The following is a 144,179-nucleotide window of genomic DNA, read 5'->3' as shown; positions in this document are numbered from 1 at the left end:
CCTAAAACCCTGAAATAACAAAAAGATAGTACGTACCGAACTCCAAACAAAAGAGCGAAGAAATAGCCAAATTCTTCCCCATGTTACTCTGATTCAAAAACTTCCCATTCTTTGTACCTCTAGGGCCCTGACCTTATGTTGCTGCAGGCAGACTTGTAACAGGGTTTCTCATTCGTCTGGTTGGTTTTAATTTTTTCTGGGCTTTGGTTTTTTCTGTTCCAGCAGACCTTCCTCATTCAAGTCCCTTTAGGACCCAACTCTCCCTATCTGTCCCAGCAAGTTTTGCTAGTCTTTATCTATCCCTATCTGTCCCTCTCAGTCCCTATAGTCCCTGTTAGTTCCTGCAAGTTCTTACAAGTCCCTGTCTTTCCCTACCTATCTCTATTTGTCCCTATTTGTCTCTATTTCTATTTATCTCCATTTATCCCTACTTATCTCTATTTGTCCCTGCAGGCCTCTTCAGGTCCCTTCAGGTCTCTTTTTGTCTCTGATAGTCCCTGTTTGTCCCTCTTCAGGTGCCACTTTTGGCTGACTGCCACGGTTATTACTTGAGACTGTCACTATGACAGTTACTACTGTTACTACTTGAAGCCATCATTACAAGACTGAATGAAAGGACAAACGTAGAAATGAAAGCTTAAGACAAAAGAAACTGTTTTATAGGAAGGGGAACTGGGGAAGAAGAATAGCATTCCCTCCTTCTAGTGAGCAAAAGCAGCCCCTGAGCGTCTACTGCGCTTCGTATTTATTGGGTAGAATGGCCAGAGAGCAGGAGGTAACTATTGGTCAGCTGCTTAATTGATCACAGGTTCATATGATTACTAACAAGCTTCAGATGTACCTAATCACAAGAAACATCATGCTTGGGGTGTGACTGCCCTCAATATCCCTTCTGGGTGGAAGATGCAGTTTGTCAGTCTGCCAACATTCTGCATTTATGAGAAACAGTTTGCTGCCTACTCATATAGCCCTAGTGGTGTACGGAATTGATCACGACCCTCAGTCTTTCGACCTCCAACATCATCTGTTGTTTCTGAATCACGGAGGAGCCTAGAATGATATTTCTCATCACCTCTTCCACTGTATGGTCCAAGTGAGAATAAATCAAGATGAAACATTCACATGAGATTTGGATGGTGGACAAGGAAGAAGGACCATTCTCTGGCAGCAACAGCAGAGAGACAATGAGCAGACCTACCTGCATGTCACAGCAAATGAGCGCCTCAAAACCACCCAGCTCTGTGCATCAGCAAGCTTCCAAGACCTCTGCATTCCCAGCCCTCCAAGGGGTGGGCCAGCCTCTAATTTCCTGGATTTGAAAATATATCCTACCTATACCTACATATGCTTCAATTTTCCTGATCAAATATTCTGTATAAGTGGCTGTATAAGTGGAGGAAGATGAAATCCTTTTGGGGAGCAATCAGGGCAAAATCATGTTGGGTTCCAAAAATGGAACAGAGCATGGTCCAGTAATCCTGGGTCATGAAACATGAAAATGAGACTGCTTACAAGGGATTTGTGTCAAATATCTAGCTAGAATTCTTACTTGACAAGTGTAAATGATTTTAAAACATCTATACCATGAATTCATATTTTGTCCTGAATTTACAACGCCTCTCATAAATTTGGAAATATTTTAAAACAAAACATTCCCCAGGGTATATAAGTACTAAAAACTCTTAACCTTTCACAATGTGGTTTTGTTGTTGAAGCTGTGCTCACAATCCATCTCTTCAGAGCCCTGACAGTGAGGCAGCCAGAAAGGACCCATGCAGGGGAATTCCTTGCTGTTCTCTTTTGCCTTGTCCTCTCAGTGGCTGCGGACAAGGCAAGTAGCTACCAGCTGAGTTGATAGTGGACTCAAAGTGTTTCATTCAAAATGGGTGCCTCAGTGGAAGATCTTTCATGTTGGCAAACATTTAAATATCCAGTCTTTTCCCCAATTTTCCCACAAAAGCTTTCATAATTGAAATAATATTTTCTTTTACCACCTCTCCAAATAAAAATGTGGACAAACATAAACAGAGAGAAATTTTATAGCTTTACAGACTTACGCTAGTAAAGAAGAGAGTTCTAAAATCAAAATCTGAGCTTTCCATCTTAAGAAGAGGAAAAGCAGAGCAGTGATACTACTGTAACCCAGAACCTTACTTGTTTAATTGGGAAACATTGGAGGCATTGCCAAGAATAAGGCAAGCATGCTTGTCATCTCCACTACTGCTCAACATTATAATGGAGGTATTGGCCAATGCAATCAAACAAGATAAATCAATTAGGTGCACAAGAATAAGTAAAGAAAGGCAAACTGTGGAACATCCATATGGTAAAATACTACTCAGAAAAAAAAGAACAGGCAACTCAGATGACTCTCGAAAGCATTATGCTGAGACAAACAAACCCAATCTCAAAAGGGACTTCTTTTACTCATCTCTAGATTCTCAGTGTCTGCTCTAGAACCAACCATGAGATACAAGGAATCAATGAGTGGTAATGAGTGCGTGAGTAGGTATGAACCCTCAAAACTCTTGAGAGAAGGAAACATGTCTCCCTCTCCTCTTGTATTAATCACAATGCATAGTATTTGCCAAGGACCTTCTGTCTGCCTTCTCTCCTGGGAGGCAAACAGGCAACACTCTTCTTAGAGTTTTTCACTTGGGCTTCTCATCTGCTTGCTGCTTCTTAAGTCAGAACCTTTTTCTTTCCCTCATCTGCAGCATTAACCTGAATGCAAGGGTAAGAATAATTGAGTGTGTGTTACACTGATAACAACCACTGCAGTTAGAGACTTTTTTCCTATTAAACCTGAATGTACTTTCTCTTGGGAGGTATGTGTGGCTTTTTGTTCAAATATTTGCTCACAGACAGTAGTAATACAATAGGTGAGAGACAGAAGCTGTCTTACTCTGAGTGATTATTTCTAAAGGAATCGCACATTTCATTGTGTAGTGCTTCTCTTATATTTAAGCCTTTGCTAACTTTTGTTAAATGTACAGTCTAAACTTATTTGTGCTTTGGGGAAATAACGAAGATATGTATATCCTGGGGTGGAGCCAAGATGGCCAAATAGGAACAGCTTGGGTCTACAGCTCCCAGCGTGAGCAACACAGAAAATGGGTGATTTCTGCATTTCCATCTGAGGTACCAGGTTCATCTCACTAGGGAGTGCCAGACAGTGGGTGCAGGACAGTGGGTGCAGCGCACTGTGTGTGAGCCAAAGTAGGGCAAGGCATTGCCTCACTCAGGAAGTGCAAGGGGTCAGGGAGTTCCCTTTCCTAGTCAAAGAAAGGGGTGACAGACAGCACCTGGAAAACCGGGTCACTTCAACCTTAATACTGTGCTTTTCCAACGGGCTTAAAAAACGGCGCATCAGGAGATTATATCCTGCACCTGGCTCGGAGGGTCCTATGCCCACGGAGTCTTGCTGATTGCTAGCACAGCAGTCTGAGATCAAACTGCAAGGTGGCAGCAAGGCTGGGAGAGGGGCACCTGCCATTGCCAAGGCTTCAGTAGGTAAACAAAACAGCCAGGAAGCTCAAACTGGGTGGAGCCCACCACAGCTCTAGGAGGCCTGCCTGCCTCTGTAGGCTCCACCTCTGGGGGCAGGGCACAGACAAATAAAAAGACAGCAGTAACCTCTGCAGACTTAAATGTCCCTGTCTGACAGCTTTGAAGAGAGTAGTGGTTCTCCCAGCACGCAGCTTGAGATCTGAGAACGGGCAGACTGCCTCCTCAAGTGGGTCCATGACCCCCGAGCAGCCTAACTGGGAGGCACCCAACAGTAGGCGCAGTCTGACACCTCACATGGCTGGGTACTCCTCTGAGACAAAACTTCCAGAGGAACGATCAGGCAGCAGCATTTGCGGTTCACCAATATCCACTGTTCTGCAGCCACCGCTGCTGATACCCAGGCAAACAGGGTCTGGAGTGGACCTAGCAAACTCCAACAGACCTGCAGCTGAGGGTCCTGTCTGTTAGAATGAAAACTAACAAACAGAAAGGACATCCACACCAAAAACCCATCTGTACATCACCATCATCAAAGACCAAAAGTAGATAAAACCACAAAGATGGGGAAAAAACAGAGCAGAAAAACTGGAAACTCTAAAAAGCAGAGCACCTCTCCTCCTCCAAAGAAATGCAGCCCTCACCAGCAATGGAACAAAGCTGGACAGAGAATGACTTTGACGAGTTGAGAGAAGAAGGCTTCAGATGATCAAACTACTCCGAGCTACAGGAGGAAATTCAAACCAATGGCAAAGAAGTTAAAAACTTTGAAAAAAAATTAGATGAATGGATAACTAGAATAACCAGTGCAGAGAAGTCCTTAAAGGACCTGATGGAGCTGAAAGCCAAGGCTCCAGAACTATGTGAAGAATGCAGAAGCCTCAGGAGCCGATGCAATCAGCTGGAAGAAAGGGTATCAGTGATGGAAGACAAAATGAATGAAATGAAGCGGGAAGGGATGTTTAGAGAAAAAAGAATAAAAAGAAATGAACAAAGCCTCCAAGAAATATGGGACTGTGTGAAAAGACCAAATCTACGTCTGATTGGTATACCTGAAAGTGACGGGGAGAAGGGAACCAAGTTGGAAAACACTCTGCAGGATATTATCCAGGAGAACTTCCCCAATCTAGCAAGGCAGGCCAACATTCAGATTCAGGAAATACAGAGAACGCCACAAAGATACTCCTCAAGAAGAGCAACTCCAAGACACATAATTGTCAGATTCAACAAAGTTGAAATGAAGGAAAAAATGTTAAGGGCAGCCAGAAAGAAACGTCGGGTTACCCTCGAAGGGAAGCCCATCAGACTAACAGTTGATCTCTCGGCAGAAATTCTACAAGCCAGAAGAGAGTGGGGGCCAATATTCAACATTCTTAAAGAAAAGAATTTTCAACCCAGAAGTTCATATCCAGCCAAACTAAGCTTCATAAGTGAAGGAGAAATAAAATCCTTTACAGACAAGCAAATGCTGAGAGATGTTGTCACCACCAGGCCTGCCCTAAAAGAGCTCCTGAAGGAAGCACTAAACACGGAAAGGAACAACCAGTACCAGCCACTGCAAAAACATGCCAAAATGTAAAGACCATCAAGGCTAGGAAGAAACTGCATCAACTAATGAGCAAAATAACCAGCTAACATCAAAGTGACGGGACCAAATTCACACATAACAATATTAACTTTAAATGTAAATGGGCTAAATGCTCCAATTAAAAGACACAGACTGGCAAATTGGATATAGGGTCAAGACCCATCAGTGTGCTGTATTCAGGAGACCCATCTCACATGCAGAGACACACATAGGCTCCAAATAAAGGGATGGAGGAAGATCTACCAAGCAAATGGAAAACAAAAAAAGGCAGGGTTTGCAATCCTAGTCTCTGATAAAACAGACTTTATACCAACAAAGATCAAAAGAGACATAGAAGGCCATTACATAATGGTAAAGGGGTCAATTCAACAAGAAGAGCTAACTATCCTAAATATATATGCACCCAATACAGGAGCACCCAGATTCATAAAGCAAGTCCTTAGTGACCAACAAAGAGACTTAGTCTCCCACACAATAATGATGGGAGACTTTAACACCCCACTGTCAACATTAGACAGATCAACGAGACAGAAAGTTAACAAGGATATCCAGGAACTGAACTCAACTCTGCACTAAGTGGACCTAATAGATATCTACAGAACTCTCCACCCCAAATCAACAGACTATACATTCTTTTCAGCACCACACCACACCTATTCCAAAATTGACCACATAGTTGGAAGTAAAGCACTCCTCAGCAAATGTAAAAGAACAGAAATTATAACAAACTGTCTCTCAGACCACAGTGCAATCAAACTAGAACTCAGTATTAAGAAACTCACTCAAAACTGCTCAAATACATGGAAACTGAACAACCTGCTCCTGAATGACTACTGGGTACATAACGAAATGAAGGCAGAAATAAAGATATTCTTTGAAACCAATGAGAACAAAGACACAACATACCAGAATCTCTGGGACACATTCAAAGCACTGTGTAGAGGGAAATTTATAGCACTAAATGCCCACAAGAGAAAGGAGGAAAGATCTAAAATTGACACCCTAACATCACAATTAAAAGAACTAGAGAAGCAAGAGCAAACACATTCAAAAGCTAGCAAAAGGCAAGAAATAACTGAGATCAGAGGAGAAGTGAAGGAAATAGAGACACAAAACACCCTTCAAAAAAATCAATGAATCCAGGAGCTGGTTTTTTTGAAAAGATCAACAAAATTGATAGACCGCTAGCAAGTCTAATAAAGAAGAAAAGAGAGAAGAATCAAATAGATGCAATAAAAAATGATAAAGCGGATATCACCACCGATCCCACAGAAATACAAACTACCATCAGAGAATACTATAAACACCTCTATGCAAATAAACTATAAAATCTAGAAGAAATGGATAAATTCCTCGACACATACACTCCCAAGACTAAACCAGGAAGAAGTTGAATCTCTCAACAGACCAACAACAGGCTCTGAAAAATGGAGGCAATAATTAATAGCTTACCAACCAAAAAAAGTCCAGGACCAGATGGATTCACAGCCGAATTCTACCAGAGGTACAAGGAGGAGCTGGTACCATTCCTTCTGAAACTATTCCAATCAATAGAAAAAGAGGGAATCCTCCCTAACTCATTTTTTGAGGCCAGCATCATCCTGATACCAAAGCCTGGCAGAGACACAACAAAAAAAAGGGAATTTTAGACCAATATCCTTGATGAACATTGAAGCAAAAATCCTCAATAAAATACTGGCAAACCGAATCCAGCAGCACATCAAAAAGCTTATCCACCATGATCAAGTGGGCTTCATCCCTGGGATGCAAGGCTGGTTCAACATACGAAAATCAATAAACATAATCCAGCATATAAACAGAACCAAAGACAAAAACCACATGATTATCTCAATAGATGCAGAAAAGGCCTTTGACAAAATTCAACAACCTTCATGCTAAAAACTCTCAATAAATTACGTATTGATGGGACGTATCTCAAAATAATAAGAGCTATCTATGACAAACCCACAGCCAATATCATACTGAATGGACAAAAACTGGAAGCATTCCCTTTGAAAACTGGCACAAGGCAGGGATGCCCTCTCTCACCACTCCTATTCAACATAGTGTTAGAAGTTCTGGCCAGGGCAATCAGGCAGGAGATGGAAATAAAGGGTATTCAATTAGGAAAAGAGGAAGTCAAATTGTCCCTGTTTGCAGATGACATGATTGTATATCTGGAAAACCCCATCGTCTCAGCCCAAAATCTCCTTAAGCTGATAGGCAACTTCAGCAAAGTCTCAGGATACAAAATCAATGAGCAAAAATCACAAGCATTCTTATACACCAATAACAGACAGAGAGCCAAATCATGAGTGAACTCCCATTCACAATTGCTTCAAAGAGAATAAAATACCTAGGAATCCAACTTACAAGGGATGTGAACGACCTCTTGAAGGAGAACTACAAATCACTGCTCAATGAAATAAAAGATGATACAAAGAAATGGAAGAACATTCCATGCTCATGGGTAGGAAGAATCAATATCATGAAAATGGCCATACTGCCCAAGGTAATTTATAGATTTAATGCCATCCCCATCAAGCTACCAATGACTTTCTTCACAGAATTGGAAAAAACTACTTTAAACTTCATATGGAACCAAAAAAGAGTCTGCATCTCCAAGTCAATCCTAAGCCAAAAGAACAAAGCTGGAGGCATAATGTTACCTGACTTCAAACTATACTACAAGGCTACAGTAACCAAAACAGCATGGTAGTGGTACCAAAACAGAGATATAGATCAATGGAACAGAACAGAGCCCTCAGAAATAATGCCGCATATCTACAACCATCTGATCTTTGACAAACCTGACAAAAACAAGCAATGGGGAAAGGATTCCCTATTTAATAAATGGTGCTGGGAATACTGGCTAGCCATAAGTAGAAAGCTGAAACTGGATCCTTTCCTTACACCTGATACAAAAATTAATTCAAGATGGATTAAAGACTTACGTTTTAGACCTAAAACCATAAAAACCCTAGAAGAAAACTTAGGCAATACCATTCAGGACATAGGCATGGGCAAGGACTTCATGTCTAAAACACCAAAAGCAATGGCAACAAAAGTCAAAATTGACAAATGGGATCTAATTAAACTAAAGAACTACTGCACAGCAAAAGAAACTACCATCAGAGTGAGCAGGCAACCTACAAAATGGGGGAAAATCTTTGCAACCTACTCATCTGACAAAGGGCTAATATCCAGAATCTACAATGAACTCAAACAAATTTACAAGAAAAAAACAAACCCATCAAAAAGTGGGCAAAGGATATGAACAGACAATTCTCAAAGGAAGACGTTTATGCAGCCAAAAAACACATGAAAAAATGCTTGTCGTCAGTGGCCATCAGAGAAATGCAAATCAAAACCACAATGAGATACCATCTCACACCAGTTAGAATGGCAATCATTAAAAAGTCAGGAAACAACAGGTGCTGGAGAGGATGTGGAGAAATAGGAACACTTTTACACTGTTGGTGGGACTGTAAACTAGTTCAACCATTGTGGAAGTCAATGTGGCGATTCCTCAGGGATCTTGAACTAGAAATACTATTTGACCCAGCCAGCCCATTACTAGGTATAAACCCAAAGGATTATAAATCATGCTGCTATAAAGACACATGCACACGTATGTTTATTGCAGCACTGTTCACAATAGCAAAGACTTGGAACCAACCCAAATGTCCAACAACGATAGACTGGATTAAGAAAATGTGGCACATATACACCATGGAATACTATGCAGCCATAAAAATGATGAGTTCATGTCCTTTGTAGGGACATGGATGAAACTGGAAACCATCATTCTCAGCAAACTATTGCAAGGACAAAAAACCAAACACTGCATATTCTCACTCAGAGGTGGGAATTGAACAATGAGAACACATGGACACAGGGTGGGGAACATCACACACCGGGGCCTGTTGTGGGGTGGGGGGAGGGGTGAGGGATAGCATTAGGTGATATACCTAATGCTAAATGACAAGTTAATGGGTGCAGCACACCAGCATGGCACATGCATACATATGTAACAAACCTGCACATTGTGCACATGTACCCTAAAACTTAAAGTATAATAATAATAAAATTTTTTTAAAAAAGAAATGTATATCCTATTTTGGACAAAATGATTTAGGGCATGGAGAAGCCAATTTCAAGATGGCAGAACATGGAATGTTGGCATAATCACATGTGACCTCTAGGACATACTGGTAGAACATGAAAACATGCTTTCAGGATTTCTAGAAATTATTAGGTGAGGAGAGCCCAGTAGAAAAGTAGAAAAGGGATAGGAACTTCAACTATCGCTATCTCTATAGTAAAGGGAATTTTTGCACCAACAAAACTACACAGGTCTCAGAAACCTTGGTTACTCATAATTTCCATCAGCACATAATGAAGATCCAAGGAAGTTGTGGTCTTTGGCTGATAAATGGGTTGAGATTGTGGCTCAAATCTTCTAGGGAAAGGGGGAAGGGGAGATGTCATGAGGGTAGACAAAGTCTAGCTCCAAAATCATCTTGAACTTTTACCATAAAGTGAAATTCATTCCAGTATTATTAGAAGTAGCAGTAGTATTTTCCAAGACAAAACAGGTTCCAATTCTGCACAAATATGAGATAATTGAAAAGTTTTATTATAAACAACATAAGCAAAAAATTCAATGCAGTGGGGGCAGAAGTGTGTGGATGACCTGCCAAACAATAAGTATTCAAAGTGTTGAGTGAGGGAGGTGAGGTTGCAACTATCTTTCTCTAGAAAAGAAGAGAACTGGGTATTCATCAAATTGGTTAAATTGAGGTTCGTCAAAGAGTTTCTACAGATACAGCTGAATATACTAAACATTGCTCTATTATGTGTTGAATTGCTGTCTTTCACTTTTTCAGCATTTGGGGATCATTATTTAATTGAATTTGTAGAGATCGATTTTCCAGACAGGTCTCTGTTCTTCAATGAACAAATGATAAGAAACAATTTGACTCCTTATATGACAATGGAATTAAATAAATTGACACTCATCTAGGAATAATTCTACAATCATCTCCATCTCTAAGATTACCTACTGCAAACAAAGAATTGATCTTTCTTTCTCAAAAACCACATGGGTAAGATGATCACTGTGACTCTGAATGCAAGAATAAGTGAGTGGAAGCTACAAGGGGAGATTATCTGCCAATATAGAAAGAATCTAGAAGAAAAGATTTTATTACAGGTAACATGACATAGCTTGGAGCCATCTTTTTGGTCTCTTGCATACATTTTCTCTGCATGTCTAAGGAAGAATTCACAAGGTAGCAAGCACCAATACTTTCTGCTTTGGAGTTTCACAAATTGAAAATTTGTCCCTCTCTTGTTAAGTCAATCAAACATCTACCAATGGCCAATGGTGGTCCTTAGTTACGAGTGCCTGAGAGACAGAAACTAGAGCACTCGACTATGCTAAATAAGTAAGTATGGGGCAAGGTTGCCAGAGAATATGCAGAAAATACAAACAGATTTTCATTAAGTTTAATCTTCCGCGAACAGACGTAACAAAATAAAGGAAGCAATCTGTAACGCTGTCATGATTAATTCAAGTATCCCATCCTTACTCTCCACTTCCGTTCTTGCCCTTTGCTGCCTTACAGCATAGTGAGCCTCCTGTTCTGCTAGTTTCTTCTCCATTTGCTTCTTTCTCTTTTCCTGCTCCACTTTATCTTCCAGCTTTCTGATTTTCTGTTCATACTCCTCTCTTATCCGCGCTTTCTCTCTCTCCAGCTCCACTCTGTGGAGTTCTTGCATTGCTTGTGTTTGCTTCTGGATCTCCTCCTCCGCCCTTTGGTACATCCTATTAGTGTAGCAGCCTTCCTTGTTCTCCCTCACCACGCGCTGGATCAGGCCCAGCAACTGTGCCCTCTGGGCCTCCTGCTCAGCGCCTGTTGCCTTGTTGTTTAACGCACAGTAGCGGTCACCGAAAATGTCCATCAAGTCTTGAATGTCTTCTGGTGCTTCCCTTAAGTAGTCATGCAAATTGGTGTCACCTAAGTCATCTTTCCGGGTGAATATGAGAATCATGAAACTTCTAGCCCTCTCTCCAAACATTTTCAGGATCTTCTCTGTGGCTTTGTGCTCTTCCTCAGTGTAACGGCCCAGTGGAACCACCAGAAGCAGAGCATGAGGCCCTGGGGAGGTCAGAAGAATGCAGCGAATAATCTCCTTGGACGTTTCAGCATTGGGCACCTCTGTGTCGAAAATGCCTGGTGTGTCAACTACGACAAGTTCTGTTTCCTTCCATGAGCTGCTGCGTTTCTCACACTTCTTGGTAATGGATTTTGCTGCAGTGCCAGAATGAAACACTTTCCGGCCAAGGATGCTGTTTCCTGTTGCACTTTTTCCTGCTCCGGTTTTACCCACTAACACAATTCTCAATTGGGAATTTCTGGGCTCTTGCCTTCCAGGCCCTGGGACATCAAGAAAAAAAAAAAAGCCATGCTGTTAGAATCTACCTCTAATAGATTCCCCTGCAGAGTCCTCACCCCCAGTGCCCTCCTCCGTTACTGGCTGTGGGGGCTTCTCCTGATGTTACTGCTGCACTCAGAGATTCCTGTGGGCCTGATGCTCATTTTTCAGTACTTGGGCAACTGGCCTTTCCCTTAATCTCCTATCTTCAATCTTGCTTTTTAGGATTCCTTTGAGCTTCTCAGTCTGACCTTTTGTAGCTATGTAGCCCAGAGGAAGAAATAAAATGGTTTCAGAAGAGAACTATGAGCTGCCAATAATAGCTGTTTGTACCTTTATTTTTTCTTTTTTTCTTTTTGAGACGGAGTTTCACTCTTGTTGCCCAGGCTGAAGTGCAGTGGCATGATCTCGGCTCACTACAACCTCTGCCTCCTGGGTTCAAGCGATTCTCCTGCCTCAGCCTCCCAAGTAGCTGAGATTACAGGCATGCACCACCATGCCCGGATAATTTTTGTATTTTTAGTAGAGACAGGGTTTCGCCATGTTGATCAGGCCGCTCTCAAACTGCTGACCTCAGATGATCCACCCGCCTCGACCTCCCAAAGTGCTGGGATTACGGGCATGAGCCACTGCACCCGGCCAGCTGTTTCTTTCTAAATAAGGTCGTGCAGGGAGTAACCCAAGATTTGACTTTAGCATATCTGTAGTGGAGATTTATTTTCCCAATTTATATTCAAAATGAAGCATTTCTTCTTCCCATTAAGAAGCCAGGGAAGTGGGTTATGCAACTTATCATTATTCTTAAAATACACCTTCCCACGTTTGATAACCAGAATTCTGGGATGAAAGAAGCGTATTTCCGAAAGTGATGTGACTGAGAACACTGGATACAGGAAGGCTAAGATTATCTAAGGAAAAACGTGGGCTGGCGTTCACATTTTTAGTTAGCATCACAGCAGAAGGCTCTGTCCTAAGGATATCCTGAGGGCACTTTTTGGCCATAGGGAAGGAAGTAGGAGAATCATGGGAGGCAAAATGACAAAGCACCAAAGGCCAACTCCAACACTGCAACAGTTAGTCAGTGTTGAGAGCATATGGTGACAATCCATGGAGGAGATTGTAAATGTAGCCACAATCTATTCCCATCCCTGGATGCATGCCTCTGGGATGTAGATTTGCACTTCCTCCCATCAAGATGCTATCTGTCTCTTCAACTGTTGAATCTGGGTGGGCCTTATGACTTGCTCTGGACAGTAGGACAGTAGAAAGCCTGGTGCAAGCAGAGACTCCAAAAGTGCTTATGCACTGTGGCTTGCCTTTTCTTTCTGCTCCTCCTGCAACTGCCTTAAAAGGAAGCCTGGACTAGCCTTCTTGATGATAACAACAAGGCCCAGTTATCTCTATTACCCTTGCTGTCTGAGAGCTTGCTAACTACCAGACATGTCCATAAGGCTATCCAAGACCATTCAGTTGCATACCAGGCACTAGCTCACCCCAGATGCATGAGTGAGTGCCTGAGATGAGCCAAGCTGGTCCAGACCCAAGAATGGCCCAGTGAACCCACAGAATTAAGAACCAACTAAATGGCTGATGTTTTAAGCTATGAAACTTTGGGATAGTTTATTAAACCAGCAAAATCTCAACTGATATAGTCAATTTCTATGGGTAAGGAAGAAAATGGAGGGTCACGTGATACACTGAATGAGCCAGCCAGTTTAATTTGTTGGTTATAGTGAGACCACCAGGAGCTGGGAAATTAGAGACCAGGGTGAGGGATCAATTACTCCCACATTCCTCATTCCCAGTTCTCCTCCAGGCTGAAGAAAGGGGCAGAAAAACAATCAGAGAGGCTACAACCAGCTGTTCTGGTGTGCCCATGTTGTAGGAAGCAGGAGGTAAGAAACTGTGCCGAGCCCTGGGTCATTCAGAGGATATTTAATCTCTCTTCTGCTTAGCTGCTTAGCCACACCCTGGGCAGAAAGTGCAGAGGGTCAAGAAAGATGAAAGAGCAGGTCAAATGAGGAGAAAATGAGAAAAGAGGTTGGAAATATTTTTCTCCTGCTCAAATGGGGACTGGGTGGCAAGGCAGGAGAACCCCACCCCATTCCCCCCCAAATCCCCCCACCCCCACCTGCTAACCTCCCTGCAGCCCTGGTCTGGGGAGCACTGAATGCCCTCTCACCATAACTGGCCCCTGGTGTGCTGGGGTTGAAGCTCACACTGCCGTATTGGGCTGCCATTGTCGCTTGAACTCCTGTAGATCAAGAAACATAACCATGTCATTTTAGGGAAATGGAAGCAACTAGAATCCCTGACTGCCTGTAGTCAACAACAACTTTCTTTTTGCCATGAGCTTGCTACATTGATTTCTCCTGCTCCATTTCCCAAAAGTCTCCTCAACCCTCCATTTTCAGTTTCATTTTCAGATTGTTCCTTTTTCTTTACACAAACATAAATGCTTCCAGTGCTTCCTCACAGGGGTTCTGGCCCCTTCCCCCCTCTATCTAGAGATTCGTGGCTTGGATGTGTTTATATGAGGTCTGTAGCCTACACCCTCCTCAGAGTTCCAAACTTTTATATCTCACTCAGCTTATAAAAGTTCCAAACTTTTGTATCTCACTCCATTTGGCTATTTCATGGGCATCTCAAACAGAACCTGGCCTAAATTAAGCCCTGACCTCCACATCCTGTCTGCCTTCCTGGCTCCCTGCTCAGCAGATGGCACCAACATCTAGCCCCGTGGCTCCTGCAGAACTTTGGGGTCATCTACAACTCTTTTATCCTCTCTCTCTCATCAGCCCATCACCAAATCCTATTGATTCCACTTCCAAAAAGCTCGAAATTACCCATTTCTCTCCATCTTTGTGCTAATACAACCCACTGTCAATTGTATGCAACTTAACAGGCTTCTAATTGATCATCTCCCCTTCAATCCCTTTTCTACTCTACAATCAGATGTTCTTTTACAACTAAAATTTGATATTTTTTCTTGTTTAAATTTCCTAGTGGCTTACTATTGGTTTCAAAATAACTGAAGTCCTCAGAATGGCCCATAGGCCCTGTGTGATCAGCTCTCTCCTCTCTCCTATGTGTGAGCCACACTACCCTCAATGTCCTGGAAATCTAGGCTCCTTCCACCTTCAAGGCCTTTGCAGTTATCATTCCTTCTTTTTGGAGCACTCACCCTCCAATCTAGTGCCCAGCTTGTTCCTGCTCAACCCGCAGGCCTCGGCTCTCCAGAGAGTCTTCCCCAACACCACTGTCTACCAGCAACACCCTCTGTTATGATCCACTGCACCCCAGAGGCTTCTTACAGAATATATATTACTTTAGGAAGTTAATTGCTTGATTTTTTTACTGTCTCCTCTTATACTACAAGCTTTGTGATGAGAAGACCACATATGTCTTTTATTTCTCATTATTCCCTGGGGACAAGCACAATACTGGGCAAAGAATGGTTATCGATCATTGTTTGTTAAATAAATAAATGGATAATCTCCCTGCTTCTTGCCTTTGATTGATCATTATGTCTAGCCCACATCTGATCTGTGAAAATGACAATCCATTCCTTTATTAATTAATATGTAGTGTTATAGAAACATGGTATTAATTTTAAATGTTTTATTTCATTGCTACCTACAAACATTTTGCAATGGAGAAAGATATTTGAAGAACTCTTATTGCAGCAGACTTTGAACAAAACAGGCAGAAAATGGTAGTTGTTAAAGACAGAGTCACCTCATAGGAAGCCAACAAATATGAAACACTGTGAAAAGCCAGATATTTCTTTTGAAAGAATGACTATTTCTTTATCCTTCAAGAATAGGGTATAGGAAACAGCTTCTTGTTAACAAGAGAAATCATGGAATTTTTAAAAATCAGCTTTGGTGGCTGGTGTTAGGAGAGGATAGGACACCAGCAAGAAGAAAACAATACTGTGACATTCTGGCTTTTTGTGACATTCTCTGGGTGTTTCTTCATATCCTCCTTCTAGTATGTGGGCTCTTTAATGCTGCTCTGCTGTTAATAATTCAGAGGCAAAGCCAGGAGACTGTGCTTCTGTAGGTGCTGACTTCAGGTGGCTGAATTCTCCTCTCTCTGCCTAAGGAACAAGCACCCATCAGCATCCAGCTTCTCCTGAACTGTAGAGAGTCACGCCAGGTGGCATCTCCCTCCTCCTACCCGCTAAAGGGGAGCTCAATGCCCAGTAAACCCAGGACTGTCCCTGAGGAGGCAGTTTCCCTAACGGGCAGCTCCGAGGAGACAGTTAACCCTGTAACAAGACCTCAGACTGCAGAGCCTCCAATCCTGACCTGGGTGCAGTCTTTGTGGGGCCACATATGGAGCTGTGCCCCTTACACATCCCAATGTTCTTCTTCCCACCAGCTCCCCCAGAGCTAATTCTGTCCGCTCACCCAACTTTATCCCTGGAAGAATCAAAGTTTCTATATAAATTCCACAACCAGCGAAAGGAAACATTTATTTGTAAAACAAGTATCCTCTGAGCAGCAATCCCTGAAAGAGGCATTAATTTGTAGGGCTCAGCCTTAAAAACAGATTACAACCTAAAATTAGCAAAGACAGGAAACAGGAACCAACGAGAATATAGTCTGAAAACATGTTTACCAGACGATTTAGGATACAGGTCCCTCCTCACCAAAATCGCACATTCGTCCCGACCCCCACCACACACACCCCTATTCCCTTACCTGAAAAATCAGGATCTTGCACCCCTCTCTGATTTTGCACACAATACTAAGCCAGGATGTTGAGAAACAGGAAAAGAGAGGAAGTGAGGGGAGGAGCTGTCCAGATTTACTTGTGCAAGGGACCTGCCCACCTGATCATCCAGCAGCTCTAATAGAACTTTCTGCAGGGATGGGGTTGTTCTGTGCTGTCCAAGATGGTGACCCTTAGCCACATGTGACTACTGAGCACTTGAAATGTGACGAGTGTGATTGCAGTTCTGAATTTTAAATTTTATTTTGTTTCAATTTATTTAAAGTTAAATAGCTACTCCATTGTCAGAATTCTAAAAGGCAAAGTCAGGCAGAACAACTTGCACCAGGCATTTTCCCCAGAAGGAAAGAAGGAATATTCAGCTTGGTATGCCTGGTGGCTACCATACTGAACCTTGCAAAGGCTCTGCAGTGAGACAAAAAACATGGGTCACGCTGTGACATTCTGGAAGAAACTGCTGGGCCAAAACTAGAGAGTCACCAGTTATTCTGAAAGACCCTTGAGCCCCCGAACCCCTGCTCAGCACAACAGGCCTCCCAGCTAAGCCCCCATACCCCTTTCTCCCAGTACCTCAGGTATGTCCTCTGAGTCCACAGTGTGTCCTTATTTCCAGGGTATGTCCATGAGTCATCTACTAGAAGCAAAAGAGAGTAAATGACTTTCACTGGACTGACTAGGATGGGCCCAAATTCACCTCCTGAGATGGTCCTGGAACCATTGAAATATTCTAAACACTGACATCTGACACTACTTACCACTAAAATGGAAACTTTGAGAGTATTGTAATGGGGTCCCAGCTCACCGTTATAACCAGTTATTTTTCCATGGTAGAAGGGGTCTCAATTTACCTTTATACCCCACAGCTGAGACCTTATTTAGAATTACATAGCACTTTAATAATTATAAAATTGCTAATAATTCTAAAGAGAACTGTAAGAGACAAGACATACATTTCTTTGAGGATAGAATGTGATTGGCCCTGGGTATACAAGCACAGGATGGCTACACTAAAAAGCAGAACAAGGCAATGGAATACATCTTGCACCAACAGTAAGGATAATTTACATTCCAGAGCAACATGACTTAAATAACAAAGACCACTTGGTCCCTTGGTTTGACAGGCAAACGAAGGCAAGTCCAAAAGAACAGGCAGCATGAGAAAGCATCTCCGTGATTCTGAACTGGGATACCTTAAAAGACTAGGATTATATTTTGTTTCTGAAGCCTAAACCTGGCTAGAAGGTATATATTATTCTATTTAATTACAGAAATTGATGCAAAATATAGTATTTATTTTCAGTACTATTAAAGCACTGGATCATTACTTAGGGAATCTTTATTCAGGTTACAGGGATCACTGAAGTAGGAAAATTCTCTGTTAGGGACTACATTTGCAGTGAGCACCACGTTTCATCTAATGCTTTAACAATAAAGCAATGTGTAGACAAAAATGTCTACATGAAAGATCCAGAAATGAAAACAATAATTTGTGATACCACATTAAAAATTTAGAAAAGGAACAGCAAATTGAACCTAAAGTAAGGAAGATGAAGGAAATACTAAAGGGAAGAAATCTTGAAACAGAAAAAAAAAATAGAGAAAACCGATAAAATCAAACATGAAGTCTTTGGAAATAATTCATCAAATTGATAAGCCTCTATCTACATAAATCAAGAAAAGGGGCAAAACATACAGTATACAAGTTACTAATATCAGGAATGGGAACGAGATCATGCAGGCATTAAAGGGGTTGGGCCTGATCACCTCAACATCTAGCTCCAGTTTAAAAAAGGGGGAGAATCAGGAGGTTATGTATGCTAACCTCCAAAAACATATGAAAGAGACAGTTCAACCTACTGCACCCTCAGGGGAAGCTCCGGAATGGCCACCCCCACCTAAGCCTTGTGAACTGCAGGCATGGGAGCCTGAGATGCCGTCTGCGGCACCTGTTATTGCACAACCTGCCGTTAACTACGGTAAAAAATCAGACTCAGCCACCGGTGAATTACGGTTAAAAATTCAGACTTGTCCACCTGTTAATTATTCCAAAGAGATGCTTCAGGCTCCTCCCAACATTAAATGTGGGACAATTCAGGCTTCCATTCATCAGGCACGAGAAAGTGGGGACTTGGATGCTTGGCAGTTTCTGGTGACTGTCATACCAGAGGAGCAGCCTGGACATGCTCAGTCACACTGGGAGCCATTCCCTTTTAAAATATTGAAAGACTTAAGGCAAGCAATTGGACAATGTGGGCCAAATTCTCCTTATGTTCATTCCCTATTACAATTTGTGGCTTACAACCAGCACTAATGATTGAGGAAAAAATACAACAAGCTCCATTCACCTACAGGGGTTATTGCTCAGAGTGAGGACTTGGTTGAATGGTCTTTTTATAGTTCCAATGAACAAAAACCAGATTCGACAGGTTTTTATTAACTCCGTTAATTGGCAATTAAATTTATTGGCAAGTTAATTGGCAAGCTGAATTCATAGGAAACCTTAACAATCATTATCCAAAAAATAGGATTTTTCAGTTTTTAAAATTAACTACATGAGTTCTGCCAAAAATTACCCATAATGCTCCCTTAGAAGGAGCAGTGACTGTATTTACAGACGGCTTTAGTTCTGGAAAGGCAGCCTGTGTAGGACCTAAAAATTGAATTATTCATACTAATTTCCATTCAGCTCAGAGGGCTGAATTACAGGCAGTTATAACTGTGTTGAAAGATTTTAATCAGCCTGTAAATATTGTCTCTGGTTCAGCTTACGTTGTTCAAGCCACTCTAAACATAAAAACTGCATTAATTAAGTACATTGTTGATGAACAACTTTATCAACTGTTTTCTTCCTTACAGAAGGTGGTGCGTCATCAAGGTTTTCCTTTTCATATTACACACATCCAAACACATACTAATCACCCTGGGCCCCTTGTAAGGGCTAATAATCAAGCTGATTTATTAGTTTCTCCTGTACTCACAGATGCCCAAGACTTTCACTCCTTAACACATGTTAATGCAGCAGGACTTAAACAGAAATATCAAATCACCTGGAGACAAGCAAAGGACATTGTACAACATTGTCCTCAGTGCCAAGTATTACAATTACCACATCAAGGAACTGGTGTTAACCCTAGAGGGTTGGCACCTAACAAAATCTGACAAACTGACGTTACCCACATTCCTAAATTTGGTAAACTTTCTTATGTTCCTGTAAGTGTTGATACATTTTCAAAATTCATGTGGGCTACCTGCCAAACTGGTGAAGCTACAGCATGTATAAAAAGACATTTGCTTTCTTGTTTTGCTGTTATGGGCATTCCACAGGAACTTAAAACAGACAACGGGCCAGGCTACTGCACTAAATCTTTAGAAACATTCTTACAACAATGGGGTGTTCGACATAGTACTGGCATACCCTATAATTCTCAAGCACAGGCCATTGTTGAACTTGCAAACAGAACTTTAAAGACTCAATTACAAAAACAAAAGGCAAAGAGGGGGGAATACTCCACTCCCTATATGCAGCTACAACTGGCTCTTATTATTTTAAATTTTTTGAACTTGTCCAGAGATCAGGTTACAACTGCAGCAGAGCAGCATCTAACAGGGCAAAAAATAAATCCCCATGAAGGAAACCTTGTGTGGTGGAAAGATGTCAGAACAAAGACCTGGGAAGAGGGGAGAATCATTACATGGGGTAGAGGGTTTGCTTGTATTTCACCAGGAGAAAATCAGCTTCCTCTCTGGGTGCCTACAAGACATCTTAAGCTGTGCCGTGAGTCAGAATCCAAGGAAGAGGAGAAGACCTCGGAACTTTGCACTCCCAACTTGCCTGATGGCTCAAATGAAGATTTCTGCTGAGCAGAAGGTGACCAGCAAGACTCACCAGGCAACTCCACTGACCTGGGGGCAGATTAAGAGATTGACCCAGCTTGCAGAAGAGGACCTGAAGTCTCAGGACAAACCGTGGACCTCCTGCAATCTGCTGGTAGCTATGATGGTGGTAATTACCCTGGCAGTGAGTCTCCCTGTAGCTGAGGCTGATCAAAATTATACCTATTGGGATTACATTCCATTCCCTCCACTGATTAGACCTCTTACTTGGCTGGACTCCCAGGTTGAGGTTTATGTTAATAATAGTGTTTGGATGCCCGGACCAACTGATAACCAAGGCCCTACTCATCCAGAGGAGGAAGGCATGTTAATAAATGTGTCCATTGGTATTGCTTTCCTTCTATATGTCTGGGGCCTGCAGCAGGATGTTTAGATTATGACAAACAAAGCTGGATGGTTTATGTCCCTGCACATAATGGATCAGAGGCCTCTATTCATATAGTTAGTGGAAGGAGCTTTCAATCTAAAACAAAAGTCATATCCTCAGGAAATTCCTATCGTATAGCTAATATTCTTACTAATCAATTTAGGCCAAGAAAGAAAAAATGCCCAGAACAATTGACATTATGGTCTAAGGAAGCTGAGGTGCTGACTTGGGAAGATTGCATTGCAAATAGTGCTGTGGTACTGCAAAATAACTCCTATGGAATCGTTATTGACTGGACCCCCAAGGGGCAATTTGCAGTAAATTGTACTGGACAGCACAAGGGATGTCAAGAGCGCAGCTTGCCAATTGACTATTCCGAAAAGGCACCTACCCAAAAGTATAGAATAGAAGCCAACTTTCCTGTCTTCTGGGAAGGCAGTGATATGGTTCCTCCATGCCCTAAAATGATTGATCCAATAGTAGGCGCAGAACACCCAGAACTGTAGAAATTAATGATGGTTCAAACCCCAATATGGATTTGAAAAGGAGAATATAAAACAGAAACCCATAGTAAAAAACTTCAATTTGTTGTAGCTTAGTCCTCTAATCAGATGTCCCATTACAGGGTTGTGTTAAACCTCCTCTTATGTTGGCAGTAGGACAAATCAATATTTTACCTGATTTTCAAACTATATCATGTCTTGGCTGTCATCTTTTCACTTGCATTGACTCTACATTTGATAAGAATAATAGTATCTTGCTTGTCAGAGCCTGAGAGGGAGTTTGGATACCTGTTTCCCTTAATAGACCTTGGAAAGCTTCCCTTTCCATTCATATTGTCACTGAAATACTAAAGGGAATGCTTAATTGAACAAAAAGGTTTATTTTCACTCTTATTGCAGTTATTATGGGTACCATAGCTGTAACAGCCATGACAGCAGCCACAGGTGTTGCTTACATTCTTCTGTTCAAACTGCTGATTATGTTAACCAGTGGCAAAAGAATTCTTCTAAGCTTTGGAATACCCAGAAACAAATTGATCAAAAATTAGCTAATCAGATTAATGATCTCCATCAAACAGTACCATGAATGGGGGATTGAATTATAAACCTGGAACATAGAATACAAATACAGTGTGATTGGAACACTTCTGATTTTTGTATTACTCCTCAATCTTATAATGCCTCTGTGCATCATTGGGAAAAGGTTAAACACTATCTAGAAGGAAGAGAGGAAAATCTAACACTGGACATAATAAAATTAAAGGAACAAGTTTTTGAGGCATCTCAAGCCCACTTAACTCTCTTACCTGGTGCTGATGCCCTTAATGGAGCTGTTGATGGGCTCTCTGACCTGAATCCTCTGAAATGGATTAAAACCATTGGAGAATCAACTGCTACAAACTTTGCTTTAATTTCTGTTTGTCTATGCTGCTTATTTTTAGTCTACAGGTGCAAAAGATGCCTTGGGAGAGAAGCCAGACACCACAAGCAAGCCATGATAGAAATGGCAGTCATTAATTAAAAAAAAGGGGGGGGGCAAGTGCTGGTGGAAGGGATTATGGGGTGCCAGCTTAGCCAGTCACCCCTGTGTAGGACACCTATGGAACACCATAGGGGCCCCCTGAGGAGAAACATCTCCTTATTGCCATTGTGTCCCCATGCCAGTGAGCATTGCTGAAACACTCCCTCGAGCACTGGAATGTGACGAGACATCCTGACTTTTTGTAAAACCAACTGCTACCAGCTGCAGCCCAATAAGTTAAAGATTATCTCAGTAGTTAGACATATGCTTTTAGCTTAAAGGAAATTCACGTAACCGTCACTGCTATAGATCTTTCACAACCGAATGACACACATACCCCTCCTTCACCATTTCACCCTGTACCATCCCCTTCTTAGATCAAAAGATTGTACTCAATAAATTGTCAGGCAGCCAGAGCTCTGGGCCTTTTGCAGCCTTCCCTCCAGCAACTGGCCCCCTGGACCTACTTTAAATCTTAACTTGTCTTTTCTCATTCCTTTGTTGCCACCAGACTTTGGGTACCCGCAGGTAGTGTTGAGGCTGGACCCCAACAAAAGGGATGATAATGGACTGTAGTAATGCAGTTTTGAGGACTGAGGTCAGAGGACAGAGATACAGATGGACATCTCTGAAGAGCATGAAATGTACAGACATGTGTACCTCATATTAACACTGATTAAAGAGAATTCAGAAAAGGATATTAATTAATATACCCAATTCTGTGCACATCAGCCAGCCTCTTCTCCCAGCCACACCTGTCCTTGCTTAATAGGCTCATCACATGGTGGTAGGGATGGGGGTTATGCATGAATGCAGCAATTTTGACTCCCAGTCTCTGAGGCCAAGCTGGCTACAGCCACTGTTAAGTGACCAAACTAATAAGAGCTAAGACCAACACTGAGCCTTTGATCCAACACCATATCCCAGGGAGATCAGTTGGCCACCTGGGGGCATGTATCCACTTCTATGATAGAAAGAGCAGAACCAATGTTTGATATCAGAATGGATCTTCCCACTATTGATCCTAATGAGCCATGTGAAATTGTGGCTTCCCTTTCCCACAGCTTTGGGTTATGTTGGCCTCAGTTCCCAAGGAAAGAATGCTTCTCTCATGAACACAATGTTTCCCTAACTATTGGGGGAAACCACCCCCAATATTTCAATGTAGGTTCTTTCTATTTTCCTTAAGTGTCAGCTGGCTGAGAAATAAAGAGAGACAGTACAAAGAGAGGAATTTTACAGCTGGGCCGCCGTGGGTGACATCACATATTGGTAGGACAATGATGCCCCCCGAGCCTCAAACCAGCAAGTTTTTATTAAGGGTTTTAAAAAGGGGAGGGGGTGCAAGAACAAGGAGTAGGTACAAAGATCACATGCTTCAAAGGGCAAAAAGCAGAACTACTAATAAGGGTCTAACAAAGATCACATGCTTCTGAGAGAACAGGACAAAGGGCAAAAGCAGAACTACTGATAAGGGTCCAACAAAGATCACAGGGCAAAGGGCAAAAGCAGAACTACTAATAAGGGTCTATGTTCAGCAGTGCACGTATTGTCTTGATAAACATCTTAAACAACAGAAATCAGGGTTCAAGAGCAGAGAACTGGTCTGACCACAGATTTACCAGGGCAGAGTTTTTCCCCATCCTAGGAAGCCTGAGGGTACTGCAGGAGACCAGGGAGTATCTTAGTCCTTATCTCTACTGCATAAGACAGACATTCCCAGAGCAGCCATTTATAGCCCTCCCCCCAGGAATGCATTCCTTTCCCAGGGTATTAATATTAATAATAATATTCCTTGCCAGGAAAAGAATTCAGTGATATGTCTCCTACTTGCATGTCCATTTATAGGCTCTCTGCAAAAAGAAAAATATGGCTTTTTTTGCCTGACCCCACAGGCAGTCAGACCTTATGGTTGTCTTCCCTTGTTCCCTAAAAATTGCCATTATTCTGTTCTTTTTCAAGGTGGACTGATTTCATATTGTTCAAACACGTTTTACAATCAATATGTACAGTTAACACCATTATCACAGTGATCCTGAGGTGACATACATCCTCAGCTTATGAAGATAACAGGATTAAGAGATTAAAGACAGGCATAAGATATTATAAAGGTATTATTTGAGAACTGATAAATGTCCATATTAAAATGAAATCTTCAAAATTTTTGTTCCTCTGCTGCAGCTCCAGCCGGTCCCTCCATTCAGGGTCCCTGACTTCCTGCGACACCTAATAATATAGGAATGTTCAGATTATGTATTTCTTCTTAAGTGAACTTTGGTAGTTTCAAGAAACTTCTCTATTTCATCAAAGTTGTTGAATTTATTGGCCTAAAGTTTTCCATGATATTCCCTTATTATGATCTTAATTTATATAGGATCTTTAGTGATGTAATAATTGATATTTTATACTTTCTCCATATTTTTTCTTATACACCTGGATAGAAGTTTGCCAATTTTATTGATCTTTTTAACAAAACAGCTTTGGATTTTTTCATTTTTTAAAATATTTTTCTGTGTTCTATTTTACTGATTCCCATGTTGATCTTTATTTCTTGTGCTTACTTTGAGTTTAATTTGCTCTTTTTTCTTATTTCTTAATTGATGTCATTGATATAAATTTTTTCTTTTTTTTCTATTACAAGCATTTAGAGCTATAAATCTCTTTCTAATAGTGCATTAGCTGAATCCCACAAATTTTCATATGCTGTGTTCTTCACTCATTTAAAATGCTTTCTAATTTTCCTTTTGACCTAGTTTTTGGCCCACAGATTATTTAGAAAATGTAACTTAGTTTCCAAATATTTGGGGATTTTCCAGATATATTTCTGTTACTGATTTCTAATTTAATTTTGTTATTGTCTGGGATAGGCTTTGTATTATTTTGATGCTTCTACATTCATTGAGACTTTTTTGTTGCCTGGAATATGTTCTATCTTAGTAAATATCTCATGTGCACTTAAAAATAATGGGTATTCTGCTATTGTTCAGTGGAATATTCTATCAATATCAATCAGATTAATTTGGTTGATAGTGTGATCAAGTCTCCTATAAGCTAATTTTCTGTCTACTTTTTTGAGAGAGGAGTGTTGAAATCTCTATTATTTTGGATTTCTTTATTTATTCCTACAGGTCTATCAAATTTTGCTACATGTATTTTGAACCTCTGTTACTAGAGGCATAATAGTTGAGTATTGTTATGTCCTTTTGACTAACTTCTTTCTCATTATGAAGTTATGTTCTTTAGTAATATTTGCTCTGAAATCAATGTTGGCAGTAATATAGTCACTTCGGCTGTTTCTTATTAGTGTTATGATGATGTATCTATTTCCATTCTTTTACTTTTAACTTATTTGTGTTTTTATATTAAGAGTGGGTTTCTTTTAGGCAAGATACAGTTGGTGTCTTGCTTTTTAAATCCAACCTGAAAATCTGCTTCTAATGGGAGTATTTAGATCCTTTGCATGCTGTGTGATTACTGACATAGTTGGGTTTAAATCTATCACCTTGCTATTTGTTTTGTCCCACCTGTTCTTTGTTTCCTTTTTCCTATATTTCTGCCTTCTTTGGGGATTGAATATGTTTATGATTTTATTTATTTTATTTTATTATTATTATACTTTAAGTTTTAGGGTACATGTGCACAATGTGCAGGTTAGTTACATATGTATTCATGTGCCATGCTGGTGTGCTGCACCCATTAACTCGTCATTTAACATTAAGCATATCTCCTAATGCTATCCCTCCCCCTCCCCCCACCCCACAACAGTCCCCAGAGTGTGATGTTCCCTTTCCTGTGTCCATGTGTTCTCATTGTTCAATTCCCACCTACGAGTGAGACTTTGCGGTGTTTGGTTTTTTGTTCTTGCAATAGTTTACTGAGAATGATGATTTCCAATTTCATCCATGTCCCTACAAAGGACATGAACTCATCATTTTTTATGGCTGCATATATTCCATGGTGTATATGTGCCACATTTTCTTAATCCAGTCTATCATTGTTGGACATTTGGGTTGGTCCCAAGTCTTTGCTATTGTGAATAGTGTCGCAATAAACATACGTGTGCATGTGTCTTTATAGCAGCATGATTTATAGTCCTTTGGGTATATACCCAGTAATGGGATGGCTGGGTCAAATGGTATTTCTAGTTCTAGATCCCTGAGGAATCGCCACACTGACTTCCACAATGGTTGAACTGGTTTACAGTCCCACCAACAGTGTAAAAGTGTTCCTATTTCTCCACATCCTCTCCAGCACCTGTTGTTTTCTGACTTTTTAATGATCGCCATTCTAACTGGTGTGAGATGGTATCTCATTGTGGTTTTGATTTGCATTTCTCTGATGGCCAGTGATGGTGAGCATTTTTTCATGTGTTTTTTGGCTGCATAAATGTCTTCTTTTGAGAAGTGTCTTTTCCTGTCCTTCGCCCACTTTTTGATGGGGTTGTTTGTTTTTTTCCTGTAAATTTGTTTGAGTTCATTGTAGATTCTGGATATTAGCCCTTTGTCAGATGAGTAGGTTGTGAAAATTTTCTCCCATTTTGTAGGCTGCCTGTTCACTCTGATGGTAGTTTCTTTCGCTGTGCAGAAGCTTTTGTGCAGCAGAGGTTGCTGACAAAAGTTGTTTGTGGTAAATGTTGCTGCAAGGGCATGCCTGCTTCTTTGCACATCTGAATAGGAAGGGCGTAGTCTGAGCACTTAGAGGCTTATCTTTATAACAGGAAGCATATAGAGACATTGCATGGCCTGGTCCTATGGCATTTCTCTCTTTTTGAGGACCTGAGATTCAGTGTAGAAGTCCTCGATTTTAAAGGTCTGGGTGTTCTGCTTTTCAACTGTGTAAATTGTTAGGGTTTACAAATTACAAGTAATTATTTGGCCCTGTTCCTTGATGGGCTCCACCCTGGGCTCAGTAGTCAAGTTGAAGAAACAGACTGCAGTAAAAGTTACCTATCTTAAATGAAGTTGATCTCCTTGTGAAATCCTATGGTGAATTCCTATAATTTTGCATTGTTTTGGCATCCTTTTTCGATCTTTCTCTACCACACACTCACAAATTCCTTCTTAAAGGAGCGTGGACTTTCTCTCTCCACTGACCCCTTTGAGATGTGGATTGCTACCCTGTTTCCTCTGGGGTTAGGTGAGGGCTTGAGTTGTCAGGGACAAGTGGGCATTGACTTATTCAATTTGCAGGGACATAAGCTTAATCCAGATGTCTTTTAGGATGAGTGAGTTCTGCCAGTTTCATGGCTAGAGTTTTAAAATCAAGGCTGGGTATCTTTGCTTCTCTCTGTATTTTTATGTGCACATGTGAGTATGTTTTTATATATTTACTGTGATATCAAACTGGCTTATAAACAAAGGAGTACTCATAAATGAAATAAATAAGCCCAGTTTTTTCAAGTTTATGTGATTTTAGCAGTCTTTGATAAATATAGTTTTTAAATTGTTGTTAAAATAGAAATGTCTTCAAAATTTAATTTAGACACATTTGTCTTGGTCAGGAAGGTTTATAATCTTTCTGCTGGATGTTTTAAGATCATAAAACTCTAGCTGCCGTACTACTTCTGATACTCGGTGCCTTTATTAGGTCTTATGATTGTTTAGGAAACTGAGTCTCCTCCCTATCAAAGAGTAAAGGTTTTTGCTTTTTGAAATATTTTGGTTATCACTTTGGTTAAATAAATGACTATTATATCACAGTGACCTATGATATTAAAGTAACTCTATCCTCATAAGGATTCCAGATCAGACATTTTGAATGCAAGTCACCATATGATTCAGCAGTACCATGCCATGACTGGAATAGCCTTATGATACTTTAAAGTGGAATATTTATTGATTTGAGGGGCTTGATGGAGGATGGAGAGTGAAGATGGGGAAGAACGAGTGGGATCCTATTTTTAGCAAGTAGGTTTTAAAAACACTCTTATTTTAGGTTAAGGCATACATGTGCAGGTTTTTTATATAGGTAAATTCGTGTTACGAGGGTTTGTTGTACAGATTATTTCATCACCCAGGTATTAAGCCTAGTACCCATTGGTTATCTTTTGTGCTCCTCTCCCTCCTCCCATCCTCCACCCTAAGGTAGGCCCCAGTGTCTACTGTTCCCCTCTGTCCATGTGTTCTCATCATATAGCTTCCACTTATAAGTGAGAACATGCAGTGTTTGGTTTACTGTTCCTGCATTAGTTTGCTAAGGATAATGGCCTCCAATTCCATTCACGTTGTTGCAAAGGACATGATCTCATTCTTTTTTATGGCTGCATAGTATTCCATGATGTATATGTAACACATTTTCTTTATCCAATCTTATTTCTTTCTCTTGCCTGATCTCTGGCTAGGACTTCCAGGACTATATTGAATAAGACTGGTGAAAGATGGCATCTTTGTCTTGTGTGGGTTTTTAAGGGGAATGATTTCAGCTTTGGCCCTTTTAGTATAATGTTGGCTGTGGGTTTGTCATAGATGGTTCTTATTATTTTGATGAATGTTCCTTCAATACCCAGTTTATTCACTGTTTTTGACATGAAGGAATGTTGCATTTTATCAAAAGCATTTTCTGTGTCTATTGAGATAATCATGTGGTTTTTGTCTTTAGTTCTGTTTATGCGATTAATTACATTTATTGATTTGTGTATGTAGAACCAACCTTGCTTCCCAGGGATAAAGCCTACTTGACCATGGTGGATTAGCTTTTTGATGTGCTGTTGGATTTAGCTTACCAGTATTTTGTTAAGGATTTTTGCATCAGTGTCCCTCAGAGATATCGGCCTGAAGTTTCCTTTTTTTGTAGTGTCTCTGCCAGTTTTTGGTATCAGGATGATTCTGATCTCATAGAAAGAATTGGGGAGGAATCCCTCTTCCTTAATTTTTTTGGAATAGTTTCAGTGGGAATGGTACCAGCTCTTTATATATGTGGCAGAATTTGATTGTGAATCCATTTTGTCCTGGGCTTTTCTTGGTTGGCAGGCTATTTGTTACTGATTTCATTTTGGAGCTCATTACTGGTCTGTTCAGGGATCCTGTTTCTTCCTGGTTCTGTCTTGGGAGGGTGTATGTGTGCAGGAATTTATTCAATTCTTCTAGATTTTCTAGTTTATGTGCCTAGAGGTGTTCATAGTAGTTTCTGATGGTTGTTTGCATTTCTGAGGATTTAGTAGTAATATCCCCTTTTTTTGTTTCTAATTGTGTTTATTTGAATCTTCTCTCTTTTCTTCATTAGTGTAGCTAGTGGTCTATCTATCTTATTAATTGTATCAAAACACCAACTCTTGGGTTCATTAACATTTTGAATGGTTTTTCATGTCTCATTCTCCTTCAGTTCAGCGCTGATTATTTCTTGTATTCTACTAGCACTGTGGTTGGTTTGCTCTTGCTTCTCTAGTTCTTTTAGTTGTGGTGTTAGGTTGTTAATTTGAGATCTTTCTATCTTTTGATATGCGCATTTAGTGCTATAAATTTCCCTTTTAACATTACCTTAGCTGTGTCCCAGAGATTCCACCATGCTATATCTTTGTTTTCATTAGTTTCAAAGAACTTCTTGATTTCTGCCTTAATTTCATTGTTTATCTAAAAGCCATTCAGGAGCAGGTTGTTTAATTTCCATGTAGTTGCATGCTTCTGAGAAATTTTCTTAGTCTTGAATTCTATTTTTATTGCTCTACAATTTAAGAGAGTGGTTGGTATAATTTCAGTTATTTTACATTTGTTGAGGATTGTTTTATGTCCAATTGATTTTAGAGTATGTGCCATGAGGTAATGAGAAGAATGTATATTCAATTGTGTTTTTGTGGAGAGTTCTGTAGATGTCTATCAGGCTCATTTGGTCCAATGTTGGGTACAGTTCCTAAATATGTTTGCTAATTTTCTCCCTCAGTGATCTGTCTAATATTGTTTGTGGGGTACTGAAGTTTCCCACTATTATTGTGTGGGAGTTGAAGTCTCTTTGAAGGTCTCTATGAACTTGCTTTATGAATCTCTGTGCTCCTGTGTTGAGTGCATATATATTTAGGATAGCTAGATTTTCTTTTTGAATTGAAGTCTTTACCATTATGTAATTCCCTTCTTTGTCTTTTTTTAATCTTTGTTAGTTTAATGTTCTTTTTTCTGAAATTAGGGTTGCAACCCCTCCTTTTTTCTGTTTTCTATTTGCTTTTAGTAGATTTTTCTCCACTTCTTTATTTTAAGCCTATGTGTGTCATTGCATGTGAGATGACTCTCTTGATGACAGCATACCATTGGGTCTTGCATCTTTATCAAGCTTTTCATTCTGTGCCTTTTAGGTGGGGCATTTAGCCCATTTACATTCAAGGTTAATGTGGACACATGTGGATTTGATCCTGTTATTGTGTCATTAGCTGGTTGTTATGCTAACTTGTTTGTGTAGTTGCTTTATAGTGTCACTAGTCTGTGTATTTAAGTGTGTTTTCTTGTAGAGGCTGGTAATCTTTCCTTTCCACATTTAGTGCTTCATTCAGGAGCTCTTGTAAGGCAGCTCTGGTGGTAAAGAATGCCCTCAGCATTTGCTTCTCTGAAAAAGATCTTATTTCTCCTTTGTTTATGAAGCTTAGTTTGACTGGATATGAAAATCTTGGTTGGAATTTCTATTCTTTAAGAATGTTGAACATAGGCCCCCAGACTCTTCTAGCTTGTAGGGTTTTGCTGAGAACTCTGTAGGTAGTCTGAAGGGCTTCCTTTTTAGGCGACCTGCCCTTTCTCTCTAGCTGCCTTTAACATTTGTTCTTTCATTTCAACCTCAGAGAATCTGATGATTATGTGTCTGAGAGATGATCGTCTTGTGAAGTATTTTTCAGGGTTCTCTGCATTTCCTTAATTTGAATATTGGCCTCTCTAGCTAGGTTGGGGGCATTGTCATAAATGATATCCTGAAATATGTTTTCCAAGTTGCTTATACTTTCCTCATCTTTCAGGAATGCCAACAAGTCATAGATTCAGCCTCTTTACATAATTCCATATGTCTTGGAGATTTTATTTGTTCCTTTTCATTCTTTTGTCTTTATTTTTGTCTGACTGCCTCCTTTCAGAAAGTCAGTCTTCAGACTCTGAGATTCTTTCCTCAATTAGGTCTATTCTGCTGTTTAAACTTGCAATTACATTCTGAAATTCTTGTAGTGGGTTTTTCAGCTCTATCAGGTCGGTTACATTCTCTTCTATAATGGTTATTTTTTCTGTCAGCTCCTGTATCGTTTTATCATGATTCTTAGCTTCCTTAGATTTGGTTTAAACACTATCCTAAATCTCCAAAATCTTCATTCCTATCCGTATTCTGAATTCTATTCCTGTCATTTCAGCCACCTCATGCCAGTTAAGAACCTTTGCTAGAGAACTAGTGCAATTATTTGGAGAAAATAAAACACTCTGGATTTTTGAGTTGTCAGAGTTCTTATGCTAGTTCTTTCTCATCTTTGTGGGCTCATATTCCTTAGATTTTTGAAGTTGCTTTCCTTTGGATGGTTTTTTTTCTTTTATCCTATTTGATGATCTTTGGGATTTGTTTGTGGTATAAAGTGAGTTCAGTCAACTGGCTTCATTTCTGGAAGATTTTAGGTGGCCAAGGCTCAGCCCAGGACTTCTGGACTGCATGCTCTAACTCTGGGAGACTGGTATCAAGCCCTGGTTTTGTTCTCTGGCTCCTCGAGGTTAGAAACCTGTTGTGCAGGAGGGGCCTAGTTCCTCCTGAACTGCTGGTAACAACACTCCAATGAGTGGTGCCAGCCAAAGCACTTTTTAGGGCAGTGGCAGCAGGATCCGTTCTATTTCACATATATTAGCAGCAGCAGCAGAACAGTGGTGTGCACACTCTTTGGCTGTGGCAGGTTCCTAGCAGTGTCAGGGTGCCAGCTTCTGTGCAGGTGCTTGCAGCAGAGGCAGTGGCATCATAGTTTGGGGATCCAGGAGGCCTCTGAAAGCCACTGTATAAGGGTTCACACTGGTGGTAGTGTTAGCACAGGAGTGGGGCACTGCGGGCCCAGGACTGTGTGTGCCTTTCATACACATTTGCACAGGTGGTCACTCAGGGCAGGGACAGGTCTACTGTTCTCCATGCCTAGTTTTACACTGATGGCAATGTCAGAGCAGGGTCTAGGTGCCAGTGGAGACAGGGCTGGCAAGCTCTGTGTCCGACAATGATCCAATGATGATGGCAGTGCAGATCAGGGGAGGGATGGCAGGATGCAAGCACACCAGCAGCCATAGCATAGCAGAATGAATGTGCACACATGTGCTGACAGGGATGGGAAGGCAAGGTCCTCCTGTGCACAGTAGCACTGGCAAAACAATGTGAGGAATAGCTGTGGGTGAGTACATGCTGGCAAAGTGGCACATGGGAGGCTGCAGTGGAAGGAGGGTGCAGGCAGGCTGGTGCGTGTCTATAGGGGCCACTCTACTGGAGCACTCTGCCTGTCAGGCAGAGTCTGCCAGCATAGAAGTTATGATGCAGGCCCCCAGGAGGTACCTGAGGGCTGCACTGCAAGCAGACACAGCCAGGCTGGAGCCCTGGGAATGGGCAGCAGACCAAGGGGTGCTCAGGTCAGATGGGCCCTGTCTCATAGGCAAGACCATCCTGTCAGATTTCAGGTCTGACAGTTTCCCTAGGGTTAAAGTCTTGTATGGGGGCAAGTGGAGCGTTGGGGAATGGGTGTCCCTGGCCACACTCCACTACAGATGCTTCCACACCAAACCCTCTGGGCTCCACACTGGCTGGAGTTCTGCCTCTACCACTTCAGTGAACAGCTCTCCCCGCCAACTCAAATGTCTAGTGGTCAAGGGGTTTCCTCCTGCTGGGATTCGAGAGGTCTATGGTGAGAGCAGGTTGCTCTTTGCCTGTTCAACTCACTCCACTACAGGAGTCGTGGGGGGCCAGGAACAAATCCTAGTATGTGATAGTCCCATGCAAGGTTCTGAGCTTACTCCCCCTTCATCTCAGCACCTGTGTCTTCCCTCCATCTGCTTTCAATGCTTTCCCTCTGAAGATCTGCTAGGAGTAAGCCAGTTTTCCTCATGTTTTCATCCCTTGGTGGCAGATATTCCTCCTGGCTGCATCTAGTTGGCCATCTTGAAGCAGGCAACCTTGAGCAAATGTTTTAAAACTTTGATATTTGACAAACTTTCCAAAATTGAAATTTTCAAATTCTAACTCAGCCTTTTTGACCTCAAACTAACTTTTTGGATATTAGAGCCCCTGGAAATCACAGACACATTAGGCTTATTTGATATGTTAAAATCACATGGAAATGATTGTGAAATATGAAATGGTGTTTAATTTTCTTTGGGTTATAGTTTTAGACATGTATTATTAATATATGTTCCAAAATTTATGAGATTTCTAAAATTCTGATGTCTTAATATGTTCTAGTAATTATTATGTCAAATTGTTGTATACCACAGAAATAGCCAAATTTTCTTGTCAGTTGAGTCTTTAACCATGGCTATTCTAAGACTTTTGTCATTCACATATAATTATTGTTTTACTTTGATTCTTCTCACAAAGTGGCTTTTAATTATTTTAGCTCAATTTGCTTCCTTAAGAATATTCATGGAAAGGCCTCTGACAAGTACTCTTGAATACAAGTTTCAGATAACTTTGGAGATCATATCATTGGACTAGGTAAAAACTTTCAGGACTCCAGTTAAAAGCTAGTGCATTTATGAGGATTGCTAACCCAACATCAGGCAGAACAATAATTACTTACACAAAACTGAACAAATAGAGGACTGAAATAATTTTATGACTTCCTTGGTTGTAACATTGCTAATTCTTTTTGTGTTCTGTTTTCCAGAGTCAAGAAATCTTTTTTCTTTTGAGCTATTTATAGCTTACAACAAATTGAGTGAAGTATACTATTATAAGCAAAAATGTGAAGGATTTATCTTTCTCTCTACCTGATTTCTTCAGAATTTAGAAACTATTTGTGAACATTCTTAATTTATGGCAATATAATTATTTATATAAGTTTAATAATAATCTGTTTTCTTTTATAACAGGAATCAATTGGAGACTTGTTATATTACCAAGGCTGTGAGAGAAATGGCATATTTTCAGATATGCCCAGATTACTTTGAGGAATTAAGGTTGACTTTTTAGACCCGAAAGGAAGCCTCTTGGAAAGACTGGCCTGGCACTTTTTCTATGCAGTTGCTTTACAAGGTTCCTGACCTGTGGTCAGTAAAGAATGTCACTTTATGACAGGCCCAGAAATCTCAAGTTATTTTGGGACTTTGAGAAGAAACAACTTCACACAATTCGTATGGGTATCACAGGCAAGTCTGATAAATCCCTGACTTGAATAGCTTTGAGAGGCCTTTCAAATCAGAGATTCCTTATGAAAAGTTCAAACAAAGCCAATCAAAAAAGCAAAACGTTATTCTTGCTGCACTTTATGCAAATAATTAGACCACATTTAACCAGACTAAAATCTACTTTGCACACAAATTAGTTTTATTATAATTTGTATCTGGTACAAAAAGGGATCCAGAGAGAGAGAGAGAGAAAGAGAGAGAGAAAGAAAGAAAGAAAGAAAGAAAGAAAGAAAGAAAGAAAGAAGAAAGAAAGAAGGAAAGAAAGAAAGAAAGAGAGAAAGAAATTGTATTTCAAAAGGAACCTATAACATACCTGTCATTAGATTCTAGCCTTGAACATTGTTTTTGGTTTTTATTATTTGACAAGTCACTAAAGAAGAAAAAACTCATAATTTTCTTTTTTCTTTAAAGTATTTAATTATTTATTTATTTTTATTATACTTTAAGTTCTGGGATACATGTGCAGAACGTGCAGGTTTGTTACATAGGTATCCATACGCCATGGTGGTTTGCTGCGCCTATCAACCTGTCGCCTACATTAGGTATTTCTCCTAATGCTATCCCTCCCCTTGCCCCCAACCTCCTGACAGGCCCCAGTGTGTGATGTTCCCCTCCCTGTGCCCATATGTTCTCATTGTGCAACTCCCACTTATGAGTGAGAATATGTGGTGTTTGGTTTTCTATTTCTCTGTTAGTTTGCTGAGAATGATAGTTTCCGCTTTCATCCATGTCCCTGCAAAGACATGAATTCATTCTTTTTTATGGCTGCATACTATTCCAAGCATATATGTGCCTCATTTTCTTTATCTAGTCTATCATTGATGGGCACTTGGGTTGGTTCCAAGTCTTTGCTGTTGTGAATAATGCTGCAATAAACATACGTGTGCATGTGTCTTCATAGTAGAATGATTTATAATCCTTTGGGTATATACCCAGTAATGGGATCGCTGGGTTAAATGGGATTTCTAGTTCTAGATCCTTGAGGAATTGCCACACTGTCTTTCACAATGGGTGAACCAATTTACACTCCCACCAACAGTGTAAGAGCGTTTGTGTTTCCCCACATCCTGTCCAGCATCTATTGTTACCTGACTTTTTAATGATCACCATTCTAACTGGCATGAGATGGTATCTAATTGTGGTTTTGATTTGCATTTCTCTAATTTTTTATGTTTGTTCACTGCATAAATGTCTTCTTTTGAAAAATGTCTGTGCATATCTTTTGCCCACTTTTTGATGAGGTTTTTCTTTCTTGTAAATTTGTTTAACTCCCTCGTAAATACTGGATATTAGACCTTTGTCAGATGGAGAGATTGCAAAAATTTTCTCCCATTCTGTAGGTTGCATGTTCACACTGCTAATAGTTGTTTTTTTGTTTTTGTTTTTTTTTTTTGCTGTGCAGAAGCTTTTTAGTTTACTTAGATCTCATTTGTCAATTTTGGCTTTTGTTGCAATTGCTTTTGGTGTTTTAGACATGAAGTCTTTGCCCATGCCTATGTCCTGAATGGTATTGCTTAGGTTATCTTCTAGGATTTTTATGGTTTTAGGTCTTACATTTAAATCTTTACTCCATCTTGAGTCAATTTTTGTATAAGGTATAAGGAAGGGGTCCAGTTTCTGTTTTCTGCATATGGCTAGCCAGTTTTCCCAACACCGTTTATTAAATAGAGAATCCTTTCCCCATTGCTTGTTTTTGTCAGGTTTGTTGAAGATCAGATGGTTGTAGATGTGCAGTGTCATTTCTGAGGCCTCTGTTCTGTTCCATTGGTCTATATATCTGTGTTGGTACCAGTACCATGCTGTTTTTGTTACTGTAGCCCTGTAGTATAGTTTGAAGTCAGGTAGCATGATGCCTTAAGCTTTGTTCTTTTCACTTAGGATTGCTTTGTCTATAAGGGCTCTTTTTTGGTTCCATATGAAATTTAAAGTAGTTTTTTTCTAATTCTGTGAAGAAAGTCAATGGTAGCTTCATGGGAATAGCATTGAATCTATAAATTACTTTGGGCAGTATGGCCACTTATAAGACATTGATTCTTCCTATCCATGAGCATGGAATGTTTTTCCATTTGTTTGTGTGCTCTCTTATTTCCTCCAGCAATGGTTTGTAGTTCTCCTTGAAAAGGTCCTTCACATCTCTGTAAGTTGTATTTCTAGGTATTTTATTCTCTTTGTGGTAATTGTGAATGGGAGTTCGCTCATGATTTGGCTGTCTATTATTGGTGTATAGGAATACTTGTAATTTTTGCACATTGATTTTCTATCCTGAGACATAGCTGAAGTTGCTTATCATCTTAAAAAGTTTTGGGGCTGAGATGATAGGGTTTTCTAAATAAACAATCATGTCATCTGCAAACAGAGATAATTTGACTTCCTCTCTTCCTATTTGAATATCCTTTATATCCTTCTCTTACCTGATTGCCCTGACCAGAACTTCCAATACTATGTCGAATGGGAGTTGTGAGAGAGGGCATCCTTGTCTTGTGCACGTTTTCAAAGGAAATGCTTCCATCTTTTGCCCATTCAGTATGATTTTGGATGTGCGTTTGTCATAAATAGCTCCCATTATTTTGAGATATGTTCCATCAATATCTAGTTTATTGAGAGTTTTTAGCATAAAGTGTGTTGAATTTTGTCGAAGGCTTTTTCTGCATCTATTGAGATAATCACGTGGTTTTTGTCATTGGTTTTGTTTATGTGATGGATTACATTTATTGATTTGCATATGTTGAACCAGCCTTGCATCCCAGGGATAAAGCCGATGTGATCGTGGTGGATAAGCTTTTTAATGTGCTGCTAAATTTGATATGCCAGTATTTTATTGAGGATTTTTGCATCGATGTTCATCAATGATGTTGGCCTGAAATTTTCTTTTTTTGTTGTGTCTCTGTCAGGTTTTAGTATCAGGATGATGCTGGCCTCATAAAATGAGTTAGGGAGGAGTCCCTCTTCTTCTGTTGTTTGGAATAGTTTGAGAAGGAATGACACCAGCTCATCTTTGTACCTCTGGTAGAATTTGGCCCTGAATCCATCTGGTCCTGGGCTTTTCTTGATTTGTAGGCTATTAATTACTGCCTCAACTTCAGAACTTGTTATTGGTTTATTCAGGGATTTGACTTCTTCCTGGTTTTGTCTTGGGAGTGTGTATGTGTCCATGAATTTATCCATTTCTTCTGGATTTTCTAATTTATTTGCATAGAGGTGTTTATAGTATTCTCTGATGATAGTTTGTATTTCTGTGGGATCAGTGGTGATATCCTTTTTATCATTTTTTATTTTGTCTGTTTGATTCTTCCCTCTTTTCTTCTTTATTAGTCCAGCTAGCAGTCGATGTATTTTGTTAATCTTTTCAAGAAACCAGCTCCTGAATTCATTGATTTTTTTAAGAGTTTTTCGTGTCTCTACCTCCTTCGGTTCTACTCTGCTTTTAGTTATTTCTCATCTTCTGCTAGCTTTTGAATTTGTTTGCTCTTCCTCCTCTAGTTCTTTTAATTGTGATGTTAGGGTGTCAATTTTAGATCTTCCCCACTTTCTCCTGTGGGATTTAGTGCTATAAATTTCCCCCAAGCACTGCTTTAGCTGTGTCCCAGAGATTCTAGTACATTGTGTCTTTGTTCTCATTGGTTTCAAAGAACTTATTTCTGCCTTCATTTCGTTATTTACCCCATAGTCATTCAGGAGTAGGTTGTTCAGTTTCCATGTAGTTGTGCAGTTTTGAGTGAGTTTCTTAATCCAGAGTTCTAATTTGATGGCACTGTGGTCTGAGAGACTGTTTGTTATTATTTCCATTCTTTTGCCTTTGCTGAGAAGTGTTTTACTTCCAATTATGTGGTTGATTTTAGAATAAGTGCTATGTGGTGCTGAGAAGAATGTATATTCTGTTGATTTGGGGTGGAGAGTTCTGTGGATGTCTATTAGGTCCACTTAGTCCAGTACTGAGTTCACGTCCTGAATATTCTTTTTCATTTTCTGTCTCATTGATCTATCTAATATTGACAGTGGGGTGTTAAAGAATCCCATTATTATTATGTGGGTGTCTAAGTCTCTTTGTATGTTTCTAAGAACTTGCTTTAAGAATCTGGATGCTCCTGTATTGGGTGCATATCAATTTAAGATACTTAGCTTTTCTTCTTGCATTGATCCCTTTATCATTATGTAACGCCCTTCTTTGTCTTTTTTGATCTTTGTTGGTTTAAAGTCTGTTTTATCAGAGACTAGTATTGCAACCCCTGCTTTTTGTTTTGTTTTGTTTTGTTTTTTGCTTTTCATTTGCTTGGTAGATCTTCCTCAATCCCTTTATTTTGAGCCTATGTGTGTCTTTGCATGTGAGATGGGTCTCCTGAATACAACACACCAATGGATCTTGACTCTTTATCCAATTTTCCTGTCTGTGTCTTTTAATTGGGGGATTAGCCTGTTTACATTTAAGGTTAACATTGTTATGTGTGAATTTGATCCTGTCATCATGATGCTAGCTGGTTATTTTCCCCATTAGTTGATGCAGTTTCTTCATAGTGTTAATGGTCTTTACAGTTTGATATGTCTTTGCAGTGGCTGATACTGGTTTTTCCTTTCCATATTTAGTACTTCCTTCAGGAGCTCTTGTAAGACAGGCCTGGGCATGACAAAATCCCTCACCATTTGCTTTTCTCTAATGGATTTTATTTCTCATTCACTTATGAAGGTTAGTTTGGCTGGATATAAAATTCTGGGTTGAAAATTCTTTTCTTTAAGAATGTTGAATATTGGCCCCCACTCTCTTCTGGCTTGTAGGGTTTCTGCAGAGAGAACAGCTGTTTGTCTGATGGGCTTCTCTTTCTGGGTAACCTGAGCTTTCTCTCTCACTGCCCTTAACATTTTTTGCTCTGTTTAAAACTTGGAGAATCTGATGATTATGTGTCTTGGGGTTGCTCTTCTTGAGGAGTGTCTTTGTAGTGTTCTCTGTAGCTCCTGAATTTGAATGTTGGCCTGCCTTGCTAGGTTGGGGAAATTCTCCTGGATAATATCCTGAAGAGTGTTTTCCAGCTTGGTTCCATTCTCCCCATAACTTTCAGGTACACCAATCAAACATAGGTTTGGTCTTGTCACATAGTCGCATATTTTTTGGAGGCTTTGTTCCTTCCTTTTCATTCTTTTTTCTCTACTCTTGTCTTCATGCTTTATTTCATTAAGTTGATCTTCAGTCTCTGATATCCTCTCTTCCATTTGATCGATTCGGCTACTGATACTTGTGTATGCTTCACGAGGTTCTTGCGCTGTGTTTTTCAGCTTCATCAAATCATTTATGTTCTTCTCTAAACTGGTTGTTCTAGTTAGAAATTCCTGTAACCTTTTATCAAGGTCCTTAGCTTCCTTGCATTGGGTTAGAACATGCTCCTTTAGCTTGATGGAGTTTGTTATTGCCCACATTCTGAAGCCTACTTCTGTCAATTTGTCAAATTCATTCTCAATCTTGGTTTGTTCCCTTGCTGGTGAGGAGTTGTGCTCCTTTGGAGGAGAAAAGGCATTCTGGTTTTTGGAGTTTTCAGCCTTTTTGCACTAGTTTTTCCTCATCTTGGTGGATTTATCTACCTTTGGTCTTTGCTGTTAGTAACCTTTGGATGGGGTTTTTGCATGGTTGTTTTCTTGTTGTTGATGTTGATGCTATTGCTTACTGTTTGTTAGTTTTCCTTCTAACAGTGAGGCTCCTCTGCTGCAGGTCTGCAGGAGTTTGTTGGAGGTCCACTCCAGACCCTGTTTGCCTGAGTATTACCACTGGCAAAGATTGCTGCCTGCTCCTTCCTCTGGAAGCTTCATCCCAGAGGGGCACCCAACAGATGCCAGCCAGAGCCCTCCTGTATGAGGTGTCTGTCAACCCCTGATGAGAGATGTCTCCCCATCAGGAGGCACGGGGTTCAGGGACCCACTTGAGAAGGTAGTCTGTCCCTTAGCAGAGCTCGAGCACTGTGCTGGGAGATCTGCTGCTCTCTTTAGAGCTGGCAGGCAGGAATATTTAAGTCTGCTGAAGCTGCACACACAGCCACCCCTCCCCGCAAGTGCTCTGTCCCAGGGAGATGGGAGATTTATCTATAAGCCCCTGACTGGGGCTGCTGCTTTTCTTTCAGAGATGCTCTGCCTAGAGAAGACGAATCTAGAGAGGCAGTCTGGCTACAGCGGCTTTGAGGCACTGCAGTGGGCTCTGCCAAGTCCAAACTTCCCAGTGGCTTTGTTCATATTGTGAGGGGAAAACTGCCCTCTCAAGCCTCAGTAATGGTGGACCCATAATTTTCTTCATGATGTTTTTATTTTGCTTCCTAATTTAATAAGATTTTTTTTCATTCTGTCAGAGACATTTTCTTTTGATTGTACTACTCAAATTAACAATGTTATTCATCTCTCATTGTTTACTTTTTCCAAGAAAACCAGAATAATGGTATCCTGAAAACTAGAAATAACTCAAGAAAGCCTGCAAATCTCCTTCCTTTAAAATCCCATTGGGGCAAAGCACTGTTCTGTTAGCAATATACCCTTCCTCTAGGCCCAGGGACTATCAGGGAAGAGGTGGATGCATGAGATTGTAAGGGCCAGTTTTAAGGGGTTCAGACCCCCAAAATCAAGGGCAGGCACACACACATGCTTATACAGGGGGTAAATTGAAGGACTTTGCCTCCTGAGCCATTATATGCCCCCTTTCCATCTTTCTCAATCATGAAAAAAAATTTCTGCTTTAATATAAGAGCCCAAACCCAAAGCCTTGGCCACATTCTGGGACCCATGTGTATTTACAATTAAATGTAAAACAGTTTTATTCCTTAAACCTAGACCAATTCCCCTTGTCAGCAAACAGTAGCTAGAATTGCCATTGCCCCATATCCCTCAAGATTGAGGAATGCACAACAGAAAGGGAGTTGATATAGTTTGAATATGTGTTGCTGCCAAATTTCATGTTGAATTGTGATCCCCAGTGTTGGAGGTGGGGTCTTGGGGGAGGTGTTTGTGTCATAAGGGCAGACTCTCATGTCATAGTACATTCATTTGAGATCCAGTTGTTTAAATGTGTGGAACCTTCCCTACCCATTCTCTCTCTTGTTCTTGCTCTGCCATGTGATGTGTCTGTTCCTGCTTCTATACACAGAGACTTTTGCTCCAATTCTCTATGTTTTTAAATTTAAGAATGAAGAAGAGCTCTATGTGTGAAATAATGAAGTAAAACGGTATTTCAAGTAGCATCTTTACCAAAGATTTGGGCAGAATCTTCCACTGGCTTGGACCTAAAAGATCTAACTGTGGCATTGTAAATGTCAATATTCCAATGAGCAGAGCTGAGATTGCAGGTGCATTTGGAGGAGAAAAGCACATTTGTGGTGGCAGGGCGTCTGGTGATGACTCCTGGAAATAGTGCAAGAGAAGGTTTACTTGTACCATCAACTATGGTAAGGATCTTCCTCTGGTGAAAGGAATCAAGTTTCAGTAAAGTTTTATAGACGAACATTGCTTAATTTTAGGTGTTCCTGCAGCTGTTTCTGAAGAAGACAAAAAAAATTAAAATTTTCCCTGAATAAATGCATCATTATGACTATGACAGTGACTAATGTCTTATGACCCCAAAGCCCTGATTAAATCAACAGACCCATTTTTTAAAAAATCAAAACAAAATTGTCACATTAAAAAATGGTATTGATGAATAGAGCCCTGCTATAAAAATACTTGAAAATGTGGAAGCAGCTTTGGAACTGGGTAACAGGCAGAGGTTGGAAGAGTTTGTGGAGGCCTCCATGTGGTATTAAGCCCACAGGCATACAGAATGCAAGAGTGAAGGAAGCTTGGCAGCCTCCACCAAGATTTCAGAGGATGTATGAGAAAGCCTGGGTGCCCAGAAAGAAGCCTGTTGCAGGGGCAGAGCCCTCCCAGAGAACCTTTAATAGCAGGGTTTGGAGGGGAAATGAGTTAGAAGCCCCACACAGAATCCCTACTGGGGCACTGCCTAGTGGAGTTAAAGCTCCCTGAGGCCTCCCTAGAAGCTGAGCTGATGCCAGCACTATGCTTGTACAGCCTGCAGAACCATGATCTGATTAAACCTATTTTCTTTACAAATTACCCAGTCTCAGGTAATTCTTTATCACAATGTAAGAACTGCCTAATATAGAAAATTGGTACTGAGGAATGGGGCATTGCTATAAAGATACCTGAAAATGTGGAAGCAGCTTTGGAACTGGGTAGCAGAGGTTAGAAGACTTTGTAGAGATCAGAAGAAGATGGGAAAATGAGGGAAAGTTTGAAACTTCTTAGGGACTGGTTAAATTGTTTTGAGCAAAACAATGATAGTGATATGGACAATTAAGTCCAGGTTGCCAAGGTATCAGATGGAAATGAGAAACATACTGGGAACTGGAGCAAAGGTCACCCTTGTTATGCCTTAGCAAAGAACTTGGCTGCATTGTGTTTATGCCATGAGAGTTGGTGGAAGTTTCAACTAAAGAGTGATTTAGGATATCTGGCAGAAGAAATTTCTAAGCAGCAAAGCATTCATGATGTTACCCAGCTGCTTCTAACAGCTTGCCATCAGATGCAGGAGCAAATAAATGACTTAAAGTTGGAATATTTAAATAGGAAGTAGAGCATAAGAGTTTGGAAAATTTGCAGACTGGCCAAGTGGCAGAGAAATAAAACTTTTTTGGGAAAGGAATTCAAGCAGGCTTTGGAGAAACCGTTTGCTAGAGATATTTGCATAACTAAAAAGGAACCAGGTACTAATAGCTAACATAATGAGAAAAGGGCCTTAAAGACATTTCAGAGATTTTTGAGGCAGCCCTTCCCATCGCAGGCCTAGAGGCCCAGGAGAGAACAATTCCATGGGCCTGTTCTGGGGACCCACTGCCATGCACAGCCTTGGGACACTGTTCCTCCTGGCAACTCCAACTCCAGCTGTGGCTCAAAGGAGCCCAGGTACAGCTCAAGCTACTACTTTGGAGGGTGTGAGCCATAAGCCTTGTGGCTTCCACGAGGTGTTAAGCCTACAGGCACACAGAATGCAAGACTGAAGGAGGCTTGGCATCTTCTACCAAGATTTTAGAAGATGTATGAGAAAGCCTGAGTGGCTGCTGCAGGGGCAGAGCCCTCATGGAGAAACTCTAATAGGGCAGTGGGGGTTAGAGGGCCCACACAGATTCCTTACTGGCTAGTGGAGCTGTGAGAAGGAAACCACTGTTCTCCATGCCCAAGAATGGTAGATCCACCAACAACTTGCAACCTCAGTGTGGGAAAGACATGGGTGGAGCTGGTCAAGGCTTTAGGAGCCCACCCCTTACATCAGTGTGCCCTAGATATGGGGCATGGAGTCAAAGGAGAATATTTTGGCACTTTAAAATTTAATTACTTCAGGGTTGAGCATGGTGGTTCATGCGTGTAATCCCAGCATTTGGGAGGCCGAGGTAGGAGGATTGCTTGAGGCCAGGAGTTTGAGACCAACCTGGGCAACAAAATGAGATCCCCATCTTGAAAAAAAACAGATTTAATGACTTCCCATACAAGTCTGGGTTCCAAACTTGTATGAGGCCTGTAGTCTCTTTCTTGTGGCTGATTTCTTTGTTTTGAAGTGGTTTACCCAATGCCTATACCCCATTGTATCTTGGAAGTAAATAACTTGTTTTGATTTTACAAGCTCATAGGTGGAAGGAACTCATTACCAGATGAGACTTTGGACTTTGGACTTGGAACTTTTCCTTGAGTTGATGCTGAAATTAGTTAAGATTTGTGTGTGGGGCAGGGGGCTGTTGGGAAGACATGATTTTATTTTACAATGTGAGAAGGATATGAAATTTGGAAGGCCAGGGGTGGAATGATATAGTTTAAATATATGTCCCTCCCAAATCTCATGTTGAATTTTAATCCCCAATGTTGGAAGTGGGGTCTGGTGAGAAGTGTTTGGGTCATGGGAGTGAATCCCTTGTGGCTTGGTTCTGTCCTTGCAGTAGTGAGTGAGCTTTCTTGAGATACGGTTGTTTAAGTGTGTTGTACCTCCCCCAACTTCCCCACTCTCTCTCTTGCTACTGCTCTGGCCACGTGATGTGTCTGTTCCCACTTCACCTTCTGCCATGAATGAAAGCTCCCTTTTTTCATCTCTCTAGTAACTGAGCTGATGCCAGAGCTATGCTTGAGCAGCCTTCAAAACTGTGCCAGTTAAACCTCTTTTCTTTATAAATTATCCAGTCTCAGGTATTTCTTTATAGCAACGTAAGAATGACATAATACAGGGGGCTTATAACCGTGGGACCAGCTCAAACCAATTAACCACTGCTTAAGTTGTTACAGATGTTGCAGAGGCAAAATTGCAAGTCATTGACCCCAGCCATGAACAATGTTAACCTCCTGATTTTTAACACAACCAATCTGGCAGACCAGCTGCAGTGGCATCACCTAGACCTAGTTAGAAATGCCATAAAAGCTTGGCCCAACTCCAAATTGAAGAGACACATTTGAGCATTTCCTCCTGTCTCCTTGCCAGTAAACTCAAAATGAAGCTTTTATTCTCAGAAGCCAGTGCCATAGTGTTGGCTTCTATGCACATTGATTGGCAAGCCCACTGCTCAATAACAGTTTATATATTCTCATGATATTGGTTAGCATCCTTTAATTTCAACCTAAAATACTCCCTTTTGCATGCATGGTAAGGCAGATGATGATGAATTCCTTCAGCTTTTATTTGTCTGGGAAAACCTTTTATCTCTCCTCCATTGGTAAAGAACATCTTTGCTGGGTATAAGATTCTTGGTTGGCAATTTTTTCCTTTTAGCACTTTGAATATATCATTTCACTCTCTCAGCCTGCAAAGTTTCTGGTGAGATCTGCTAACAGTCTTATGAAGATTCCTTGGCCAGGTGCGGTGGCTCACGCCTGTCATCCCAGCACTTTGGGAGGCCAAGGCAGGCAGAACACCTGAAGTCAGGAGTTTGAAAACAGCCTGGACAACATGGTGAAACCCCATCTCTATTAAAAATTTAAAAATTAACCAAGCATTGTGGTGGGCACCTGTAATCCCAGCTACTTGGGAGGCTGAGGCAGGAAAATCACTTGAACCGAGGAGGAGTTTGCAGTGAGCCAAGATTGTGCCACTGCACTCCAGCCTGGATGACAGAGCAACTCTGTCTCAAAGAAAAAAAAAAAAAGATTTCTTCCTGTTAAGCTGTATTTATCTTACTGATTTGAAAATTATATTTGTTACTGACTTTTGAGAACTGAGTATAATGCATCTCAGTGAAGATCCCTTTACATTTAATCTACTTAGTTTATAGGGGCTAGATCAGCACCAGGGTCCACTGGAGCCTGGGCTTGTGGGCAGAAGCCTGAAGGTAGGGGCCACGGTTATAACTTAGATCCTGGGGCTATGATGTCTAGAGTCCTTTAGGCTTTATAGACCTAGATGTTCATTTCCCTCTCCAGATTTGGGGAATTTTATATTATTTCTTTAAATAAATGTTCTGCTTTTTTATCTTTCTCTGCTTCTGAAATTTCCATAATGTGTGTTGGTTCACTTGATGATGTCCCATAAGTCTGTAGGATTTCTTCATGCTTTTTCATTCTTCTTTTTGTTCCTCGTACTGGGTAATTTCAAATGATGTGTCTTTGAACTCACTAGTTCTTATAATTCAAATCTGCTATTGAAGCTCTCTGAAATTTTCAGTTCAGTTATTGTGTTCTTCAGCTTCTGAATTTCGTTCATTTTAATGGTTTCTATTTGTTGAACAACTCTTTGTTTATGTATTCTGATTATTGTTTAGTTTGTGTTTTCTTGTGGCTCACTAAACTTCTTTCAGATAATTATTTTGAACTCTTAGGCAGTTCATAGATCTGCATTTCTGTAAGGTCTGTTAATGGTGTTTTATTTTGTTCTTTTGGTGTCATGTTTTTCTGATTATCTGTAATCCTTGGGGCTTTAAATTGGTGTTTGCATATTTAAAGAAGTAGGCAGCTTTTTCAGTCTTTACAGACTGGATTCAGCAGGGAAAGCCCTTCACCAGTCAGCCCGAAGATTCTAGGTAAGCCAGCTAATGGGGTTTATCAGTGGGCTTGTGATATAGTTTAGATGTTTGTCCCCCTCCAAATCTCATGTTGACATTTGATTCCCAATGTTGGAAGTGGGGCCTGGTGGGAGGTCATTGGATCATGGGGGCAGATCCCTCATGAAGGGTTTAGCACCATCCCCTTGGTAATAATGAGTTCTTGCTCTGAGTTCATGTGAGAACTGGTTGTTTAAAAGTGCGTGGCCCCTACCTCCCTCTCTTGCTCCCATTCTTATCATGTGACCTGCCTATTCCCACTTCACCTTCCTCCATAATTGTAAGGTTCCTGAGACCCTCACCAGAAGCAGATGCTGTAGCCATGTTGGTACAGCCTACAGGTTGATGAGGCAATTATAACTCTTTTCTTTACAAATTACTGAGCCACAGGTATTTCTTGATAGCAGTGCAAGAATGGCCTAACACAGCTTGGTATTGGAGTCCTTGAGCATGCTACCCTGGTCCCTCAGCAAGTAGGTGGGCAGGCCTGGTGCTTGGATCTACAATGACCAGCTTGGAGCCTGGATCCACTAGGGTGGCACTGGAGCTTAGGTCCCTGTGGGCAGGCCTGTCACTAAGAAGGGCCTCACATCTGGGACTATAGAGATGGGCCTGGTTCTGAGTCTGTGGGCCCAGAGTCTACAGGGGCCATCCTGGTGCTATGGTGAGACTGGAAATTGGGTCTTTGGGTTTATGCCTGAATCTCAGGTCTATAGTGGCTAGCTTGGCACCAGAGTTCACTGGGTTCTGGGCTTGTGGACAGAAGCCTGAAGGCAGGGGCCACGGGTACATTCTAGATCCTGGGGCTGTGATGTCTGGTCTGAAGGTTTAGTCTTCAGAGCAGGCCTGCATCCTGGAGCCATGGGGCCAGCCTGGTGCTGGGATGAACCTGAAATTGGGTCCATGTGGGTCAGCCCAAAGCCTGGGTCAATGGGAGCCAGCTTGGCCCTGGAGCAGGCCTTAAAGGTCATCTTTAGATCCAATATGAACCCTCATCCCATGAGTGCTAGTCTACAGAATGAGACTGCAGAGGCTGACCTGGAGCCTGAGGCTGTGGGACAAGCCTGAAGCCTGGGGCTTTGTGGGGCTGGCCTGGTGCTGGAACAGACCTGGAGCCTGAGGCTATGAGGGCAGACCTATTGCTGGAGTTGGCCTAGGACCTGTGTCTGCAAGGTGGCCCTGGAGCCTGGGGCTGCAAAGGGCCACCTGACAATGGGAAAGGCCTGGAGTTTGGGGCCATAGAAACACCTTTAGTTATACTAACTAAGAAAAAAGAAAAAAGACTCAAATATATAATATTATTAATAAAAGCAGAAACATTACAACTGATACTGCAGGTATACACTGCAGGACCACAAGAAATTATTATAAATAATTATAGACCAATAAATTTGATAGCCTAGAGAAAGTTAGTAAATTCATAGGCATATACAACCTATCAAGACTGAATCACCAAGAAATAGAAAATCTTAATAGATCAATGACAAGTAAGGAGATTAAATCCGTAATTGCAACACTCCTAACAAAAGCTCTAGACATGAAGGCTTCACTGGTGAATTTTAACAAACACTTATAGCAAAATGAATGTAATGCCAATTCCACTCAAACTTTTCTGAAAAATTGAAGGAAAAGGAACACTTTCAAACTCATTTATTAGGCCACGATTACCCTAATACCAAAACCAGAGGACACTACAAGCAAAGAAAATTACAGGCCAATATCTCTGATGAACATAGATGCTAAACTCTTTAATAAAATACAAGCATACTGATTTCAACAGCACATTAAAAACATTATACACTTTGAGCAAGTGGGATTTATCCCTAGAATGCAAAAATGGCTCAACATATGCAAATAAATAAATGTGACACACTACACTAACAAAATAAAGGATAAAAATCATATGATCACCTCAATAGATGCAAAGAAAGCACTGGACAAAATTCAGTATCCTTTCATGACAAAAATGCTCAACAAGTTAAGTACAGAAAGAATGTACCTTTATGGTGGCCAAGATGGCCAACTAGAAGCAATTAATATGCATGGCTCTCATGGAGAGGAACAAAAAGAGCAAGTAAATACATCATCTCAATGTGAAACATCAGGTACTTGCATTGCCTCTAATCAAGGAAATAACTTGACCCTGGAGAACGAAGAAAAGCAAGACAGCATGACGGCTCACACAGGAGCAACACAGAGGCAGGGGAATCTCCCCCACCAAGGGAAGCAGTTAGTGCATGTGCGACCCCAGGAACCAACACTTCTCCCACAAATTTTTGCAACCCATGGGCCAGGAGATCTTCTTGTGAACCCATTCCACTGGGGTCTTTGGTGGACAAACAGAGCTATGGAGTCTCAGCGGAGCAGCTGCTCAGGCATGCATGGAGTCCTGGGAAGCTTAGATACTCAGGCTTTCCGGCAAAAGTAGCTGCAACTCCAGCAAAGTGCGAGGTTAGATCCCTGTACATACCCCTAGGAAAGAGGCTGAATCCAAGGGACTGAGCAGTGACAGCCTGCAGGCCCCACTTCCATGGCACCTCACAGGATAAGACCCATTAGCTTGGAGTTCCAGCCAGCCACTGGTAGCAGCATTGCACTTCCCTGTGATGGAGCTCCCAGGAGAAGGGGCAGGCTGCCATCTTTCATCTTTGCTGTTTGAGCTACTTAGCCCCCAACCAAGTCTTCAGAATTTGGAGAGTCTTAGCTGACCACAGGCAGAAGGGACCCACCCAGAACAGCACAGCTGCTCTAACAAAATGTGGCTAAACTGCTTCTTTAAGTGGGTGCCCAATCCCATTCCTCTTCCCTGAGTAGGATCTCCCAACCAGGGCCTCTAGCCACCCCCGTTAGTGTTCTCCAGCCAACAGAGATTTTAATTCTCTGGGACGAAGCTCTCAGCATGAAGGGTGGACCACCATCCTTGCTGTCTGGGCAACTTAGCTATTCCAGCGTTCAGGCTTTGAAGTGTCCAAGGCAACCAGGAGCTGAAGTGGATCCCCAGCACAGCTTAGCTGCTCTATGAAATCATGGCCAGACTGCTTTTTAAAGTGGGTCCCCAATCACATTTCTCCTTACTGGGTGGGACCTTTCTATTGGGGTCTCCAGCCACCTCCTACAGGTGTGTTCAGGCTAGCAACAGGCTTGAACAGGCTAGCAACAGGCTAGCAACAGGATGAAGCTCCCAGAGGGAAGGGCAGTTTGCCATCTTTGCTATTTGACAGGCTTCACTGGTGTTACCTCCAGGTACTGGAAAATCCGAGGTAACTAGGGACTGGAGTGGGCCCCTAGCATACCGCAGAAGCCCTATGGAAAATTGGCCAGACTGTTATGTGGGTGGCCATTCCCATATCTCCTTACCAGACAGGTCCTCCAGGCTTGGCCTCCAGACACCCACCACCAGAGCTATCAAGCCAATAGCAACTCAGCAACTCCCTGGACAGAGCCTTCCAGGGCAACTGAAAATCTCTCTGCCACTGCCTCTGCAGTGGAACTGCCTTTGCCACCCGTGGACTAACATAGGAGCAAAGACCCTAAGTGCCTTATACACACCTCCAACAAGCTACATTTCATCCAAGAAGAGGAAGCCAGTCCAATTTCCATGGGTCCCCCACACCCCCATTGCTCATCACCAGACAGGGAATCCCTGGCTTGGGCCCTCCAGCACAGACCCTCCATCTTGGGCTAATTGCACTGAGCAACTGCTGACCTGCATCTTTCTGGGGTGGGGCCCCTGGGAGACAAGCAAAAGACCATTGTCCACAACCACTACTAAGGTTCTTCCTTTACTGACTCCAATTTGAGGAAGGAATGTAAACACTGAGATCACCCCAGAGCTGCAGTGGGCAGCCCAGGAGCACCAAACCATGATCTACAGCCAGCAGTCAAGAGAGAGAGAAACCAACACTTTCAGAGCATTGAAAGGGAACATGGCTGCAACTGTAAGGAAACATAGGGGAGCCACACAACCAAGCAAGAGTCTACGAACTGACCAACAAACATAAGTGCCACCTGCTGGATCACACCCCAAAGCTTCAACACCAAAAATACCTCACTAACATACCCTCCTCTGAAACCAGAGACAAGAAGTCAGCTTCAAATAAAGACCCTGCACAAAGACTTGGCCCTGTGAAAACATCCATAAAAAGAAGTTTATTGATTGTATTCAATCTACACTGCAGTTAAAGGAACACCGACATGCAGAGATGAGAAAGAACCAACGCAAGAACTCCAGTAACTCAAGTGGCCAGATTGTCATATGTCCTCCAAATGGCACACCAGTTCTCCAACAAGGGTTCTTAACCAGGCTGAAATGGCTGGAATGACAGAAATAGAAGACAAAATATGGATAGAAACAAAAATCTTTGAGATTCAGAAGGATGGCAAAACCCAATCCAAGGAAAATAAGAATCACAATAAAGCAATACAGGAGCTGAAGGACAAAATAACCAGTATAAAAAAGAACCTAATGCATCTGACAGAGCCGAATAACATAATACAATAATATCATAAATATTAAAAGCAGAAGAAATCAAGCTGAGGAAAGAATCTCAGAACCTGAATACTGGTTCTCTGAAATAAGACAAAAAATAAAGAAAAAAGGCTAAAAATGAATGAATAAAGTGTCTGAGAATTATGAGATTATGTAAAGAGGGCAAATCCGATTGGCATTGCTTGAAAGGGAAGGGGAGAAAGCAAACAACTTGGAAAATATATTTCAGGATACTGTTTATGAAAACTTCCCCAACCTTGCTAGAGAGTCCAACAGTCAAATTCAGGAAATACAGAGAACTCCTGCAAGAATCTACATAAGAAGATCATCCCCAATACACATAACTGTCAGATTTTCCAAGGTTGAAATGAAAGAATGTTAAAGGCAGCTAGAGAGAAAGGGAAGCCACCTACAAAGGGAAACCCATCAGGCTAACAGTGGGTCTCTCAGCTGAAACCCTACAAGCCAGAAGAGATTTGGTGCCAATATTCAACACCCTTAAAGACAAAATCTTCAACCAAGAATTGCATATCCAGCCAAACTAAGCTTCCTAAGTGAAGGAGAAATAAGATCCTTTTCAGATAAGCAAATGTTGAGGGACCTCATTACCACCATTCCTGCCTTACAAGAGATCTTGAGATGAGCACTAAATATAGAAAAGAAAGACTGCTACCAGCTAATACAAAAACACACTTAAACACACAGACCACTATAAAGCAACCATAAAAACAAGCGAACATAATAACCAGCTAACAGCACAATGACAGGATTAAATACACATATATCAATACTAACCTTAATGTAAATGGACTAAATGCCCCCACTTAAAAGGCACAGAGTGACAAGCTGGATAAAGAAGCAAGACCCAATGATATGCTGATTCAAGAGACCCATCTCACATGTAATGACACTCATAGGCTCAAAATAAAGGGATAGAGGGAAATCTACCAAGCAAATTGAAAAGAGAAAAAAGCAGGAGCTGCAATCCTAATTTCAGGCAAAACAGATTTCTTTTTTTTTAGTGAGAAGAAAATGTTATTGACCTCAGTTTAGAAGAAAAGAAGATGAAAAATAAGGAAAAAATATGGACTCTTTTATACCTGAGTTTTTATTAAGTAATGTTAAGCCTGGTCTACCTAAGAAAAATTATTTTGTAGAATTGCATATGTAAATAATCTCATTTAAATTATAATAACTAAATTTTTATTTGAGTCCAGGTTTGTTTTTTTTATTTTGCCTCTCTAGCATCAATTAGTTTAGCAAGGTACAAACTAACCAAATATGTATTTTTTTTTTTTTGCTTTAAGACAAAACAGATTTCAAACCAACAAAGATCAAAAAACACAAAGAAGGGAATTACATAAAGGTAAAGGGTTCAATTCAATAAGAATACCTAACTATCTGAAATATATATGCACCCAGCACAGGAGGACCCAGATTCATAAAGAAAATTCTTAGAGACCTTCAAAGAGATATAGACTCTCACACAATAATAGTAGGAGAATTCAACACTCCACTAACAGTATTAGACAGATCATCAAGGCAGAAAATTAACAAAGATATTCAGGACCTCAACTCAACATTGGACCAAATGGATCTAATAGACATTTACAGAAGTCTCCACCCAAAGACGACAGAATATATATACACTCTTCTCATCACCACATGGCGCATACTCTAAAATGAACCACGTAATTGGACATAAAACAATCAACAAATGCAAAGGAGCTTAAATCATACCAAACACACTCATGGACCACAGCACAATAGGAATAGATGTCAAGACCAAGAAAATTGCTTAAATCCATGCAGTTAAACAACATGCTCTTGGATGACTTTTGGGTAAATAATGAAATTAAGGCAGAAATCAACAAGTTTTTTGAAAATAACGGGAACAAAGATACAAAATACCAGAATCTCTGGGGCACAGCTAAGGCAATGTTAAGGGGGAAATTTATAGCACTAAACGCCCACATTAAAAAGTTAGATCTCAGCTGGGCACTGTGCCTCATGCCTGTAATCTCAGCACTTTGGGAGGCCAAGATGGGCAGATTACAAGGTCAGGAGATCAAGACCATCCTGGCTAACATGGTGAGACACTGTCTCTACTAAAAATACAAAAATTAGCCAGGCATGGTGGCACACACCTGTAGTCCCAGCTACTCAGAAAGTTTAGGCAGGAGAATCACTAGAACCCAGGAGCCGGAGGTTGCAGTGAACCAATATCGTGCTGCTGCACTCCAGCCTAGGTGACGGAGTGAGACTCTGTCTCAAAAAAAAAAAGTTAGATCTCAAATTAAAAACCTAACATCACAACTGAAAGAACTAAAGAAGCAAGAAGAAATCAACCCCAAAGCTAGCAGAATACAATAAATAACCAAAATCAGAGCTGAAGTGAAAGAAATCGAGACACACACACACACACACAAAATTCAAAAGACAAACAGATCTAGGAGTTGGCTTTTTGAAAAAAATAATAAGATAGACAAGCCTCTAGTTACACTAATAAGGAAGAAAATGGAGAAGATCCAAATAAACACAATCAGAAATGATGAAGGGAATGTTACTACTGATTCTACAGAAATTCAAACAACCATCAGAGACTACGATAAATACCTCTGTGCACACAAACTAGAAAGCCTAGAAGAGATGGATAAACTCTTGGACACATACACCAGCCCAAGACTGAGCCAGGAAGAAGTTGATTCCCTGAACAGACCAATAATGAGCTTTGAAGTTGAATCAGTAATAAATAGCCTACCAACCAAAAAAAAAAAAAAAAAGCCCAGTACATGATGGATTCATAGCCAAATTCTACCAGATGTACAAAGAATAGCTGGTACCACTCCTACAGAAACTATTCCAAAAAATTAAGGAGGAGGGATACCTCCCCAACTCATTGTATGAGGTCAGCATCATCTTGATACCAAAACCTGGCAGAGACACAACAAAAAAGGAAAACTTCAGGCCAATATACTTTATGAACTTTGATGCAAAAATCCTCAACAAAATACCGGTAAGCTGAATCCAGCAGGACATCAAAAAGCTAATCCACCATGGTCAATTCAGCTTTATTCCTGGGATGCAAGGTTGGTTCAACATACACAAATCAATAAATGTGATTTATCACAAAAACAGAACTAAAGACAAAAACCACATGATTAATAGACACAGAAAATGCTTTTGACAAAATGCAACATTCCTTCATCTTAAAAACTGTCAGTCAACTAGGTATTGAAGGAACACACATCAAAATAATAAGAGCTGTCTATGACAAACCCACAGTTAACATTGCTGAATTGGCAAAAGTTGGAAACATTCCTCTTAAAAACAAGCACGAGACAAGAACGCCCTCTCTTGCCACTTCTATTCAACATAGGATGAAGTCCTGGCCAGAGCAATAAGACAAGAGAAAGAAATAAAGAACATTTAAATAGGAAGAGAGGAAGTCAAACTATGTCTGTTTGCAGACAACATGATTCTATGTCTAGAAAACCCCACAGTCTTGGGCCAAAATCTCTTTGAGCTGATAAACAACTTCAGCAAAGCTGCAGGATACAAAAATCAATGTACAAAAGTCACTAGCATTCCTATACACCAACAAGATCCAAACAGAGAGTCAAGTCAGAAAGGTAATCCCATTCACAATTGCCACAAAAAGAATAAAATACCTAGGAATACAGCTAACCAGGGAGGTAAAAGATCTCTACAATGAGAATTACAAAACACTGCTCAAATAAATCAGAAAAGACACAAACAAATGAAAAAACATTCCCTGCTCATGAAGAATTAATATTGTTTAAATGGCCATACTGCCCAAAGCAATTTACAGGTTAAATGCTATTGCTATCAGACTACCAACAACATTCTCCACAGAACTAGAAATAAAGCTATTTTAAAATTGATATACAGCCATAAAGGAGCCCGAATAGCAAAAGCAATCCTAAGCAAAAAGAACAAAACTGGAGGCATCACATTACTCACTTCAAACTATACTACAGAGGTACAATCTCCAAAACAGCATAGTACTGGTACAAAAACAGGTACATAGATAAATGGAACAGATTAGAGAGCCCAGAAATAAGGTCACACATCTACAACCATCTGATCTTCAACAAAGATGACAAAAACAAGAAACGGAGAAAACACTCCCTATTTAATAAATGGTGCTGGGATAACTGGTTAGCCATGTGCAGAAGATTGAAACTGTTGAAACTGGACCTCTTGCTTACACAATATACAAAAATCAACTCAAGATGGATTAAAGACTTAAATGGAAAACCCAAAAGTATGAACACCCTGGAAGACAATTAGGCAATACCATTCTCGACATAGGACTGGGCAAAGATTTCATGGCCAAGACACCAAAAGCTATCGCAACAAAAGCAAAATTGACAAACAGTTATCTAAATAAGAGTTTCTGCACAGCAAAAGAAATATCGACAGAGTCACAGACAACCTACAGAATCAGAGACATTTTTGCAAACTATGCATCTGACAAAGGTTTAATATCCAGCATGTATAAAGAACTTAAACAAATGTACAAGAAAAAAAAACTACCCCATTAAAAAGTGGGTAAAGGACATGAACAGACACTTTTCAAAAGAAGACATATATGCAGCCAACAAGCATATGAAAAAAAGCTCAACATCACTGATGATTAGAGAAATGCAAATCAAAACCACAATAAGATATTATCTCACACTGGTCAGGATGGCTACTATTAAAAAGTCAGAAAAATAACATGCTGGTGAGGTTGCTGAGAAAAGGGAATGCTTATACACTGTTGGTGGGAGTGTAAATTTGTTCAATCATTGTGGAAAGCAGTATGGCAATTTCTCATAGAGCTAAAAGCAGAACTACCATTCAACCCAGCAATCTCATTACTTACATGCCCAGAGGCATATAAATCATTCTACCATAAAGACACATGCACATGAATGTTCACTGCAGCTCTATTTACAATAGCAAAGACATGGAATCAACGTAAATGCCCATCAATGACAGATTTGATAAAGAAAATCTGATACATATACACCATGGAATACTATGCAGCCACAAAAAGAATAAGGTTTTGTCTTTTCTGGGAACATGGATGGAGCTGGAGGTTGTTAATCCTTAGCAAACTAATGCAGGAACAGAAAACCAAAAACCGCATGTTCTCACTTATAAGGGGAAGCTAAATGATACGAACTTATGAATGCAAAGAAGGAAACAGCAGACACTGGGTTCTACTTTAGGGTGGATAGTGGGAGTAGGGAGAGGTGCAGAAAAGATCACTATTGGGTAGTGGGCTTAATACCTGGGTGATGAAGTAATCTAGTTTAATTTACCTAGAAATGCTAGTTTACCTATATAACAAACTTTCGCATGTATCCCTGAACCTAAAATAAAAGTTGAAAAAAAAAGAAAGAATGTACCTCAACACAATAAAGGCCATATATGACAAGCCCACAGGTAACACCATACTCAATGTTGAAAAGCTGAAAGCATTTCCTGTATGATCAGGAACAAGACAAGAATGCTCAGTCTTGCCACTTTTACCGTGGTGCTTGAAGTTCTAGCCAGGGCAATTAGGCAAGAAATAGAGATAAACGATAACCAAATTGGAAAGAAAGACATAAAATAACCTCTGTTTACAGATGACATGATGTTATACATAGAAAACCAAAGACTCCACTTGAAAAAAAAATACAGAAATCAGTTGTGTTTCTATCTACTAACAATTCACTCTACAAAAAAGAAATTAAAGAAACAATCCCATTTACAATAGCTACCCCCAAAATACTCAGGAATAAATTTAACCAAGGAGGTGAAAGACCTATACGCTGAAAACTATAAAACGTTGATAAAAGAAATTGAAGATGACACAAATAAACACAAATATATATATACTATATGTGTGTGTGTGTGTTTGTGTGTGTGTGTGTGTTTGTGTGTGTGTGTGTGTGTTTGTGTGTGTAATGTTTATGGATTAAAGTAATATTGTTAAATGTCTTTACTACCCAGAGCAATCTATATAGTCGATGAAATTCTGTCAAAATTCTAATGCCATTTTTCACAAGAGTGAAAAAGAATCTAAAATCTATATGGAACCACAAAAGACCCTAAGTAGCCAAAGCAATCTTCAACAAAAAGAACAAAGCTGGGGCCCTCGCACTACTTAATTTCAAAATATGGTAATCAAAACAAAGCTATAGCAATCAAAACATACTATTGTAATTAAAACAAAGCTATAGTAATCAAAAATTATGCTACTAGCATAAAAACGGACATAAAGACCAATGAACAGAATAATAAACCCAGAAATAAGCCTACACATTTATGGTCAGTTGAACATAGAATGTACAAAGACAAAAGGATAGTTTCTTCAATAATGGTGTTGGGAAAACTGGATATCCACTTGCAGAAGAATGAAATTGGGCCATTATCTTAAAAAAATCAACTCAAAATGGATTAAATAGTTACATGGTAGGCCTAAAACTGTAAACTGCTAGAAGAAACATGGGGAAAATCTTGATCTGGGTGACGATTTTTTATGACACCAAAAGCATAGGCCACAAAAGCAAAAATAGACAAACGGGGTTATCTCAAACAAAACATATCCTGCATAGCAAAAGATACAATCAACAGTGTGAAGAGACAACCTATGGGATAGGAGAAAATATTTGTTAATCATACACCTCACAAGGGGTTAATATCCAAAATACACAAGGAACTTAAACAATTCAACAGCAATTAAACAAATAACCAAATTTAAAAATAGGCAAAGGACCTGAACAGACATTTCTCAAAATAAGACATACAAATATCTTTATGACAAGAATATGAAAAAAATGCCCAACATCAGTAATCATCAATGAAAGGCAAATCAAAACCACAATGAGATATTATCTCATACCTGTATATTACCAAAAAGACAAAAGATATCAAGTGTTGGCAAGAATGTGGAGAAAAAGTAACACTTGTACACTGTTGGTGGGAATGTAAATTGGTACAGCCATTATGGAAAACAGGATGGAAGTTCCCCCAAAAATTAAAAATAAGAACTACCATATAATCCAGCAAGCTTCTGGGTATATATCTGTTATATTCTGATTGTTTATGTTCCCACAAAATTGATATGTTTAATGTGATGATAAATTTTCATGCTTAGTGTGATGATAACAGGAGATGGGGCACTTGGAATGTAACTAGCTCATGGGGGTAGTGACCTCATAAATGTGATTAATGCCCTTATATAAGAGGCTCAATAGGAAGTTTAAAAAAATAAAATAAAATAACAAAACAAAACAAATACAAATAACAAAAAACAGATAACAAATAACAAAAACAAAAACAAAAATAAAAGAGGCTCAAGAGAAGACGCTTGTCCCTTTCACCATGTGAGGTTATAGTGAAAAGATAGATGTCTATGAAGAAATGGGCCTTTACTAGATGCTGAATCTGCCAGTGCTTTGGACTTCTCAGCCTCCAGAACTGTAGGAAATAAATTTCTGTTGCTTATAGGCCATGCAACTTATAGTATTTTGTAATAGCACTCCAAACTAAGAAAGAATATTGGTATCAAGAACTGAAGGTGCTGCTGTAGTAAATACCTAACATGTGCAAGCAGTTTTGGAACTGGGTAATAAGTATAGGCTGGAAGTGAGAGATTTGTGCTAGAAAAATCCTGCATTGCTGTGAATGGACCATTAAGGATGATTCTGCTGAAGTTCAGAAATCCTCAATTTTCTTAGTGAATACCTAAGTAGATATACCAATAACTTAGGTTATTGGTAGAAATATGGCTAGTAAAGACCATTCTGATGAGGTCTCACCAGTGAGAAATGAAGAATGTGTTGTTGGACAATGAAAGAACAGAAATCCTTATTATAAAGTGGCAAAGAACTTGGCTGTGTTGTGTTCTTGTTCCAGTGTTTTGTGGAAGGTAGAATTTGTGAGTAATGAATTGGATATCTGGAAGAGGAAATTTATAAGTAAGGTGTTGAAGGTACAGTGTGGCTTCTCTTCACTGCCTATAGTAAAATGTGAGAAGAGAGAAATAAAAATGGATTTGTTAGTTAAAGGGAAGTAGAACTTAAACATTTAGAAAATTCTTAGTCTATCCATATTGGAAAAAGATAAGAAAGCTTTTTCAGAAGAGAAAATGATGTGGCCTATTGATCATGTGATAAAGAAAATTAGTATGGATCAGCCGTCTCAATGGAAGTCATGTGCTATTGATCAAGGCAGTGAGCCATCTAAACAGAAGCAAGGACCTATTGTCCAGGACAATGGAAAAATGACCCCAAAGGCATTTCAGAAATCAGTAGGGCTGACTGCCATCACAGAATGCTAGGGCCCAGGGGATCAGAACAATTTCAAAGGAGGGGCCACTGCTGCTCAGCATTACCTCACATTGCGGACTCTGCTCCCCACACTCTGTTGCCATGCTGCTCGGCTCCCCTAGGTGCAGCTCTAGCAGGCTCTGGTGTGGTGTGTGCTGAGCTCAGCAAAGCTGTGGGGACAGGCAAAACTTTGGAGGCTGGACAACCATCAAAAAGGGTCCAAAAGGCAGGACCTCCATATCAGTGGGCCTTGAGAGCATCAAGCCAAAAAAGATTATTCTTGAGCCATAGGGTTTTGGACTTGCTTGGTAACTGTCACTCCTTTCTTCATTTCTATTTTTCCCTTTCAGACATTTTCTTGAAAACAGTGAGCCTTTGCTTTAGGGAAAATAGTGGTAGTATTTATGGTCAATGATAAAGTTCCTAGATTTTAAGCAAAAATTTTAGACAGCTTGTATCAGCTGCTGTAAGTATATAATGAAATCTGTCATTATTTGATTATCTGCATAACTGAGTCAGTATTTCCAAATGATCAATGCGTAGTTGTTGCGGGAAGTCAGGGACCCCAAACGGAGGGACCGGCTGAAGCCATGGCTGAAGAACGTGGATTGTGAAGATTTTATGGACACTTATTACTTCCCCAAATTAATACTTTTATAATTTCTTATGCCTGTCTTTACTGCCATCTCTAAATGTAAGTTGTGAAGATTTCATGGACACTTATCACTACCCCAATCAATACCCTTGTGATTTCCTATGCCTGTCTTTACTGCAATCTCTTAATCCTGTCAGCCGAGGAGGATGTATGTTGCCTCAGGACCCTGTAATAATTGCATTAACTACACAAATTGTACAGCAGGTGTGTTTGAGCAATATGAAATCTGAGCACCTTGAAAAAAGAACAGGATAACAGCAATTGTTCAGGGAATAAGAGAGATAACCTTAAACTCTGACCGCCGGTGAGCCAGGTGGAACAGAGCCATATTTCTCTTCTTTCAAAAGCAAATGGGAGAAATATCACTGAATTCTTTTCCTCAGCATGGAACATCCCTGAGAAAGAGAATGCGCACCTGGGAGTGGGTCTCTGAACTGGCTCCCCGTGGCGTGGTCGTCTCTTACGGTCAAGGCTGCAGAGATGAAATAAACTCCAGTCTCCCATAGCGCTGCCAGGCTTACTAGGAAGAGGAAATTCCTGCCTAATAAATTTTGGTCAGACCAGTTGATCTCAAAACCCTGTCTCCTGATAAGATGTTATCAATGACAATGGAACCCAAAACTTCATTAGCAATTTTAACTTCGCCTCAGTCCTGTGGTCCTGTGATCTCGCCCTGCCTCCGCTTGCCTTGTGATATTCTATTACTCTGTTAAGTACTTGATGTCTGTCACCCCCACCTATTTGCACACTCCCTCCCCTTTTGAAAATCCCTAATAAAAACTTGCTGGTTTTTGTGGCTTGTGGGGCATCACGGATCCTACCAACGTGTGATGTCTCCCCCGGATGCCCAGCTTTAAAATTTCTCTCTTTTGTACTCTGTCCCTTTATTTCTCAAGCCAGCCGACGCTTAGGAAATATAGAAAAGAACCTACGTGATTATCGGGGCAGGTTCCCTGATACATAGTATTATAAAAATCATACATGGGTAAGAAATCTTGCCAGGCACAGTAGCTCACGCCTGTAATCCCGGCACTTTGGGAGGCCGAGGTGGGTGGATCACGAGGTCAGGAGATCGAGACTATCCTGGCGAACACGGTGAAACCCCGTCTCTACTAAAAATACAAAAAATTAGCAGGGCGCAGTGGCGGGCGCCTGTAGTCCCAGCTACTCAGGAGGCTGAGGCAGGAGAATGGCGTGAACCTGGGAGGCGGAGCTTACAGTGAGCCGAGATCACGCCACTGCACTCTGACCTGGGCAAAAGAGCAAGACTCCGTCTTAAAAAAAAAAAAAAAAAAAAAAAAGAAATCTTGATCTTGGGAGGGTGTGTGTGTCGAGGAATTTATCCATTTCTTCTAGATTTTCCAGTTTATTTGCATAGAGGTGTTTATAGTATTCTCTGATGGTAGTTTGTATTTCTGTGGGATCGGTGGTGATATCCCCTTTATCATTTTTTATTGCATCTATTTGATTCTTGTCCCACCATTGTATGTTTGACGCTCATAATATACTTGATTTCACTGATTCACAACTGGTAAGCAATTTGCCTCAGAATGAATTGTACCTTAAGTCTCACCCATATCTGATTTAGATGATAATTAGATGAGACTTTGGAGTTACATTTTAAAACTGATGTTGGAACAAGATTTTTGAGGCTACTGGGATGAAAGTAATGTATTTTGCATGTGATAAGGGCATATATTTTGGGGAGCCAGGAACAGAATGTTATGGTCTAAATGATTATGTCCCCCCAAAATTCATATGTTGAAATCCTCACCTCCAATGTGATGGTATAAGGAGGTAGGCCCTAGGGAAGTGATTAGGTCATGGGGGCAGAAGCTCCAGAAATGAAATTAATGCCCTCATAAAAGAGGCTGAAGAGAGACCCCTGAATATACACATTCCACTGAATATATATATATATATTCCAGTGGATAAAGATATATTTCATTTCCTTTAGGTATTAGTCCATTTGGGCTGCTATAAAAATACCATAAACTAGGTGGCTTATAAACGACTATATATATATTCCACTGGAATATATTTTTATCCATTGTGAATAATGCTGCAATGAGCATTATTATAGAAATATCTGCACTCCCAGGCTCACTGCAACATTATTCACAATAGCCAAGATATGGAAATAACCCAAGTGCGTCCATGGACAGATGAATGAATAAAGAAAATGCAGTGCATTATTAACATTCCATTAATAAAGGAACATTATTCAACCTTGAAAAAGAAGTATATCTTGTCGTTTGCAACAATATCGATGAACCCAGAGGACAGTATGCTAAGTAAAGTAAGCTAAGCACAGAAAGACAGGCACTGCTTGATCTCACTTACATGTGGAATTTGATAAAGTAGAATGCACAGAAGCAAAGAATAGAATGTTAATTGCCAGGGACTGGGTGTTGGGGGAAATGGGGAAATGTTGGTCAAAGGGTACAAAACTTTAGTTATGCAGGATGAATAACCTCCTCTGGAGATCTAACATACAGCATGATGACTATACTTAATAATACTGTATTGCATTTTTGCAATTTGCTAAGAGAGTAGACCTTAAATATTCTCACCACACCAAAGAAAATAGTAACTGAGAGGTGCTAGATGTGTTAATTACCTTTATTTAATTATTTCACAATGTATATATATATATATATATATATATTTTAAAATCACATTATACACATTAAACATATTTTATTTTTATTTATCAATGATACCTTAATAAAGCTCAGGGGAGGGAGGTATTTCTCTAACTATCTTTGCAAAATACAATTCATCCATTAACAAATCACAGTAAATTAGGAAGAATAAAACTTACATTTCGACAAAAACCTATGCCATATTTCTGAAAGCATCTTCCAAATCCTATTAAAAACATCTTTAAATATATTTCTCTCAGCTTCTTCCCTTATATTTTTTATTTTTTCATCATATTTTAATTTTAGCAATTTAATTTCTTTCTCCTTTTCTTCCTCTGATTTATGCTTATCCTCTTCTACTAGTTTAATTTCTTCATTTAATTGGTCAGTGTAGATTTTCCTCAAAACCTCTTCCCGTTGTTTCAGCCTTTCCTCTGTGTCCTTGTATATGTCATCAGAAAAGTAAGCCCCTTCGTTGCACTGCACCATTTTCTCTATCAGCTCCACCAACTCCTGCACTTGACTTTCCTTCTCTGCCTTACTGGTTTTCTTGCTGTTGCTAAAGGCACAGCAGCGGTTCCCGCACTCCTTGACGATGCTTTTTAGGCCCACATCCGCATCTGCTATGAAGTCATGGAAGCTCTGGCCCTCCAACTCTTCTTTGCGAGTGAACAAGATGACCATGTGCTTCATGGCTGACTTCCCAAAGACAGCCTTGATCAATGCAACGGTTTTCTGCTCCTCCTCTGTGTAGCGGCCCAGCAGCAGAACTAGGACAATAGCATGGGGCCCTGGGCAGGAGGAGATGATACAGCGGCTGATTTCCTTGCAGGTGGTGTCCAGGCTCTCCTTGGTGTCAAAGAGCCCTGGAGTGTCCACAACAAGAAGGTCTCTCCCCTGCCATTCCCGGGAAGCTTTTTGACAGTTCTTGGTAACAGCTTGGGCAGCAATTCTAGAATCAAAGACTTCCTCTCCAAGGATGGTGTTCGCTGTTGCACTTTTCCCACTTCCAGTTTTCCCTACCAGAACGATCCTCAGGGAGCGGTCCTCACTCTCAGCCATGCTCACGTCAGGAGGCTCTAGAACTTAGGCACGTACAAGACCTTAAGGAGGGGAAGATAGGGGGAAAAAGCCAGTTTTAGTAAGTGAGATCCATTCCCAACCTTCTTTTCTGCTTTCTCTTTCTTCCTGAAAATTTGTAATATCCTATTATCCATACTAATCACAGTAAAGACAGAAAGATGAAATAGTCTGATTAATATGGAAGAAATAATAGAGAAAGCAGTTAAAGAGTTTCCCCACAAAGTAGTACCAGGTATAGATGGTTTCACAGGTGAATTCTATTAAACCTTTTAAGATCTGATGATCTCAAAGCTACCTAAAACTGCTCCTGGCCATATAAAAAGAAGGAAAAAGTTACATTTTTTTTTCTATGAAGCAAGTATATTGATTCCAAAGGCTGACAAATATTTCATCAATAAAGAAAACTAAAGATGTGTCTCATTTGTGAATACTAATATACAAATCCTAAATAAATTATTAGACACTAATAAATAATAGACTGTGATTAAGTGTGATTTATTTCAGAAATACTATGGTGGGTCAATATGAGAATGTTGATTGTTACAACACATCCCGTTAATAGGTTAAGAAGAAAATTAGCTAGATGCAGGAAAGATATTTTGCCAAATTTAACACTGATTCATGTTTACAGTAGTTTGTAGAACAGAAAAAATATCTATTTCTTTAACATGATTTTATATAAATATAATTTTTTCAATTTTGTCATCTTTTTTTCTGGAACTAAAATAGTTGATTATAAAGTTCATTCGGATGAAGGAAAATGCAAGTTAGCCTAGACAATCAAGGAAAAGAAGAACAGGGGAAGACTAGCTCTACCAGACAATTAAATATTATAATCTCTATAATTAAAGCAGTGTGATATTGGTGAGTGAATAGAGACAGGCCATGAAACAGAAACAGAGAATTCACAAATAGGCCATTGCTCATTTTATGTTCATTTATATTCCATTCAATTACATTAACTTACATTCTGTGAAGCAACACCTCATACCAATGGGAAAGATGATGGACACTTTTATTAGCAACACTGAAATAACTATACCACCATATAATTGGATGCAATTTTAAAAATAAAATTGCCTCCAATTCCTCATGTCATACAAATTCCAAATAGATCAGAAATTTGAATGCAAAAACTATCCCATATAAATAATAAGAGAAACACGGGTAAATTCTTTGTAACCTGGGAGTGGGGAGGATGTTAATAACTAAGGTTTAAAATAGTATAAGGAAAAGACTGATAAGTTTGATTACACAAAAATCCAAAAAATTATGTAAGGCATACAACACCATAGGCAAATTAAAACACAAATATCAAACTAGGAAAACATTTTTTCCGATTTATCTCAAAGAGGGCTACTTTTCCTACTGTATGAAGAATAGCTAAAAGTAAAGAAACAAAAGACCAATGACTTGATAGAAAATCAGGCAAGATATGAACCCACGGCCAAAGAAAAAAATATATAAATTATCCTTGAATACATAAAAAGATATCCAAGTTCATTCACAATAGAGAAAAATAATTAAAAACATAGAAAAAATAAAAAATTCTCAGAGATAACTATTTCTCAACTATAGGTATGGCAAAAATCCATTTCCCAGCATAATCTGGTGGTAAAGGTATGGGGAAAACAGGTAATTTCTTGCATGACTAGTGTGAAGGGGAAAACAACCTAACACCTATAGAGGAGAAGGTAGCAATACCTTGAAAAATTACACATGCATTTACTCTTTGATTATCAATCCTGATTTTAGGATTTATCCCAGAGCTGCACTGACAAAAATACAGAAAGGAATGATGCCCATCAGTGGGGACCAGTTGAATAAACTAAGGAATATTCATACAGAAAAGTACAATCCAACTGCAAAAAGGAATGAGAAATATATCTATATACCAGTATGAAGAGATCTCTGTGATATACTGTTAAGTGAAAAAAGCCAAGTGAAGAAAATAATGTATAGTTTACTACCATTTATATAAGAAGAAGGAACATTAGTTTTATATATATAAATAATTTTTATGTGCATGTGAAAAAGCAATGGCAGAACCATTTGAAAACTAAACAAAAGAATTATTTATATGAAGATGAGAGAAACAAGGTACAAGGGACAGGAACAGAAAATGGTCATTAGACTTCTTTGAATATCCTTTGTTTTTGCAAATTTGATCTTGAGAACATTTAAATAGTTTACATAATTATACAATAAAAATTATATTTTAAAACACCAGTAAAAGTTAAAAGAAACGGAACAAATAAACCTAATCGTATCTTGTGTCAAGGATGAACCACACAAAGATTTGTCCTGAAAGGCTTGAAAATGTAGTATTAATAATTTCACTGTGTGTGTGTATGTGTGTGTGTGTGTACTGTTTTGAAGTCCATCTAAAAGGCATAAACCATGGTCAGCCAAGTAGCAGTGAGTGCACTTAATACCCAGATTGTGATCTTCAAATGGTATTTCCCACAAAAGAAATTAGGACTACTAGGAAAAAGTACTGATTCCAGGTCTGGGCCAGTAAACATACAAGTTTAGCCTACAACATCTTTCATACTAGAAAGTAGGGATGCTATCAAAAATTACTTAGTTTTATCAGAAGGACTTGGAAGCTACCTTAAAGAGGTTCCAACTGGACAAAGATGGAATAATTTGAGCATCATTAATAAAGATTATTCCAATGGATTAAAATATACCAAATATATTGAAATCCAGTAGTTGATAACAACACCATCTTCCTGAAAGAAGTTAATTGCTCCCTTTGGAGTATGCTAAGAAAGTGACTCATCATTCTGAACATTGACAACTAAAGGGAAAGAAGCATTTATTTTGTCTTTCATACATCTCATCTTTTAACTATATCTCACAAAAATGAAAGAATCACTGAATGAAAGTTCCTTTGTATATGACTATTCCATCTAATAAATAAATAAAGAATGATAGAATATCATCTTTTGGTAACTTTTAATGAAACAAATTCATTCTAGACAATCATTAACATCTGCTAACATCACAAAAAGAGAGGCACTCAAACATTATGTGCCTTCTAATAGAAGTTTAGGAGAGCATCTATGAAGTATTCCCACTAAAAAAACAAAGTCAAACTTTAATCTGATCCAACCTCCCCATTCATATAAATTCACACAAAACACTGGAGCTAGAAGCGAATGTTAAATGACATTGTTAGGATGCAATCAGCAGTATGAATACTGTCCAGTTCTGTTGGACAAAAGACCTTCCCTTCCTTAAACAAAGAAATTTAACACAAAGAAACAAGGAAGGTGAAAACCTACACATTGAGTGAAACATAAGAGATGTCAAACAATTGTAATGCATGAATTTTACTTAGATCCTACCTCAAACAATTTTAAAAATTATGAGATCTTCAGGGAAATCTGAATACAACTGGTAGTATTAAAATTTATAGTTGCCTTTTGAAGCCTGTTTATGAAATTGTGGAAATGTTTTTAAATGGTCTTTATCTTTCAGAGACACATACTCAAATATTTACTGATAAAATGATGTAATATCTGACATTTGCTTCAAAATAATCTGTGATAGAGTTGAGAATAGGAGCAGATATTTGAACAAGACTGGCATAAATTGATAACTGTGAGATTTTAGTATAGGTACATGGAAGTTCCTTATATTATTTTTACCTTTGAATAAGTATAAATTTTTCACAAATAAAAAAATTAACCCATGTATAGTGTAACCACTATCGAGTATAGACTGCATATCAGAACACCCTGATAAAACATGTTTTGTATATCTCGTTTATTCTTCAAAAATACTCTACAGTGAAACTAATTTTATTATTCTAATTTTTTAAATGAGGAAGCTGGTGTGGCTCAAAAATTCTGGGAAACATGCCCCTGGTCACTGTGCTAATAGGTATTGGGCAGAGAAGACATTCGATTCAAAGTCTGTCTGAATCTACCATGCTCACTCTTAACCGTGCACTCTACTGCCTGTTCTTGGCTACTCTCAGGCCATGATTCTAAATTTTCATTGACATGGCACAGAGATAGACCAGTGGAGGGCAAAGGAGATGATCCACGCTTTCTGAAAAAAGGTGAGCTGGGAGCCAGCCTGTTATAAGGGAACCGTGAGGAGGGCTCCGCATTTCTCGTGGACTTTTCCATCTCTCCCATATTGAGAAACCAAACGTGAGAGAGATGGTCAGAAATATCACTCTAAAACTTTCTCAAATTTTAAACTTTCTCAAGTTTTAAAACTTTCTCAAGTGGTTCCTGGAAGATCCAGAGGACCTCCAGCTAAGAGAAAGGCTGAGAAATGACAAAAGCGTTTACAACAGAGGTGAACAGTTCTAAACTGTGGCCAGACCCACCGGTTCTAGAAAATTTCGTAGCTCCTTGAGATCTAGTTCCCTCTGCTATAAAAAAGGAAAATAAAACCAATCTTGCAGGGTTGTCCTTAGGCTTTCATAGAGTGATTTCTATAAAGGTCTTTTATAGCAACTCTTTTTGTATTGAATGGCGCAGCAGCCCCACATGTTACACTGTTAGGGACACAGCTTGTCTCTGCTTAATGCTGGAAAAAGTCAGCAGACTGAATTCTAGTGTTCCTCTGCCATGAGTGATCTGGGTACCCCTTGGAGAATCATCAAAATCTCTGGGATTGGGATTCTGATTCTTTTTCTGTAAGAAGAGGGACTTAGACAGGTGGACTCTAAATTGCCTGTCACCTTTACAAATCTGTCTTAGGAGCCCTTAATTTCTTATGAAGGTTATCAGGCAACACTCTGTGTCTATCACAACAGCCAGTGAGTGGAGGGTGCACTATGCAGCCATGCGTGTCCTGTTACATATGAGATGCATGGGCTCCATGCAAACAAATCTCCTCACTCCCCTTCTACTCACCCCTCCCACAGCACCTTCTATGCAGTGCTGCTTAGCACAGTGCTTTGTCCCTCCTAAGGGCAGAGTCTACTCCAGCCACACACCCTGTCGTCACTGCCCTTCGCAGCCCAATAGCACCAGACCCTCTTCTCAGCCAGGCTCACCTTCTCTTGAACAAGCTGAATTTTCAGGTTTTCTCCAAGGAGGCTGCTTGAGCTGTTGCTTTTGCTTTTACTGTGAGTTAAAAGTGTCTGTACCGCCACCAAAACCTCTCAGTCAGGAAGCTCAGGCTGGGTGGAGCCACACACAAAAAAATGTTTGTCTTTAAAGAAACAGAAATACGGCTCCATAATCTGGTGATTGCTTCAGTTTTGCCCGGTTGAAACCTTTTGCCCATGGGCCTGCTATAAACACCATTTCCAAAGCTACATTTTTCGCTTCAGGTTATAGTTATGGATGCAAAAGAGCCTTATTAAATGACCCAAATATTGCCTAGAAAACAAGGCACAGGACCTGATTGTCTTCCCAGGGTGGAGTGGGAGGCTGAGGGGTGATTTGGGGAAGAAGAGAGACAGGCATATACCTTGCCGTTTCCAAGCGTAGAGCTGGGGGTTCTTAGTGATTGTATAATATGGGTTTTTTATTATAGTCTTTCAGGAAGGCCTCAAGTTACTCATTCAAAAGTTAACATCACTGAGGCTCAAAGGCAGAGTCTAAATCATTAGGAACCAAGGGAAAAAAAGGAAGGTGAGGCCTGGAAAAATAATCTGCCCATGAACACATAGTTTCTCTAGTTGCTTTTCGTATAATTCTTCCAACTTTGAAAATATGCATGACCTAACAAGTAAAGATGCACCCAAGGAATAGATCCTACATCCCTTCCCCACCTTCCTCTCTACCCCACATCCTCCTACCCCAGTCTCAGGCAGAGACAGATTTTCCAGAATTTACCCAGTGGATGGTTCCAATCTGCTCTGGAGGTTTCTTGAGGTGAGAGGCAGGTTCCCAAAGCTCTCACGGTTGACCAGATATTCCAGTTGGCTACGTAAGAATACTATGTTTAGAGTTCCAAGCCCACAGCCCCTGTCGCGGCCTTGCCACCCTCCAGCGCCCCATGCCAGGAGTGGGCCTAGAGCACTCGCCTTGCCCCTCTGTGATCCGGGCTCTGGCACCCGCCCAGGTCCGCACCACTGGCAGCCTGTAGGGAGTCGCTGGCCGTCGTCGCCGCTAAGTAGGATATATCTGCATCTTCAAAGGAAGATAAAACAAAAGCCTTCTTTGGAATATTTGGATTTTTGTCACTTTCTGTGAGCTTTAGTTCAAGAACACAAGTTGAATCACTCAAACATGAAAAACAAGTCTGAAACCAGTATCCATCAATACTTGGTCGAAGAGCCAACCCTTTCCTGGTCGCCTCCACCCACTAGAGCCAGTGAAGTAGTATGTTCTGCCAACGTTTCTCACTACGAGCTCCAAGTAGAAATAGGAAGAGGATTTGACAAGTTGACTTCTGTCCATCTAGCATGGCATACTCCTACGGGAACGCTGGTAACTACAAAAATTACAAATCTGGAAAACGGCAATAAAGAACGCCTGAAAGTTTTACAGAAAGCCATGATTCTATCCCACTTTTTCCGGCATCCCAATATTACAACTTATTGGACAGTTTTCACTGTTGGCAGCTGGCTTTGGGTTATTTCTCCATTTATGGCCTATGGTTCAGCAAGCCAACTCTTGAGGACCTATTTTCCTGAAGGAATGAGTAAAACTTTAATAAGAAACATTCTCTTTGGAGCAGTGAGAGGATTGAACTATCTCTACCAATATGGCTGTATTCACAGGAGAATTAAAGCCAGCCATATCCTCATTTCTGGTGATGGCCTAGTGACCCTCTCTGGCCTGTCCCATCTGCGTAGTTTGGTTAAGCATGGACAGAGGCATAGGGCTGTGTATGATTTCCCACAGTTCAGCACATTAGTGCAGCCATGGCTGAGTCCAGAACTACTGAGACAGGATTTACATGGGTATAATGTGAAGTCAGATATTTACAGTGTTGGGATTACAACATGTGAATTAGCCAGTGGGCAGGTGCCTTTCCAGGACGTGCATAGAACTCAGATGCTGTTAACAGAAACTGAAAGGTCCCCCTTATAGCCCATTGGATATCAGTATTTTCCCTCAATCAGAATCCAAAATGAAAAACTCCCGGTCAGGTGTAGACTCTGGGATTGGAGCAAGTGTGCTTGTCTCCAGTGGAACTCACACAGTAAATAGTGACCGATTACACACACCATCCTCAAAAACCTTCTCTCCTGCCTTCTTTAGCTGGGTACAGCTGTGTTTGCAACAAGATCCGGAGAAAAGCCCATCAGCAAGCAGTTTATTGTCCCATGTTTTCTTCAAACAGATGAAAGAAGAAAGCCAGGATTCAATACTTTCACTGTTGCCTCCTGCTTATAACAAGCCATCAATATCACTGCCTCCGTTGTTACCTTGGACTGAGCCAGAATGTGGTTTTCCTGATGAAAAAGATTCATATTGGGAATTCTAGGGCTGGCAAATCATCTTATGTCCTATATACTTGACACTTTCTCCTTGCTGCTTTTTCTTCTGTTTTGCTAGGTACAAATACCAGAATTATACTTGAAAATACAGTTGGTGCACTGGAGAATCTATTCAAATCACTCTGTTCAAAGGGGCATCAGTTTGTAGTCCCTTTGGTTCACACAGAGTGCTATGACAACTCCAAGGAAACATCAGAACTAGTAACCTAGCTAGTTAGTGTTATTTATTCGGGAAATTTTTCTAAGCTGTGGCTAACCGTCCTGATCTCTCAATATAATTTTTGAGCCAGTTAATTTTTTCAATATTTTGCTGTCCTCTTGGGAATGGTCCCTCAAAGGATAGTGCTTCTAAGTACATCTTCTTCTCCCAGATTGTCTGGCCTTTTTAATGAGCTATTGTTAAACCAACAGGCTAGTTTATCTTGCATCAGACCCTTTTATGGTAGAGGGAAAATGTCTTTACTTTCCCTTTTTCTTCTGTTAATACTTATGGTAACATCTAACTCAGCCTCACTCACATTAAGTGATTCACTTGAAATGTATTAAAAAAGAATACTGTGTTTAAAAATAAAAATAAAAAAAGAACATTATGTTTTTGATTTTGTGTGTATGTGTATGTGTGTGTGTGCACAAAACTTGGGGCTTTTCTTCTGCCGCCATGATGCTAAATCAATGCAAAGCTTAACTTATTAAGATAGTGCACAAATAATAACAGGAGATGAAAGGTATAGTACTGTCCTAGCTCTTACACAGATTATGTAACCTTGGAGTATCAGCTTCCTATTGCTATCATGACAAATTACCAAAAATGTAGTGGCCTAAAACAACATAAAATTTTCCTCTTACAGTTCTGGAAGTCAGAAGTCCAAAATGAGTGTTATGGGGATAAAATCAGGCTAATTAGCAGGGTACCTTCTAGAGGTTCCACGAGAGAATCTGTTCCTGGCCTCTTCCAGCATCTCTATGCTACTAGTGTTCTTTGGCTTGTGGCCACATCGCACCAATCTCTCCTGCCATCTTCACATTGTCTTCCTTCTTTGACTTTCTTGTTTCCCCCTTAGAAAGATCTTTGTGTTTACATTTAAACCCACCTAGATAATCCAGGATAATCTCCTCACTGTGAAAGCCTTAATTTAATCACATCTGCAAAGACTGTTCTGCTATATAAAGCAACAGTCACTTGTTCCTCCCAATATCAAGTCTGTATTAGTTTCCGGGGCTGCTGTAACAAATTACCACAAACTGGGTAGCTTAAAACAAGAAAAAATTATCATCTCACAGTTCTTGAGGCCACAAGGTGTCAACAGGGCCGCACTCTCTCTGAAGACTCTAGGGGAGGAGCCTTCCTTGCCTCTTTCTGGCTTCTAGTGGTTTCTGGCAATCCTTGCTACTCTTTGACTTGTAGATGCATCCTTCCAATCTCTGCCTCCAGAGTTACACGGTTTTCTCACCTGTGTGCTTATTCAAATTTCACTCATTTTCTAAGGAAAAAAGTCATTGGATTAGAAGAGCTTGCCCCAAAGCCTCATCTTAATTTGATTACATCACAAAGACTATTCCCAAATAAGGTCACATTCTCAAGTCCTAGGGGTTAGATCTTGAACATTTCTTTTAGTGGATACAATTCTAAATTGTGATAGAAAATTGATGGTTAAATAAGAAAGGACAGTGTATGCATTTTGAGAGTGAAACACCCTAGATCTCTTCCTTTGCAGTCCCAGTTGCAATGAATTGGTGAAGCCCACGCGGACAGTCCATGTCATGGTAGTTGGGAAGTTCTTACTGCATAAGGTTTAGCATCCTTATTGCTTAGCCTGGAATTCAGCTATTGTTACAGTGTTTCAATCTTTCTTTCTGGGCCAAATCTTCCTCTATTCCTCTCCTTGAGAGGCAACTTAATGTTTCAGTGCAGCTCTGCTTACCTAAAATTCCAATCACAGTTCCTGTTAATACCTATTTTACATAGCTGAAGGAGACAGAGGTATAAAGGCAGTTTCTGAAATACCACAGGTGCTCAGCAAATGCTTTTAATGATCCTGTCTTAGTCTGTGTGGACTGCTATAACAAAATACTGTAGAATGAGTAATTTATAAGCAACAGAAATTTGTTTCTCACAGTTCTGGAGGCTGAGAAATCCAAGATCAAAGTATTGACAGGTTTGTTATCTGGTGATGGCGTGTTTCCTGATTCATAGATGGTGCCTTCTTGCTGTGTCCCCACATGGTGGAAGGGGCGGGGAGCCTCTCTCTAGCCTGTTATAAGGGCACTAACTCCATTCACGAGGGCTCCACCATGATGACCTAAGTACCTCCCAAAGGCCCTACCTCTTAATACCATCACTTCAGGATTAGGTTTCAATACATGAATTTGGAAGAGGATACACAAACATTCAGACCCCAGCAGATCCCTCCTCAAGTCATTTAATCTTCTCTGTGTCTCATAGTCCCACTACTGAGGCTTTGCTTGTGATATTTCTCTGTGTTTCCTGTTAAAGTAAAATTAGGAAAAAAAAAAAAAAAGCAAGGTCATGACTTTCATGCAAATTTAAAATACATGCATGTAAAAGATTTTACTTAACTTATTGATTAATGAGAAAACCAGTAAGACTGGTTTTAAACTATAATTAGTTCAAAGGACATTTGAGAATCTTGGGTAATTTGTAGGTGGATAAGATTTCCCTTGTGCCCATTTAATGACTGTTCCTAAGATGGTCATTGTATTAGCCCGTTCTTGCACTCCTATAAAGAAATTCCTGCAACTGGGTAATTTATAAAGAAATGAGGTATAATTGGCTCACAGTTCCACAGGCTGTGCAGGAAGCATGATGGCTTCTTGGGAGACCTCAGGAAACTTTCAATATGTTGGAAGGAAAAGGGGAAGCATGCACATCTTACAAGGCTGGAGCAGGAGCAAGAGTGGAAGGCGGCAGTGCTACACACTTTTAAACAACCAGATCTCATGAGAACTTACCCACTATCGCAAGAACAGCATCAAGGGATGGTGCCAAACTGTTCCTGAAGGACCACCCCCATGACCCAATCACCTCCTACCAGGCCCCACCTCCAATATTGGGGATTACAATCTGGCATGAGATTTGGGCGGGGACACAGACCTAAACCATATCAGCCATAAAATGTAATTTTGGGGTATACGTTCTGCCAGACAAAAAAATTATTTACTTGTCTATAAGCAAAATTGCAAGTTACCTCTCAACAGAGTTGAGTATCTTAGACAGTAGTCAAGCCTCGCATCACACAGAAAGAATACCCAATAATCTCTTTTGCTTATTTCCACATGTTGGATCATTTTAATGTCATTTTCTACCTTGTGATCATACATAATCTCCAACAATTATTCTTGATCCCTCAACACCATTATTATGTACAGCTTGGTTATTTACATATATATAGCAAGAGTTTTAATTAGCCAGATAGGCTTTCCTAAGCTTGCTCAGGAAATCCAGAGCCTAACAGCATTAAATAACTACCAATGCCAAAGAATGAACTTCTATTTGGAAATTTTCAAAATGAATCTTGAAAAGTTCTATTATTTGTTTTTCTATCACAAATGTAGAAAACCAAGACAAAGACACTTTTTCCAATAGATTTTACATGCAGTTCTTATAAATGTAGGTGAATTTTCCTTTTTTGTGAGGTCTCCAAAATTTGCAGAGGTTCCCAGCGTGACAGGTAGTGGACTGACTTACTGCCTGTGAGACGAGGAGCCTAGATGACAGCTACCACGTTAATTTTCTTGGGAGGGTTTTGGAGGGTTTTGGAGGCATTAGCCTCACATAGAATGTTAATCACTATTCCTCAGTAGTGGCCTTATTGTACCTGATTAAGTGAAAACCACTCTCAGACATCACACTCTAGATATGGCCCTAGTGCCAGTGTCCCTGGCTGCCTTCATCACCCGTCATCTATCCGACGGTCCAGATAGAAGACAAACTGGGTCAGGCCCAATGTCTGTACCCACATTGATCCCTGCCTGAAGGAAGGTATGTTTTGTAGCAAAGGCTTATGATTTTGCCTTTTTTGAAGACTTAGGAGGGAAGTGTTTTCAGATACACAGGCAGAGGAGGAGCTGCTGAACCATGAATCAACAGCATCTGAGAACTTTCATATCTGCTAATAAGGCACAGTCCTTTCTTGGAATTGGAGGCTGAGGCTGTCTGCAGTGCATAGGTAGCATGAGGTAAGTGCTTTCCAAGCCCGCCAACTCTGTCTCTCCCTTTAGGGCCTTCAGTTCTATTTATGTATCTGGACACCTATGATGTGAAATTGTATAATACGTGAGCTTAAGGAGACCAAACCACGATCCTGGGACTGACATCAAGAGTATTACCATTACCATTACTATTGCTGACACCACTGCTACTAGCTGACACTTGCTGATCACTTACTGTATGCTGAGTACCCTTCTCACCCCTTTATAGATACTACAGGCACACCTCAGAGATATTGCAAGTTCAATGCCAGCAACTGCAATAAAGCAAATGTAACTATAAAAAGAGCCACATGAATTTTTTGGTTTCTAAGGGCATATAAAAGTTATGTTTATACTACACCATAATCTATTACATGTGCAATAGCATTATGTCTAGAAAACAATATATGCGCTTTAATTTAAAAATACTTTATTGCTGAAAGATGCTAACAATCCTCCGAGCCTTCAGTGAGTCATAGTCTTTCTGCTGGTGGAGGGTCTTGCCTCAGTATTGATAGCTGCTGATTGATCAAGATGGTGATTGCTGAAGGCTGGGGTGGCTGTAGCAATTTCCTAAACTAAGATAACAATGAGGTTTGTCACATAGAATGACTCTTCCTCTCACAAAATGTTTCTCTGTAGCATGTGTGATGCTGTTTGATCGCATTTTAAGCATAGTAGAACTTGTTTCAAAATTGGAGTCAATCTTCTCAAACCCTGCTGCTGTTTATCAAGTTTATTTAATATTCTAAATCCTTTGTTGTCATTTCAATAATGTTCACAGCATCTTCGCCAAAAGTAGTTTTTTTTTTTGAGATGAAGAAGGAGATTTTATTTATTTTTTATTTCAATAGGTTTTGGGGGGTTGGGTAGTGTTTGGCTACAGGGATAGGTTCTGTAGTGGTGATTTCTGAGATTTTGGTGCCATCACCTGAGCAGTGTACACTGTGCCCAGTGTGTAGGCTTTTATTCTTCACCTCCCTCCCACCCTTTCCCCAAGTCCCCAAAGTCCATTGTATCATTCTTATGCCTTTTCATTCTCATAGTGTCATTTCCATCTCAAGAAATCAGTTTCTTTTCTCATCCATAAGAAGCAGCTCCTCATCCATTCAAGTTTTATCATGAGATTGCAGCAATTCAGTCACATCTTCAGCCTACATTCTTCTTTTGTTGTTGTTAGAGACAGGGTCTCACTCTGTCACCCAGGCTTGAGTACAGTAGTGTGATCATAGCTCACTGCAGCCTTGAGCTCCTGGGCTCAAGTGATGCTCACACCTCAGCCTCCCAAGCAGCTGGGACTACAGGCACACACCACCATGCCTTACTAATTATTTTTTTTTGTCGAGATAGGATCTCACTGTGTTGCCCAGTGTGGTCTCCAACTCCTAGTTTCAAGTGATCCTCCTGCCTTGGCCTCCCAAAGTGCTAGGATTACAGGCATGAGCCAACACACCTGGCCTCCACTTCTAATTCTACTTCTCTTGCTACCTCCACCACATCTGTAGTGATTCCCTCCAATGAAGTCTCGAACCCCTCCAAGTCATCTATGAGGGTTGGAATCAACTTCTTCCAAACTGTTGTTAACATTAATATTTTTATCTCCTCTCATGAATCATGAATGTTGTTAATGGTATCTAGAATGGTGAATCCTTCCCAGAAAGTTTTCAATTTACTTTGCCCAGGTTTATCAGAAGAATCACTATTTATGGCAACTATAGCCTTATAAAATATATTTCTTAAATAATAAGGCTCAAAAGTCAAAATTATCCTTGATCCATGGGCTGCAGAAGGGATGTTGTATTAGCAGGCATGAAATCTCCTTGTATATCTCCATAAGAGATCTTGGGTGACCAAATGCTTTGTCAATGAGCAGTAATATTTTGAAAGGAATCTTTTTTTCTAAACAGAAGTATCAACAGTGGGCTTAAAATATTCAGTAAGCGGTGGGGGGGTCAGCCCCCCACCCGGCCAGCCGCCCTGTCCGAGAGGGAGGTGGGGGGGTCAGCCCCCTGCCCGGCCAGCCGCCCCGTCCGGGAGGGAGGTGGGGGGGTCAGCCCCCCACCCGGCCAGCCGCCCCATCCGGGAGGTGAGGGGCGCCTCTGCCCGGCCGCCCCTACTGGGAAGTGAGGAGCCCCTCTGCCCGGCCACCACCCCGTCTGGGGTGTACCCAACAGCTCATTGAGAACAGGCCATGATAACAATGGCGGTTTTGTGGAATAGAAAAGGGGGAAAGGTGGGGAAAAGATTGAGAAATCGGATGGTTGCTGTGTCTGTGTAGAAAGAGGTAGACATGGGAGACTTTTCATTTTGTTCTGTACTATGAAAAATTCTTCTGCCTTGGGATCCTGTTGATCTATGACCTTACCCCCAACCCTGTGCTCTCTGAAACACGTGCTGTGTCCACTCAGGGTTAAATGGATTAAGGGCGGTGCAAGATGTGGTTTGTTAAACAGATGCTTGAAGGCAGCAGGCTCCTTAAGAGTCATCACCACTCCCTAATCTCAAGTACCCAGGGACACAAACACTGCGGAAGGCCGCAGGGTCCTCTGCCTAGGAAAACCAGAGACCTTTGTTCACTTGTTTATCTGCTGACCTTCCCTCCACTATTGTCCTATGACCCTGCCAAATCCCCCTCTGCGAGAAACACCCAAGAATGATCAATAAAAAAAGAAAAAAGAAAAAAAAAATTCAGTAAGCCATGCTATAAACAGATATGCTGTCATCAGGCTTTGTTGTTCCATTTATAGAGCACAGGAAGAATAGATTGAACATAATTCTTAAAAGCTCTAAGGTTTTTTGGAATGGTAAGTGAGCATTGACTTCAACTTAAAGTCATCAGCTGCATCAGCCCCTAATGAGAGAGTCAGCCTGCCCTTTGCAGCTTTGGAGCCAGGCATTGACTTCTCCACTCAGGCAATGAAAGTCCTGGATGTATAATCTTCCTACAAAAGTCTGCTTTGTCTCCATTGAAAATCTGTTGTTTATTGTAGCCACCTTCATCAGTGATCTAAATTAGATCCCCTGGATAACTTGCTGCAGCTTCTCCATCAGCACTTGCTGCTTCGCCTTCCACTTTTATGTAATGGGGACAGGTCATTTCCTTAAACCTCATGAACCAACATCTGCTAGCTTCAAACGTATTTCCTGCAGCTTCCCCACCTCTGTCAGACTTTATAAAATTGTGGGGTCCTTGCTCTGAATTAGACTGTGGCTTAAGGGAATGTTGTGGCTGGCTTAATCTTCTATCCAGACCAATAAAACTTTCTTCATATCAGCAGTAAGGCTGTTCAGCTTTCTTATCATTCATATATTCACTGGAGTAGCACTTTTAATTTCCTTCAATTACTTTTCCTTTGCATTCAAACTTGGCTAATTGTTTGGTGCAAGAGGTCTAGCTTTTGGCCTGTCTCAGCTTTTCACATACCTGCCCCACTAAGCTTCATCATTTCTAGCTTTTGGTTGAAGGTGAGAAATGTGCAACTCTGCCTTGCATTTGAACACTTAGAGGCCCCTGTAGTGTTATTAATTGACTTGATTTCAATATTGTTGTGTCAGGGAATAGGGAAGCCTGAGGCAAGGGTGAGAGACAAGGGAACAGCTGCATGGTGGGAGCAGTCAGAACACACAATGATCAACTAAGTTCATCACCTTCTAAGGCGCAGATTGTGGCACCCCAAAACAATTACAATAGGGACATCATAGATCACTGATCCCAAATCATCAGGACAGATGATAATGAAAACGTTTGAAATACTGTGAGAATTGTCAAAAAGTGACACAGACACAAAAAAGTGAACACTTGCTGTTGGGAAAATGGCACCAACAGACTTGTTTGATGCAGGGTTACCACAAATCTTCAATTTGTAAAAAGCACATCATCCACAAAGTGCAATGAAATGAGGTACAATAAAGTGACGTGCACCTGTACATCCTTCCTCATTCCTCATCCCACACATCTGGCCCAGATGGGACATGAAAGTCTCACTGATGAGAGAAGCAGCTGTGGCTTTCTCCGAAGGTCATTTGAGACACTACCTGAGACTGTTCCTCGGGGACTTTTCATTTGCCAGGTCTCTCTGACTCTGCAGGTGCCTTCAACCCACTCCCTTTTACTCTACCCTTTCCAAACTCAGATCCTTTTGCAGAAGTATTTAACTTTTGTCATCAATTTATATACACCAAGACAAAAAAAAGTGTTACCTTTAAAGACAGACATAGGAAATTAAGGTGTGCAAACAGACCTTTGAATCCTATGAGGAGCAGGCAGACAATTGAAACAGGAAGAGCTGAGCAGGTTATATGGCCACCTCTGCCTAAAAGCATGTCCCAGTCTCACCAGCAGGAGCCAATTGCCTACTCTTACAGAATTCCCAATTTATATCAAAACAACTGTTTTATCACTAAAGAGGAGGGTTTTATCCCTTAAAATAAAACAAAACAAGCTTTAATGCAATTGAATATACAGGGGACTTCTCCCTGGGGCACACTGTCAGCACAAGATTACTAACTTTATCTGAGTTGTTTAAGAGTAAGCAGTATCTTTCTGTTAGCCCAATGACACCTGTTTTGTTCCATGACCTTCAGTAGTAGATTCTCATGTTAGCATATCCGTACTGGATGTCTCCCATTACTATACAAAATGCAGTGTCAGTTGAAAAGTGTGTGAGTCTGATTCTGCCACTAGTAATATCTATGGCTTTGAAGGGAAAAAATAATGTTACTAAGCCCCAGTATCTTTAGGCCTTACCAAATTAGTACAAATTCCCAGACTCTCTCAAATCATGAGCCCTGGCCCACCTACCCACAGTACTTCTCAGATGTTGGTCAGAACATAGTTACAAACCTATAAGGTGGTATGTTGGTCAGAACATAGTTATAAACCTACAAAGTGGTGCAGAGAACAATAATCCTCAAAGGGAGGCCACAAGGGACAGAACAGTCCTGGGACTTCTCTTGAAGAGTCCGACATGAGGGAGCAATATTAGTACAAGCCCTCTTCTCCCAGTGCTATTGAGTCCCTGTGGTCATATGAGTAATGTGCAGACAGTTACAGATACCAGCTTTATTTGTTACTTGGCACAGAACAGCCAATGAAGCATGAAGCAAGGAAGCAGGTATTTTTCTTCCATAGGTTTCTGCTACTCTCACCACATCCTAGATTCCTTCCATACTTGCCTACACAGTCTTTTTAGCCCCACCCCTCTAAAACCCAGGATTTGCTTATACACTCCTGAATTCTTCGCCATTCCATAATACTAATGGTGGAAGCAAAAGATGCTTAGCAGAACAGAAATTGGGGAAATAATTAAGAGGTTGCCATAGCCACCAGATAGCATTCAGTATCTTACCCTCTCTCTAGAATTTATAATTAGGTTTGTGCAATTTCCACTATTATCTTAATTTCCTCATTTTGTTTTCAATTTAACACCCTTTCTTTTTCTGTTTCCCATAATCCCTTATATCCTCAAGAAATGAGCTATAAGATGATTTATTGTAAATTCACTCATTCATTTAAAAAACAAATGCATCCTGCCTCAGCCACAGCCATTTCCTGCCTTACCTCCTCCCCATTCTGTTTTACCCATCACTTAAAGCTGTGGTCATATCACAGGCTAGAAAGGTTATGCTACAAGGCCCATGTCTCCATCTTTGCATCTGCTAAAGTATTCAGAAGAAATTTGAAAGAGACAGACAGGGCCAAGAAGAAATATCACCATGGAGATTGCTTTCAACTGTGCTCTGTCTCCTCTTTTGGTCCCTCTTCCAGTTGGTGCTGGCCCAGAGATGAGGCAGAAGGGTTTTCCTCTGAGTCTCCAAACCCACACCAGTGCCTTATTCAGAGGTGCAATCATTATCATTTTGGACTCTGACGTGAGCTAAACAAAATAAAAATTGCTGTGAATTGGAACAGGTGCTTATGTGTGTTGCTACTTTTCTAAGTCCTAACAATGAAGTTCTGAAAACTTACATAGCTAATAAACAGTGGAGCAGGCTCAATGTTTTTTAATTGTTTGTTATGAAGAAAGATAATTTGAAAATAGTATTTAAATGACACATTTCTAAGCTGTGAAATATTATAAATGACTATCTGGAAATATAAAGAGGCATCAGCAGTTCTCTTTTTTTATTGTTATATATTCTTATTTTTAAAATATACTTTAAGTTCTAGGGTACATGCCCACAATGTGCAGGTTTGTTACATATGTATACATGTGCCATGTTGGTATGCTGCACCCAACAACTCGTCATTTACATTACGTATTTCTCCTAAAGCTATCCCTCCCATATCCCCCACTGCACGACAGGCCCCAGTGTGTGATGTTCACCGCCCTGTATCCAAGTGTTCTCATTATTCAATTTCCACCCATGAGTGAGAACATGTGGCATTTGGTTTTCTGTCCTTGAAATAGTTTCCTCAGACTGATGGTTTCCAGCTTCATCCATGTCCCTACAAAGGACATGAACTCATCCTTTTTTATGGCTGCATAGTATTCTGTGGTATATATGTGCCACATTTTCTTAATCCAGTCTATCATTGATGGACACTTGGGTTGGTTCCAAGTATTTACTATTGTGAATAGTGCCACAATAAACATACATGTGCATGTGTCTTTGTAGTAGCATGATTTATAATCCTTTGGGTATATACCCAGTAATGGGATGGCTGGGTCAAATGGTATTTCTTGTTCTAGATCCTTGAGGAATCACCACACTGTCTTCCACAATGGTTGAACAAATTTATACTCCCACCAACAGGGTAAAAGCATTCCTATTTCTCCACATCCTCTCCAACACCTGTTGTTTCCTCATATTTTAATGATTACCATTCTAAATGGTGTGAGATGGTATCTCATTGTGGTTTTGATTTGCATTTCTCTGATGACCGGTGATGATGAGCATTGTTTTCATGTGTCTGTTGGCTGCAAAGATGTCTTCTTTTGAGAAGTGTCTGTTCATATCTTTGCCCACTTTTGTATGGGGCTGTTTGATTTTTTTCTTGTAAGTTTGTTTCAGTTCTTTGTAGATTCTGGATATTAGCCCTTTGTCAGATGGGTAGATTGCAAAAATTTTCTCCCATTCTATAGGTTGCCTGTTCTCTCTGATGGTAGTTTCTTTTGCTGTGCAGAAGTTCTTTAGTTTAATTAGATCCCATTTGTCAATTTTGGCTTTTGTTGCCATTGCTTTTGGTGTTTTAGTCATGAAGTCCTTGCCCATGCCTATGTCCTGAATGGTATTGCCTAGGTTTTCTTCTAGCGTTTTTATGGTTTTAGATCTAACATTTAAGTCTTTAATCCATTTTGAATTAATTTTTGTCTAAGGTGTAAGGAAGGGATCCAGTTTCAGCTTTCTACATATGTCTAGCCAGTTTTCCCAGCACCATTTATTAAATAGGGAATCCTTTCCCCATTTCTTCTTTTTGCCAGGTTTGTCAAAGATTAGATAGTTGTAGATGTGTGGTGTTATTTCCGAGGGCTCTGTTCTGTTCCATTGGTCTATAACTCTGTTTTGGTACCAGTACCATGCTGTTTCAGTTACTGAAGCTTTCTAGTATAGTTTGAAGTCAGGTAGCGTGATGCCTCCAGCTTTGTTCTTTTGGCTTAGGATTGTCTTGGCAAGGTAGGCTCTTTGTTGGTTCCATATGGACTTTAAAATAGTTTTTTCCAATTCTGTGAAGAAAGTCATTGCTAGCTTGATGGGGATGGCATTGAATCTATAAATTACCTTGGGCAGTATGGCCATTTTCATGATATGAATTCTTCCTACACATGAGCATGGAATGTTCTTCCATTTGTTTGTGTCTTCTTTTATTTCATGAGCAGTGGTTTGTAGTTCTCCTTGAAGGGGTGCTTCACATCCATTGTAAGTTGGATTCCCAGGTATTTTATTCTCTTTGAAGCAATTGTGAATGGGAGTTCACTCATGATTTGGCTTTCTGTCTGTTATTGGGGTATAGGAATGCTTGCGATTTTTGCACATCGATTTTGTATCCTGAGACTTCACTGAAGTTGCTTATCAGCTTGAGGAGATTTTGGGCTGAGACGATGGGGTTTTCTAAGTATACAATCATGTCATCTGCAAACAGGGACACTTTGACTTCCTCTTCTCCTAACTGAATACCCTTTATTTCTTTCTCTTGCCTCACTGCCCTGGCCAGAACTTCCAACACTATGTTGAATAGGAGTGGTGAGAGAGGGCATCCCTGTCTTGTGCTAATTTTCAAAGGGAATGCTTCCAGTTTTTGCCCATTCAGTATGATATTGGCTGTGAGTTTGATATAAATAGCTCTTATTACTTTGAGATATGTTCCATCAATACCTAGTTTATTGAGAGCTTTTAGCATGAAGGCTGTTGAATTTTGTCAAAGTCCTTTTCTGCATCTATTGAGATAATCGTGGTTTTTTTACCTTGGTTCTGTTTATGTAATGGATTACATTTATTGATTTGCATATGTTGAACCAGCCTTGCATCCCAGGGATGAAGCAGACTTGATCTTGGTGGATAAGCTTTTTCATGTGCTGCTGGATTCATTTTGCCAGTATTTTATTGAGGATTTTTGCCTTGACATTCATCAGGGATATTGGTCTAAAATTCTCTTTTTTTGTTGTGTTTCTGCCAGGCTTTGGTATCAGGATGATGCTGGCCTCATAAAATGAGTTAGGGAGGATTTCCTCCATTTCTATTGATTGGAATAGTTTCAGAAGGAATGGTACCAGCTCCTCTTTCTACCTCTGGTAGAATTTGGCTGGGAATCCATCTGGTCCTGGACTTTTTTCGGTTGGTAGGCTCTTAATTATTTCCTCAATTTCAGAGCCTATTATTGGCCTATTCAGAGATTCAACTTCTTCCTGGTTTAGTCTTGGGAGGGTGTATGTGTCGAGGAATTTATCCATTTCTTCCAGATTTTCTAGTTTTGCATAGAGGTGTTTATAGTATTCTCTGATGGTAGTTTGTATTTCTGTGGGATGGGTGGTGATATCCCTTTTATCACTTTTTATTGCATCTATTTGATTCTTCTCTCTTTTCTTCTTTATTAGTCTTGCTAGTGGTCTATCAATTTTGTTGATCTTTTCAAAAAACGAGCTCCTGGATTCATTGATTTTTTGAAGGTTTTTTGTGTCTCTGTCTCCTTCAGTTCTGCTCTGATCTTAGTTACTTCTTGCCTTCTGCTAGCTTTTGAATGTGTTTGCTCTTGCTTCTCTAGTTCTTTCAATTGTGATGTTAGGGTGTCAATTTTAGGTGTTTCCTGCTTTCTCTTGTGGACATTTAGTGCTATGAATTTCCCTCTACACACTGCTTTAAACGTGTCCCAGAGATTCTGGTACGTTGTGTCTTTGTTCTCATTGGTTTCAAAGAACATCTTTATTTCTGCCTTCATTTCGTTATGTACCCAGCAGTTACTAAGGAGCAGGTTGTTCAGTTTCCATGTAGTTGTGTGGTTTTGAGTGAGCTTCTTAATCCTGAGTTCTAATTTGATTGCACTGTGGTCTGAGAGACAGTTTGTTATAATTTCTGTTCTTTTACATTTGCTGACGAGTGCTTTACTTCCAACTACGTGGTCAATTTTGGAATAAGTGTGATGTGGTGCTGAGAAGAATGTATATTCTGTTGATTTGGGTTGGAGAGTTCTGTAGATGTCTATTAGGTCTGCTTGGTGCAGAGCTGAGTTCAAGTCCTGGATATTCTTCTTAACTTTCTGTCTCATTGATCTGTCTAATATTGACAGTGGGATGTTAAAGTCTCCCATTATTATTGTGTGGGAGTCTAAATCTTTTTGTAAGTCTCTAAGGACTTGCTTTATGAATCTGGGTGCTCCTGTATTGGGTGCATATATATTTAGGATAGTTAGCTCTTCTTGTTGAATTGATCCCTTTACCATTATGTAATGGCCTTCTTTGTCTCTTTTGATCTTTGTTGTTTTAAAGTTGTTTTTATCAGAGACTAAGATTGCAACTCCTGCTTTTTTTGCTTTCCATTTGCTTGGTATTACTTCCTCCATCCCTTTATTTTGAGCCTATGTGTGTCTCTGCATGTGAGATGGGTCTCCTGAAGACAGCACACTGATGGGTCTTGACTCTTTATCCAATTTGCCAGTCTGTGTCTTTTAATTGGGGCATTTAGCCCATCTACATTTAAGGTTAATATTGTTATGTGTGCATTTGATCCTGACATTATGATGTTAGCTGGTTATTTTGCCAGTTAGTTGATGCAGTTTCTTCCGAGCATAGATCGTCTTTACAATTTGGCATGTTTTTGCAGTGGCTGGTACCAGTTGTTCCTTTCCATGTTTCATGCTTCCTTCAGGAGCTCTTTTAGGGCAGGCCTGGTGGTGACAAAATCTCTCAATGTTTGCTTGTCTGTAAAGCATTTTATTTCTCCTTCATTTATGAAGCTTAGTTTGGCTGGATATCAAATTCTGGGTTGAAAATTCTTTACTTTAAGAATGTTGAATATTGGTCCCCACTCTCTTCTGGCTCATAGGGTTTCTGCTGAGAGATCCACTGTTAGTCTGATGGGCTTCCCTTTGTGGGTAACCCGACCTTTCTCTCTGACTGCCCTTAACATTTTTTCCTTCATTTCAACCTTAGTGAATCTGACATTTATGTGTCTTGTGGTTGCTCTTCTCAAGGAATATCTTTGTGATGTTCTCTGTATTTCCTGAATTTGGATGTTGGCCTGCCTTGCTAGGTTGGGGAAGTTCTCCTGGATAATATCCTGGAGAGTGTTTTCTAGCTTTGTTCCATTCTCCCTGTCACTTTCAGGTACACCAATCAAACATAGATTTGGTCTTTTCACATAGTCCCATATTTCTTGGAGGCTTTATTTCTTTTTACTCTTTTTTGTCTAAACTTGTCTTCTCACTTCATTTCATTAATTTGATCTTCAATCACTGATAGCCTTTCTTCCACTTGATTGAACCAGCCACTGAGGCTTGTGCATTCATCACGTAGTTCTCATGCCATGGTTTTCAGCTCTGTCAGGTAACTGAAGGTCTTCTCTACACTGTTGATTCTAGTTGGCCATTCATCTACTCTTTTTTCAAGGTTTTTAGCTTCCTTGTGATGGGTTCGAACATCCTCCTTTAGCTCGGAGAAGTGTGTTATTACCAACCTTCTGAAGCCTACTTCTGTAAACTCGTCAAAGTCATTCTCCGTCCAGCTTTGTTCCATTGCTGGTGAGGAGCTGTGATTCTTTGGAGGAGAAGAGGCCCTCTGGTTTTTAGAATTTTCAGCTTTTCTCCTCTGGTTTCTCCCCACCTTTGTGGTTTTATCTACCTTTAGTCTTTGATGATGGTGACCTACAGATGGGGTTTTGGTGTGGATGTCCTTTTTATTGATGTTGATGCTATTCCTTTCTGTTTGTTAGTTTTCCTTCTAACAGTCAGGTCCCTTAGCTGCAGGTCTGTTGGAGTTTGCTGGATGTCCACTCCAGACCCTGTTTGCCTGGGTATCACCAACAGAGGCAGCAGAACAGCAAATATTGCAGAACACCAAATATTGCTGCCTGATCCTTCCTCTGGAAGCTTCATCTCAGAGGGGCACCCAGCTCTATGAGGCGTCAGTCAGCCTCTACTGGGAGGTGTCTCCCAGTTAGGCTGCACGGGGTCAGGGCCCCAGTTGAGAAGGCAGTCTGTCCATTCTCAGAGCTCAAACACCATGCTGGGAGAACCACTGCTCTCTTCAGAGCTGTCAGACAGGGACGTTTAAGTCCTTGCAGAAAAGGAGTTTCTGCTGCCTTTTGTTCAGGAGGCTGCCACCTTGCAGTTCGATCTCAGACTGCTGTGCTAGCAGTGAGCAAGGCTCCATGGGCTTGGGACCCACTGAGCCAGGCATGGGATATAATCTTCTGGTGTGCCGTTTGCTAAGACCATTCAAAAAGTGCAGTATTGGGCTGGCTGTGTCCTGATTTTCCCAGTACAGTCTTTCAAGGTGTCCCTTGGCTAGGAAAGGGAAATCCCCCAACCCCTGTGCTTCCTGGGTGAGGCAAGGCCCTGCCCTGCTTCAGCTCATTCTCTGTGGGCTACACCCACTGTCCAACCAGTCCCAGTGAGATGAACCATGTACCTCAGTTGGAAATGCAGAAATCACCCATCTTCTGCATCGATCACGCTGGGAGCTGCAGACCGGAGCTGTTCCTATTCGGCCATCTTGGAACTGATCTTCAGCAGTTCTCTTATCCTTTACAAGCATAACACATTTGCATTTAGTGGAAGACCAAGGACTTCCACTAAATATAATATAAATATAATATATTTATATTATAATATTAATATAATATAAATATATTTTTATATTATAATATAAATAAATTATATATATATTATATATATATTATATATATTATAATATAAATAAATTAATATAATATAAATATATTATATTTATATTATAATATAAATAAATTATATTTATATTATAATATAAATAAATTATATTTACATTATAATATAAATAAATTATATTTATATTATAATATAAATAACCTGGAAGACAATGTCTTCCATAAATATAATAACCTGGAAGACAATGTCAACTGCTACCTGGGTCCCTATTTAGCCATTTCTTATTGTAATACAAAAAATAACAATAAAAAGGGGAAAATAAACCTCTACAAAATCCATTCAATCAACAGGAAGAAAAGAGGAGTTAGCAATGTGACCAAAGTTTGATCTAAAACCACTGACAGGCTTTCTACTTCCATAGTACATTAGAGACATATAACACATAGATTCAATTAGTAATTTTAAAATTACCTACAAAGAAAACCCAGGCCCTGATGCCTTCAATAGTGGATTCCACAAAACTTGTAAGAATAATTAATACCAGGTAGCGTGATGCCTCCAGCTTTGTTCTTTTGGCTTAGGATTGTCTTGGCAATGTGGGTTCTTTTTGGTTCCATATGAACTTAAGTAGTTTTTTCCAATTCTGTGAAGAAAGTCGTTGGTAGCTTGATGGGAATGGCATTGAATCTATAAATTACCTTGGGCAGTATGGCCATTTTCACGATATTGATTCTTCCTACCCATGAGCATGGAATGTTCTTCCATTTGTTTGTGTCTTCTTTTATTTCATTGAGCAGTGGTTTGTAGTTCTCCTTGAAGAGGTCCTTCACATCCCTTGTAAGTTGGATTCCTAGGTATTTTACTCTCTTTGAAGCAATTGTGAATGGGATTTCACTCATGATTTGGCTCTCTGTTTGTCTGTTATTGGTGTATAGGAATGCTTGTGATTTTTGCACATTGATTTTGTATCCTGAGATTTCGCTGAAGTTGCTTATCAGCTTGAGGAGATTTTGGGCTGAGACAAGGGGGTTTTCTAAATATACAATTGTGTCATCTGCAAACAAGCATAACTTGACTTCCTCTTTTCCTAATTGAATACCCTTTATTTCCTTCTCCTGCCTAATTCCCCTGGCCAGAACTTCCAATACTATGTTGAATAGGAGTGGTGAGAGAGGGCATCCCTGCCTTGTGCCAGTTTTCAAAGGGAATGCTTCCAGTTTTTGCCCATTCAGTATGATGTTGGCTGTGGGTTTGTCATAGATAGCTCTTATTATTTTGAGATACGTCCCATCAATACCTAATTTATTGAGAGTTTTTAGCATGAAGGGCTGTTGAATTTTGTCAAAGGCCTTTTCTGCATCTATTGAGATAATCATGTGGTTTCTGTCTTTGGTTCTGTTTATGTGATGGATTGTGTTTATTGATTTCCATATGTTGAACCAGCCTTGCATCCCAGGGATGAAGCCCACTTGATTATAGTGGATAAGCTTCTTGATGTGCTGCTGGATTCAGTTTGCCAGTATTTTATGGAGGATTTTTGCATCAATGATGCGAGAGTACTATTATTTTCTAACAGAGGAGAAAACTGAGGCCCAGGGAGCTTAGATGCATAAACAAAGCCACCCATTGTGCAAGATCTGGAACCCTAATCTAAAATGGTTCATTCTCCTGTCCCTTCATGCATCTCTTCAGATCCCAACCCACCTACTTAGTAATAAGAGTATGGGAAATTGGGAAGTGAAACCTCATGTCAAAGATTGGTGTGCAGGAATCTGAATTATGAAACACAGTTCTCTTTGGTCATCTGTGCTCAATCTTAAGAAAAAAAGGTCCTTGTAGATGTTTGGAAACAGTATACATTATTAAGAAAGGCATGTTGAAATCTCCAACTATAATTGCGGATTTGTCTGTTTCTCCATTTCTGTCAATTTTCACTTCTTGAATTTTGAAGTTCTGTTATTTTTTGAAGCCGTTAGTTATTAATTAGGTGGATGCACAGCCATTATTATTGTCTTGTTGATGAACTAATTTTGTAGCATTATTATTATACTATTATTATGAAGTGTTCTTCTTTATGCCTGATGAAGAGATAGCACTGTTCTAAAGCCCACTTTGTCTGATAACTAATATAGCCATTGCCGTTTTTGTATGTGTAATGTATGCATGATGTATATCTTTTTCAGTTCTTCTACATTTAACCCATTTGTGTTTTTATATTTAAAGTGACTTTTCTTTAGATAGCATACAGTGAAGTCTTGCTTTTTTATCCAATCTGACAATGTGTCTTATAATTGGAGCATTTAGAAATTTACATCTAATATGATTATCAATATGGTTGTGTTTAAATCCATCATTTTGCTATTTGTTTTTATTTGTTCCAACTATTCTTTTTGATGCCAACTTTTTTGTTTATTTTAAGGTGGAGTCTTGCTCTGTCACCCATGCTGGAGTGCAGTGGCGCGATCTTGGCTCACTGCAACCTTCGCCTCCTGGGTTCAAGCGATTCTCCTGCCTCAGCCTCCCAAGTAGCTAGGACTACAGGAGCATGCCACCACACCAGGCTAATTTTTGTTTTGTTTGTTTGTTTTTTGTTTTTTGTAGTAAAGACAGGGTTTCACCATGTTGGCCAGACTGGTCTCAAACTCCTGACCTCAGGTGATCCACCTGCCTTGGCCTCCCAATGTGCTGGGATTACAGGTATGAGCCACCATGCCCGGCCTTTTATGGCAACTTTTTAAAATTTCATTTTATTCCCACTATTGCTTTATTATCTGCACCTTATTTTATTCTCTGTAACATCACATTCTACCGTCAGTAAATATTATGTCACTTCATCTATAAGACCTTTATAATATTATACTTTCACTCCCTTCTTTCTACCTTCTGCATTATTGCTGTCAAACATTTTACATTTACATAAAAGGTACATTCAATGAAAATGGTTTCAAGAATCTATCATTTATCTTCTAAAGAAATTTTAAATGATAAAAAGAATATTTTATATTTATCCAAGTATTTACTATTTTTGATCTCTTATTCTTTTGTGGAAATCTCAGTTGACATCTATTTTCATTTTCCACCCACTTGACCTATCTCATGAATCAGTCCTGAGCAGCCTATTGTCCAATGTCAGGAAACAGTTCCTTTATATATTTTACCATTTTTCTGGTTGTTTATGGAAGGAGGGTAAATAACAATTCCCATTACTCTATCATGGCATGAAACAAAAGATTTTTCCCCATTTCTTTTCTTCCAATGTATTCATTTAAAAATACCATATAATTTGTACTATTGATTTTTCTCCATTCTGAATTTTTCTGTTTAATATCACTTGCCATGTTCCTCAGTCTCATACATTTTTATAAACTGGAATTTAGCTGTGGTTGATTTGATCAGAGAGGTCACAATCAAGTTCAATTTTTTTACAATATTACTCATAGATGATGTTGTATATTTCCATTGGGGGCACTTGATGCCTTGCTTTTTCTCTTTTTATGTTAGCAGTTATTCATGAGCATTGTATAGATCCATTACCTTATTGTATGTTGCAAAATGGTGATATCGTATTCTCACATGTCCTTTCTGTTAAGTAGCTAGAATATTTTTTATTAAGATATTCTCTTCCTCTTCAATTGTTTAGTAGCTGGAAGAACAGTTTATGCAGGCAAGGGAGAAGAATTGCTTGATAAACGCCGGGATGAATTACAAATGAATAAAACATTTAAATGCTAGAAAAAAATTTTTTTAAGTCCTAGAAAGAAACAGAAAACAATTCCATTAAAATCCATACATGTGGAAGGCATGACTCAAAAACCAGACATACACATAATTTGATTAATTTGCCTATGTAATAGTGATACACTTCTACATAACAAAAACAAACTAAAATATGACAACCTGAAAAATAATATTTGTAACTCGTAGAATAGACAAGTGACTAAGCTCTTACTGTGTAGAGTGTCAGGCTGTGCTTACTGCTTGTTACCAGTGTATCCCTGTGGTGCTGGATGTCAATAGTTGGGGATGTTGGGCATGTGTGAGGATAGGGAGTGCCTGGGAACTCTGTGCTTTCCACTCAATTTTGCTGTGAATCTAAAACTGCTCTAAAAAATAAAGTTTGCTGATTGTAAAGATGCAAAAGTCCAACAATTCATTGTAAAAATGGACAAAATATATGAAAAAATTTTAACAGAAAAAAACTGATATTAAACATATAGAAAAGATGCTTAATCTCACTCACATGGAGAGAAATGCAATTTCAAACTGCACTGAGATATGATTTCTCCCCATCAGATTTTCAAAACCCATGATATGAGAACAAACATGCACCTTTACACTTCATTAGTGAAAACACAGAGTGGCATAACCAATGTGGAGGGAAATAATAGCAAACAATGAAGTACTGTTTGAAACTGCAAAGTTTTAGAAATATCCCAAATGAAATGGGTTAACACAAATGCAGGTATTGATACACAAAGGACTACTATATCGTTGTATAAAACAAATAAGGAGACTCTCTAGATACTGAGATGGACCAATCCCCATGATATGTTGTTAAGTGAAAAGAACAAGACATAGAGCCATATATATAAACAGTATGCTACCTTTTATGTTAAAAAAAAAAAAGAGAGAGAGAGAGAGAAGGAATTAAGAATCTATGGCCAGGCACATGGGCTCAACTATAATCCCAACACTTTGGGAGGCTGAGGTGGAAGGATTGCTTGAAGACAGGAGCTCAAGACCAGCTTGGGCAGTATAGTGAGACCCTCCCTGCCTCCATCTCTGAAAAAAAAAAAATTAACCAGGTGGGCATGAAGACACTTGCTGGTAGTCTTAGCTACTTGGAGGCTGAGGCAGGAGGACCATGAGCTCAGAAGTTCAAGGCTGCAGTGAGCTACGATCATGCCACAGCACTCCAACCTGGGTGACAGAGGGGACTCTGTATCCGAAAAAAGAAAGAAAGAAAGGAATTAAGAACGTGTACTGCAATTTGTTTACATTTTTAGAAAGAAACAATGTAAGTATACCCAAGAAACAATGGTTACTTTAGAAAACTGTGGGAGAACCAGGCAGGCAAGGTGGAATCAAGACATCTTAAATTTGCCTTTTCATATTCTTTTGTTTTTTGAATCATGTAAATACATTATTTATTCAAAAATTAGATGTGAAAAGAGTCCCCAGCCTTCCTTATCATAAAGTCATAATATATTTTTTACACTTAAACTTATTTTTTTACAAAGGAAGTTGAAGGTAACAACTGTGCTGTGTTGCAGCTGCCCCAACAACCAAAGATTGCTCTTATACCATTATTTGTACAGAATATAATTCTCTGGCTGAACCTTATCTGACGTTTACGGTCTCTTTTATTTTATCTCACAAATGTAAGGGGAAAAGTGGATTTTCAGAAACAGTCATCCATTAATGATTAAAACTTAAAACAAATATCAGAAGCCCCAGAGACTGTTTTTAAAAATTGTGTACTAAGAGTTAGTAGTAGCTAGAGGTGATTCGTTCATTCATTAAAAGGGGAAATCGTTTGTCATGTTAAGCTAATATCAGAGTAGGTTTTGGGAAGATAGATGTGATTGAAATATTTTGGTATGTTCTTGGAGTGAAACAGAAAAACAGATTGCCTGCCCTACCAGGCATGACTGTTGATACACTTAGACAAAATCTGGGCTTGCAATGTTGTTGGATTTATGCAAAGCCATTTTCTTAAAATATCTGAATCTGAATATTACCTTTATTTTTCTCTTGGCATCTCTTTTATAACCAAATATATCTTAATTTCGCCTGAGGACAGACGGGTGCCTCCAACAGAATTTAGCCATGTTCATGTGCTTAGAAATTCCAAAAAGTAAGCATGTTAATACTTTTCGAACCACTGTTCACATTCCAGGTGTTACTGTTTCGATTCAGAGTGCCGATGAGCCCCTTCTTTCCTCCATAGCTCTGAATAATAGCATATATACCCCGGGCGCGGTGGCTCACGCCTGTAATCCCAGCACTTTAGAAGCCTGGGGCGGGCAGATCACGAGGTCAGGAGATCGAGACCATCCTGGCTAACACGGTGAAACCCCCGTCTCTACTAAAAATACAAAAAATTAGCTGGGCGTGTTGGCGGGCGCCTGTAGTCCCAGCTACTCAGGAGGCTGAGGCAGGAGAATGGCGTGAACCCGGGAGGCGGAGCTTTCAGTGAGCCGAGATCGCGCCACTGCACTCCAGCCTGGGCGACAGAGCGAGACTCCGTCTCAAAAAAAAAAAAAAAAAAAAGCATATATACATAAAGAATGGAGTCGGTTGGGCAAATGATCACCTTTTCATCCAACACACAGAGCCCCCTAAGATGTTGGAGTGAAGAACACAACAAGAATCAAAGTTCAAAATGAGGCTTCCCAAATTTTCTTTCTAAATGGAGTAGCATGAGCCCACAGTACAACTCAGCTAACATCCATACCACATTAGACTGAGAAAAGTAAACCTGAAGAGGAAAGATTAGCCGGAATCTGCCCAAAATAGACCTACTCCAGACAGCTTATAATATGGAAAAAGGAAGCCCCAGGCAGGCTACCTACACATGGGTGTAGGGAGATCTAGGAACCCAAGAGAAGGAACCTGTTTCCTGGTTTGAGGCAAAGTAACATTAGTAGTGAGAACTAAAATACAATCTAAAAGCTACTGGTGAGTTGGTAATAGGTAGTGCAGATGTCGACAAAACCATAGTTTCCTACTGTCAATAACAAACCTGTTTCTATATTGCAACAAATAAAATGCTATAATGTAAATACTGAAGAGTGATCCCATTTATAATGAGTTGGGCCCTCTAGGAAAACTCTTGTCAAAGCAGCAATTCTCTACTTGCTGTGTGATTGTAAACTTGACTTTGGAACTGGCTCTTGTAATACAGTCTACTATAGTCTTCATACATATTACCACTGTATTCATACATATTACTACTGTATGGGGTTTGGAAATCAAGGGGAAAAATTGTGGGATGTTAAAAACCACAAACTTATTTCCAAACCTATGGCTTCAAATTTTACATACTTTGCTTGGTGCCCAGATAAAGAGCTGTACAATGTTTTTTCTGCATCCAGTGAGATGATCATGCAATTTTTGTCCTTCATTCTATTAATATGGTGTGATACATGACTGATACTTGCATACTGAACCTGTCTTGCAACAACTACTACATGTGCCCCCAGGTTATGTGTTAATAATGGGTGCGAGATTTTCCATTATACTAGGTCTATCCTGCACAAGAATATCATGCCATCAAATACAGAAATCCTTAGCGAAAAATTCTGGACATAGTATTTCCAATAAAATCAATAACTTATTAAGCAGTTCTAAGTACCCTGTGAGGAGCCAATATTGCAATGACTTTTAGAACTCCAGTTAGAAGAAATGAACAAGTCATTGATCTTAAGCTACATGAGGAGGGACCGCAGAGAATATGAAACTACAAGGGCAAATAATAAGCCATTTCCCAAAACATCCGCTAAGAACAAAGGAAGCATGAGGCCAGTCGCTGCAAAACAGGAAACACACCCCAAAATATCTTCTGTCAGCCAACATGAAGAGATTTTAAGATAGCGGGGAAAACATGAGAACCTAAGAAACTGAAAACAATCAAACAACTGAAATAACAAGCAGCAACCGGCAAACAGCTGGGAAAAAAAGCAGCTGGAGAAAATTCAAAAAGAGACAGCCCTTCTCCAGGAGCTAGAAGATTTAGAAATGAGTCTTTTAGGTATTTAAAGAACATAAATTGAATGCCAGAAATCAGTATAAATATATCTTCTTGTTAAACCTGATGGGGTACTCTAAACATTCTTATGCCCATACTTGATGATCATTTATAATGTATCCAATATTCTGAATATGTGGGGTTTTTAAATGTTTATTAAATGGACTTTTTCTACCTTTCAATGTAACGTAGAAGGGGGTAGGAATGAGTTTTTTTAACCAAAGCTTGACAGACTAAAACAGAGATATTATTATCCACTAAAGAACAGTCTCTCAAGACACAAATAAAAGCGTCTTACACTTTTTTAAAAGAGGAAGGAGCAAAAGGAAGAGTGATCAAAATCAGGAAGGAAGGCTGCATGCTGACTCTGCATGTTCTCTGTAGAACCTCCAGTAAAAGTTCCTGAAACTAAAACAACAGGAAAAAGAAAAAGTCGAATAGGAATAATTGTGTGTGTGAATACCAGGGTGTGTGTGTTTTTTTTTTTTAAGTAACAGTAAAAACACCACATTTTAGGCTTTTGGAGTTTTGCACCAACAAAGAAACAGTGCATAATTCTGTAGGACTGAGGAGGTAGAGAAAAGGCTGAGGAAAAAGAGGACTCTTAGAAACAGTGGGGAGGATCTCAGGATTTTTCTTTCTTTTAAATTAGTACTATATTTATTCTTTTTCATTACCTTGTTCCTTTTTTAATTTTTATTTCAATGGTTTTTGGGGTACAGGTGATTTTTGGTTACATGGATAAGTTATCTAGTGGTGATCTCTGAGATTTTAGTGCACCCGTCACCCAAGCAGAGTACACTGGACCCAGTGTCGTCTTTTATCCCTCATCCCCCTCCCAATCTGCCCCCCTCCCAGTTCCTCAGTCCATTATATCATTCTCATGCCTTTGCGTCCTCATAGCTTAGCTCCCACTAAGAAATGAGAAAATACACTATTTGGTTTTCCATTCCTGAGTTGCAAGTGGGATCTCCCAGGGCACCACTAGACAGGTCAAATAATGACATTTTTCTAGAAATGGGACTTTTAAGGGGCTCTAACTCCATTCAGCTCCCTTCAGTGGCTTCCAGGCTGCTAGTTTTCGTAGTGATTTTAGTTTTCTGGTTTTCAAGGTTACCACAGAGTTGGAGGTAATGAGAAAGGGGCAAGTTGAAACATGACAGAACTCACTATTCTTACTATTTTTCTTGAATGAACACTCTCAATATTGCTTCAAGCGTTGGGTTGATACCCAGAGTTCTGAAAAAAAAAAAAAAAAAAGTTGATTCTGACTATTTTTTGACAGTGTTCTCTATCTTTGTGGAGATTTTTGGAGGACATTATTCTGCTATTCCCACTGACATCATCTCACAATTATATTTGTCTTATAAATATATAGCATTATGGTTGCAGTGTGAAAGGTAATTTGAGAGAAGCAAGCCTCGAAACAGGTTCAATCCAAAGAAACAGTTGCAACAATCCAGTCCAGAAACAATGGTGACCATAACTCGAGTAGAGATAAGGAAAAAAAAGTGGATGCTCCAGAGAGATATGAAGCCTTTATAATACACAACTCTTTTGTTATTTGTTGGAAGAAAGAGTCAAGGCTTCTGGCATGGACAACTGGACAGATTATGGCACCATTTGCAAAACAGGAAACCCAGGAAGGAAGGGATGAACAGCCAGTGGAGCCAAAGGTGGTGCCCGTGAGAACCTCATTACCCAGTGAAAACACAAATAGAAGAAAGACCAAAGGTGTTTAGCGCATGCTCCAATACCCAGTAGACCTTGCAGTGTTGACTTGAAGCTGTGGTGGCCAACAGGATTGAAAGGCATGCTTTGTAGTTAACAGTGCCTAGTAAGCAGCACCCAGTGGAGAAGGATTTGGATCAGGACAAAAGTAAAACCAAGATAAACACCACGTGACAAGTGACAGAAATTTTCGGTAGCTAATGTAACTCATCCATTGGGAAACCTCAGAAATAAATTGAGGGAAACAGGAACATGCTGGCAGCCCATAGTGCTGCAAGAGCAGGTGGGTTGCAAGCTAGGAAAACATTCATAATTATTGTCGACATGATGTCATTTTAAACTTCAGGTTACTGATGATTTTCGAAGGACAAATTACAAATATATTCCCAGAGGGTCTTTTAGGCATGACACCTTGGCCCTGGCTTGACCCCTTTTAGTCTAGCCTACACGCTGCCCTATAATCTGTGGGTCAGGAAACGCAAGCCCACCACACTACCACCCACCAACATACATGAGGACGATGTGAAGTGAAGAGCAATAAACAGGAACTGTTTGTAGCTAGAGGAAAATGTATCATGCTGATCATGCTGTTCACAACTAGATTTTACACCAGTCTGTTGAGCACATTCTGTGTGTATTCACAGAAATACAGAGGTGCAAGAGTGAAGGCCACGGAGGTTTCTCATGAACATCAAGCTGCCTCTCATGGGAGAATGGGAGGTGGGCCTGCCGATGCCTTCATCTGCTAGGGAGGATGATAGTGTGCTAGTGGTAGAGGCTGGACCAGTGGGCCCATGGAACAAGCTAATGTAAGGATGGGCTAGGAAGGAGAGAGTTTTTACTGAAAAGGTGGATGCTTCATTTGAGGGAGGAGAAGAGGCTCATAGCCAAGTGGCCTGGGGATTCTTCTAGGGAAGTGAGCTTGCTGGCAGGCTTCACAGATCATGTCAGCAACTTAGCTGACTCCCTTGCAGAAATTTAGCCAAATTTTATGGGACTTTCTGTCGTCATGGAATCACGAAACTATTTTTTTTTTTTACTCTTTATGCTAAGTTCATCACAAAAGCCTTGTTCTTCAGTAAATCTTGCTCAGTGCAGGAAAAGAGAGAAATGAAGTGAAAAGGATTGCTCTGAGGAAGGAGAGGAGGCTGGGGGTGCTGGATGACGCTTTGTGAAAAATAAGCATGTTCTTAGTGCATTAGCAAAACAGAGGCACTGTAAATAGGCAAAAAACATTTCCTTAGAAGTTACCTCTCCCACTCTCTAACCAAAAGAGGTCTGGACCATCTGTACATCCTGCAGTCTATCACATTGGTCCACTGTATCAGGGTCTCTCAGCCTTGGGACTACTGACATTTTGGTCCAGATAACTCTGTTGTGGGGGACTGTCGTGTGCATCTTAGGATGTTCAGTAGCATCCCTGGATTCTATTTACCACATGCCAGTAGCACCCACTCCCTGTTGTGGCAACTAAAAATTTCTCCAGGAGGCTGGGTGTGGTGGCTCACACCTGTAATCCCAGCACTTTGAGAGGCCAAGGCGGGCAGATCACGAGGTCAGGAGATCAAGACCATCCTGGCTAACACAGTGAAACCCCATCTCTATTAAAAGTAATTTTTAAAAAAAATTAGCCAGGCGTGGTGGTGGGCGCCTGTTGTCCCAGCTACTCGGCAGCCCGAGGCAGGAGAATAGCATGAACCTGGGAGGCGGAGCTTGCTGTGACCCCAGATCACACCACTGCGCTCCAGCCTGGGTGACAGAGGAAGACTCCGTCTCCAAAAAAAGAAAAAAAAAAATTTATCCAGGAATTGCCAAATGTCTTCTACAGGGCAAAATTGTTTCCAATTGAGAACTAGCACATTACCTCAATGATGTCACATTGAAGAGGCAGGACAAGCAATAGGTGGCCAGCATGATAGTGTGCCTTGGTAGGACACATATGTTTGAGAGAGTAGAATATCAGTTCTGGACTTCCAGCTCAAGGAGGGTCTTCAGTGAGACATGGAGGATGTCCGCCAATTATGGCAATGAGGAAGGGATGCCACTCTTGAAGGCTTTCACTTCAAGAAGAAACTTGCCATTCAGCTCCAGCTGCAACACTGTCAGGCCCCACCTGAGCTTCTGAGCTGAAGCCATGCTTTCTCCAGCCAGTCCCCAGCCTAAAGCTGAGCACAGCAGAGCTCCTAGTGTCTGTCCAATGCAGGACTTGGCTATTGATCTGTCTTTGCCCCAGAATTCCCTATTGAGCTGGCCTGGGCTTTGCCAGGCTCTCCCTGCCCAACTCAGCTCCTCCCCACTTTTCTCTTGCAAGTGTCCAGTCTAAATGACAGTCTGAAGGCTTTCCCTACCCAATTTGGCTTCTTCCCTCTTTTGTCTTTCATGAGCTTTCCCCATAAATAAACCTCTTGCGCTCCTAACTCTTTCTCGGCATGTACTTCTCAGAGAAACTGACACAGCAGTATTGTCGCCCCGTTCAGACTTGGACCTGAAGGAAAACAGCAAGGTATGTTAGAGCCAGCCTGTGAGAGGATGCCACATTGCTTAGCCCACACATCACCCACCTTGTGCAGCTCCCAGTGTCACCTGCTCAGCCATAGGTAGCACACTGGGATTTGTTTCTGCCTTCAAGCAGAAGGGAAGCTCAGGGAAGAAGCACAAAATGCCTTTCAGACCTTATTCCTCCCATGTTTCTGGTTCTAATACTGGTTACATTTATTTGTCCTTGCTATACTTAGATGTCCAGAGTGAAAGATAACTGAGCTGTCAGGGACCTGCCACACAAATGGCTGTCACCCAGTCTAAATGAAGGTCCTCAGGCACCAAAGATACAAAAACCTCGCCTGAGTCCAGGTATCTAAACATCTCAATTGTCTCTTCATGAAGGTATGCTCCTTCCCTAAATCATAAAAATAGAAATCAGAAAGAGAATGTGAATTCATAATCTGATTCATCTTTATTATTTGATTCAACTAAATATATTTACACACTTTTTTTTTACTTTCCAATTTTTATTTCAGGTTCAAGGGGTACATGCACAGGTTTGTTACATGGGTAAGTTGTGTGTCACAGGTGTGTGATGTACAGGTAATTTTGTCACCCAGGAAACCAGCATAACACGCAATAGGCAGCTTTTCAATCTTCACCCTCCTGCCGCCCTCCACCCTCAAGTATACCCTGGTGTCTATTGTTCCCTTCTTTGTGTCTATGGCACACACATTTTCTAGAAGTTATCGTGTTAAGGGTTATATGGAATCCAAAAGTATTAATGGCAACAGTCCATGTCCTTTTAAATGGATTAATGTTGACGGTAACCTGATATTGTCTAGGGGAAAAAAACAGATGACAAAGATTATGCTCTCAAAGCATGTACAAAGTGCTCAACATTTTACCCTGTATCTATCTTATCCTGTATCTACCCAGAAGAAGGTTCCAGATTTCTCGCTCACATATCACCCACCTCTCAAAATAATCTGCTCAGCTATGGAAAGAACACCACTGTCTTGAAACCAAGAAGCAAACTCGAGTGTAGAAGCCACATCCCAGTGCAGGTGGGACACAAAGATAGAACAAAACTGGGATGTTGACGCCCACCAGCCCCAGCCTGCTTATTCCTCGGCTTCCTGACAGGAGATACAGGAAGCCCCTGATGTTTTTAAACCATTATTACTGGAGTTCTCTGAGTTTTAACCTGTTTCCTAACCTCAAGGGAAAGAGAGGGAGAAAGAGAAACGCAATGGAGATTCTAATAACTTTCTCTAGAGGAAATCTAGAACAACACTTAGAATTACAGAACTTTGCAAGATTCTCTGATTTTGGCAATCTTACTATGCTTCTAATTTCTGTTCTAGTCTATGTCACTGTGATAATTAGCAATAAAATCATTCAGAACCTCCAAGACTCATGTCTGTTTCCTCAGGGACAGCCAGCAATGGAAGACTATGTCCCACTTCACATCTAGGCGTGGAACGTGAAGAACCGTAAGGAATGGCTAACGTGTGAAGAAAGGAACACTCTAGCCCTAAGTCGCATCCCAAAGGAGACAGGAGAGCTCAGGGAGCCAACAGCCCTGGACAACAGGGAGGCCCTCTGGAATCTGCTTCCTACTTCTGCCATGCCCAGGAGTGTGCTGAATGCTGCCCTGGTCTCATGTATCTGGATCCCCTGGGTTGTTGTACGACTATCTATATTCTCATCCCAGGTGGCCTCAGCCTTGATCACAGTGTCTATCCTGATTCCAACCTACCTACACAGGTGAGGTGATTCTTGTGACTTGATTCTACCACTTATTATCAGCCTAATGTCTGAAATCTTTTTCCAGATTTCACCACCTTGTATCTTCTTTCTCCTTTATAATACCCTACTATTCGCCCCCGCCTGCAATTTATTTATCTACAAATAGCTGATACATCACAAGGCGGGATGCATTTGCCTCTCAGGCCCTCAAAGCCATGAACCCGCTTCCCTTCCCACAGGTTGTACCATGCCCCGCCCCTCCCCCCAACCTGAGGGTGTCTCTAATTGAGGAGACCCCAGGCACTTCGGCTACCTATTGTAAAATACCTATTAAATTTTTAAGGAGTTTTTCGGCTTGGGACATTTCCTGGACATTTTTAATTAGTTTGCTGACGTTCTCCTGTGTATGGGGATACCCGGACCACCCACTTTCTTTTCTCAGATCATTGACCTTTGTTAAAAGAGCTTTCACCTGGGTTTCCTGGGCCTGGCCTGTTTCCTTGTTGTTAAAAGCACAAACTCGCCGCCCACACTTTTTAAAAATGCGCCGAAGGGCTTTGTTATCTGAGTTCTTCATGAAGTCTTCCAAATTCCCCGCCCCTAGGTCTTCCTTCCGGGTGAACAGCATAATCGCGTATTTCGTAAAGTCTGCTCCAAAGATGGCCTCCAGTTCCGCCACCGCTGTTTTGTCCTCTTCAGTGAATCGTCCCAGCTGGAACACCAGGACAAAAAATGTGTCCCCTTTTTCACAGCAGGACAAACAGCGCTTGACCTCCTCTTCTAACCGGGATGGGTCCTTTTCGACATCCAGCATCTGGTTGAAGGAAGGAGTGTCCACAACCACCACCTCCTGTCCGTCCCATGTCCTCCTGCCGCTCTGGCTGGTCTTGGTGACTGGCTGGGCCCGGAGCCGAGAGGTGAAAACGAGGCTCCCCAGGATAGAGTTCCCGGTCGCACTCTTCCCAGTCCCGCTTCTCCCCACAAGGACAATGTTTAGGGTTTCTGTCAAAGGAAAGTGGGAAAGATTCGTGACCATGGGCTGATCTGAAATTGGATTTTAAAGTTATCCCATGAAGCAAGATTACATCACTAAAGTAAACAGGATGTTCAAACAGCATCAAGGCCTCCTTCTCACCCAAGCAGGGGGATCTCCAAACACGGGAATGACTTGGCCCAGTTCACTCACTCTGTGGACTCATGGCAGGACTTCGACTACATACAGTCTGCGTCCAGGGTTCATCCACCAATGTGGCACTGTTCCTATCACTGAATCGGCTCTGCTCCCTTTTTGCAGCACCTTCCAGACTCCCTGGCACCTGTGAGTGTCCCCTGGCCTTCTTACTCTCTGCTCCCCTCAGCTGGGTCCCATCTACACATCTCATCCCTTTGTCTTCTGTTCCTGTTACAACTACATCTTCTCACTCCCAACTACTGCTAACTATAGCAACATCTCCTTACAGTATTTAAAGAATTATTCTGTAAAATTGACTTTCATGAAAAAGAAACTCTACATATCACTGATAGATTACCAGTTTCCTTAGTTAGGACATGTAAAAATTCATTTCTCATTAAAACCACATTGAACTTAATTGCCTTTCACTGATGAGTCAGAAGAAACCGCATGGTTATAATAATGAATATCCAGTAACACTGTTGGGTGTGTGGTGTCCATGATGGAGAAAGAGAATGAATTTCCCTATAAATGGAATTTACAGACACATAGAGACCTTACAATATGCGTTCTTTGGAGATTGTTCATATGCTTTTGCACTTGCACTGTGACAGTCCAGTGCTCATTCAAGTCTCTTCATAGTTCTCTTCCATTATGAATTTCATATCAAATAGCTAATATCTACTTCAATGCAAAGGAGGAAGAAAGCACATCCCATGCTCTTCCTTCAAGGGGAAATTATTAACCTGTTTATGCTGAAACTTCAACTTCATAGTTATGCCCAGCAGATGAACAATAGCTTAATCTTCCAACACTCCCATATTTGTCATATATTTCAGTCCCTACTTCTGTACCTACAGAGGGTGTGTTTCTCATGTACCTCTGAAATCCGGCCCCACTCCCCATCCCATATTCTCTAATTCAGTGTTCTTAATGTTCAATGCCTTAATCTTCAATGTTCTTGGAAGATGTCCTTTAGAGCTGTGAACCCCCATCTCCACCAAGATTATTCTTTTTTGTCCCCTAACAAGTGACATGCTTAGTCCTACCTCTTTGCTTCAAATTGCTGGTGTACTGTCTGGAATATCTTCCAGCTTTCTGCTCAGCCATTTAATCCCTACCCATTCTCTAAAACCTGTTTCAAATTGGGCTTTCTACACAAAGCCTCTCCTGACTTTCCCATGTATCTATACTTCTAAAGGAGGGTTCAGTAAGAAAATATGCTCCTTTGGGTTTTATCTTCTTCCTGGGTGAGGATGTTTGAAGCAGAAAAAAAAACGGGATGAGTAAGAATGGGAAGGACCTCAGCATAGGTCAACTGAACCTGTAGCACTAAGTGGATGAGGAGTCCTTAAGTAGTAAAGAGAGCAGTGTGCCAAGCTCTGGGCAACAGTACACTGTGGGGAAACAAAGGGTTGGAAAGCATCAGCTCCTTTCTTCAAGACACTCACACTATCCAGTTGAAGAGATAGTAAAGATCGTGAAAAAATTAAAGACCGGTTCAAGAGAATGCGCATGGAAAAGCTATAACTTCAGTACAATTTGAGAAGCAAAGAAAGAGAAAAGAGTTAGTCCATAGAACAGACCTATTCTTCCTTTATTTTTCTGCCAGTTTCAACTTCTTTTTTGTTTCATTTCAACTTTTATTTTAGGTACAGGTACATATACACCATAGAATAATAGGCAGCCATAAAAAAGAATGAAATCCTGTCTTTTGCAGTAACATAGATAGAGCTGGAGGCTGTCATCCTAAGCAGACTAACATAGGAACAGGAGACCTGTCCTTTTTATCTTCTCTATGCCTTTTAGAAAATAAAAAGTTCTTGTATATTTTATACCTATTTTTAAATGACATATATAAAAATATATATCCTATTCACAGTTTTACCTTTTTCTCTGAAAACACAATGCTTGTTCCCATTCTGATGCACCATGCTCTCAATTTTTTCCAGGAGCTCGTCTGCCTGCCTTTGCTCTTCTTCTCCTGTTGCCCGGTAGTTGAAGGCACTATATCTGTTTTTACACTTCTGGATGAGACCATAGAGAGCTTTATTGCTGTTTCTTAAGAACGTATCTAGATCCTGATCCCCTAAATCTTCTTTCCTGGTAAGAAGTATGATCATGTACTCAAAGAATTTTTCTCCAAAATTGTTTTGGATGGTGCTTAGCACTGCCTCATCATTCTTAGTGTAAAAGCCCAGTGGTGTCACCAGCAGGAAGGCATGGGGGCCTGTACAGATGTGTTTTCTAACTTCTGAGTCAATGTTCTTTAAAGATGAGATGTCCGGAGCATCAATGATCGAAACTTTCTTTTTTCTCCAGCTTCTGCTCTCAGACAAGAAGCTCTGGGTTACTGACTGCTCACTAAATCCGGTCTGAAAGGCCTGCCTCCCCAGAATGCTGTTTCCTGCTGCACTTTTTCCAGCACCGCGTTTCCCCACAAGGAGCACTGTCAGTTCTGATGTCCCCGGATTCTGCTCGGGTCCTGTGGACTGCAGCTGCCTCTCCCTTGGGCCTGTGGGACAAATGGACAGGTTCAGAGTCTCTTCCTGCAGTGGAATATGGATGTGGGCAGGTTTTATGATTTCTCATCCCTGCAAACTTGTATAGAGAATGGCAACAACACTGTAAACCAGTAGAACTCTACTCTCAGCCAGAAGCTCTCCATCAAGGTGAAAGCCACAAACAGGGGCAGGAGTGAACTAAGAGATATTCATGGAGCTTAAGATTCCCCAGGAACACGAACATGCCAACTTTGGCCTTCATTGGTCTAGGTCCTCAGGGTTCCCCTCATTTTGTTATCAAAGGTAAGTACTGGGGCCTACCAAAGGTAAGTACTTACCAAAGGTAAGCCCAGGGGCTAAGGCAGGAGCAGGGAGAATCCGATTTTCAAATGCCCCTTGGTGGTATAAAATCAAATACACTCAGCAATTAAAAAAAAAGTGAACTAGCGATATGCAGTATAGATGGATCTCAAAAAAACACGCTAAGTAAAAGAAGCAGGACACAAAAACTGCATACTAGATGATTCTACCATATGAAGTTGAAGAACAGACCAAATTAATCTATGTTGATAGAAATCTGGATAGTGTTTCTCTTTGGCGAGGGGCAGCAAGAATCTGTAAGATGATGGAAATGCTCTATATCTTTATCTAGATGGGGATCCCATATGTATAGATATAGAAAAAGGCATCAAGCTGTTTGCTTAAGATTTGTGCATTTTACTCTGTGTAAATCGTACCTCAATAAATTGCTGTAAAAACCTGCAAACCTGCACCCTACAACTATCTCTCCACACGTCCCCTGGCTGAGGCAGCATCAACACCAGACCTATGAACTGAGCCAAAGGGAGAGTCTGCAACTGCAGGGAGCTTTCTCTGAGGCTGAGTCATCAACAGCCTTCGTGGGAAGGGTCTGAGCAGCAAGTTGGGAAGGTGGGATGGACACAGCATCAAAGGCCCTTGCTGTATTGCCTTGGAAAACTTACTGCTTTGCGAATCTGTTTCCATGTTGGTAGAATGGGAATCTAATGCCCATGTTGAGGTCGAAAAGACTAAAGGAAACAGCACCTGCAAAGCCCTTAGGACCTGACTAGCACGGAAGTGTGCATGGAAGGCTTCACAGTTAAGGAAGAACTTGAGTCAGGCCTGGAAGTGCCCCTCCCTCCCTCACACTCCCCCCTACTCTCCTTTACAGACTTCAGGACTTTTGCCCATATGACAGCACTTTCTTTGCCTCCTGCCCTATCTCCTGCTGGCTACTCAGGTTCCTATGCAAATATAACTTCTTCAAGAGAACTTCACCTAAATTGCTCCCCGCAAAACTATACAAATCAGCTGCCATGTGTATTTCCTCTCTTCTTACCAAAATAATAATTTTATATTTATTTCGAATATGGACTCTCTTCAATTTAGAGAGACCATACAGTGCAGTGGTTAAAAGTAGGAGTGAGAAGGGATAATAAATAGCCCTTGAGAGCCAGGAGCTGGTCTGGCCTCCACAGCAAGGCCATAGCACCCTCCTGTCTCTCATCCACAGTATTACAGAAAATCAGACACGAGTCTTCCACAACCACAACCACTCTGCAATCATATCTGAGCACACAAAAACAACAGCATTGCCCGAACATCCCCTGCACTGGCTAAATAGATGACAGCTGCCTCCTGATAGCTTTAGCCTCGCTCCACCCTTGTCACCTTGGACAGAAGAATTATTCAAACACTTCATTGTGGAACTACCCCCCACTTCCTAAGCGCATCCATCCTGGAGCAAAGTCCCACTTCCTGGAACCTTCCTCAAAATCATCTAACATGAGCCCACATCCTATAAAAAGTCCTTCCCTGCCCCCCGTTTCTGACAGCCCTGTGACTCCCCACGGTGTGCTGGGCCCTCACAGCCACAGGTCAATAAACGCACTTTTGTTCAGTCACACGTATGTTCCTGGGGTCTCGGCCAAAGGGCATTGCCAGAATTTTGAAACCCTTCTGCCTGAGTACACGTATTTCTGGCTGAGTGCACTCAGCTGTGAAATGAGGATGAGGCTCACAACATCTTCTTTACAAGATTGTTACAAGAATTGAACTGGTGCATTTTAAGAGGATTATATATGAATATGCTATGAAGATTAAATTACATATATATGAAAGTTATTTCCCAGGACATAATGTCAGCTGCAATTTTTTTTTTTTTTGAGACAGGGTCTTGCTCTGTTGCCCAGACTGGGGTGCAGTGGCATGATCTCAGCTCACTGCAATCTTGCGCTCCCAGATTCAAGTGATTCTCATGTCTCAGCCTCCCAAGTAGCTGAGACGACAGGCATGCACCACCATGCCTGGCTAATTTTTGTATTTTTAGTAGAGACAGGGTTTTGCCATGTTGGCCAAGCTGGTCTTGAACTCCTGGCATCAAGTGATCCACCCACCTCGGCCTCCCAAAGTGCTGGGATTACAGGCATGAGCCACTGCACCCAGCCTCAGCTACAATTATTAGCAATACTATTAAAATTATGATTTTATTATTTGGGAGATTTCCATGAGAAAAAGGATCTTGTCTATCTTATTCATGACTGGATACTCAGAGCTTGCACAGGGCTGACCCAGAAATAACCTGCAAATCCATCAGTAAAGGCATGGTTGCATTTGTTGTGTGTATCCACATTGTGAAACAAACTGCATCTACTATACACAAAGAGGTAGATCTATACATATTGACTTATGCAGATGTGCAGGATCTATCATTACTGGCAATCATCACATGAATACTGCACCCCATCACAGAATTCTCCAAGTTGGTGTTGTCCATGAAGGAGTGATTTCTGCTTTCCTGGGAGGAGTCAAAACTTGGGCAGGGCCGGATCCAAGGCCAGAAAGAAGAGTCTGAGTTAGGAAAGAAGACACAAGAGGCAAGCCCAGCTCTGTAACACTTCAGAAAAGTCCAAGGACACCCTCGCTGGGTCCAGGAACTTTGCTGGTGCTATACCTACTCACAAGTGTTAGGAGTTTCCTAGGGTATAGGTTGTGGGAACCAACCTCAGCTAGGTCCCCAGGGTGAATTTTTTTCTGGTTTATATGGATAATGTTTCCGCTTCACTTTGGCTGCAGAATGCATTCAAAAGAATACAAGTGTGAGCTTAATGTTTCTTAAAGATCAACTTACCATGTGGCTTGTCTCCCTCTTGAGATGCAGCTTTATTCACACAATCCTAGAAAATAAAGGAACAAAATAGTGCACACAGATCTAAAACCTCATCTTCCACAAACTAAAAAAAAAAAAAAAATTGAAGTATTAATTCAGAGTGATCTGCTGAGTCAGATGTGGTCAAATCAAGGCCCTGGTCATGGTCTTTGTTGGTCTTTGTGGACCTGTCCACAATGGCAGTGGATCCTTAGATCCCCTGATGCTGCTAGGACTGGTTCTCAGAGAAGGTGATGTTTCCAACGTCTCCTTCCCTCACTGCTCCCAGTATGGAAAGAAGCTTCTTCTAACCTGAGGTTAATTGTCCAGTATAATTTGGAATCCCGTCCCCCACCCCCCCAAGTCTGGCAAATGGAGACAACAGGATAGAGAACCAAACACCTAACTGACATCCCCTTCTCCTGCCTGGGGAATCCTTATACTTAGTTCCAAAATATTTATTGTTGTGGAATCAAGAAAGGAGGTGAAAAAACAGTATGCAATCTTGATGAACCTCCTAGTCTTAGAAGCTTCCTAGACTTCATTTTAACCTTATCTTTGTTAAATCTTCATGCCAGCCAAGGAAACCTTCCCTCAGCTTTCTTGCCTGGCTTTGCCCAATATCATTGATACCCTCAACCATCCCTCTCCCTGCATCCTCTCCATTTAGCTGCCATTATCAGATTTCTTTAACCTTACATAGCCCAGTTCAAATTATTTAGTGTTCTCTAAATTCAAAAGATTGTTACGAGGTAAATGTCCATAATATAAAAATTAATGATCTTTGCATTACCACTCCACCAGAAAAGTAACAGTTGTTAACTGGTATATATCCTTCTATCTTTTTCTATGTTCATACAAATACATACAAGCATACATGAACATATGGAGACTTATTATTTGTTCTACAATCTGCTTAATAATGCATTCTGTACATCTGTAGAAGTCAATATAGACAGAACTACATCATTCTTTAAGTAGATAGAATTTATTCCATAGTACGGACATGCGTAACTGATGCAACCATCTTTTCATTGATCAATCTTCAGGTTATTTCTGGTTTTACTGTTTCAAATGATGCTGTGCTAACTATTCTTGTACATATATCTTTATGTATACCATTTTTTTTTTATTTCCAGGGCATAGAGTTCTAAAAGTATGGCTCTAACTCAGTCTCTGGGTTGTTAAAGTTCTTAATGATTCCTTAATTTATTTAATCCTCAGGCATTTTCATCATCATCATCATAACAGCATTACTGAACACCTACCAAGTTTCAAGCATTTGTTAACAACTTTGTAAGCATTTCATTTAATTCTCACAGCAATTCCTGACATACATGTGATTATTATCTCTGCTTTACAGAAGACAAAACTAAGATGCTATAGTCAACAAAACAGATATGATTTCTTCTGCCTTCATGGAGTTGGTAGGGAGACAACCAGTGAAATCACTTGATGTGGTGGTGACATTGCCATGAGGAAAGGAAGCTGTGGGGCTCATTCCAAGGCCTGAGAGCCAAGATGGTCAGGGAGGACTCCCTGAGGAAGTGACTTTTAGCTGATGCAGATGGAGAAATAAAAGCAAACCTGGTACAGGGTGGGAGGGGGGAGAGCAAGTGTCAGTGCAGAGAGAATCGCAGGCTTGAGGCTCAGGAGTGGATGTGAGTGTAACTCAGGGGCAAACAGGAAGGCCAGCAGGACCAAGGCATAGACAGCGGAGCACAGGGCAAGGAGTCAAGCCAAATTAAGAGTTCTGAACTTTACCTTATGATCAGCAGGAAGTCACTGGAGCATGTAAAACCAGACGGTTTCATTGTAGGAAACTTACTACACACCCATTCTTCTCTTTATTAACATCCCTGTTCCATGCAGCCCTCAAGGAAGAGACAGATTGTCACAGAGGAGGGAGCACTCAGGCTAGGAGATAAGAGAGCAAGTGTCTTCAGCCCTCTTGAGCCTCAGTTTCCTCATGTGTAGAGCATCTGTCCATAGGGTTGTCACGAGGACTTAATTAGTTTATGTCTTTGTCTGGAATTCAGTGGGCATTCAGTAAATGATTTCTCTCTTATTTCCATGCTGCTTGGGCTTATTACTCTTCCCTCTGAGCAGTCTCTCTCTGACCAGAAAGTAACAGTTGTTAACTGGTATATATCCTTCTAACTTTTTCTATGTTCCTACAAATACATACAAGCATACATGAACATATGGAGACTTATTAAGTTATATGTTCTACAATCTGCTTAATAATGCATTCTGTACATCTGTAGGAGTCAATATAGATAGAACTACATCATTCTTTAAGTAGATAGAATTTATTCCATAGTACGGACATGCGTAACTGATGTTACGCATCAGGCTCAGTGTGTGCCTGCTGTACACCCTCTGGGGCTTCCCCTTGCCAAATCCTCTGTGCTAGCATCCCCCTCACACTCAGCCAGGAGTGCTTTGTTTCTTATGCATCAGCCACTCCAGTTAAAGTGTAAGCACCTCTAAGGCAAAAGACTGCATTTTTGTATCTTCCTTAGTTACAAATACATTTTCCTTTCACATCAAAAGCTTAAATAAAATCTCACCCTGGCTGTAATGTGTGAGATGGATTGTGGGATACAGCCCAAGAATACATAAGGAGAAAATCATTACGTTAAAATAGGATAGGCAAGAAACGATGTAGGCTTGGACGAGGTGGTGGGAGTGGGATGGAGAAAAGCAGGTGGATTCTGGGTATATTGATCCCGCAAGACCTGATGATTTCTTGGCTCTCCAAGGGGAGCTACCAGGGTAGCAGAGCTGACACTGGGGTGTGGGTACAAAGAGCATGGTGAACAGCACAGCCCTTTTCTGAAGCATGAAGGAGAAGTCTTAATAGATTTAAAAGAGAAAATCAAAAACTTGGACATGTTAAGTGTGAGAAAGTATAAGAGAGACAAGTGGAGACCCCAAGCAGCAATTGTGTAAAGGAGGAAGAACTCAGAGGACAGATTTGGACTAGAGTTACTACTCATTTGAAAACCGTTAGTAGTAGATGAAGCTCAATGCCATAAAAGTGTGGGATCATCTGAGAAGAGAGTACAAAGAATTGAGGAAGGCCAGAACCAAGCCCTGAGGATGTTCATTTTTAGACGTCAGAGATTAGAGAAGGACTCAGCGATCTTTGGAATAGCCAGAAAAAGAGGGAAAAATAAAACAAATGAACAAGGAGAGGGCAATTATATTGAAGTCAGGGGAAGAGAGAGTCAAACAAATCATTGTGTGTTGAAGAATATGAGGGACCAAGTAAGATAAAGGCTTAAATTTGTCCATTAATTTGCTAATAAAGCCTAAAGTCCTTAGGCTGATAATTAAAGTACCCTAAAATCTGATACCTCTTATTCCTGCAAATTATATATAAATATCTTATTAAACAAAACCCATGTTCCATCACACAATGCAATATTTCATTTATTTATACCCACTTTCATCCCACTAGTTCAGCAACATAGAGATCTTTCAAGATATTAACAAAATTCTTACTTGAAACCTGCTGCCTTCAGTTTTGAAGTTCACATGATAGGGTCCTCCGTTCGTATTCACCAAAGACTCAACCTTGCGAAGGAGCTCCAACACCTGGGTGATCTGCTCATCCTTACTATTGGTCTTGTTGTTGAAAATGCAGTATCGGCCCTCATAGTCTTGAACCAACTGCTTGAGAGGTTTGTTTTTTTCAATGAAATCTTGCAGCAAGTCATCCCCCAAATCATCCTTCCGAGTGAAGACAATAATGATGTGCTTCCTGGCTTCAGCTCCAAACACTTGTTGGATGCCCTTGGCTGTTTCCTCATCCTCCCTTGTGAAATGGCCGATGGCAATTACCAAGAGCAGAGCATGGAGGCTGGGAGCAGAGAGCTCCAAGCAGTGTTGGATGTTGCGTTGCTTGTCTTCAGCACAAGCTATTGAGGAGAAAAGGTCAGGGGTGTCAATTACCACAACCTTCCTTTCTCTCAGGACCCGATTCTCTCTCTGGCACATTTTGATCACTGTCTGATCACTGAACTTGGACTTGAACACATGTTTGCCCAGAATGGCATTTCCTGTGGCACTTTTTCCCGAGCGGCATTTCCCCAGGAGGAGGAGCCGCAGTTCGGACATCTGGCAGCTCTGCTCTGACATGCTTTCCTGACATAGGCTCCCGCTTGTTCTGTTGGGACAGAAAGCAACACATTAATGTTCAACTCCCACACAGAGTGGACAGGAAAACAGCAAGAAAAGACATTCTCTTTTTGACTCAAATTGCTGCCAATGAATTTGAGCTACTGAAGTTCTAGACCCAGACTAGATTAGAACAAGAAACACTTTCCCAGGATCTTCCTGTTCCCTCATCTCTGAGACAAACCTAGAGATCTCTTTTAGTTCCTTAAATTTTTTTTTTTTACCATTAGGAACCACAAGGAGTCAGATATGTTAGAAACCATAGTAAATAAGCATGTTTCAAAGTTGAAGGAAATCTCATAATTAATAGTAATGGTCAGATGTTTAAAAAATACAGATCTCTGGGACCCAACCTAGACCTATTAAATCAGAATCTCAAAGGAAAGATCCTAGAAATCTGTATTCATCAAATGTCACAGTAATTCTAATGAGTAGCCAAGTTTGGGAAGCATTGCCCTATAAAATGCAATGAAGTAGTAATGTCTAGAGCATACAAGCAAATATAATATATGGTATACATGATACTCTGAAAATAATATCACAGAAGACAAACTAGAAAACTTCATTTGTGGGACTCGTGATGCACCCAGTGCCAGGTGAAGTTAACAGAGAAGCATGATGTGGTGGGTATGACCATGGTCTTGGACTCTGACCTGGTTCACCTTCTGCTCTGCACCCATTAGCTGAGATCTGTAGAGGCCACTTAACCATTCTGAGTCTCAGTGTCCTAATCCATAAGATAGAAGCGGTATTACCTACTTCAAGGATATTTTTATAAAACTCAAATGAGATGACAAATGAGAAAGTACCTTGCAAGTTTCCACATATTACCTAAATGCAAAGTGGTACGATTTCAGTATATAGATAGTGCTGCTTGGATTTAATATTCTCCCTGCAAAGGCTTCCACCTGCCAGGCAAGTCAAACCCAAAACTCTTGAGCTAATGTGCCAAGCTCTTTGCAATCTGTTTCCAGCCCACAGAGTCAGCTCTACTTGTAGCCACTCTCCTCAACACACTGTATGCTCCAGCCAAGTGAACTACTCATCTGTATTTACTTATTCAGGCCCCACCTTGTTTGACATATGTTTTGAGCTGATTTGCTGTACCTGTTCAATCATCCTGCCTTGTACAATTTCTTCTGGATTTCCCGAGAGACCCTGACCTGAAATCAAGTGAGGCCTGGAAATTCATGGCAAAACTGTCGCTGCGAGGAAAAAAACTCCCCTCTACCATAATCACAGGTTTTCCCTTTAGGGTACATCAGCAAGTAGCTGTGATTCCCACACAGGGTTACACCAGGGATCCTGTGTTCCTCTCTTTAAAAACTTAGTTTCCAAGACTGCAAAGCTGGCCATGATGCCCTCACCTGGGAAGGTTTACCTATGCAGATCTACAAGAGAGTGGCTCTCCCTATGAAAGCTTCATACAGCACCCTCTTGGATGGCCACCCCTCCATGGTCCATGGTGAAGTCAGAAAGTTATTCATATTATTTCACACCCTTTCTAGTGTCTCTGCCCCTTGATGGGTTCCCTTCCTGTTCTCACCAAGCCTGCTCCAGCATCCTTTTTGTCACTTGTATGAAAAGACTGAACAACAACAAATAAAAGGCATAGATGCAGCAAGCAGATAAGAAGAATGTGACACACATGAGGACAATGTTGTGGGAGTCCAGGGAGGAGTCAGTCACTGGGACAGATTGGTACCACTCCATCAAAACTGCTCCAGCAGAGGGCAAAGATCCCTTAGCTGCCAATTCACAATGTGCTTACACTCATTGTCTGATCACTCTGTGCCATAACCTCTTCATTCTTTATATTTTTCTGATTATGAAGTTTAGTGTTTATTCTAAAGAATTTGGTATATTTAGAAAATTTTAAAGAAAACAATCTGGCTCCATCTGTGGCTCCATCATACATAAATAGCACATTTAACATAAATTATTAAAATATGCCTATAATTTCTTTTCTTTTTTTTCTGTTTTAGAGACAAGGTCTCTCTCTGTTGCCCAGGTTGTTGTGCAGTGGTGGGACCACAGCTCACTACATCCTCAACCTTCTGGGCTCAAGTCATCTCCTGCCTCGACCTCCAGATTATCTAGAACTACAGGCACACACCACCATGCCAAACTAATTTTTTAAAATCTTTTGTAGAGATGGGGTCTCTCTATGTTGCCCAGGTGGGTCTCAAACTCCTGGCCTCAAGCAATCCTCTGGCTTTGGCCTCACAAAGTGTTAGGATTACAGACATGAGCCACCATGTTCAGCCCATAATTTCCTCATACACACATACATTTGCATCATCTGGCAATAACTTCTCTTGTAAAATATATTCTCATTAAGTAAGAATAACATAGTCCTTAAAATAAGTTGGAAAATATGCAAAATGATGATTGGAAAATGATCTGCCGTCTACAAAGAATCGTATCAATTTGTAGTGTTTTTATTACATGTAAATGAGCATTTTAGGTTCTTTTCCTTTTTATCATACTTATGTGTCCATCTGAAGCTAATGTAAACTCTGTATGAGGAAAGTTTACCCTAGAAACTACTCCAAATATTGAAAATAACAAGTAGTAGTAAAATAATTTACTTTATCCTGCCTATCACTGCTGCCACTGACACCTATACACACTGCCCAGGGGCCCAGGTTCCAGCCAGCCCAGCCCACTACTGCCACCACCAGCGCCCATGCATGCCACTTGGGGGTCTAAGGGCTGGCCCACCACTGCTACCGGCACTACCAATGCTACATATATCATCCAGGGGCCCAAAGACTGGCCCACCAAACCTGTTGCTGTGGCCAACACACACCACCTGGGAGCCCAAATACTGGCCTACTCGGGTCCTCCACCTGCCACTATCAGTGTTTGTATATGCCACTCAGAGGACTGAGTACTGACCCACATAGCCCATAGTCACCAATACTGGTGCTCATGTGCATCACCCAGGGCCCAAGGGTGAGCCCACTTGGTATCTCTATCCCCAGGAAATCTTACCACAGCCTTCACTAACAACCACAGGCTAAACCACTGAGGAACTTGCAGACATCACTGACATTGATTACAGCCAAAGAAATCATATGATTTCTACTACACTACTGCACCTACCCAGAATCAAAGCCAAAGCACCCTACCCAATCAACACTAGAGATATGTGTACAGAAAAAAGTCTTTCCCTGTGAAAGCCAATGCATAAAATTGAAAGAAGCAACTGTTACACCAGATGCACATAGTGCAAAAACACAAGAAACATTAAAAAGCAAGGGAACATAGTATCTCCAAAGGAATGCAATAATTCTCTAGTAACAGATCCCAAAGAAAAGAAAATATTGGAATGCTTGAAGAGGAATTCAAAATAATGATCTTAAGGAACATCAATAATATAAAAGAGAACACAGATTGACAATACAAAGAAATCAGAAAAAACAATTCATGATCTAAATGAGAAATTCAATAAAGAGATAGATATTATTAAAAAAAGGAACCAAATGGAAATCCTGGACCTGAATAATTCAATGAACCAAATAAAAAAAATAACCAAGAGCTTCAAAAATAGACTAGATCAAGCAGAAGAAAGAATTTCTGAACTTGAAGGCAAGTCTTTTAAAATAATTCAGTCTGGATAAAAAAAACTTTTTTAAGAATAAAGAAAGCCTATATGACATATGGGACACCATAAAATAAACAAATACTTGAATTTTGAGAGTTCCAGAAAGATACAAGATGGGAAAAGTCACAGAAAATCTATGTAATAAATAATAGCTGAAAACTTCCAAAGTATTGTGAGAGATATAGACATTCAGACACAGGAAATTCAAGATTCTCAAATAGATTCAATCCAAAAACATCTTCTCTGAAACATATTGTAGTCAAATTGTCAAAAGTCAAAGACAAAGAAAGAATTCTAAAAACAGCAAGATAAAAGTCTCAAGTCACATATAAAGGAATCTCCATCAGACTAACACCATGTTTTATTAGCAGAAACCTTGCAGGTCAGGAGAGAATGGGATGATATATTCAAAGTACTGGGAAAAAAAAAAATTTTGGCCAAGAATACTATACCCAGCAACACTATCCTTCCGAAATGAGGAAGAAATAAAGCCTTTCCCATACAAACAAAAACTGAGGTAATCTATTACCACTGGACCAACCCTACAAGAAATGCTTAATGGGGTCCTACATGTGAAAGTGAAAGGACAGTATCTACCACCATGAAAATGCACAAAGTACAAAACTCATTGGTAGAGCAGATATACAAATGAGAATGAGAAAGGAATCAAATGTTATTACTATAGAAAACCACCAAATTTCAAGGATAAGCAATAAGAGTAAAATAAAGGAACAATGTGTCAGGCCTCTGAGCTCAAGCTAAGCCATCATATCCCCTGTGACATGCACGTATACATCCAGATGGCCTGAAGCAACTGAAGATCCACAAAAGAAGTGAAAATAGCCTTAACTGATGACATTCCACCATTGTGATTTGTTTCTGCCCCACCCTAATTAATCAATGTACTTTGTTATCTCCCCCACCCTTAAGAAGGTTCTTTATAATCTCCCCTACCCTTAAGAAGGTTCTTTGTAATTCTCCCCTCCCTTGAGAATGTACTTTGTGAGATCCACCCCCTGCCCACAAAACACTGCTCCTAACTCCACCGCCTATCCCAGAACCTATAAGAACTAATGATAATCCCACCACCCTTTGCTGACTCCTTTTTCGGACTCAGCCCACCTGCACCCAGGTGAAATAAACAGCCTTCTTGCTCACACAAAGCCTGTTGGTGGACTCTCTACACATGGACTTGTGAGACAAAATGGATATACAAAACAATCCAAAAACAACACAATGACAGGAGTAAGTTCATCTATCAGTAACAACCTTAAATGTAAATGGATTAAATTCACGAATTTAAAGCAAAACAATGACAGGAGTAAGTTCATCTATCAGTAACAACCTTAAATGTAAATGGATTAAATTCACCAATTTAAAGGTATAGACTGGCTGAATGGAATATAAAACAAGACCTAACTATATGCTGCTTACAAGAAATTCGCTTCCTCTGTAAAGCACATAGAATGAGAGTGAAGGGATTAAAAAAAACGTATCGCACACAAACAGAAACCAAAAACATGCAGGAGTAGCTATACTTATCAGACAAAATAGACTTTAAATAAAAAACATAAAGACACGAAGAAGATTATTATATAATGATAGATCAACTGAGCAAGAGAGTATAATAACTATAAATGTATGTGCACCTAATACAGACAGGTAAAGCAAATATTATTAGGGCTAAAGAGAGAGATAGACCCCAATACAATAATAGGTGGAGACTTTAATACCCCAGTTTCAACATTGGACACATAATCTAGATAGGAAATTAATGAAGAAACATAGGACTTAATCTACACCACAGATCATGTGGACTTAACAGATGTTTACGGAACATTTCCTCCAACAGCTACACAATGCACTTTCTTCTTATAAGCACATAGAGAATTTTCCAGGCTAGACCATCTGTTATGTCAGCATTATCCTGATATGGTTTGAGCATATAATTTATTAGCTCCAATGGTGCTTAAGGTATTAGTAGCCAATATGGGATATTGTGTGGAGCCTTTGGCGGGCCCTTATAGATAACTCACAGTACAAACCCTAAAGATTTTGGAGCAAAGCCCTGCTATTGTCTATGAATAACTAGTCACCTTTTGAGAAACAGCTTTTGGCCTGCCGCTGGGCCTTAGTAGACACTGAACACTTAGCCATGGGCCACCAAGTTGACGTGCAACCTGAGTATACAGTAAAGTCGGGTGTGCACGGAAGGACTCCATCATCCAATGGAAGTGGTATATATGAGATTGGGCCTAAGTAGGCCCTAAATGCACAAGTTACATGAAAAAGTAGCCCAAATGCCCATGATACCTACTCCTGCTATACTGCCTTCTCTCTCCCAATCTGCACTCATGACCTCATAGGGGAGTTTCCTACAATGAATTGACAGAGGAAGAGAAAACTCAGAGCTGGTTTACAGATAGTTCTGCACAATATGCAGGCACTACCCAAAGTGGACAGCTTCATCACTATAGCACCAATCTGGGACATTTCTGAAGGACAGTAGTCAACGAAAATCCTCCCAATGGGCAGAACTTTAAGTAGTGTACCTGGTTGTTCATTCTGTTTAAAAGGAGATATGGCAAGTATAATTATATACCAATTCATAGGCTGTGGCCAGTGGTTTGGCTGGATGGTCAAGGACCTAGAAGAAACATGATTAGAAAATTGGTAACAAGGAAGTCTTGGGAAGAAGTATGTGGGTAGACTTCTCAGAATGGGTGAAAAACATGAAGAAAACATGAAGACATTTAGTCCCATATGAATGCTTACCAAAGGGTGACTTCAGCAGAGGAAGATTTTATTAAAATAATCATCAAATGGATAAAATGACCCATTCTGTGGATCCCAGTCAGCCTCTTCCCCCAGCCACCCCTGACATCATCCAATATGCTCATGAGCAAAGTGGCCATGATGGCAGAGGTGGAGATTATACATGGGCCCAGCAACATGGTCTTCCATTCACTAAGGCCAATCTGGCTATGGCCACCACTGAGTGCCCAGTCTACTAGCAGCAGAGGCCAATACCAAGTCCCTGATATGGCATCATTCCCCAGGGTTATCAGCAAGCTACCTATGGCAGATTGATTTCATTGGACCACTTCAGTCATGAAAGAGGGAGTGTTTTGTTCTTATCAAAATAGACACTTACTCTGAATACGGATTTGCCTTCCCTGCACACAATGCTTTTGCCAAAACTACAATCCTTGGGCTTACATAATGCCTTACCTATTGCCATGATTTTCCATACAGGCTTACTTCACGGGAACTCACTCCAAGGAACTCACTTCACAGCAAATAAAGTGAGGCAATGGGCCCATGTTCATGGAATTCACTGGTCTTACCATGTTCCCTGCCATCCTGAAGGAGCTGAATTGAAAGAAAAGTGGAATGGTCTTCTGAAGATTCAGTTATAGCACCAGCTACGTGACAATACTACCTTGTAGGACTGGGGCAAGGTTCTCCAGGAGGCTCTATATGCTCTGGATCAGCATCCAATATATGATGCTGTTTCTCCCATAGCCAAGATTCATGGATCCAGGAATCAAGGGGTAGAAACAGGAGTGGTACCACTCACTATTACTCCTAGTGACCCACTAGCAACATTTTTGCTTCGCATCCTCAAGGTCTTATGCTGGCCTAGAGGTCTTAGTTCCAAAAAAAGAAATGCTTCCACTTGGAGATACAACAATGACTCCATTGAACTAGAAGTTAAGAATGCCACCTGGCCACTTTGGGCTCCTCATGCCTCTCAATCAACATCAAGAAGGGAGTTTTGGTATTGGGTGGGGTGATTGATCCTTACTAACAAGGGGAAATTGGACTACTACTCTACAATGGAGGTAAGAAAGAATATGGAATACAGGAAATCCCTTAGGGCATCTCTTAGTGTAGCCACGTCCTGTGATTAAAGTCAATGGAAAATTACAACAACCCAATCCAGGCAGGGCTACTAATAACTCAGATTTTTAAGGAATAAAGGTCTGGGTCACCCTCCACCTCCCCAGATAAAGAACCACAACCAGCTGAGCTCATTGATGATGGTAAAGGGAAAACAGCATGGGTGGTAAAAGGAGGTAGTTATCAATACCAGTTATGACCACATGACTAGTTACAGGAATGAGGATTATAATTGTTATGAGTATTTCCTCCTTACTTTGTAATGAATGTATGTGTGTAAAATATCTCTGTTTTCTTCCCTCTCTTATCCCTCTAACATGTAACAAAAGATGTATTGATTTTATATTATAATATTTAAGTATGGTTAACTTTACATCATAGTACTTAAGTTACAGGATATCAAAGAGAAGGATAAAAAGACTTTATTTCTTTTTCTGGAGAAGGAATTAGTGCATATCAGTTGTATGCAGGACAGTTGTATCATGTTAGATGGATTTATGACCTTGTTATTGTCTTTAATTGGGAGATTAAGTGTCGTTTAAGGAGAAGTGTATGGATTCCAGATGGATAAGGTGAGGACATGTGCTGGTTAATTTTGTGAGTCAATTTGTCTGGGTCATGGAGCCTAGATAGTTAGGCAAACATTATTCCGAATGTTTCTGTGAGGGTGTTTTGCGATAAGATTTACATTAAAATCAGTGGACTCTGAGTAAAGCAGATTGCCCTCACTTGTGGGGGTGGGTCTCATCCAATCAGTTGAAGACCTGATTAGAATAAAAGGCTTACCTGCCCCAAGCAAGAAGGAATCATTTGGCAGATGGCCTTTGGACTTCATCTGCCACATTGGCTCTTCCTGGTTCTACAGCAGGTTGCCTTTGGACCTAAACTGCAATTCTTTCCTGAGTCTCCAGCCTGCTAGCCTCCCCTATCAGATTTTGGTCTCATCAAGCCTCCACAATCATGAAGGCCAATTCCTCAAATAAGTATCTTACACATACACACACACACACACCACACACATCATTCATTCTGTTTCTCTAGAGAACCCTGGCTAACGCACATGGGAAAGGTGCTAAAGTGCTCAGTGCCTTACATCTAAGCAAGACAGAAGTGGTGAGGAGGTGAAGGAGCCAGGCGTATGGCTCTCTGAGGAAAGAGTGTTGCAGGCAGAGGGAGCAGCAAGTTCAAAGGCCAGGGCCTGTTGGGGAAGGAACAGGGAAGGCAGTGCAGCTGGAGTGGAGAGTGGCCGAGTGCAGCTCAAAGAACTGCCCATGAGCAAGGTGGAGCCTGTGGAGCTTGCTGGGGCTTTGGCCTCAGGATGTCTGCATCTCTTCAGACCTTAATCTCATCAGACCTTCAAGATCTTGCCAATCTGACAGGGGTAAAACAGTATTTCACGAATGTTTTCAGCTGTCAGAGTTTACGTTTTACATTTTTTCATGTGCTTGTTGGTTATTTGGACTGGCCCTTCTGTGAATTTTTAGTTAATATTCTTTTCCCAGTTGTCCCTATGGATATTTAGTATAATTTATTGCTTTGTAGAAATGATGTATATGTTCTGGTTACTAAACCTTTGTTGATTCTACACATCTCATAGATCTTTTCACAGTCTGTGGCCTATTTTTAGGTTTCTAAATATGTCTTTTGTCATACACACAAAAACACTAAATTTTAATCCACTCTTATCAACCCTTTCTTTCATAATTTAAGCATTGTTGCTGGGAACAGGCCCCAAGCCTGTCCATAAACAGGCCATGAGAAACTGGCCATAAACAAGATCTCTGCAGCACTGTGACATGCTCATGATGGTTATGACACACACGCTGGAGGTTGCTGGTTTACCTGAATGAGGGCAAGGAACACCTGGCCCACCCAGGGCGGAAAATCGCTCAAGGTGTTCCTAAACCACAAACAATGGCATAAGCAATCTGTGCCTTAAGGACATGTTCCTGCTGCAGATAACAAGCCACAGCCTGTCCCTTTGTTCTCCTTAAGGAATACTTTTAGTTAATCTATAAACTGCAGAAAAGATATTTATCACGGGATTACTGTCAATAAATAGGTGGGTGAAACTCTGTTCGAGGCTCTCAGCTGTGAAGGCTGTCAGCCCCCTGATCCCACTCTGCACTCTGTTTCTGTGTCTGTGTCTTCATTCCTCTAGCACCCTCCATTTTTTGTTGTTTTTTCCTCCATTCTTTTTTGTTGACCAGTTTTTTGTTTTTTGTTTTTTGTTTTTTTTTTTGAGATGGAATTTCGCTCTTGTTGCCCAGGCTGAAGTGCAATGGCACGATCTTGGCCCACTGCAACCTCTATCTCCCTGGTTCAAGCGATTCTCCTGCCTCAGCCTCCCGAGTAGCTGGGATTACAGGCATGCGCCACCACACCTGGCTAATTTTGTATTTTTAATGGAGATGGGGTTTCTCCATGTTGGTCAGGCTGGTCTCGAACTCCCAACCTCAGGTGATCCACCCGCCTCAGCCTCCAAAAGTGCTGGGATTACAGGCATGAACCACTGCGCCCGGCCTGTTGACCAGTTTTAAATATGTTCTAATTTCAAGTATGATTTCTTTTTGACCCAAAGGTAAATGATTACTAAATTTAAAAATGTATTGAGACATCTACTACCTTTTTATTTCAAATGCTGCATTGTGGCCAGAGAACAATGTCTGTATAAACTATTTGTCATTGGTTGAGATTTGCTTTTTGGCTCAGTGAAATTTTTGTAAGTGTTCCTGTAGGCTCAAAAAGAATGTGCAGCCTGTTACTGTGGTACCTTCCACAATCAAGGCCCCATCTCTCCACTGACACCTTAGCTACAGCTTCCCAGATGGTCCAGCACACCCTTGCCTGCACCCCATCCTCCTGTCTGCCTGGAACGTTCCTACCCATTCTCCATCACTTAGCCCAAGGACTCTGAGGCTCCATGTCAAGCCTTTCCTAACTTTTCCAGATTGAACTGGTCATCAGCTCCTCTTTGGACTTCTGCAGTAATATTAACACTGCTCCCCTGTTTCCACCCTTCTCCAGCTGTCTATTGTCCATCAATAGCCACAGTTCTCCTCTCCTGTTAAAACAAGAGACAGGTAATGTCACGCTTCATTCTAAACCTCCCCCCACCCCCAGTGACTCTCCACCCATTCAAAGTAAAAGACAAAGCCTTTATAGTGGTCACGAGACCCTACCTTGTGCCCAGCTGCCCTCTGACCTCATCTCCCACCCCCTTCCCCTCACATTGTGTGCCATAGTCACATCAGCCTGCGCTGTACTTCAAACATGCTTGCTGTTCATCTGAACTGGGGCATTGTCCCTTGCAGACATGTGCAAGACATGTGCCTGAGCACTTCCCTTAGGTCTCTATCACACTGTCCCCTTGGTACAGGAGGCCCTCTCCAGCCTCCACCCGCTATTAAAGAGCTGTCCATGCCTCTGTGCCCCACTGACACCCCCACCCCATACCTAGCACCCGCCACTGCCACCCTAAGAGCTGTCCACCCCTCTATGCCCCACAGGCACCCCCGCCCCATACCCAGCACCCACCACTGCCACCCTAAGAGTCGTGACTCCTCTGCGCCCCCCGCCCCGTACCCAACACCCACTACTGTCACCCTTCACATCTGCATTTAGTTGCTTAGTGCTTTTTAGTCTGCCACCACTACAGGTGAGTTCCATGAGAATAAGGACTTGCTCTGTTTTTCTCACCACTGTATCTACAACATAAAGAAAGTATCTGATAAATACTTGTTTCTGAGTTGATGGTTATTGACTTGAAGAACAAGCAAAATGCAGCAGATACGCCGAAGAAAGTGAAGAGTGGGAAAGCCCTTTTTCTGTGCAGCGATTTGGTGGTTCATACCTTTTCAAAAAATGGGGTCTGTGGCAGTCAGGGGAGAGGCTGCACTGCAGGAAATGACCCAGGGAGGTAGTAAAGGCAGTGGCAGGGCCCACTTTCGAAAAGGGCGAGGCAAAGCCCACAAGGGCCTTGGCAGAGGCCTCTCTCTGGAATCATCTGGATGGCTGCACGGCACGGGGCAGAGCCCACTGCAGCCTCAAACACCTCAGAACCTCAGAACTGGTCCACCAGGGGAAAAATATTTCCGGTGGGTTCAAACCTAATCAGCACCGGGGATCTTCTAAGAGCATCTTTCACCCAGATACACCCTATGGAGAGAAGCTCTCACTAATGCCCTATCTCCTCTCTCTCCTCAATCTTCTTCATAACATTGATTCTATCTGATATTATTTATATTTTATAATTATTTATTAATTTTATTTTTAAATGTCTAAATGTTCTCTGTACTACCCTTGGTACAAAGCTCCATAACAGCATGTGCTGAAACTCCAAACATGCCTGTTTTGTTCTGTGTCCCCAGGCCCTGACATTGTGCCTGGCATGTAGTATATGCCCAATACGTGGAGGTAAAGGAATGAACGATCACAGGAGAGACAGAAATGTGAAGAAAAGAAGAAAAACGGTTTTTAGAACTGAGAGGGAGGCCGGGTGCAGTGGCTCACGCCTGTAACCCCAACACTTTCAGAGGCCAAGGCAGGTAGATCCCTCGAGATCAGGAGTTTGAGACCAGCCTGGTCAACATGATGAAATCCCCGTCTATATTAAAAGTACAAAAATTAGCCGGGCATGGTGGTGGGTGCCTGTAGTTCCACTCGCATATATATATATATATATATATATCACACACACACATATATACATATATACACATATATACATACATATATATATATATACATATATACATACACACACACATATATATGCAAGTGAAGTGAGATGTCTCTGCAAATTAAGAAAAAAAGACACTAGTGAGAAAACAGCAAGCTGAAGGAAGCAGAGGCCTCCCACAGGTCTGAAGAAGAAAGAAATTTCTTTCCCAATTAAGCGACACAGCCTTGCTTGGTTCCCCAGCAGAGTACGACCAAACCAATGAGTCTTGGCTGGACTCCTGCCTGCAGCTCCACATGATGTCAGGACCTACACACACACACCCACACACACACACACATGCACACTCCTACCACACATACAGCTTCCCAGCCAGTAGCACTTCACCCCAACATGTAGAAAGTGCACTTAAGGACAAAAAGTTACCCAAACTCACCCTCACTCATGCTCTGCCAGCCCACATTTCCCTCTGCTCAATTTCCCAGGCCACTCTGGAGACCCCAGCAGAGCAACTGAGAGAAAAAGAGAGCGTTCTTCCTATAATTCACTGAAGACTGTAAAGGCAGCCTCCGCCTCCTTCTCAGGAAACAGCCCAAGGCAAACGTGGACTCAGGCATCTGAGCACAGCGTCCAGCCATGCGGGGATTCATCCCACATCTAATCGCAGTTCCCACTTACAGAGCAGGGTGGTTGGAGATGCCTCCAGAGCCCAGCGTGGGGAAGACCTTAGACCCAGCCCAGCAGGGCAACCATCAAGAGGAAGGGAAGAGGTTAACTGCTGAGGACCAGGTTGGCTGAAATGTAGGTGAAATCAGAAATATTGCTTTTGGTAAGGTCTTGACCCCTCCAATGCCCAGTTCACAGAATCCTAACTGTGCAAGGGGCAGGAAAGATCAGAAAAGCAGACGTGGAAAAATCAGCATCCCCCACCCCCTGCTTTGCGGGAGGAGCTCCGCTGGCTTCCTCCTGGGGGCTGCTCTGTGGCACCATCTAGCTTCATGGGGCATCTGACAGGCTCCTTCCGCCTGCTTCTTCCTCCCTTGTGCCAGTCTCAGCCCTCCTCCTCTTCAGGGCTCACACCCACTCCCCGACACGCCTTCTTTTAGGACAGCCACTCTCATAGCTGTCTGGGAATGTGCCTCTGTCCCCATCCTGCCGAATCTACTCCCCAGCAGGCTGGGGAGACACGCTTTGGACCAGGAGGAAAGCTTCCCAGGGTCCCTGCCATTCAACCCCACAGGCAGCCTCCTCTCCCATGGCTGAGCAGGCTGCCTTCCCGGTGCCAAGCCCATCCTCCCCCACAGCCATGCACCAGCGCACACACATCTACACACGTGTGCACATGTCACACATGCACTGCGGTCGTGTCCCATGGCGTCCCAGTCTCCGAGGCTCCGCAATCCACCTGGCTCTATCCCTCCATCTCTCACCTGGGTGGAAGCAGCTGCTGGTCCCCCAGGGCACAGGATGTGAGGAAGGTGAGGAGGGTGAGGGGAGAATGGCCGGAGAGCGACCCTCTTCCCAGGCCCTGGTCTTCCTGGCAGGAGGGTTTCGGGTGTTTCTGCAAAGGAAGAGATTTCTAGAAATAGCCTTCACATCCACAGAGGCATAAATGCAGTCGGAGAGGAAGTTCCCTGTGCAGGCCACAGGCTCAGAACCTCAAGAGCCGTCGGGGCTCAGGGAGGAGCCAGCATCGGGGACACACGCGCCTTCCCTGGGTGCTGAGCGCCTCGTGGGGTCACAACACAGCAGAAACTGAGGAGCCCGGCCCGTCCCGCAGCTGCAGACTGAGAGGAGGGAGGAGAAATGACAGCAGAGGCTTGGCCAGGGGCTGGGGCGCCGGGGCCGGTGCCAGGCTGAGCTTCAGAAGGGCTGCAAGAACAGGGGCTTGGATAGGGCAGGAAAAGGACGTCAAGCCAGTTCCTGTTCCTGAGAGGACAGAGATTGTGGCGCCGCTACAAGCTCTGAGCAAAGCCAGCTCCGGGCCTCTGTGTGCCCTTAAGTGGCCTTTAGGACTTCCTCTCACAAGTCCTTCCTCGCTTCCCTTCCCTTCCCTAAAACCCACAACCCGGGGAACTCCAAGCCTGACAGACCAACGCTGCTTCTCAGGGAATGAATGCTTTTCCCCAGCTTGCAAAACGTGAAATGCTAGACTTCGATGCTTTCAAATATTTCACAAAATGAAATCCCTTTTGTGAAAGAACATAGTGTCCAAACTCCCTGGTCTCTGCTTCATAAGGAAGTCAAACACGGAGGAAGACTTCTGAAAAAATGTTTACCAGGGTAAAAATGATGTAACATTAATAGTACCATCCTAACCATTTCTAAGTGTATAGCCCACAGTAGAAAGTACGTTCACATGGTTGTGTGCCAGATCTGCAGGACTTTTCATCCTGCAGCACCCAAACTCTCCCCATTACACCCCAACTCACCTCCCCGAACCCCAGCCCGGGTAACCACCATTCTACTTTCCGTTTCTATGATTTTTCTTTTTTTTTTGAGACAGAGTCTTGCTCTGTCACCCAGGCTGGAGTGCAATGGTGTGATCTCGGCTCACTGCAACCTCCACCTCCCGAGTTCAAGCAATTCTCCTGCTTCAGCCTCCCGAGTAGCTGGGATTACAGGTTCCCGCCACCACACACGGCTAATATTTGTATTTTTAGTGGAAACGGGGTTTCACCATGTTGGCCAGGCTGGTCTTGAACTCCTGACCTCAAGTGATCCACCTGCCTCAGCCTCCCAAAGCGCTGGGATTACAGGTGTGAGCCACCACACCCGGCCTGTTTCTATGATTTTTGGCAACGTCAGATACTCATGTGAGTGGAGTCCCACAGTGTCTGCCCTTCTGAGACTGAGCAGAATGCCCTAGAGGTTCATCCAAGTGAGTGCGGGACCCTCTGCACTCTGCACAGCAGGGCCCTCTTCACAGGATGCAGAGGCTAGGGCCTCAAGGGACTGGAGCTCAAGTCAGTTTTCCAAATGTCTGAGGTGGTGCTGAGCTTTCCAAAGGGACCCCGCAGAAGGAGGAGCAGTGGGGGTGGCTGAAGTAGAGGGGCATGCTTCAGATATGAAGTCTCTACAGTAGTCAAAACCACAGGCTTTGGGGAGCTGCTGTCAGCCTATCACATCCCGAGGGATCCACCCTCCCCCTGGACTGGTCTTGAGGACTGCTCTACCTTGTTATGAACCTGAGGGAAACCCTGGTTATGCTGGGATGGCTCAAGAAGAGGTTTGGGGACACACAGGACACATCTTGATTGGGAAAGCTGACAAAGCCCTTCCCATGTCCCACTCTACCTGCCTCCTCATTGAAAGAGGATCTATTTTGGAAGAACCCCACCCTTCCTTTATAGTAGGTCAACGCACATAAAACCAACTCATTATAATGAAAAGACAAAAACCCAAAGCCAGGTACTGCAGTTCATCCCCGCTGGGGTACTAACAGAGGCAGAGGCTCAGCAAGAAACTGTTTCCCCAAAATAGAGAAGAAAAGGCTCACTCATTCTTAAATGAAATATTAAGCATCCAGGGATTGCTCTAAGTAAAACTGAAGCTGCAAATAACTCCTCAAAGATTCAGCAAGTCGATTATTTGCTGAGTTGACCATTTTGCAAAATGATCTTTCAGCAAATCAGCTCCTAGAGAATTGATTTCCGTGCAGAAGGCAGGCTGCCGGGTTCTGGTTTGGCACCGATCTGAGGCATGATGGGGGCTCCCTGCCCCCTAGTGGCTTTGTGGCTAATGACAAGTGCTGCAAAATGCTCCCCAGCGGGCCGAGAGCCCTGACTCAGCAGGCAGGTGAAACACTGGGGAGAAGTTCTAGACTTCCAGAAATCGAATAAGCCAGGAAGACACATGTTATGCAAGCAAGGAGAAATCTACCAGGACCAAGCACCGTATTAGACACAGAGGGCACAAAGATTAGCAAGGCAAATACCTGACTCAAAGGGGCCCTAACTCAGTCTGAAGATGGGGAAGAGACTACGCTGTGGTCACGAAACGAGGTAATGTGCTGTGATAGAGATGCGTCCAGGCTGCCACGCAAGTGAGGAGGAGACGATGTAAACCCCGCAAGATGGAAAAACAACCAATTGGGGAAATAAACTTATAAACAAATCCGTAAACCCGCCATTTCCTGTGGCAGGTACTGACGGAGTGGTAGAGACGGAGTTTCACTATGTCCTGCCATGGAGAAGATTGTAAGGCACAGTGAAGGGAAGGCCGCGCGGGAAAGGTAATGCCTAAGTCTTGAAGGGCTGTAACATTTGCCTGTCAGATGACGGAGGGAGGACGCCTCAGGCAGACGGAGAATGGCAAACGCCACCGGCATCGGGGCCCTAAGACAGCCCCGCAGGTGCGGGAAAACGCAGTCAGGTTGGAGACAGAAGGACCAGTCAGAGGCTGCTGCAGCACCCAAGCTAGAAATGAGGAGAACTAACGCAGAGACAGCAGCAAGGGGAACAGATTTATTACAAATAGAAACAATAAGGCCGGGCCTGGTGGCTCTTGCCTGTAATCCCAGCACTTCCTTGGGAGGCCGAGGCCGGCGGATCAACTGAGGTCAGGAATTCGAGACCACCCTGACCAACATGGTCAAACCCCGTCTCTACTAAAAATACAAAAAAATTAGCTGGGTGTGGTGGCACGTGCCTATAATCCCAGCTACTCGGGAGGCTGAGGCATGAGAATTGCTTGAACCCGGGAGGCGGAGGCTGCAGTGAGCCAAGATAGCGCCACTGCACTCCAGCCGGGGCAACACGAGTGAGACTGTCGCGGAAAAGAAAAGAAACAACAAAAGAATTTCTTAAAAAGATGAATTCACAGTTGTTAACACGATTGACCCAGTTGCCACATCAAAGGGAGTGCTATTCACTGCAGAGACATCTTTGTTATTTTGGAAAACATTATTATAGGTTATTTCATTTCAAAGATGGAAAATGTGTGTGTTTACTACAGCTTTGGTAGATGGTAGTAAAGTGTCTTGTGACTAAATTTGTATATTTTGACAATTTTTTGATGGAATTAAGTATCTTGTTCAAATGGAGTCCATGTCTGTTATAGTAATTCAGAAATAATATACTTATTTTAAAACTTTTAGCTTCTCCTATAATCCCAGCTCTTTGGGAGGCCGAGTCGGGTGGATCATTTGAGGTCAGGAGTTCAAGAGCAGCCTGGCCAACATAGTGAAACTCCATCTCTACTAAAAATACAAAAATTAGCCAGGCATGGTGGCACGCACCTGTAATTCCAACTACTCGGGAGACACCTTTTTCTGATTCTCATAAAGGGCAGTGGTCACCCAGGCTGCCTGGATGTGGAGCAGCCTGGCATCACAGTACTTTCTAGTGGCCTTTATGGAGAGAGGGCTGAGAGGCTGGTGTTTTGCTAGAGATGAGCACGTCGGCGTGGGGATGCTGGGCTTGAGGCTTCTAGAGACAGAGCAGGCAGGGGCATCCAAAGGTCTTGATTGATTCCTGTGTCCCAAGGATTCTTCATGCCAATCCTCTCACTGAAAACGACTAAAAATAAAGAGGATAAAAATATTGCTAAATCTTCTCGACACCATCCAAGGGCCAATGAGATGATAAAGAATGACTTTCTTCCAGCCTGCACTCTTGCTGGAGCGCAGGCACCCTGTGCCCAGCTGCAGCCCTCAACCCCACTCTGTACCTACATTCAACACAGCTCCCCTGGGCTTTGTTTACAGGTTTCCTTTTTCTTTTCTTGTTTGTTTTGGGTTTGGTGGGGGTGGGGGTGCTGCTATTGCTGCTGCTGCTGGTGGTGGTTTATTGCCAAGTAAGACAAAGTGCCCTCTTTTTATTGCAGCGGTGACTTTTCTTCACCTTCTTAGCTGGCAGCAAAGGCCTAAAAGAGTCAAGTTGCTTCTGGAAGATTCTAGAGAGATACAGGCAGTCATAAGAGGCCCACAGACAATGATCAGGAGTGGAAATAGAAAGTTCTTAAACTCTGAGTGACTGATAGTGGTAGCAAACAGCTTTGTGAAGGTAAAAACTATGAGTCAATGGTAGTTAAAAGCTGGCAAGAGACCTGATTTTGAAATGAAAAAATCCACCAAAAGAGAAGGATCACCCAAACAGAGAGGGAGGGGCAATTCCTGTAAAATTCCACAGCAACTTCATATGATCCCAGGGTTTTCCCAGCACCTCACTACTGGTTCTTCTTCCTGGGATTTCCCCAAATTCTCCATATTTTTTCACCTATAAAAAGTGAGGGTCGGGTGCGGTGGCTCACCCCTGTAATCCCAGCACTTTGGGAAGCCAAGGCAGGTGGATCACTTGATGTCAGTAGTTCAAGACCAGCCTGGTCAACATGGTGAAACCCCGTCTCTACTAAAAATAGAAAATTAGCCTGGCTTAATGGGGTACTCCTGTAGTCCCAGGTACTCGGGTAGCTGAGGCAGGAGAATCACCTGAACCCAGGAGGTGGAGGTTGCAGTGAGCCAAGATCACACCACTGTACTCCAGCCTGGGCAGCAGAGTGAGACTCTGTCTCGAAAAAAAAAAAAAAATTTTAAGTGGGGACAGCTGGATGTGTTGGCTCACACCTGTAATCCCAACACTTTTGGAGGCCAAGAAGGGAAGATCCCCTGAGGCCAGGATTTCAAGACCAGCCTGGGAAACATAGAGAGACTCCATCTTTGCAAAAAAAGTTTTAAAATTAGCTGAGCTTGGTGATATGCACCTGTGGTCCCAGCTACCTGGGAGGCTGAGATGGGAGGATCACTTGAACCCAGGAGGTATAGGCTGTAGTGAGCTATGATTGCACCACTGCACTCCAGACTGGGTAACAGAGCAAGACCTTGTCTCAAAAAATATATACAAAAATACAAAATAAAATAAAATTTTTAAAAAGTGAGAGTTTCTGGAATGACTTGAGCTCCACTCCAAATTGTTCCTCTGTAATATTCAAGATGCATTTCCACACCATTGCACCAAACAAAAGCTTTCTGAAGGTGGGGACTATGTCTGTCTTGCTTATGACTCTATTCCAGCACCAAAACGGGGCCTGGCACACCAGGGATGGAAGAATGAGTGAGTGAGGAATGAAAAAAACACCACTCCTTTATTCCAGGGAGTGGATGGAGCAGGTGTGGCCATTGCCCTCACCCTCTCCCCTCCCCACCCACTCAGGTCTGGAGGGAGGCCTCAATCCTCACGGCTTAAGCCCCTCTTCTGATGTGGACATTCACAAGTCCTGAGCCAGCTCCTGACACTGGAGACACAGTGAGCAGAAGCAAAGTCCCCCAGTCTCTGACTCTGCCTTCCCCCGGGCCTGGCACTAGACCAGTCTGCAGGAGCTCCAGGCCCAGGCTGGCCCCACCCCAGAGCTGCATTCAGACATCCCAGGGGCACAAACCCTCCCCCAGAGCCACAGCTTCCTGGGCTCTGGCCCCATGCCCACAGCTGCCCCCCATGTGGCCTTCCCGCAGCTGTGACAGGGCCCCTGACACCTTGCCGTGGCCGCTGGGCTCCCTGGGGACTCATTCTGCAGGCAGAGAAATGGACACCTGGCTTTCCACTTCAACCTCCCAAGCTTTCTATTTCTCCTCGTAGGTCTTCTGGTCAGCCTGGTTCCCTGGTCCTATAGCGGGAAATGACACAAGGCCTGTGAGGCTGCAGCTGACTGTGGTGGAGATTGTCACACAGGGGCTTCCAGGAGCATTCCAGGTGAAGGTCAGAGACCCCGGCCAGCATGTCCTGACTGCAGGGAGCAGCACCTGTGCTCAGAAGGACTTGGTGGCCCAGGTAAAGTTCTCATTCAGCATGCAGCCCTGGCCTCCTGCAGGTCCTCAGGCATCTGGCCCCTAACCCAATAGAATGGAGACTTCAGCCAGAACTTGGGACAGAGGAAACTGTCACCCATAGTCCCCATTCATGCAGGGTAATTAATTGGCTGGCTGCAGCCAACAGAGACATTCAAGAGAGTTCCGTAACCTCGAAAGGAGCGTCAGGGCCAAGAAGTCTGGGGAGCAGCAGAGCCTGAGATAAGGCAGTGTCCTACCTGCATCTGAATCCCAGCCCCGTCAATCACGCCCTGTGTGAACTTGCACAAGCTCATGAACCGTGCTGCCTCCCAGTTTTGTCATCTGTGTGATGGGGATACAACTGTTAGCTCATGGCACTGGAGGGGGACCGGAGGACCCAATGTCTGTCAAGCACTAACGCTTTGCCCAGGGTCCCCCATGTGGTGGTGGGTGCCACAGCATCAGTATCTGGGTAGGGGCCTGCGGGAAGCGGGACTGGGGAATGACAGCCGGTGCAGCCGGCTCTGGGCAGGGAGACTGAAGGGCAGAGTCAAGGCCGACTCCACACATGGGGCTGTGCCCCGTGGGGTGAGTGGGGATCTGGAGGAAGAGGCCTAAGAAAGAAGAGGCCACCTGAACCATGAGACCCCAAAGGGCCCCCCTTGCCTCTGGCCAGGGAAACAGAGCCTGTGGCTCCAGCCTTGGGGACAAAGGCCCGTTCCTTGGCTCACTTTCCGGGGCTCCCTTCTCTGAGAGCCTAACCAGGGTCCCTCTGGAGTCTAGGTTCCTGCCACAACAGCCCAAGTAGATTCCGCTCTACCTCTGAATTCCATAGTCACTCCCCACAACCCACACAGGAAATTCTAGCCCTTTCTCAGCTGAGGCCCCTTCAGGAGCTCTGCTTTCTCCATGACAGCCTCACACCCACGGGGCACAGGTGGTGGTGTTATTGTTGTTATCATTGTGACCCCCTGGTGTTTTCTCTTGAACATAATTTCTACAGGGGCCAGAGAAGGGTAGACGTCATGAGACGCTGAGGGTGGCCCTGGGGTTGCTACCAGCACGGATGCCAAGGACCTAGGACAAGCCTGGGACTGGGACCAGCCAGGTCTAGATGGAGCTTGGGCCATTCTCCAGGGGAACATTGTCCCATCCTCTGGTTGTACCCACTTGCCCCTGGAAGCAGGGGCGTCCTCTTCTCTCTCTTCCATCCCGTCTCCTGTGGACATTCCCCCACATATTCTAGCACAGGCTATGCGTTACCCTCAACCCCTTCCAACACCTTCAGGTTCCTGCCAACACCCACAGATGATCCAGTGGCGACCAGAGCAAGAGTCGGGGCTCACTGCCATAGGGATCAAGAGATCGGGGGGCTCAAGACCAGAAAGTGTTCTCCAGTGGGAGCTTCCCTCACTCCTAAGAAGACGACACGGGCTGAACACAGAGATTCCAGGGCAGAGACTGATCACCCAGCCACCCTGTGTCTCCTTCAGCACCCGTGATGACGCCACACTTCAGAAAGCAAAGGGCCCTCAGCCCCTGGCTCTCCCCAGCTGCTCTCACCTCTTCGCCCCCTCGCTGGAAATGCTCCCCTCAACCCAGGGCGGAAGTGCAGGCTGATCAGGGGAGGGTCCCCGGAACTTCTGCCAAAAATACCGTCCTTACCCATCTAGGCGCACTCCTCCCAGCTTCCCTGTGCTCTCTGCTCTGAGAAAAGCTCGCAGCTGAAGCGAATGAAGCCGTGGCCGCAGCCAAAATAGTGATTGTGTCGGAAGCGGTTGCGGACCCTGGAAAGGAAATGAGTCCAGAAGGCACAGAACCAGCAGGAACCGGGGCGCAGGGCACAGGGCGAGTCCCCACGTCATGGCACAGGGCAAGTCCCCACGTCAGGAGCCGGTGCTATTGGCTCCCAGCATGACCGGCAGAAAAGATGGGAGCCTACACAGCACCCCTCATGCGGGGACCCCCAGCCATGCCCCCAAACTTTTAAACCCTTTCACACAGCCCGTGCCTGGAGGAGCTCTCCACGACGTCAAACTAAACGGGTGCAGCATGTGCAAAGGGGCAGAGAGACTCAGTGGCCTCCCCACTCATCTACCACGAGTGCAAACTGCCCGCTTTTCCAAAGGACGGGCTCTCCCCTGAAGCCCTCCGTGCTCTCAGCTTCTCCTCAATCTCCATTTCTGACCAGTGGATCCTTCCGCTTCTTACGCTGCCAACTGCTAAGATGTGACCCGTTAACCAAAATGGCTTCCATTTTTTCTGCTGCTGCTTCATCTGCAGGCGAGAAGTAGGAAAGTGTTAGAAAAATCAAGCAGCAATCCAGGCATCGCTCGTAGCCACATTCCTCCCTCCTTGCTGGGGTTCATCACAATAGATAGCTCCCTGTGCTTCCACTCGCACACACAACACTGTCGCCCTGGTGGCCCTGCCCTCCCATGTAGGCACTAGCAGGCTCCTGCTCTTTGCCGGAAGAGAGGGATAGAATCAGAAGAAGAAAAGGCCTGAGAGGCGCCTTGACCTCGTTTCCAACAGCATCAGCCTCAGAGAGATGGCCAGAGGAGGGGATGTGAGTACACACATGGCCAGGAAGATGAAGGTAGGGGGTACCCTCAGGCCCCAGAGTTTCCCCTTCCCGCTACCCACATACTTGATGGAATGAGAAAGGCAAGTGAGAGGCAGGCCAGGAAGCCCTGAGAGAAGGGGCCACATCCCACTTCCCAGCAGCACAGCAAAGGTGCTGGGAGACCCCTGAGAGAAGTGGCTCCCCAGGGATCCTGGGCAGGCAGCACAGGGGCCTCAGAGCAGATTCCCACACCCCAAGCTCCCTGTGGAAGCTGAAAAGAAAGGCAGACCCAAGAGGCCAGTGGGCCAGGACTAAGGACTGGTGAAAGGCACTCCTGAAGACCTGCAAGGGGTAAGGGGAAGGGGAAGAGGAAGCAGAAGGAGAAGGAGAAGGGGAAGCGAAGGGAACAACAAATATCTCTTATGAATATAGATGTGTGGATGCAAAAGTCCTCAACAAAATGCTAGCATACCAAATCCATAAATATAGAAAAAGAATTATACACCATGAAAAAGTGGGAATTATCCCAGGAATGCAAGGTTGGTTTAACATCTGAAAATCAATTAATGTACTACACCATATCAAAAGACTTTTAAGAACACACACATACACACACATAACCATCTCAACAGATACAGAACAAATATTTGACAAAATCTAATGCTTTTTTGTAATGAAACACTTCATAAACTAGGAATGGAAGGAGACTTCCTCAATCTGATACAAGGAATCTACCAAAAAACACACAGATAAAATTATACTTAATAGTCAAAGATCGGATGCTTTCCCTCAAGATTAGACACAAGCCAAGGATGGCTGTTCTTGCCACATCTATTCAGCATTAAGTAGACATTCTAGCCAGGGCAATTAAGCACACACACAAAAAAAGGCATCCATATTTGAAAGGAAGAAATAAAACTATCTCTATTCACAAATTACATAGAAATTTTCTACACAGAAAATCCTAAGGAATCTACTAAATAAAACTATTAGAATTAATAAGTAATTTCATCGAGCTTACAGGATACAAGGTCAATATACAGAACCAATTATATCTCAAAACAATGCACAATCTGAAAATAAAGTTGAAACAATTCCATTTATAATAGCACCAAAAAGAACAAGAGAAATAAATTTAATAAAAGTTTAAAATTTATACTTTAAAGACTATAAAACATAGTTGAAAGAATTAAAGGTCTACATAAATGAAAAATATACCATATTCACGGATCAAAAAACTTAAGATTGTTAATATGGCAATACTCCCAAAATTGATCTATACATTCAAGAAAGCCCTATTAGAATCCCAGGTGGTTTCTTTGTAGAAGTTGACAAGCTAATTCTAAAATTCATATAAAAATTCAAGGGACCTAGACTAGCCAAAATTCTCTGACAAAAGAACAAACTGGAGGATTCATACTTCCTGATTGCCAAACTTACTACAAAGCAGCAGTAATCTAGATAGTGTGACACTGAGATAAGGATAAACATATAAATCAATAAAATAGAGCTAAGAGTCCAGAAATAAACCCTCACATATGTGGTCAATTAATTTTCAACAAGAGTGCCAAAACCATTCAATGGGGGAAAAACGTAGTCTTTTCAACAAATCATACTGAGATAATGGGATAGCCACATATAAAATAATGACATTGAACTCTCGCTTCACACCATATACAAAAATTAACTCAAGATGGATCAAAGACCTAAACATAAGAGCTAAAACTATACAACTTTTAGAAAACATGGGCGCAAATCTTCATGATTGGATTTGATAATAGGTTCTTAGATATGACATCAAAAGCATAAGCAACAAAAGAAAAAATAGATAAATTGGGCTTTATCAAAATCAGAACTTTTGTACTTCAAAAGACACTACTTAAAAAGTGAAAATACAACCCACGGAATGAGAGAAACATTTGAAAATCACATATCTCATAAGGAACTTGTCTCTAGACTATATAAAGAAATGTTATGACTCAATAATAAAAAGACAAATTACCCAATTTTTTAAAATGGGAAAATGATATGGATAGTCATTTCTCCAAAGAAGTCCCACAAATAGCCAATAAGCACATGAAAAGATGTGTAACATCATTAGTCATAAAGGAAATGCAAATCAAAACCAAAAGAGAACACGACTTCATACCCACAAGCATGGCTGTAATCAGAAAGTCAGATAACAAGAGAGTGAGGATCAGGAGAATGTGGAAGAGGTGAGAATGTGGAGAAATTGGAATCTTCATACATCACTGGTGGGAATGTAAAATTGTGCAGTCACTTTGGAAAACAGTCTAGCAGTTCCTCATATGGTGAAACATAATCAAATGATCCAGCAATGACATTCCTACATATTTACCCAAAAGAAAGGAAAACATGTCTACTCAAAAACTAGTACATGCATGTTTGTAGCAGCATTATTTATAATAGGCAAAAAGTGGAAACAACTCAACATCAACTGATAAATGGATAAACAAAATGCAGTATTTCCATACAAGAGGATATTATTTGGCCCCAAAAAGGGATGAAGTACTGATATATGATCCAACATGGATGAACCTTGAAAACATTAGGCCACCTATTATATGATTCCATTTACTTCAAATGTTCAGATTAGTCAAACCTATAGAGACAGAAAGTAGATGAGTGGTTGCTTAGAGCTGGGAGGAGATGGGAGGAGGAAGAGTGATCCTTAAAGTACAGAGTTTCTATATAAGGCGATAGAAATGTTATGAGGCAGACTGTGGTGCTGGGTTGCACATATCTGTGAATATACTAAAAACCATTGACTTGTACACTTTAAATGGTTGAATTTTGTGGCATGTGAATTATATCTCAAAACTGTCATAAAACAAATGAGATTTCCCTATGGCCATTTTCCTTACTGCTCTGCAATTCCTGCCACAGGTGACGCTTCTTTCTACCCTCCACATCACTCTTTTTGAAGGTGCCACAGATTCCAGCCCCAGGGTCAGCCTAGACAAAATAAGGAGGATTGACTGTGGTCTGGAGCTGGATCAGGGTATTCCTGGGTTCCTAATACAATATCATCTTTTTAAAACAAGGTATTGCACAGTGTGTGAACAAGCATGGAAAATAACCCGTGTACTCAACACCCAGCTCATTAAGTCTAAGCAGTTTGTCATTTTTGCTCCAGATTTTTTAAGTGAAAATATTTCAGATACAGCTGTAACCCTTTATATACCCTTCCAGTGATGAACCTACAGGCTGCTTCCAATTTTTCCTACTACAAATAAGGTTACAATTAACACAAATACAGATGAGAGCTCCCCTGGAGTCTATACTGTAAAGTTAAATTTCTTTGTCCTAGGGAATGCACATTTTTAAATTCACTGGATATCATCACATTGCTGTCCTGTTTATAAAAACTTACATTTGTGTTTGACAGTGGTTGATAGTTATCATTTCTCTACATCTTCACCAATAGCTGGTATTATCAGACTTTATTGCCAGACTGGTGGGTGTGAGATGGTATCAGATTGTTTGATTAGCTGTGAGGATGAGCATGCTTTAAATGTTTAAATGTCTTCTGTGTCTTGCCTGTTCATATCCTTTGCCCAATTTTTTATTGGGTTGTCTGCACATTCCTTATTAAGTTATAGGCATTTGATATGCTGTATGTTTCTTATATCCTATATTTTATGTTCCACATTTTTATATGTTCTTCTTCTTTATTTTTGAGACAAGATCTCATTCTGTTGCCCAGGCTAGTGTGCAGTAGTGCAATCTCGGATCTTTGCAGCCTCGGCCTCTTGGGCTCAGGTGATCCTCTCAACTCAATCTCCCAGGTAGCTGTGACTACAGGCTTGCACCACCATGCTCAGCTAATTTTTGTATTTTTTTGTAAGATGGGCTTTCGCCATGTTGCCCAGGCTGATCTCAAACTCCTGAGCTCAAGCAGTCCTCCCACCTCGGCCTCCCAGAGTGCTGGGATTATAGGTGTGAGACACCACATCCATTTTTCTATGTTCTATGTACAGATAGTCCCTGACTTACACTTAGGATTGTTTGACTTACAATTTTTCAACTTTACAATAGTAGAGAGCGATATGCATTTAGTAGAAACTGTACTTTGCATTTTGAATTTTGATCTTTTTCCAGACTAGCAATACGCAGTACAATACTTTCTCATAACGCTCCACAGTATTTCATAAATTCCATGAGATTTTTCAATACTTTATTATAAAATAGGCTGTGTGTTAGATGACTATTGCCCAACTATAGGCTCGGGTGGTTGTTCTGAGCATGTTTAAGGTAGGCTAGGCTAAGCTATGATGTTCCATAGGTTAGATATATTAAATGCCTTTACATTTATATTTTCAACTTACAATGAGTTTATCAGGACATAATCCCTTCATAAATCAAGGAGCATCTGTACTAATAATTCACTATTTTATGCTTTGCAGGTGTCTTTTCAAAGTCTGTGGCTTGTATTTTGATGTAGTTTATAATGTCTTCTGTTATACAGAACTTTGATCTGGTCAAAATTATCAATATTTTCTCTTATGATTTGTGCTTTTCTTGTGTACCTTAAAAACTGGAAAATCTTCCTCATATTTCTTCTGGAAGCTTTATTTTTTTCACAGTGGAATTTTTTGTGAACAGAGTGAGATAAAAATGTAATTTTATGACCGGCCCAGAGGCTCACGCCTGTAATCCAAGCACTTTGGGAGGCCGAGGTGGGTGAATCATTTGAGGTCAGGAGTTCGAGATCAGCCTGGCCAACAGGGTGAAACCCCATCTCTATACAAAAAATTAGTGGGGCATGGTGGGGCTCACCTACCAGCTGCTCGAGAGGCTGAGCCGGGAGAATCACTTGAACCTGGGAGGTGGAGGTTGCAGTGAGCCAAGACCGCACCACTGCACTCCAGCCTGAGCAACAGAGTGTTCTTATTTTTATAATTTATAATTATAAAACTTATAATTTAAAAAATTATATATACAAAATTTTATTTTTTCATATAAATAATTAGTTGTCCTAGCACTGCTTATTGGATATTTCATCCTCTACTCTCTACTAATCTGTAATGCCAGCCAGACCATCTTAATACATCAAATTATAATCCAGCATTCTTTCTAACATAGCATATATAAGTGGTATTATAAATCAATGAGAAAAAGATGACATCCTAGTCAAAAAAAATGCTCAAAGCACATAAACAAAAAATTCACAAGACAAGATATGCAAATGGTAATAACTATATGAAGAAATAGCCTCATTTAATTAGTAAAGAACAGTAATTTAAAGCTACAAGATACAAACGTTCATTTGCCAAACAGTCAGAGGTTCTACCTGGCATCACTGCCAGTGGAAGAGTAACTGATAAGGTTTGGGGAGGGTATTTTGGCAATTTAGCAGCCTTTACATGAACATATGCTTTCCACTTTTAGAAATTCTACTGCCAGGATTTTATACCTACACTTATAGAAATTATATGTCCACTTCTAATAATTTATTGTAAGGAAATAATTAAGAGTATACACAAATATATGCCATAAGCATGTGATTTTAATTATAAAACCCAAAACAACCTAAATTTTCAAATAAGGGATTGGTTATAATAATGTTGCGTGGTATATCATTAAAACACATAAAAAGCAGTTTTTAGATTGGTGATTTTCAACTGGTGATTTTTGTAGCAGAGCCCTGTTTTGCAAATAAACGCGCATGTGAAACCCCAATGTGTGAAAGAGATGGATGTGAGGATGCTCCTGGTGAAGGAGTCAGGCAACCCCATCACCCGCCTCCTTCAACATCTTTAGGAGGGTGCTAAAAAGAAGACTGTAAAACGCTCCACGGAACCCTGAGGACAGCACTAACACCAAGTGTATTTACCATGTATTGTTAAATGAAACAATTTGCTTTAAAAAAAAAGAAAGAATTGATTCATCTTTTAAATGTACATATGAAGAGAGAATAAATGAATATATTCCAACAGTCTGGACACCACTGTATTCACGGAAGGGTATGGAATTATGGGGATTCCACCCTTCTTTTCTGCTTCAATGTATAAATTGCAGTGCTTTTGTAATAAAGTGAAAAGCAATGGGAAATGAGATGAAACAAAGAGGCATTAATTCAGACCAGAGCACAGAGAAGAAGGAAAAGGGAATATATAGCTATTGCCAAAATAGTGACATACAGCAAACAACCACAAAAATCGACATGGCACAGATACAGCAATAAACACATTTCTCAGTCATCTGTGGGTCTACTGGCTTCATCTTGTTGATCTCTAGGTCAGCTGGAGTGGCTTTGTCCCACGTGTCTTCATTTCAGGTACCAAGTAGAAGGAACCGAAACCACCCAGGGAAAGCCCCCAGGCAAGGGCAGAAACCCAGGAGGCCAGCAGAAGCCTGCAGGGTCTTACAAGGGGCAGGCTGAGAACGGGAACCCTCTCACTTTGCCCCATTCTAGTGGCCAAAGCAAGTCACAAGACCAAACCAAAACTCAATGGGCAGGGAAATACAGTCCGCCCAAGATGAACAATGGCATGGGTATGAATGGAGGACAGGAAAGAATTGGAGTTAATCCTTCAATCCCTCACAGTATGGAGGGCAGGGCCTGCTGACAAGCAGCAAGAGGTACCCAGGAAGGCAGGGCCTGGCTGTCCCCACCAGCACCCCAGACACCCACCTCAGCCCAAAGAATGGCTCAGAGCCACGCTTTCTAGGCCATGAAAGGAGAGGGGCCCTTTGCCTCATGACCCCAGAGCAGATGGCAGAATACAGTCTGGGAGGAAGTTCCAGGAGGAACATGAGAAACCTCACAAGCCTCATGCAGTTTAGTTTCTGATAACCACTTCTCTTTCTTTGTCTCATGTTTCCCTTCCTTCGTGAAGTTCCTAGAAAGTGTAAATTTTTCCTTACCTTTAATTTTTTCTTTAATTTTTCTTTACCTTTTTTTTAAGTTGCCATCTAATCTACCCTTGAAATGCTCTATTCTGTGCCAGTTGTCCATTTCAAGATGGAGTCACTTGTTTCAAACCCAAGCAAAGTAGAGTTAGGAGCCTAAGAAGGGAGGGTCCTCATGCACATGAGCCTACAATAACAACAATTACAGCCAAACACAGTGGCTCACACCTATGGTCCCAGCTACTTGTGAGGCTGAGGCGGGAGGATCACTGGAGCCCAGGAGTTGAGCCCAGGCTACAGTAAACTATGATCACGTTGCTGCACTCCAGCCTGGGCAACAAGGCAAGACCCCATTTCTAAAAAGAAAAGGAAAAAAAAAAGGACTATTACAAAGACTCTCTGAAGGCTGTGACACACATATGCCTGTAATAAGGACTACTTCCAAGGGCCTTCCCAACTGCAGCCTGCCACAGGAGTCACTGGACGGCCAGCCACATGTTGGAGCACTCTCACCTCACATGCTGTCTCCACTAAGAAACTGACCTCAACTCCTGTGCCCAAGTAACCAATGTTCTCTTTGTTCAAAAACAACTCAACAACTCCTGTGCACTCCTCCTTTTGCCTTTATTTTTTTGAGACCGAGTTTCGCTCTTGTTGCCAAGGCTAGAGTGCAATGGTACGATCCTGACTCACTGCAACCTCTGCCTCCCAAGTTCAAGCGATTCTCCTGCCTCAGCCTCCCAAGTAGCTGGGATTACAGGCATGTGCCATCATGCCCAGCTAATTTTGTATTTTCAGTAGAAATGGGGTTTCACCATGTTTATCACGCTGGTCTTGAACTCCGGACCTCAAGTGATCCACCCAGCTCAGCCTCCCAAAGTGCTGGGATTACAGGCGTGAGTCACCACACCCAGTCTTCCTTGTGCCCTTAAAAGCTTCCCCTTGCCTCAGCCTCCTGGATGCGCCCATGGCTGCTGTGGCACGGGCACTCCGTATCACAATCACGCTGCTCATTTCCAAATAAATTCATCATCTTTGGAGAATCACTTCCGTTTGTTATTTAGGTTGATAATTCTTCAAAAAAAAAGTCTATGACTTCAGTGACAAAGAGGGAAGCTGGGGGGTCGGGAGGAAGGTGTGTTAGGAAGAATGCATCTGACTCTGTGGTTGGGGTGGGGACCCTTCAGCCTCCTGAGTAGGAGCAGCAGGCCTGGGAACAGGGCAGTCTCCTTCCTAGGTCCTATTGCCTAGGCCCGCATGATGCCTACCTGAGGCATATGCACAAAGAAAAAGTCCTTAAAATTTTGTTTTTCTCCAGAACAACCTACAGTCCTAGGGACAGACACACCATCCTCCTAAGTCCTATCACACCCTGGAAAATTGTAACAAAAAGGTGACAGTCTCCTTGGGGCATTGCCTGCAGCCTTAGCTAGGGGCCATCCTAGTTATCTCAATTACTCATCCAATTTGTGATCAGCCCTAAGTTCTGGCTCACTCTAGCTCTCTCCTTCGACTTCCTCATCTCCCAAATGGAAGTGACTACCCCGACCTACCAGGCTGTTGTGGGAACCGAACGATGTGGCAGAGAGTCCAGCTCAGCTTCCTACTGCTCCACGAGGGCCACTGAAAGGCCAGTCCTCTTCAGCCTGCAATGAGAGAGATTGAAAGTGGAAGCAGGTCTAAACTCACAGAATCAGGAAGAAGGTAGAATGCTGAATACACTTCTTCCTCCAATCCCAAATGCTAGAACTGTGTTCCTATCGAAGTTTTGTCATGGACTTTTTAGAATCAGAAAAATGATTAAGAAACATGAGCTCTGTAATCCTAGCACTTTGGGAGGCCGAGACTGGCGGATCACGAGGTCAGGAGATCGAGACCATCTTGGCTAACACGGTGAAACCCCGTTTCTACTAAAATTACAAAAAATTAGCCGGGCGTGTTGGCGGGCGCCTGTAGTCCCAGCTACTTGGGAGGCTGAGGCAGGAGAATGGCGTGAACCCGGGAGGCGGAGCTTGCAGTGAGCCGAGATCGCGCCACTGCACTCCAACCTGGGAGACACAGCGAGACTCCGTCTCAAAAAAAAAAAAAAAAAGAAACATGAGCTGAGATATGCAGGTTCCTTGAGCAAATAGGATTTTGTACAGCAGACACCTCCTGGTGTCTCATTTCCTGAGATCCCCAAAGTGAGAGATAAGAAAGCTGTGGCCACAGCAGAGACTTGAAAGAGTGACCAGAGACAAACTCTTCCACAGGAAGATGTCTGCACAGAAGACTCACAGGGGCAGCTGACAAAGATCTGTCTATAGCCTGGTCCACAATAAAGATCAGGGGTTGGACAGGGTAAGACACCCAACAGGGTGGCTGGAGCCACCCCCTGTAACTATCCAGAAACTTGCAGCCCAAGGTCAAGCACAAATAAGTGGGCACAGAAAGACACTTCAGGACACGAGCTACAGAGAGGCAGCCACCTGGCCATCCTCCAGCTGCCTGAGGTTTGCAGATGCCCTTGAT

General features: G+C 41.5%; 3 protein-coding genes and 1 pseudogene across 13 annotated transcripts; 1 reads left to right on the top strand and 3 right to left on the bottom strand.

Annotated features, from left to right (window-relative positions):
- Nucleotides 1-9,713: 9,713 nt before the first annotated feature.
- Nucleotides 9,714-16,468, bottom strand: GIMAP4 (GTPase, IMAP family member 4). Of its 2 annotated transcripts, none has more exons than XM_016958415.4 (3): nt 16,246-16,468; nt 13,719-13,790; nt 9,714-11,538 (listed from the first exon to the last, which is right to left on the bottom strand). In XM_016958415.4, exons 2-3 carry the CDS (start codon nt 13,774-13,776, stop codon nt 10,607-10,609), a joined length of 990 nt encoding a protein of 329 aa, XP_016813904.2. In that variant the 5' UTR covers nt 13,777-13,790; nt 16,246-16,468; the 3' UTR covers nt 9,714-10,606. The 2 variants fall into 2 exon arrangements, with proteins under 2 accessions (XP_016813904.2, XP_016813905.2); XM_016958416.4 differs by having other exon boundaries at nt 13,676-13,790; nt 16,246-16,369.
- Nucleotides 16,469-62,488: 46,020 nt separating this feature from the next.
- On the bottom strand, nt 62,489-69,794 carry GIMAP7 (GTPase, IMAP family member 7). 3 transcript variants are annotated; one of them, XM_016958411.4, is made up of 3 exons: nt 69,423-69,615; nt 68,636-68,761; nt 62,489-63,632 (listed from the first exon to the last, which is right to left on the bottom strand). In XM_016958411.4, exon 3 carries the CDS (start codon nt 63,589-63,591, stop codon nt 62,689-62,691), a length of 903 nt encoding a protein of 300 aa, XP_016813900.1. In that variant the 5' UTR covers nt 63,592-63,632; nt 68,636-68,761; nt 69,423-69,615; the 3' UTR covers nt 62,489-62,688. The 3 variants fall into 3 exon arrangements, with proteins under 3 accessions (XP_016813900.1, XP_016813903.1, XP_054511277.1); XM_016958414.4 differs by lacking the exon at nt 68,636-68,761 and having other exon boundaries at nt 69,423-69,794; XM_054655302.2 differs by lacking the exon at nt 69,423-69,615 and having other exon boundaries at nt 68,576-68,937.
- On the top strand, nt 69,586-71,142 carry LOC107975661 (STE20-related kinase adapter protein beta-like; annotated as a pseudogene).
- Nucleotides 71,143-99,935: 28,793 nt separating this feature from the next.
- GIMAP8 (GTPase, IMAP family member 8) lies at nt 99,936-143,397 on the bottom strand. 8 transcript variants are annotated; one of them, XM_063815810.1, is made up of 11 exons: nt 143,222-143,397; nt 133,892-134,503; nt 132,484-132,568; nt 131,933-132,063; nt 129,701-129,980; nt 125,892-126,022; nt 119,109-119,249; nt 111,593-112,256; nt 108,065-108,110; nt 104,298-104,924; nt 99,936-102,240 (listed from the first exon to the last, which is right to left on the bottom strand). In XM_063815810.1, exons 7-11 carry the CDS (start codon nt 119,126-119,128, stop codon nt 101,552-101,554), a joined length of 2,046 nt encoding a protein of 681 aa, XP_063671880.1. In that variant the 5' UTR covers nt 119,129-119,249; nt 125,892-126,022; nt 129,701-129,980; nt 131,933-132,063; nt 132,484-132,568; nt 133,892-134,503; nt 143,222-143,397; the 3' UTR covers nt 99,936-101,551. The 8 variants fall into 8 exon arrangements, with proteins under 8 accessions (XP_063671880.1, XP_063671882.1, XP_016801449.3 ...); XM_063815812.1 differs by lacking the exons at nt 125,892-126,022; nt 129,701-129,980; nt 131,933-132,063; ... (1 more) ...; nt 133,892-134,503; nt 143,222-143,397 and adding exons at nt 120,567-120,661; nt 124,898-124,973; nt 125,140-125,544 and having other exon boundaries at nt 99,936-100,327; nt 101,711-102,240; XM_016945960.4 differs by lacking the exons at nt 129,701-129,980; nt 131,933-132,063; nt 132,484-132,568; nt 133,892-134,503; nt 143,222-143,397 and having other exon boundaries at nt 125,892-126,493.
- Between the last annotated feature and the right edge of the window lie 782 nt (nt 143,398-144,179).

The sequence above is a fragment of the Pan troglodytes genome, chromosome 6 (assembly GCF_028858775.2).
Source record: "Pan troglodytes isolate AG18354 chromosome 6, NHGRI_mPanTro3-v2.0_pri, whole genome shotgun sequence".
In the NCBI taxonomy this organism is placed as follows: Eukaryota; Metazoa; Chordata; class Mammalia; order Primates; family Hominidae; genus Pan; species Pan troglodytes.
The sequence above is the reverse complement of the archived record's forward strand: the minus strand, read 5'-3'. Positions and strand labels throughout refer to the sequence as shown.

Coding starts and splice junctions, on each gene's coding strand:
- GIMAP7 (XM_016958414.4), bottom strand. CDS start 63,591: ATGGCTGAGAGTGAGGACCGCTCCCTGAGGATCGTTCTGGTAGGGAAA.
- GIMAP4 (XM_016958415.4), bottom strand. CDS start 13,776: ATGGCAGCCCAATACGGCAGTGTGAGCTTCAACCCCAGCACACCAGGG. Junction 11,539..13,718: donor CACACCAGGGGCCAGTTATG/GTGAGAGGGCAT, acceptor TTGATGTCCCAG/GGCCTGGAAGGCAAGAGCCC.
- GIMAP8 (XM_063815810.1), bottom strand. CDS start 119,128: ATGGAAAATCATGGCAATAG. Junction 108,111..111,592: donor CTGAAGGCAGCAGGTTTCAA/GTAAGAATTTTG, acceptor TTTATTTTCTAG/GATTGTGTGAATAAAGCTGC. Junction 104,925..108,064: donor AGAGGGAGACAAGCCACATG/GTAAGTTGATCT, acceptor TTTGTCCCACAG/GCCCAAGGGAGAGGCAGCTG.